Source organism: Eschrichtius robustus, chromosome X, assembly GCF_028021215.1.
Source record: "Eschrichtius robustus isolate mEscRob2 chromosome X, mEscRob2.pri, whole genome shotgun sequence".
Taxonomy (NCBI): Eukaryota; Metazoa; Chordata; class Mammalia; order Artiodactyla; family Eschrichtiidae; genus Eschrichtius; species Eschrichtius robustus.
The window spans coordinates 100152950-100297128 of record NC_090845.1 but is presented as its reverse complement, the minus strand read 5'-3'; the positions used below and the strand labels follow the sequence as shown (position 1 = coordinate 100297128).

At 42.2% G+C, this 144179-nt stretch overlaps 1 protein-coding gene across 3 annotated transcripts; it reads left to right on the top strand.

Annotated features, from left to right (window-relative positions):
• The first annotated feature begins 50624 nt into the window (after positions 1–50624).
• On the top strand, positions 50625–110812 carry AMOT (angiomotin). Of its 3 annotated transcripts, XM_068533805.1 has the most exons (14): positions 50625–51003; positions 59191–59268; positions 65661–65809; positions 67684–68617; positions 74678–75179; positions 79995–80139; positions 80974–81066; positions 83595–83740; positions 97448–97597; positions 98335–98525; positions 106042–106164; positions 106945–107177; positions 108312–108977; positions 109330–110812. In XM_068533805.1, exons 4-14 carry the CDS (start codon positions 67746–67748, stop codon positions 109425–109427), a joined length of 3219 nt encoding a protein of 1072 aa, XP_068389906.1. In that variant the 5' UTR covers positions 50625–51003; positions 59191–59268; positions 65661–65809; positions 67684–67745; the 3' UTR covers positions 109428–110812. The 3 variants fall into 3 exon arrangements, with proteins under 3 accessions (XP_068389906.1, XP_068389907.1, XP_068389908.1); XM_068533806.1 differs by lacking the exons at positions 50625–51003; positions 59191–59268; positions 65661–65809; positions 67684–68617 and adding an exon at positions 71491–71559; XM_068533807.1 differs by lacking the exons at positions 50625–51003; positions 59191–59268; positions 65661–65809; positions 67684–68617 and adding an exon at positions 74509–74525.
• The last annotated feature ends 33367 nt before the right edge of the window (positions 110813–144179 follow it).

The following is a 144179-nucleotide window of genomic DNA, read 5'->3' as shown; positions in this document are numbered from 1 at the left end:
TGAAACATCACTTAAAAGTAAGTATCCTACAATTCCGTGACAAACTCAACATTCATCATGTGTAGGTTCCCCAACACTTTCTGAAGCAGAGATACTTTTTTGGTTGTTGTTTTCTTTTGTTTTGTTATTTTCTTAATAGGCCACGTTGCCTAAGTTTTTCCACTGCTAGGTAGGTCATGTGTGAAACGTCTCAAACTCAGAGGCAGAGGGCCAGATCTTAGGGGCCTTTCCCCACTTTTGAGCAGTGGAATGGCAGTATCCCTTTGCAAATTGAAAAAGACTACTTCTGAATGGCCCATTTGGACTGGTAAAAGACTCAACAACTTTTTATGTCTGAGCACTTACAGAAACTGTTTTACTTTAGATTCTTTCAGTTGCTTAGTTTCCATTAAACTTGCCATGCCAGATGAGGTGATTGCTTTCAGAGGCAGTCCCAGAAAATAAGTAACCCTCCATGTCGTTCTACCTTCATCCCCAGAATTGCTTCAGATGCATCACAGCAGACATGTTTTTTCTTTTTTTTTTTTTCCCAGCTAACTCATGGGAGCACTTCCTTTTGAGCCAGATGCTGTATTATTAATTTGTTAGAAGACATACTATTATTAGCAAGACTGGCCTTACACAGAGATGGGGTAGGCAGCCTCTCAGTGCTATTTCAGGGACAACAGGAAGGTGTCCTTTGCCAAAAATATCTCTCCAGTCTGTTCTCTGAGGCTTAAAATCATTTAATGAGGACTTTGCTTTCTGTTTCAAAATTAGAGATAAAGATGATAAATCAGATACTCTTGGGAAAGAGAACTGGGCTCCCACAGCATTTGGCTCATATCTTGGTAATAGCACTTAACTATGTTACTTTATAATTCATCTGTTTGCATGTCTGTCTATGCCCACGAGGTTGTGAATTCCTTGAAGGCAGTGAATATGCCTCGCTCATCTCTGACCCCTCAGGATTTTTACCAGTGTCTGACAGAAAGCAAACACACACTAAACAAAATGACAAAGGAATGAATTAATGAATGAGCAATTTTATATTTACCATTATGTCTAAAGGACTGAAAAGAAATCATTTCCTGGAAATAGGCATGGAGGAGAAAACAAAAACACTATCAGGGCCCCAAAAGAGGTGTAGGGAGAGAATAATGAGTCATGACTATAGAATGTCCATTGTTAAAGAGACTGTTATCTTTTCCTAATTCAGCGTTGCTTCATCCATTTATTTTTCAAGGAACTACATCTGTGCTGTTTGATTTTTTTTTTTTAAAGTTAAACCATTGTGTAACTGTTTCATTTCTCAAGAAGCCAGAAAGAGCTAGCTGAGTTTGCCCGCAAGGCTTGAGCTTTGCTGCTCCTTTAGAAAATTAGCTCTCACTGCAGGAAGTGATTTGTGAGCAGTTTGAGAGAAGACTAACATTAAAGTCAAATCCTGTATGAAATGAAAGCTTGTCCGAAGTCCAGGTCTGTGCTGGGAAAATTAAAAACCCCAGCCTGGCTGGTTCATTTTTATGTTCTGTCTTTAGAACAAGATGTGTGCTGCTCAAAATGATCCAACTGTAAAAATCAGGTAGGTTCATGAGACTAAAAATAAAAGAAAGAAAAAACCCTAACCATTAAATTTTCACCTCTTAAACATTACCAAACAACTCATGCATTTTGCAAGTATTTATTGAGCCCCTACCATGTGACAGGTTTTGTTCTAAGTGCTGGATGTACATATAATAGTGAACAAGACTAATAAGGTTGTGTCTGGACCCAGACCATATTGCCACACTTCTGATTCCCAGCCCATGAGCCTGGGTGACAAGGATGAGGTGGTGGATGGAATAAGTGCCAGGTGTGTCTGCATCATACATTGCTTGTTAATAAAAAACAGCGTTTTTAACCCTGTTCCTTTAATAAATAGCTGCCACAAATTAGCTGTGTCATTAGGAATCAGCCTTGGTCAAGAAGAGCACAGAGGTCTTTGAGAGACTCTTTAATCCAGGCAGAAGAACCTCTGGCTCTGTGCTGGAGGCCTAGATTCTAGTCCTGGCTCTACCATTACCTTCCTGGGAGATGTAAGACAAATCGATTAAACTCCATGTACCCATTTCTTCAAAGGCAAGGTAAGAATCATCTTCATGGCTATTTCTATACCATAAGATGATTTTGATGATAATATTTATCTCAATAAATAACAGTAATAATAGTGAACATTTGGGCAAACTTAGCATGTGCCAGACAAGTGCTAAACCCTTTGATACAGTCTCATTTAATGCTTTCAATTCTATGAGATTATTGTTACTATTTTCAATTAGTTTACAGGTGGATAACTGGCCCAGAGAGACTACATAATTTGGTAACAATCACACACTAAGTGAGAGATGGGATTCAAGCTCAAATCTGTCTGATTCCACAGTTTGCCTAGATGTGAAAGTCTACATATGACTAGGCTATTTAACACATTAGATTGGAGTTAGATATTAACACCTTAGTATGAACTAAATTATTATATCCTGAGCTCTGGAACCTGAAGGAAGAAAATGAGTCATTTATATTCTATTTGGTGCTCTAGACCTATACCTTATCCTTCAACTTACTCTAAGTTATCATTGGAAAAGCTCTGATCACATAATTCACACCAAGACACTACTGCCTAATAGTTTGTAAGGGTCATTGAAATATAACAGGAGAAATGAGCAACAGGAATTGTGAAGAGGGTATTTTTAGACTTGGGAGCCTGCTTCCACACTCAATGTATTACAATCATAGGCAATCACTTACTCAGCTCATACATATAACCAACATTGCAAAGCTCCACTATAAGTATTTGTATAAGCTGGGACAAAGACTACAGATCAGAATCCAGAAGCATGGTTACAGGTCTCCTGTTCTAGAGCCATGGCTAATCTGTTTATACAGGAAACATTTCTTAAGCACCTACTATGTGCTTAAGAAACGTGTGAGGCATTTTTACAAGCAGCATTTCATTTGATGCCCATAGCCACCCTGTGAGATAGGTATTACTATGCCCAATTTTGCAGATGCATTAACTGAGCATTAGAAAGGTTAGCTAATTTGTCCAAGGTAACACAGCTAATAAATGTACAAATCAAAATCATAAAAACTCTGGTATATGAGGTTGGTTTCCTAGCCAACAGCAATTTCTCACTCTTTCTCTCCTAACAGATTCCCAGTATTGTTCTGGCAGCAATGTGTCCAGACCTAGGGGCTGAATCCTAAATAATTTAAGCCAGCAATGGAAATCCTGTTGCCCCTTGCCAGTGACAAAAAATTGTCTGGGTCTCCTGAAAAAGGAGGAAGCTTTTTCAGTGCCACTGTTGCCCTCTTGCATCCTGCTTGTAATGCAATGATGTAATACTTGGAGCTACAGCAGCCATTTTTAAACCATGAGGGAAAATATCACTGACTCACTGAGGAAAGCAGAGTGGAAGGATCAAAGCAGCTTGGCTCCTGAATGACATTGTTATAAGATGCCAGATCAACTCTAGGGCCACCTTCTTCCTGACTGCCTTGTGGTTCAGCTTCTGTTAATTAGGTATTCTATTATTTGCAGCCCAAAGCATTTTAAACAATTGCTATAGAGTATATGATAAGAGTCAAATGAATGATGTACCAATTAAATGCTAGTTGAGAGCAAGAAGAGCTCCTGTAGGCTGAGTTTATCAGGGAGAGGTACATATATAATAGGATGACTTGGAGGTGGGTCTTGAAGGATGGTGGATATTTTTAAAGATAAAGAGGAAGAAAAATGTATTTCAAGCCAGAATCACATTTGTTTTATTCACCACTGTAATTCTAATTCCTAGCACAGTTCGCAGCACACAGCAGGTGTTCAATAAACATTTGTGAAATGACTTAATTAATAAGCAAAGACACAGGGGTAAGAAAGCATGGAGCATTTTACACAGACATGGGACAAGGAAAAGCGTATAAGACATGGGAATGGTAAAAGCTAATGTAGGTTCCAGGCCGAGGATGGAGGGTTGAGGCTGTGTGCCTTGGGAGATTTGCCTCTTCTCTTAACCATCCCTTACCTCCCCAATCCTACAATCGTAACAAAATCAAACAGGAGATTTGACACGGTGACCTACAGTATATCAAGTGTACACTTGACTGACAAAACAAACAAATTAAAAGTCATGAGTCAGAAGCATTGCTGGGTGGCCTGAGAAACCCAAATATCAAGGACAGCATTAAAATAATACATTCAGCACCTGGAAAGTGACTAATTCTGCCTCTCAGCCTATATACCCAAGCCTCCACCCCAGCAACTTTTCCAAGAGACAAGAAATATGCCAGCCTTGAGAAAGGCTCTCTTTCTGCTAAGTGACTGCTTCTCTTCTGATAGCAGTTTCTTGGAAAATGGAGCTCTGACACCCTTAACAGTATTCTTTTGCAGTCGCCATATCAAGTGCTCTGTTCTAAGAGACAAAATAATTTACTAGGAGCCATCACTTGCATAAATATTATAATTAACATATTAAGAATATTTTCCTCTCCAGTGCAGCCAAGAGAGCTAATTTTATAGTGTAACATGACATATAGATATAGTATAATAAACATCGTCTGGAATGAGATTTGTCCAAACTGTGGAAAAGAAAAAGTTAAGATTGAATTGGAATGCCATGAGACAGATCTAATCCTCAGAAAGTAAATTTTGTCCCTCACCATTTTCTGACCCCCAACTCTACCACACACCCTACACTGTCCTACACTATCCCTACAATCCTAGCTCAGGAAACAGTCTGAAACTTGCCTATGGCAAGAAATCAATGACTGACAATAATATTTATTGAGTGATTTTCATGGGCCAGGTACTATTCTGAGTGCTTCGTACACATTATCTTATTTAATACCTTATGAGATAGGTGTAATTATAATCTCACATTTTACAATTGAGAAAGAGAAGCTGAGATAGGGAAAGCAACTTAGCCGGTGTCACTCAGTAAGTGGCAGGGCTTATATTAGAACACAGGCACTCCAACTGGAGACCTATTAGCTCACCTGCCATCTTATGCTACCTCACTCCTACATTCGTTTTGTTTTGCTTTGCTTTGTTTTTTAATGTCAGAGGTAAAACCTTAGAATAAAGAAATAAAATCCCTTAGGGTGAATTTCCAGTATCAGGTGTCGGGGAGGGTATAATTGACTTGGCATCCTAGCACCTTTCAGCTCATGTTGAGGATGCATTAACTAAAAATCCCCAGACTGAGCCCACTATTTCAGTTTTTGTTGAGTTATTATTTTCAGAAAGATCATTTGGCTCTTTAAGTCAACCACATAATTTGATTGGTATTGCTGGGATCCATCTTCTCACACAACCTATCAAATCGCTTACGTGTTAATTGGGTTTGAGTTTATGCTGATTTAACATGTGGTCTTCATTATCTGAGTCTCCATTATCCATGTCCCCAAAGTTAGGAGGATATGAATGAAAGCAAAATGCAAATTATTCACTAAGGAACTGACTCCTTATAAAATTATTCTCTACTCAAACATCTCTTCCTGCTTAATATGAGCCTATGTTGATCAGTATGTGGCGGATTTTCTGATATTGTCAGACAATACAATGCAAACCAGTTTCAAAGTGAAATTGCAAATCTTGCAAAATGTTCAGGCTTGCATGCAGTTGATGAAAGTGATGCTGAAGAAGTACTCTGATCACATGCAATGCCATTGACAACTGAAGATCTGGTAGAGTAAAACCAGTGAACAAATAAAGAAAAGAAAAATAACGAGGATAATACCAAGGTAGACACAGCAAGAGAAAATGATTTGAATATCAAAGGTTTAAGAGAAGTCCTTGGAAAATTGGTCCTTGACTATTTCAGCCTTTTAAGCATTTTGTTCTAAATACAGTGTGAAACTACAAGTTTTGCCCAAGTTTTGGTACAGTTTGGTGAAAATAAACTTTATTTTTATATTCTTGTTTCCATTTCATGAAAATTGGAATATGTTGTCACTATCAAGGTTTGACTTGCACAGCCATCATTACTAGTCAAACAGAACATTCCTTTATTCTGCTTGGAAAATTAGCCAAACACATTGCATCTTCTAAGCCATTTTGGGAAAGAATGGTTGCATTTTGGAGGCTTCTTTGTTTATTTCAGTTTGCAAATATTCTGGCCATTGGCAGGTGCCAAATATCTGAGCTCTAAATAAGCATGGTTGCATTCTACTTCATTTATCTCCCTCTCCAGACGCAGTACCTGGTATAATTAACTGAACATTTAGTCGGTGCTCAAAAAAAAAAAAAAAAAAGATTAACTTAATTTGAGCCCTTTCCCTGAAGATTTGCAATCGAGAAAGTGTAGCCACTTTGATTTCCCAAGCTTGAAAAATATGTCCCAATGCGCTGACAACTGGACACTTGTTCAACAAAGAATAGCTAGGCTCTCTCTCAAGATGCAGTCATTCTGAAGACTTTGTGGAGGCTACAACTTGTAAGGATGGTAAGGATGGAATGAGTGATTCCTGAACAATATAACAGTTTGAGTATGTAAATGGGGATACTCTTTAGTTTCCACAGAGAGAATCATCAAGGACCAAAGCATGTAATTTGTTAATTAAGGTCAACATTATGTAGACATGGGGACTTCCCTGGTGGTGCAGTGATTAAGAATACGCCTGCCAACACAGGAGACACGGGTTGGATCCCTGGTCTGGGAAGATCCCACATGCCACGGAGCAACTAAGCCCATGCGCCACAACTACTGAGCCTGTGCTCTAGAGCCCGCGAGCCACAACTACTGAGTCCACATGCCACAACTACTGAAACCCATGCGCCTACAGCCCGTACTCCGCAACAAGAGAAGCCACTGCGATGAGAAGCCCGCGCACCACAATGAAGAGTAGCCCCCGCTCATCGCAACTAGAGAAAGCCCACGGGCAGCAATGAAGACCCAACGCAGGCAAAAATAAATAAATAAATACATTTATTTTTAAAGAATAGAATGAACGTCCTTATACATTAAAAAAAAAATCATTATGTAGACATGATCTGAATTGAAAAGAACTGAAGTGTTGTAACTTCCTTTCTATCTTTCTAGGACAGTCATGTTTTTACAAATACATGGTATTTAGATGTACTGTTACTAAAGTAAATAATTTAGTACCATTGGTTAAGTACAAAAAAATTATTAATGTGGTTTTAAAAATGAAACATGTCTAAATTTATTTTACTATTCTGGATGAAGTGTCTGAAAGGACATTTTTTATCAGCAAACTTAGCACAGAGATTCATGATTACCATATTTACTTAAAAATTTCCCCCTTTGAGGATGCATTTTACCCATGATAGAGGAGACTGTGAAGGGGAATTGTGAAACCACTACTACTCCTAGAAGTATAATTTGCTCCATAGATAAATTTTTAGAAGCATGATCAAGGCAACTAAAGAGGTTTAAATAATTATTACGTTATCTTCCTTTTACATTCAGCAGAGTTGTTTATACCTTCTCAACTGCTCTGACCAAACCTTCAATGGCACCTACCCAGGAGGTAAACCAGACAAATTAATTCATATATTTTTACTCATCACTGGGGAAAAGAAATTGTGAGGGAAGAGAATTTTATGAGAAAAAGAAATAAGGATCAAAATTGCTTATACCTTTGATAAACAATCGATGACTCCCTTCATTAAATGTATGCAGTCTTCAGGGATGTCAATATCTATGCCAGAAAGTTCTGTTAAATATAACAGTTCTCAAATGTCCTCATTCTTCAAGAAAAAACAAGCAAAACATGGCAGAACAGTTCTTCAAGCAAAAACAAAGTCACACCATCCATACCCATACCCATGTGCTTCTTGCATCCCCTTCAATCCATCTATATATCCACTCATGCAGCCAGCATCATTTAATGAGCTGCTGACTATTTACCTGCCATTTTAAACTGGGATCTCGAGATGGTTTAAAGATAAGTCAGTGTCCAAAAAATGTCACGTTCTCTAAGATATTCAAAACCCTTCTGATATCCAGAAAGTTCTAAGAGGTATTTCTTTCACAGGAGTTTCTTGATGCCTGATACTTTAGTTCATGTTTTACTTACTCAGAAGATATCCAAAGTAAGTGCTAATTTGAAAAAAAAGCATTAGACTCATATCTCTTTTTGGCTTTGCTGTAAAAATACAATCCTGAGAGGAATATGTGCTCAGTGTACCACAAGTTGAAGAAAAGGAACATTCATCAAGTTCATTTCCTGTAGAGCAAATCTTCCCACACCATTCAGCCCAGCCACAACATCTGGATAATTGGCCCCAGCCTGGTGGGAGCCCCCAACACAGGATTCTGCATAATTCTTTTTTGTTTTTTCTGCCTAATTCTTGATCATTAGGCATGCAAACTCTCCTCAGTGCTCACCTTGAATGTCTTTTCTCCCTTCTGTCTCATCTACTATCCATAGTTTCAGCTGCTCACCAACAACCAAACCATCTGAAGAAATTTAGGATAGTGCTGCTTGAAATAAGCTAGCTTTAATTTAAGGAAAATACAAAAACCCAGAAGTGATATGAGTTACTTTTCTTTATGGTGATGCAAATGATATTCTCTCCTCTTTCTAGGCATTACTCTTAAGGGCTTAGTTAATTCAACTCTTCCTGTACAGCTCTTTGGGGCTCCAGGAAGGAGAAAAAAATCCTAAATCCTTCTCCTACTGATCTTATAAAAAGGTAAATCCAAGGCTTATTATTTTTATATTGTCCAAATCAGTAGGATCAGAGTTTCCCATCAGCCCAGAGTACTTAACTTTCTAGATTTAAGAGGAAATTTAAGGTAGTTTCCAGCCCTCATATAATTATAGGACTAGCTTGTAAATTCCTTTAGCTCACAGGTCTTATTTTAACCAGTACTTTACACAGTGTGTGGCAATAGTAGGCTTGCAAAAAATATTTATTGAATGAATGAATGAAAGACTGACTTTAAGTGTGTAAAATTCTTCAGGATTCATCTGGTGGAAATGTATAGCTAAGGCTGATATTTAGTTGATGTGCACAGTTACGGCCTTAAAAGTTTTCAGTGCAGGGTCACCTTTGACTGTTGGTGTTCACTGTGTTCTGGTTGCTAAATATTTTGAATATCTCTCCTAGCAACAGAATGCCATAGCATAGAGAATTATATATTTTTTACTTCAAACACATTTTCATAGAGTGTTTAGGACCCGGGCCCTTGCTTCTGAGTAACAGTGACTGGGTTTATCAGAGTTTGGAGGTGGTCAGGGATCAAGTAGAGAAATGAAACCATGAGGGGAAAAAACAGGCAGGCAGTGGGGGTGAAATTATTGTATCATGCCTGGGTATGCGACAACACTGATGGACCTTGAGCGCATTATGCTAAGTGAGATAAGTCATAACAGAGAAAGACAAGTACCGTATAATATCACTTACATGTGAAATCTAAAAATTTAAACCCCTAAAAAACAGAGTATAATGGTGGTTACCAGGGGATGGGGGGTGGTGGGGGATAAGATTGATGTTGTTTAAGAGTACATACTTGCAATGAGTAGTAAATAAGCCATAGAGATCTAATGCACAGCATAATGAATACAGACAACAATACTGAACTATAATTACGTAATGTAATAAATATTGCTACAATGGCAATCATATTACAATATATAAATGTATCAAAGTAACCTGTTGTACGCTTTGAATTTACACAGTTATATGTCAAATTTACTCAATCAAAAAAGAACAAGGGAGGTCAGAAGTACAGGCTAAAACTGTCCCCAGTAGAAAGTTCAGCTATGCTGACACCCAGCACCTATTCTTTATGAGCCTAAGTCAATTTAACTACTTGTTGCCCCATCAGCCTACTTCTCTTCTTGAGCCTTAATAACATCTCAAATCTAGACTGCCAGATAAATAGAAAGTTTCAGCTTGTACCCTTCAGAGGCTACTAAATTTCCTCTTCCAGGAAGCAAGCTGATGTTTCCTATGAGGTGTGTGTGTTGGGGGGAAGGGAAGGCACTCTGGTTAGTATTGTCTCTTTGCACACTCAGTGAAGTCACGTGTGCCAAGATATTCTATTTTACCATGAAATAGAGCTTTAAAATGCAGTGTCCTTGACCATTGGTAGATCGCAAACATATGCCATTTTAATACCTTTCACCTTACTAACTTCACCTGAGATCAGTATATTGTGTAAAATTCTCAAAGTACTAAGGAATCATATTTCCACCCTGAGTTCAGAAATGTACATATCAAAATCCTAATAAACAGCTCTCAGTGCTTACAACCCCACTTGCACCATCTGATTCAATATTGCTTGATGATTTCTTAAATAATATTCTGTGGAATCACCTTGTATATGGAGGACCTAGTGAAACTTTGGACTAGATTCAATTTGACATTTGTAATGGCCCAGAAAAAGCATCTAGACAGTGAAACAGCATTGCTAAATGTCTCCTAAATCAAAAAGGTAGTTACCAATATTAATCCTGCTCAAAATATGCAAACAGAGAGTTCTGACCAACTGAGGCAGCATAACACAGGTGGCAGCTGTCCCCCAAAATCTACAAGTCATTTCAGATATACTAACCTTCATTCTGGCTCTGGAGAATTATATTAACACTGTGCTTACTGACTCAAGGTTATAGAGTGCAGACTCTCAAAGAGGATGGACCATTCTTGGAGTTTGCCATTCAAAATCCATTTTTAAAATGTCTTAGCAGTATCACATAATCTCGCATTCCCTTACTCCAGGTAAGCATTTATGCTTCAAGATGACAAAAGACAGAAGTTGGAGCTTATTCAGAGAGTTCACGGCAAGACACCTCTGAATACTGCAATACTTGCAGCGGCCATGAGTGTAAGATGGCGTGCCTCTAACTTGTTAAGATACTTTCCACAGCTAGGCTTCAAATAACCAGTCTCCAAGGATATTGACCCTTCAGGAGTAAAATAATAATAGAGTCAACGTGGCTGGAAGCTTCCCCAGATATATGTAGTGTGGCTCCTCCAGAGAGATGCTTGCACCTGTAACAGTAAGGGGGTGGTACAGAAACCTCTTAGGAAGTGAGTAGGAAAACATTCATATCCTGAGAAGTGCTGGTTATAGGAGGTGATAACAAATTTCCTAAAGTGTCCTCCAGAAAACTGGGAGGTTAAAGGAAGTCCATGCTATAGACACCATTTGTATGTATCTACTTATCACCCACCTCCTTCTGCCAAGGATGTGAAGTCATAAGCGTGTATAAAAGAAGGAGAAAAAACACAAATAGGTTAAAGAAACAGGGAAAATGGAAAAATAATAAAAACCAAGGGGAAGATCAGCCACCAGAAAAGTATACCTACAGTCATATGTAGTTACTGAAAGTGAGCTTCAAATTTGGTTTTAAGCTACCTACTGGCTAAAGTGAAGAAGGAAACTTGGTCAGTTCTAAAACTCACAGGATATAATTATCTGATTGCAGCCTTTGCATCTATGAGCTTGAAGGTTAAAATCGTATCTTTACACGAATAAAATGTGGTAGCATCTGAGCTTCAGGAATTCATACCCAAAGGGTTATAATAATAATGTCCATCCTAAATGTACTGAACACAAAGGACAAATACATTAAAAAGAAATTTAAAATCCATGAAAAATAAGCTTGATAGTTGATGAATGAATTCTCAAAAATCAAAGCATCTTGCCTTAAAAAAACAAAAAGCAAAACACCTTGAAAATCTCAGCAATCGAAGTGCAGATTTTTAACCACACATTGAAGTTTTTAAAGAATTCTACTGCTGCCAAAGAACAGAATGTAAGGGAAAAATCACGAGGCACTGCAAGGGGAAAATATTAGCTTTTGTTATAAACTGACCAGTACAAAAGCTACACACCAACCCAGAATGGAAAGAGGAACCAACTATTAAATTTGATCCAGACCTAAAATGGCAGGACTCACAAAAATCGCTCCAAAGGAAAGGGAAGTAAAAGGAAAGAGGTCCTGAGGATGAAATATAGATGTTAAAAGCCATTGAACTCCCTATTACACTTCCTGAAAACCCTCCGAAGCCACAAAGAAAAGAAAGTCATATTTCTCATGTGGCTGCTACAGCTGCAGAAGTAGAAACAACTAGAAATTCTTGTAACAACCTCTTGTAATAAACATCCTCCTCCATCCTTGTACTCCTCCTCCCCATCCCACACACATACACCCTTGCTGTTGTCGGGTTGCATATTTTAGAAGCCTAGTATAATTTATTTGCATGATAGAGGAGATGGGGAATACATGATTGAGCGGTTCTTAGCTGTAGTAGAGTTCAATTACTGAAATCAGCTCAGCTACTATAAAAATCCCAAAACTCTAAGGAAAATGGACCAAATCAAGTTGAAATATTTGGCTCAGATTCAGTCCTGTTGCTCCTATGCAGGCATATAGTAAATCCTTTTCTTCTGAAACAAACAAACAAAAAAAATGATGAGGCAAAAAAGTGAAAGCACAAAAACAAAACGAAACAAAAGTTACCAAAAAACTGTTTAACAAAAGGCTGATTACACTCAAACCCTGGAATCCATAGGGCTACAAATGTGATAGTGACATTTGCAAGGTGTGTGGCTATAAAACAGTAATTTACACATTTGAATTATTTCATGAAAACACGAAACCATCTCTCTGCTAGATTTAAAATGCTATTGTCTTAGTGTTTAGAAAGTACATGAAATAAAATGAATTACCCTCTGCCAAGGTGGCTATTGACAATAACAAAATTCTTAGAACCCGACATCATGGTACGCCACTTTTTTAAAAGTGCTGCTTGGTTCTTAAAAGACTTATCTATATTTCCTCAAGCTTTAGCATTAGTGACTTAAACTAAATTATTACGAGTGTACAAAATTTTTTAGGAAATAATGTCAGAACCCAAGGAATACATGAAACCCTTAACCAAAGGCTAAGGCCAATTGGCCTACTCCTTCACCCCATAGATGAGAGATGGAATGTTCTGTAGAGCTGTTTTCAATCTTTCCTGTTCAAATCCCTAGGCCCACTCATCTTCTCCAACACCAAGGATACTTAAACCACCTGAAGTGATATCTCTTATGTCCCCTCTTTTCTATCTTCACATCTCACCTTTGCCACATTTTCCTAAATCACAGTACTTGTATATGGCCGCCCATCCTCTCTTCCTCCCACTAGAGGATGAGGTGCCTCAATTGTACTCTCGTCTTTCATCTTATTTCTCCATCCATCCTTGTTCCATCATTCACCCCTTCTCCTGGGGCCGATTCAATCTCTTTCTCTTTCATCTCTCCACCTAAAAACATGCCCCGTTCCCCCATCACCTCCACATTTTTTAAAAGGCCTTTTGTTTACCCTGTGACTTCTTTCAGTTACCATCCTAATCTCCAACCTGTGTTAATAACCATTTTCTCAATTGGCACCTCTCATCTTCTCATCATCCAATTTACTCTTTACCTTTTGCAATCTGATTTCTGTCATGAAAACTCCATGGCAATTCCTCCTTTGGATGTCCCTTTCACTGACTCATTTAACAAGTATACATTGACCACCTACCACGAGCCAGGCAGTATGCTGGGGAAATGAATGTAAATATCAAAAAAAAAAAAAAAAAAACTCAGTACTTGCTGTCGAAAAGCAATCTAACAAAAATGAATAGAATTCTCAACCTAATCATCCTTGATTTCTCTGCAGAAGTATTTGAAACTCTTGACTATCCCTTCTAAAAAATATCTCTTCCCTTGAGTTTTGTGGAGGCATTCCAGCTGTACTTCTATTGGCTTTGCTAGCTCCTTCTCTGATTCCATAAATGTGAGTTTCCTCCAAGGTTGAGGCCTGAGGTCCTTTTCTCTTTCTACACTTTCCCCCAGGGTATTCTCTTTCCTCTTTTAGGTTCAGCTCTCACCTCCGTACAGCTTTCTCCTTAGTCTATTTCTCAACAATTCAATTACTATCCTAAGACACCATTGTATATTTAAAACAAATTGCTGGATGGCACTACAGAATATTTGACCAGCACATTAAACTCAATCTGCCAAAAACAGACCCACATCTTTCCTGACAAACCAGCAGCTCTTCTTTGAGACTTCCATCTATCTGCTGATAAAATCTTTAAGATAATAATAACGGAAAAATAATAACAGAAAACATTTATTGAGTGCTTTCTGTGTTCCAAGCACTATTACAAAATGATTTACACTTAACATCATAATCCCTCATAATAACCCTACAGAATAGATACTGTTATCATAATTTTACAGAGAAGGAAACTGAGAGATTAGAGATTAAACAACTTGCACAAAGTTAATAGCAAGTAACAGGCGTAGGCAGACTACAAGCTCAAACACAGGCTAAACTATTAAGGACCAGTTTGAATGCCAAGGACATCATGACCTAGCAGCTGGGGTTATAAGAAGTTGACTGGAGAAAGGAAGGTTATGATACTGTTTTCTTTCTTTAATGGGTACCAGTGAGGCATTCAAACATCTCCTTTATTGTACGATATAATTGCCTCTGAGTTCATCCGTTCATTCGTTTATTTACTACACATTTGTTAAGTAGCTCCGCTGAGCCTAAATTAAACTAGAATTTGAAGTCAATTTGCAATTTGCCATGAAAACGTGGAGAAGCAAACAACTGAGGAGGTGGGAGACACTTTTATGAACAGGGTGCTTTTGAATTTTCATGACCAATAAATACTTTGGCATGGTAACTCAGTGACTCTGCTTGTACCCTTTGATCATAAGGGCATTAAAGACTCCCTTTTTATGCCAATACAAGTAGTGACATATGAGCCTAACAAGAAATGTCTTCATATTTAGCCCTTTTCATACAAGGAGGAGAAGAAATACATTGAGATTTATCAAATCTATGTATATATCCCACACCCATTCTGTACTCACAAAAGCCCCAAGGGAATGGATCAGAAAGAACAAACATATCTTGACTCAGCTAAGGTGCACAATGATGATAATAATTCATATTTACATTGACACTGCAAACTTCAAAGTATGCTCACAAAGGGACATCATCTCATTTTATATAAAAGAAAATCCAAAGTCTGCCTTCAGCAAAATAATAATCTCTAGTAAGTCTATCTTTTAGGCATCTGTCCAGGCCCCCCAAGTTACACCCTCGAACTCTACCCTCACACCCTTCTGCTATGTTCTTCTCATTCGACGTATGCTTTGGATTTTTTTTTTTTTTCTGTCCCTACGGACAATCACCCAATTCAGAAGAATAAGTCTTTAAGAGAGAACCTGTTTCAATAAATCATTCATTCAACAAACATTTATCAAATTCCTACTTTGTGCCAGGCACTATGATAGATGTTGGAAATAAAATTGTTTGCAGAAACATACAGTACTTTCCTTACTTGGGGCTTGCTCTACCACCAACACAGAACACTACAAATTGGCCAGTGAACTGGCTCCACTTTATTGGTTCTTATCAGATTTGTCCCTTCCAACTCTGGTTTCTGTTTGTTTTTGCTCGGACTTGGAGACAGTTTCTTGACTTGGGTATCAGAGCTTGGCTCATCAGCAGCTCTACTTTTACACTACATCCAGTCTTGGTATCCTGTATCCTGTCTATAATATTCATAGAATCTGCCAATCTGGCTTTGCTATTTCTACCTCAGCAGTAAAAGTTCAACCGCTCTGCAAACCCATTATTGAAACTAAGATAGGATCCCTGCCTCCTTTCTTTGAATTCCTCCTCTTACATCTCTCTTTTGCTTTATTATCCTCTCATCCATATTGGTCTCGTTTTCGCCTTCCATCCTTCTTGCCTCACCCTCTTTGTCCTCTGGCCTGAACCCTTTAAAACCCTGGTAATCTCCCAAGTCACGCTATGAAAAGGCCTGAAAACCCATAACACATTTCTTAACGGACTGTGTATATTTTTCAGACTTCCTGGAACCCAAGGCTAACATAGCTATGATGGAATCCAGCTTGCCCAACCAAAGAAACCTAATTCAGTGAAGTCATCAGTCTCTCAAAGCCAACTGATCTTCTCTGGAATGTAGGAATCTTCTTCTGTAATCAGCTTTCCTGAAAACACCATCATCTGGATCATTTGCTCTTCATGGTCACCATTGTAGTTGGGCAAATATCCAAGCTTCCTGAATCTGTAGAAGCAAGGCTTTGGATTCTGGCCCCCTCCAAGAGGTTTTGAAAACCTTCCAAATTTCATGGCATAAGAAGATGCCCTTATTGCCTCTCTGAAATGTTGGGGACCCTAGTGCTCAAACATCTCCTGGAAACAGTGTAATGTAGTAGAATGGATACAGATTGGATGGCAGAAAATCTGGGTTCTCCTCCTAGCTATGCCACTGATTTACTTAGAGACTTTGGACAAGTCCTTTGCTGCAGGCTTCTGGTAACTCACATGCAGAATGTAGAGGCCATTCGAGGTCGTACTATGGTTGTTTCCAGCTCATCACGTCCACAAATCTATTTCTGTAGCCTCTGTAATCAATAAGAATTTCTGTAACCATTTTATTCCATTTGAAAAGCCCCATGACGGCTATGGTTTCCTAGACCGTTGCGGCTGTGCTGGGTAGAGATACATAAAAACAAACAAACAAAACAAAACAGGATAAAATGTTGGCTGCAGGTGCTTCTGTTTTTCATTCAGACACAACTGAATTCCAGAAGAGCAGAGTTTGCAGTGGTCAGTGTCATGGAAACGGCCGCTTGGGAGTGTTACAGGAATACCAGTAAACTGAAAGCACCATTGCTGGTTGACGAGCTAGAAGTGGAGAGGCCTCTGCGCAGATGAGTTTCTTCTTTTAACTGATCCACCCCTGTAGCAGGAACCAAACTGCAACTCCCTTAGACATTTAAATGATGTTCATATTTTCGCGCTTGAACATCAGCTCTGTGAATACCTAAAATAAGGCTAAGTGAAAACTGGATAAACATTTGCCTGACATTGTCATTGGCCTTTCTCTAATGTCAAAGATGGATTTGCATAATTATGCTGAAAGCTAAGAAACTGTACACAGCAGGAGGTTTCCTGGCTAGTGTTAGGTTTTAGTCATGCTCCAGCTGTGACGCTCAAGAGGAAGAAAATCTCCTTTCAGAAATGAATAGACAGGGACTTCCCTGGTGGTCCAGTGGTCAAGACTCTGTGCTCCCAATGCAGGAGGCCCAGGTTCAATCCTTGGTCAGGGAACTAGATCCCATGTGCCGCAACTAAGATCCAGTGCAGGCAAATAGGTAAATAAATATTTTTTTAAAAAGATAAATTTACTTAAAAAAAGAAATGAACAGAGTGCACACTTTCTAAGACAGTGTAGTAACAGCTTAACGACAATTTAACTTGCATACTGATTTCCAAGGTATAATTGAGATAGGCCCGATAAGCAACTGATCAACCGAACAAACTTTTGCTTGGTATCAAAAGGGCTTCAGAGAGGAGAGTACAAGCAATGTTACATCGTAAACCTCTTCTCGATTAAAATTCTTTCAAGCTGGCCAGATGCCTGATAGAAGCAAACTTCTGACGACTGCTATTGTAACAGGTGTGTGTAATTGTGCAATCCTGTCTTTCCAAGGTCACGGCAACCATAAAATGTCTCTTGCAAGTGTCTACAAGGGGAAAATGCTGAAGTAGGTGAGGCCTCTTTAGTTCCCAAATTTCACCCCTTCCGTGGGTGAAGTAACCTCAGGCTCTCTTTCCCCAAATGCTTTTTCATGATCCAACCCCGCTCTCACAAAAGGATTTACAGCCTCTTAGTCTAGAGGATCACTCCTTTTATACTGTCAGGAGATCATCTTTTTTTTTTTTTTTTTTTAATTTTCAGTGGTAAATAACAGTTCCGTTTTTTATAATCTTGAATAAGACACAAGTACTTGGAATACATTAATAAGGGAAATTTATTAGAAGAGTAAAATTCTTAAGGTCCTGGAATGAAGCGCCAACTAAAAGGGAACGTGCAGATTTTTGGTCAACTAGTGGACAGACACATTTCTAAGGGCAGCAGACTCACTTGGCACCTGGGAAATCATAGCATCTGGGTAAGCAGTAAGATCAGCTTTCCAAAGGAATATTTTCATGCAGACCTAACAATATGTTGCACATTGAGATTTCACGGGTTACAAAGTCTTACGTGTTTTTTATATAACACAATCTATATTTTTCATTATCCCATTGACAGGATTTCTATGATATGTGGGTTTCACTATGCAATTGATAAATATCTAGGATTATTTCATGGGGAAAAGCAAAGGTGACAAGTAACCCTTTTTCATTCACTCGCACTTATTAGGTTCAAAATGTGATTGTTTCTTTGTTTGGTTTTCCTGCTTATATGGCATATTGAGCAGAATCTTTATATGCAGTTCTGCTCTGACCACATTATCCCGTCCCGTGCACAAAAAAAACTTTTACCAGACTTCAAATGCCGCAGAGCACACCTTCTAGCTTATTTCTGGTTTGAACTGGAGGTTGCAGCTTGTGCAATTTGCTAAACCGCAATTCACCTTGGAACAACTTCATAAACAGAGTAGGCGGATAGATTGATTCAGAATTTCTGATTGTTTAAAGGGCAAGAAGGCAAACGTCTAGCTTCTCTAAGGCACAAAGGCAGCAGCAGAAGCAAAAGCCACATCCATTTTTTAACAGATGATTATTATTAAAACATTGCACTTTCACAACACTACGATTTACAGAGGCCTTTTATGACCATTCTCTCTTTTGATATTCACGCCAACCCTGTGGGACAGGTGTTCATTAATATAGGCTTTTGAAAGATGAAGGAATTCAGGCACAAAAAGGTTAAGTGACTTACCCAAGGTTGCACTGTGAGTTGGTATGCATAAGAATGAGTTGCCTTTTGTACAAGGTAAATGAGGAATGGAGGTATCTGAAGAACTCATAATTCTATCCCCTAAGAGTCCTGATTGTGAAGAAAATCTCACAGCAGTGTGTGCCATGCTCATCTTTCTTTCGACTAGTGTTTTCAGTATGTTAAACATTGTGCAGAAGCAGCAGACAGGCAGGTCGCTCAGTGAAACTGGCATGATGCAGATGTGACAGCTCATGTTCAATAATGAGCTAGTGCTCAATATTATGTGCGAAATAATCCATGTGCAGTGTGACCTAAACACCACGAAACACCCTGATTAAGGTGTGACTTCGTTTGGATTTCATGATTGTTTATTTGCCGATAAACTTGGTAAATTAAAATCTACCCCTCAAGCATGTCAGGGAGTAATTTTCTTATGGCCTGATTTTTATTAACCATCAGCCAACCCACCTAACAAATGTCAAACATTAGCCTGTTGTTGAATACTCACTCTGAGAGACACATGTCAAAACCGAGATACTCTGTGAGATCTTTTGGGACTAATTTCCAACACCTAAAATAGCCATGTTCCCCAATCTCTCTGGAGTCTCACAACAAATGCCAGTTAACGAAAATACAGGGATACCTCCTGCTCCTCTCCCTGCCGAATTTTTTTCTAAAAAGGAAAAAAAAAAAAAAAAATGAAATGGAGGTTCTAGCATATTCTACGAATGCAAGCTTTTAAAAATAAGAAATGGGGAGTTTGCAGCATTTGTAGCAAACTTCTCTTTCCTTAGAGATGTTTTTAAGGTAACGTGATATTCTGTATCTTAAAGGCTATTTCTACAAGAGAAAATGAGGCTTATTTACCAAATTTTATTGTTGAAAAACAGTCACTAAACCTGCCAGCTGAAATGCGTTTATGTGAAAGGCTGCACTTCGAGGAAGGTAGTTACTACTTGTATAGGTTTCCATTGCCACTGCTCATTCTCATTTTCATAGATTAAAAAGAAGAACGGGTTTAAATAATGCAATGCTTATTAGTGTATGAATATGGACCTAATTGTTCCTTTTTGACTCTCAGAAGTAATTGGTAATGTCTTCTATGCAAGTGGGTTAAGGAATGTGCTACATATGCAATTATAACTGAAAACTTTCATTTGGAAAACTGCAACCTTATCTTCATTGTCTTTTAGTAGCACAATAGCTGCCTGTCACTCTGCACTTTCCTTAGAAGACCTGTTATAAGAATATGTTCAGAACTGTAAAAACAAGCATACCCAGTATATTGAATTATAGCCGAGTCAAACAGTGCCCTGTAGCCCTGTAATCGCTCACATACTCAGGTTGCATCGAACAAAGCCAAAAGGATAGTTGAAAAGTAAAAGCAAAATGTTTACTTGGCATGAAGTAGACCTTGAGATAACCCCCAGTTTTGTTTCGTTTTGTTTCTTTTGGGTTCAGTTTCCTTTTCAACTGGACATACCGATTCAGGAAGTGGCATAGCCTGAATGTTCTAGAAGTCTCTCAGAAATCTTTTCAGTGACTTTTTCTAACACTCAACGAAAAACGTTTCCGCCTAACACTGCAAATTTCTCTTTCCTACCAGCTTAGAAAATGCCTGGCACATTGCAAAACATGTGCTAGAGAGTGATGAGATTTTAGTTAAATTTGCTTGAAGACTATAAACACTCATTTTAAAAACACTGAGCTCATTTTCTATATATGATTGCTCAACTTGTAAAAGTGAAAACGTCTCTCAAATAACCAGATTTCTTTTTGGTTGCATGTTGCCAAATATTAGTTAGGCTACTTGTGCTTGTTTGTTTGGTTGGTTGGATTTTTATCCAGAATGACTAATCACAAGTGCAATTTCATAGACCCCCATATACATGAATTTCAAAATAGCTTTGCTACATACACTTTATACTCCGTGAAGCCAGTTTTCAGTATATTTGTTTTATGTTATACTGACATCTATGGACTCCATAAAAGAAATTCAGCTATTCAGAAAAATTCTGTTGGCTGCTTACAGGCAACTTAAAATGTGACTCAACTATGTAGAATAAGGGTCTCCAAGTCCACTGTGAGTAAGCAACTGGTTGATCTTTGAAACCCATCACTTAGATCGAAATCTTTACAAATCTCTTCTACCTACCTGCACTACCTACCTACAATCAAAACTTAAGGGAGAAGCACTGAGTCTACGTTAGTAAAGAATTAGCATCTCCTCTTTAATTAAGAGTGATCCTTATTAGTGAGACAATAAAGGGGATGCTGTCAGTGCATATACATTTGTTTATTATATCCTTACAATAATATCCATTGCTGTAATTATTAACACTGCACTAAATACCAGGGATAAAATAATGAATAAACAGACACCGGCCCTGACCTCAAGGAACTCACAGTCTTAATGGAGGAGACAGAGAAACAAAACAGGCAATTTATAATAGAATATGATAAGTACCATGATAGGATGAATTTGTCAGCGTAGGCTAACTACTGTAACAAACCTCAACGTATCAGTGGCTTAACTCAGCAAAGTTTTTTTGTTCATTCAAGTCAAAGTCCAATGTGATCAGGAAGAGGCAGAGGGGTCTCTACTCCAACCAGTCATTCAGGGACCTAGATTCCTTCAAGCTTATAACACCGTCATCTTCAACACATGGTCTCTAAGATCATCATGGAGGGAAAAGAAAGAGAGTGTGGAGAAAACACATCCACTCTTAGCACTTCTGCCCAGAAAAAACATCACTTCTGCCCACATTGCATGGGGGAGAACCAGTCAGGTGGCTCCATTTAGACAAAGGAAGACTGGGAAAGATAGTTCAGCTGTGTCCCTAAGAAAAGTAAACAAGCTTGGTGAACAAATATTGATAAGTAAATGTAACTAGTGGCAACTTGGTAACTTGTTAGCTAGAGGTAGCTAGAGATAACTAGATGAAAACAAGAAACTAGGAAAAAAAAACCCTCTCAAATCTAATGTCTTATTTCTTACTAGAATAAGTGAGAACTATAGAAAACTAGAAAAAATAGAGGAGAAAATTAGCCAATAACTAGATAATTAATAACTAGATAACCAGAATAACTGGAGTAAGCCAAGAGGCTCAGAATGATACTTTATTCTCTCAACTCTGAATTCTCATTTCTTGCTGGAATAACTATTGGTAACTAGAAGTAACTAGTGTTGATTAGCAATAACTAGAGTAACTAGAGTAAACCAAGAAGCTCAAAAATTCACTCCTCTTCAATCTAACTTTTTATTTCTTGTTAGAACAGTGAGGGAGAACTTTAGAAAACTAGAGACAAATAGAAACATTATATAATTAGTTAACTAGTAACAAGCTAACTAATAACTACAGACAACCAGAATAACTAGAGTGAGCCAAAGGGATCAGAAATACACATCCCACTCAATTCTAATTTCTCATTTGAATAACTATGGGTTACTAGATACAACCAGAGTAATTAGGTAAATAGTTAACTAGAGATAGCTAGAATAACTAGAGGACACACAAAAAAACCTGAAAATCACATTTCTCTCAACTTTAACTTCTTATCTTCGCGTTCTGAGTATTGCCCATGTCTGAATTTCCTCATTATCGTAATACGTTCTCTATTAGGATGCATCACTGTTTCACCGTAAACACTATTTGCTCCTACTTCACACTACCCTGACGTTGAAGAGCAATTTCTTGACTAGATGGCTACTTCCAAAATGTCTGCTCGATTACCAGTGGAGTCTAATACTGCTGGATTGGTACTCAGTGGTAAAGTCAGGTATGGAGTGGGGTCCTGTTTACACAAAAGGAGAAGGAGTGGCTGGAACACAGAATATATCTGAGGTATGGAGAGAGCCAGGCAACCAGGTAGACAATGGAAGTTATGAGAAAGTACATTTGCAAACGACATAAACCCAAATCAAAGTCACTTGAAGAGAAAAAGAAAATTATTGGCTCATATAACTGGGAAATCTTAGATAGATCTACACTACCTGGACCAGACACTCAAATGATGCCATCAGGGATATCTCTGTCCATCTTTTGTCTTTGTTTCCATTTGTTTGTTGGCCTCATTCTCCTCTAATGAGGTAGGTTTTTCCTTATGATAACTGCTTGTAGCTCCTTTCTTCTTCTAGATTTATGACTTAAAAAGCGAGACCATTTTTCTCTAGCTCAAAATTGAAAACCTCGAGGAAGGATTCGAATTGACTAAGCGTGGTCACATGCTCAACCCAGAACAATCGGTATGGTTAGAGGAATGGAGTTTTGTTTGGAAGGGCCTGGATCAGAAGCTAACCTTGGGGCCAGTAAGATAGGGCACTATGCTTAGCAGCTCCGTCACAAAAGTCACGTGATTGGAGAGGAGGAGGAGCAGTTCCTCAAAGGAACAGAAAAACCAAGATAAAACCACGACAGCGTCCAATCACTTAAAATCTAATTTTCTGAGCAAAAGAGTCCAGATTCAGACCTCTGTTCAGATGCTCTCCAGGAATTTGACACAGATTGGGACTGTTTGTCCTGGAATGTTGCTTGCTGAAGAATATTTGTGCTGTTAGAATCTTTGTCAGTTAGTCATGTCTAACGAAGACAGCAGTGGGCATGGTTTGGAAGATACAAAGGTGAAAACCACATCTGGTATAGAATAGAGTATTCTTGATAGATATGTAATCTATGCAATATGTAATCTTACGAGAAGTCCAGTGAAGGTAGTAAGGCAACCTTACTACCTTGTATATTTTGCTATAGCAGGTATAGAAATGGAGTCATTGCTCAAAGATCTGGGGATAATGTACAGGAGAGAAGTGTAATGTAATCAGTAAGGTGTCAGAGATGAACCCTCCAGATCCAGGAGATGAATTCAGGTTTCAGTTGGAGTTTTAATAGTCAAGGAAAGACAGGGAGCAGGATATTTGCCTAAGGGTGCATGTATTTGTGGATATTTTTGAGAGAATCCAGTTTCAAAACAATGAATGGCATCACAGCTCCAAAGTTGTGATACATCCATGTTCAAACCCAGAATTATGAAGGACCATGAACAAAATGGTATTGGATATATTAATTTATGCAATGCATATAAAGTACTTAGTACAATGAGCCCATATTAAGTATTCAGTCAATGGTTCTATTATTATTATTACTATGTGCATGGCATTATGCCAGGTATTTTATATACATTATGTGGCAATAGCCCTATTGAGATAGGTATTGCTATTCTATTTTAAATAATTGGTTAAGATAACAGAAGTATTCATTTTCAGAGTTGGTATTTAAATCTAGTTTATCCAACTCCAAGGTTTGTGTTCTTACCATTATGCCATAGATTTCCCATGGAATGCTGGTGATCTACCATGAAACCTGACAAGAATAGGCAATTTATGGTATATTTTTGATACCTGGAGAATGATGTGGACCTTGGTAGGTAGTATCTTCATTCCTTATAGGGTGAGAAACCTGATGCTTAGAGGGTTGAATTGACATTTCCGGAGTTTTTTAAGTAGAATTCATGCTGTCATTAAGTCTGTCCTGAATGAGGTATTCTAGTCACTCAATCAAGGACATTAGGGCAGATCACATTTTTGCTAAAGTAGACTGATAATCCCACACTGTTCTGGTCCTTGATGAAATACAATGTTCATAAATTTCTGGGAGAATTCAGAGCTGTTACACAGAGGAAAGTGAGCTGGTATTCACACTGACTGTATTCAGTTGGAAGGTGGTTTTCCCTTCATCTTCCTTCCAAATTTGTATCAATTTGTATGCCTTTCAGAGACCTAGGTAAGAGAAAATGTAGCCTAGGAAGTCATGGATTATTGACAGCTAGTGTCACACCAAATGTATATTTATGCTGCTAAGGAGAAAAGAAGAAAAAAGCATGGTGGTCAAAATGTTTGGAAAATAGTGGTTTAAAAGTTTAACAGATCTATTATTTATTACAGGACTTCCCAGAGGTCTTAATAAGCTCATATGTGCTATCACTCTTTAGGAGAAGCATCTAGTATGAACTGTTTTCCAAAGGTATTTGACTAGGGTTTTTTTGTTTGTTTCTTTTTGATAACTATATATTAACATCTTAGAAAAACCAGTATGTTTCCATGAAATACACTTTAAAGAATGCTAGTCTAGGCTAGTATAGCAATAGGTATGACATATATTAATTGATATCTATACTGGAGGACCAAGACACTGTCAGAAGTTTCTGGCAACCAAGCTAAAAGTTCTTAAGTCAACCCAGAGAAGGCTTGATAAGAACATCAACCCCACCAGGGAGCATGTCTGACAAGTCTTTCAAGCTCAGGAACCAGTGTGTCTGAGGAGGGTCCTGTGAACTCCAGGCCCACCTGGGCAAATAACCTCCTCCTGCCTTGCTCTGCCCTGTTCAGTGTTGAAGGCTGGGCTTCCTTGGTTCCCAGAGTATATTCTAGTGCTCTTGCTGGCACAAAAGTTCTTCTCTGCATTCTAGTCTTTATGGCACTAACACTGACTGCTTGCCTAGTTCCTGTCAGACCCCCTCTCCCTAGGGACTGAAGGTGATGAAATGATAAAGTACGATGAGTAAATGAAATCACGTATGTCTTAAGAGGCAACTTAAATTACATATGTAAAGCATTCAACGTAGTGTCATATGGCATACACTCGGCAAATGTTAGTTCCCAAATGGGCATCGAAAATCTCCTTAACAAAATCTACCAGCCACTCCATGCTTTTACTTTTCATTTTGCACATTTTGATGTTATTTGGAATTTTTTTAAACACAAACATGCATTTCCCTTATTTTAAAATTAAAATAACTAAATAAGCCAGTTACAAAAGGACCAAGATTTTATGATTCCACTTATATGAGGTCCCTGGAGTAGTCAAATTCACAGACAGAAAGTAGAATGGTGGTTTCCAGGGGATGGGGGGAGAAGGGGAATGAGGAGTTATTGTTTAATGGGTAAGGAGCTTCAGTTTCAGAAGATAAAAGATTTCTGGAGATCAATGGTGTTGACAGTTGCACCACCACGTAAATGTACTTAATGTCACTGAACTGTATACTTAAAAATGGTTAAGATTGTAAATTTTGTATTACGTGTATTTTACCACACTTTAAAAAAATTTTCATTAAAATTTTAAAAAATTAAAATAGCTAAATGAAAATGTTTCTCTCCCTTCCTCTTGTCCTTCTTAAAAGGCCTCTGTCTCCCTTTATCTCCCATTCAATCTATTTTCCATATTGTCACTAGAATGGAGAATCTGACTACAACACTCCCCATTAACCGCTATAGGCTAAAATGCAGTTTTCAGCCTGACATGTAAGGCTCTTCACCTGAAGCCTCTGCCTAGTCCCATCTCCTAACGCTGCCCTATTTTGTATCTCTGGTCAAACCATACCAGGTTGCTCTTACTTTTCCAAACGTGGGGAGAAGTGACATGACTTCTTGTCTCTGCTTAAAATGCCTTCTCAGAGTCCCTTATCCGCCTGATGACCACCTCATCCTTCAAGACTAGCCTTAGTGTTTGCCCTGTGGAGCTTTCTTTGACAACCTTCCCCACTCCTCAGGCCAAGCAGAACACTGCCTCTTTTGTCCAACCACCCTACCTAGTATAGCCCTCTATCACTGCAGGTAGCATGCTGCATGGCAATGGTTTGTTTATTGGTCTGTGTCCCTTACTAGACTGGGGGAACCTCAAGGGCTCATTCATGTTTGTATCCCCAGGGTTTAGATTGAAGTGGAAAGCTACCTAGGAATTGATTAATGCATTGTTGAGTGAGTGAATGAATATAGAGAAGGGGAAGCACAGATGTGTTCATTTTGATCCCTGTTTCCACCACTATTATCAATAAAAGTCCTATATGTACATGTATAACTGATTCACTTTGCTATACACATAAAAAAATTTTGAATTAAAAAAATAAAAGTCCCCCATATGGACACCAAGGGGGGAAAACTGCGGTGAGGTGGGGATGGTGGTGTGCTGAATTGGGCGATTGGGATTGACATGTATACACTGATGTGTATAAAATTGATGCCTAATAAGAACCTGCAGTATAAAAAAACAAACAAAACAACTAATACTAAACTTTTATTGGGTTATTTGTATGGAAATATGTTAATATAAATGTTTCAGACGTTACATGAAATTTCTAAAAATCTTATATTTGTATTTGTATGGAAATATGTATGGAAATATGTTAATATAAATGTTTCAGACATTACATGAAATTTCTAAAAATCTTAAAAAAAAAATAAAAATAAAAATAAAAGTCCTAAAAAAAAAATTCTTAAAGAGACTGTGTTGTCAGGGCAGCAGGCAGTCCAATACCTGATGATGGAAAAGAAAGGGGGTGGTGAGCCTCAATTGCCTAAAAGTCTCTGCCTTCCTTTTTCTTTCCTGCCGCTAAGGAAATCATATCAGTCTTGGAGCCAAGGATGTTTCCCCTTCACTTGGCCCGACTGATAAAGGATTCAGAGTTGGGGTCGGAGGCAGCACTAGATGGGGGGGGGGGTCACTGAAGAGAAGGTAAATTTATTCTGGTCTTCTCATGTTGGAACTGAACTTTTTTTTCATAGAAATGCTATTATATATGATATACACTCTACTTTACTTCAAGCACATTATGGGTTAAGTAGCTTCGGGTAGACTGGTTTGGGAATACGCCCATAATTTATAATGTTGTTCATATGGGAACATTGTTTCTGAGTTCAAAAACACAAACCTTTGGAACTTAACTTTGGGACTTCCTGAATTCTTTTTGGATGTACAGTGAGTGTATCAATGGGAATCTAGAGATATATGAAAATGAAGAGTCTTAATCAGGGAGAAAATGATCATGGCCAAATTAAACTGTAACATTATAGGTATTGTGATTAGATTATACCAGTCCTATTCTGTAGTTCTCAAATTACCCATTATTGCAACTAGTATTATATTCAATAACAAAGTAATTGAAATAAAGTTGAAAAATACAAGTTTCCATTTTAACCCAGTCTCATAAAGGTCCTCCATCCAATATAACCTATGTGTGTCATGCACAATGCCTGCAACTTTGCTTCAGGACACAAGCAAGCCTGTAAAAGTGATGTACCCTCTCTCAAGCACTTTTACAGCAAAATGTCAGACCATGAAAATGACTCACTGACTTACAGTTTGTCATCAGGGTAAAATATTCCCTGAAATAAAAGTCTTCTGAAGGGACCCTCTGTGTGTAAACAGATGCATTTGAAAGCCCATATGACCTAAATGGTTATTTCTGGCCATTCCCCTGCCCACATCCAAATGTTTGTGATATATTACTACACAGTTGAAGGTTGCAAGGCAACATGCATGATTTGAGAGGAAACTGTTCATTTACTGACACTACACAGAAAAGTTGAGGTTTTCTTCTTTATAAGAAAATAGAAGCAGGAATCTAAAACTGCTTTTAAAATCACCGTTTTCCTGTTAGAAAAAACAATCATGGATTATCTGTCAAATACTAATGACAGTCTGTCAATCACACCCCAACCCTGCCCCTCCCTGTTTTCAAGAGCTTGTCTTCTTATTGTAAAACTAGCTTTTAACTCTTTCCAAAGCAACAGAATTATATTGCTGCTTATGTGTGACTGAAATGTGTGACAGGTTGTTTGGATTGTAATTCCAAGGCCCCAGTTATGACCCTACCAACGAGCACACTCGCCTCATTCAATAGAGCCTTGTGTCTACATAATGTCAAACAAATGGTAGGGCGCTGAACAAATAATAAGCTGATTCCGTAACCTGGGGAGCGTCTCAAGTCGTGCCTACACTGTAGGTTGGCAACTTGAAATTATTCTGAGAGGCACAGTCAAGCCTGCCCCACGGCAACACTGTGAAGTTGGGGAATCGTCTGGGCCACCCTCCCACGTTTTGTCTTGATAAACCATCCTGAACACGTAGAACACATTCATTCACTAAATACTTAAAATGAATGAACCTTAAGGAAAAACTCATGCCGTTCTGAAATGGACTAAAGTCACCCACGCAGTATTTTCTTAAATGTTCCCCCCGGGGACATCTTAGGCTAAGGCAAATGAAGGGGATTGCTCCAGTTGTCTAGTGACTCAGGGCACAGCTGGATTGAGAGGCAGCGATATATTAAGGGTGGGGCCTGTGGAGGGTAGAAGATGTAGGCAATGGGCTGAAGTGTTCAGGGAAGACGACAGAGAAGATATGGGCCGTGGGCCCTGCTATTTAAGAGGTAAACTTCTCCTGTCTACCCCTACTTTAATCTACGAATTCATCTTTTCATCCTTCCTGCCAATCTCAAAACCACAGTGCACCAGTCACTGTTCAAGCTCAGTCTTCCTGCCTTTTCTGTGATCATTTCAAGCACTTATTGTCACATTTGGTATGGACAGCTCTACTGACTAATACAGCCAGCACTGTGGCTTGTCTATACAACTGGATTATAATCTACCCGAAGAGAGGGACCTTGACTTCTACTTCTCAGGATAGCTATAGAATGCTGGGCATCTCTTCGCTCCCTGCTCCAGCTAGATGTTTTAACTTGCTCTTCTTCGCTTACTTACATGCACAGGACCTTCTGACTGTTAAAAACAACAATAGAGACATGATTCTGCCTTCCCTCAACTTTTATCACCAAACTGTTTTTCTTCTTACTGTATTATTTTCCCTAGGTGATACCATCACTCTCAGGATTTCAACTATCAAGTATGAAGATGGTTTCTAAGTGGCGGTCTCCAGCTGTGATTTTGCCTCAGAATCCCAGTCCTACCTCTCAAAAGTGACTGATGACTTTCATAACTTACTGCCATCTCATACTTGGCCGAGGAACAAAATCCCCTCCTTCCTCCCAAGCTGACTTTTTCCTCTCTGATTTCTGCTAATGGAGCAGGAGTCTCCAAACTACTCTATTATGTTCACTTCAACAAATATTAATTGGATGCTTACCACGAAGAAGACATTGAGCCCAGAAATCGTGCTGGCATCTTTAAATCTTCCTTATTTTTCTCTGTCTTCAGTCTATCCCGAAGCTAAGTAAGCTTTTCCTTGGAAATGTCGCCCATATCCAAACCTTCTTCTCTTTTCTCTTTGTCACGCACTTTAGCAGCCCAGAACTCATGATCTTAAGCTTGCCTTATAATAGCCTTCTATCTGGTCTCCTCGCTCGTATCTCTCCTTCCTCCATTACAGTGTTCCCAGACTTTGCTGCATATTAGGAATACCTGGAGATCTTTCAAAAATCCTAAGGCCCAGGCTACATCCCATACCATTAAATCAGAACTTCGGGGTTAGGATCGAGGCATCAGTATTCTGTAAAGCCCCCAGTTAATTTTACTGTACATCCAAGGTTGCGAACCAATGCTTATTCCATTCTACTCACTACTGCCAGGACTTATATAATGCAAGCACTGCTCTCATTATGTAATTTACTGGCTCAAAACCTTTAATAAGCCTCCAATGACCAACTTCAAGGCTCCTTAAAATCTGACCCAATTCTATCTCATGAAACCTAGGCCCTCCCACCTCCATGACCATATGCTGAAATGCCTTTCTTCTGCCTGTCCAAATCTTACTCATCCTTCAAGCTCCAGTTCATCCAAGAAGCTTGCCCTAAGGAATTCAGACCACAGTGATTATCTACCCTTGGGGCACCTGTAGCACTTTTGACCTATGTAGTCAGTTACCTAAGCATTGCCTTGTATTGTAATCATTTCTGTTTCCATGTCTCATTTTCCTAATTAGTTTCTAAGTCCTGGGGACATAGTCTATATCTACCATACATTCCCCACTGTACTTAGTTCAGTGCTATGAATATTGTAGGCATTCAATAAATATGTTGATTGGTTTACGTCCATCCCGTCATAAAGGAGGTTTCAATCAACCTGTAACTAACTTTATATGTTTGTGCCATGTTGTAATATTAGAAAATTAATCAGTATGTTTAACCTCTATTCTTGTCAGTAGACTGACAGAAAGCAGGACAGCATTACTTTCAGGTGGCAGTACTTGTCTTGAATACCTCCTGGGTATAGCTAAGGCATGTAGATATAGATATACTATATATATAATAAACCCAAGGGAGGCTATTAACAATTCAACATTTCCTGTTCGTGTGGGAATGCTAATTCCATTCATCAAACAAGGACAGAAACATTGTTCCTTTAGACTGATCCTCCCTTTTTGGCTCCTCAGGGCTCAAGGCTATAATCACTAGCAGCCAGAGAAGGGAGAAAACCCTCCCAATGACCTTCTGACCACTGGATCAGAAAGTCAGGCTGAAAATAGTTAAAGATGTCTATGTTCAGAAATGCTGCAATCGGCCGTTTGTAATTGGAGGTAGTTGTAGCATAGTGTAAAAAGCACTAGGCCTGGGGTCAGAGAAGCTGACTTCAAATGACAGCTCTGTCACATAATTGTCCTGAACTTTAAGCAAATCACTGGGCCCCTATTTTTTTTTTTTTTGCACTTTAAATACCATACAATTTTATTTGTCAATTATGCATCAGTAAAGTTGGGGGGGCATTAATTAATTAAATTATAAATTCAGTTCCTCAGTTGCGTGAGTCACATTTCATGTGGCTAACAGTACCAGGTTGGATAGCAAGGATTATAGAACATTCCATCTTGGTAGGAGGTTCCTCTAGACAGCATTATCCTGAAGAGGGCAGAAACCTTATTCATGTCTCTTCTGACTCTGCCCATCAGATTGCATGCCCATTCATGTTTGCAATGATATGAGAATACTTTAGGAATTTACTCTGCTCCAGCCCCTGCTGCTTCTTGAATAAACTCCCCATCTGAACCCTAACCCAGTCTGAGTAGCCTTGGGCGGCTCTCACTAACACAGGCATGCCTGTCTGTCCCCTTTGACTGGGCCTCTATTGATCTTAGTTTCTTCATCAGTAAAATGGGATTAGAAATAAATAGCATAGTGTTTGGGGGAATCATTAAATAAGATAATATATGTAACTGTTCCTAGCACATAGTAGGCACTCGATAATGTTAGCATCTTTGAATTCTAAACCTAAAATATGTTATTTATTTAGCACAAAATGCGAATATTTTAACAAAGGGGAGCCATCCAGTTCCCCATACATTATGTTCTATACATAAATGTTCCATACGTTAAAAAAAATAGCTTTTTATTTAGAAATAATTTCAAACTCAGAAAAGTTGCAAGAATAAAATGGCACAGGGAATTCCCTGGCGGTCCAGTTGTTAGGACACGGCACCACTTTCTCTGATGTGGCCGGGGTTCGATCCTTGGTCAGGGAACTAAGATCCTGCAAGCCATGCCACACAGCCAAAAAAAAAAAAAAAAAGGCACAAAGAATATCCACATACCCTTCATCCAGATGCACCTGTTGTTAGCATTTTACCGCATTTTATTTTATCTACCTATCTATCTAATCTAACTAGATTCCTGAACCATTTGAGAGTAAGTTGCATGCATCGTGACCCTTTGCCCCTAAATGCGTTGGTGTATATTTCCTAGGTATAAGGATATTCTCTTACACACCACGGTACAGTTAACAACTTCAGTGATATTAACATTGGTACGATATTTTATCCAATCTACCATCTGTTTTCTAGTTTTGTCAATTGGCCCAATAATGTCCTCTGTAGCATACTGTCCCCCTCACATACAGGACCCAGTCTAGGTAGGGTATTTAAATTAGCTGCCATGTCTTTCTGGCCTCATTTAATCTGGAATATTTCCACAGCTGTTCTTTATCTTTTATGACATTGGATGCTCTATAAATCTTAAAATGTAAACAAAATATAGTAGTTAAAAACATAGGCTCTGAAGCCAGACTGGCTAAAATAGAGTCTGAGGTCTGCCAACAATTAACTGTGCAACCTTAAGCAAGTTACTTAATGTCTCTGTGTCTCAGTTTCCTCATATGAAAAATAGGGGTGAGTATGGTACTTCATAAGGTTGTTGTGAGGATTAAATGAGTTGATACACATATAACGCTTAGAATAGCACCTAGTACATGGCACCTAGTACATGGTAAGTGCTCGATAATGTTAGATACATCAATACTTCTATAACTCCAATGTCAAATCAAATGTACAAAAATTTACTGAGCATCTCTTACAAGTAAGGTCTTTTTCTAAGGCCAGGTAACATTTATCTCATCAGTTACAGAACAGCAGAATGTTGGGCTTCAAAAGGCTTTAAAGAGCATTGGTTCTTTTTTTTTTAATAAATTTATTTATTTTATTTATTTATTTTTGGCTGCATGCAGGCGCGGGCTTTCTCTAGTTGCGGTGAGCGGGGGCTACTCTTGGTTGCAGTGCGTGGGCTTCTCATTGCGGTGGTTTCTCTTGTTGTGGAGCATGGGCTCTAGGTGCGTGGGCTTCAGTAGTTACAGCGCATGAGCTCAGTAGTTGTGCCTCACGGGCTCTAGAGCGTGGGCTCAGTAGTTGTGGTGCACGGGCTTAGTTGCTCCGCGGCATGTGGGATCCTCCCAGACCAGGGCTCGAACCCATGTCCCCTGCATGGGCAGGCAGGTTCTTAACCACTGGGCCACCAGGGAAGCCCAAAGATCACTGGTTCTTAAGGTTTCTCTGTATCACAGACACTTGAGAATCTGGTAAATTTTTTGGAACTGCCCCCCAGACAACAACAACAACGCTGGTATATTCATGTCCTCATCTCCAGAACCTGTGAACGTGACCTTATTTTGAAAAAAAGTCTTTGTAGATACAGTTAAATTAAGGATTTTGAGATGAGGAATTTATCCTGGATTATACAGGTGGGCCCTAAATCCATTGACAAGTATCCTTATGAGAAATGCACAGAGGAGACAGAAGAGGAGGAAGCAATGTGAAGATGGAGGCAGAGATGTGGCCAGAAGTCAGGGAATGCTGGCAGTCAGCAGAAACTGGAAGCGGCAAGGAACGGAATCTCCCCTAGAGCCTTTGGAGGGAGCACGGCCCTGTTGACACCTTGATTTTGGATTTCTGGCCTCCAGAACTGTGAGAGAATAAATTTCTGTTATTTTAAGTCACCAAGTTTGTGGTAATTTGTTACATCAGCCACAGGAAACTAGTAGAAATGCACATATTCACTCACAATCTTGCAGATTTTAGTTAGTCCGTGAACCCCAGATTGAGAAGCCCTGCTCTTATCCTCCTTTCTCATTTACTGATCAGGAACCAGGGACTCAGGTAAGCCCCAAGCTAGGTATTCAACTAGGGGGAGGGAGGGCTGATTACAGCAACCCGGAGGCCCTGACATGAGATAGGATATGGAAGAATATATGGGACAGCCATGCTAACCAGGCCTAGCAAATCAAAGGGCAGGACAGGAACTTTTTCTGTGTATTTCATCAGCATCTCGATACTTCCTGCTTCCTCAAGAGCCCTCCTTTCCCCACCCCAATATTTGCAAACCAGAGAAAATAAACACATTGTCACACTGAAAGAATTTGAACAAAGAGCACTTAAAAAAAAAGTAAACAAACCTAACACAATGGGGATGGACGTACCATTTGTCCAAGTGAATTAAGATATTAAAAACGTGGCCATTCAAAAAAGATTGTACCTATATTTTTTCCCCTTAAAAAAATCTTTGGGAGAGGAAGTGAGAGCTTGACTGTAGTAGAGATCAAGCCTGAAGCTAGGTTCAGAGAAAGATTGTGCTCTCCAAACTTAATAACCAGGAAATGCAATCAGGGACCTGGGTTCATTTGGGCCCTGTTGTGACATGAATTATGTTCCCAAAAAGATATGTTGAAATCCTGACCCCAAGTACTTGTGAATATGACCTTAGAAATAGGGTCTTTGCAGATATAATCAAGTTAAGATGAGGTCATTAGGGTGGGTCCTAATCCAACATGACTGGTATTTTTATAAGAAGAGGAGAAGAGACAGAGAGGAAAATACTGTGTAGAGACACAGTGACACACAGAAGGAAGATGGCCACGTGAACACAAAGGCAGAGATGGGAGTTGTGCTGCCAGACGTGAAAGAATGCCAGAAGCTAGAAGAGGCAAGAAAAGATCCTCCCCTAGAAGCTTCAGAGGGAGTATGGCCCTGTCAACACCTTGATTTTGGACTTCTGGTCTCCAGAACTGTGAGAGAATAAATTTCTGTTCTTTTAAGCCATTTAATTTGTGGCACTTTGCTACAGTAGCCTTAGGAAACTAAAGCACACCCTTATTTGGGTATCCATGAGACATTTACTGAATTTACTCTGTGCCAGGCACTATGCTAGGAACCGGGGAAAGACAAAGATAAGACAGGTCCTATTCTTGCTTTAAAGCAGACTTGTCTTCTGTGATGGATTAGGACATTTCCAGGGCCCCACAGGTGCTTTTCCCTACCCTGTGACCTGGCAAACACATATTTTTTGTCTTATTTGCTCATATATAGAGGGTATATAGGTGCTCTAAAGACTAGATTTCTCCTGGCATTTCTGACTATTCCATTTATCCAATGACACATTCACATAGCTCTCTGTCCCTCTGAAGTGGCCATGGGAGGAGAGTAGGGAAGTGGAAAGGGGGAAGGTTCTAGGACAGCTTTACATTTGGTTTTCTGCCCATATCTTTCCCAATGAATCCATATTCCCAGTGCTCTATCTCCTGCTCTAAAATGAGGAACTTCTCACACATTTTATGAAACACTATGCAGGGACCACACTGTGGCACTGTTTCATTCCCAAAATTGAATAAAATACACAGTTCATTTAGTGCACACTATGAGGCCTTCACCTCAGGGTTTATGGTGCAAACCTAAGGCCAATTAAATGTCACCCTCAGTAATAGAGCCCAAGCCAGACCTTGCTGCCTCCATGGCAAGCCTTTGACAAATTGATGAAATAGGCAGTATTTGTCTTTATTTCACTCCCATATACATAGTTAGAGACCCCCATTTTTTTTATCATGCTCCACCTTCTCCCCTCTGCCTACCCCCAGGAAGGTGCCCTTACTTGTGTCCCTGTCACGTTCTTGCTTTGCCTGGCTTTGGTAATTTTGCCCACTAAGGTACTAACTGATAACGAGTGTCAGGTTGAGTTATGACCCCCTCCGAGAAGTATTTTATTTTTAAACAGGGCTATCTTAGAGATCAAAAAGCACTCAAAACCAAAAGGAATATAGCTCTAATGATGCACTGACATGCGGTGGATGAATCCTTTGGGGCAGGGGTTCTGTAACCTCTCATATTCATGTATTCAGTTCCAACTGACATGTACTGAGCATGTGTTCTTTGCCTGATCAGACCAGGCATTTTCTTTCACTCACTCAGCTCACTGTATTCTTCACAACAACCTTGTGAAGTAGATACTGACATCTTAATTTTAAGGAAAAGGAAACTGCAGGACAGAGGATTGAAGTGACTTCTCATGGTCAGACAGCAGGAATGTGTAAACGTTAGAACTAGTTCCCAATGTCTCTCTGACTCCCAGTCCAATACTCTTTCTTCTATACCCCACTGCCTCATTAAACATGTTATAAATTGAAAGAATACCTCCTTATGTTCAAGACTCTGCCTCGAGCCTTATGGGATGAGGCAGAAACGAGTAGAGCATGCCTATGCCCTTCAAATCATATCATGTAGTCAGTGCCTCAAGGCCAGTGCTCGCATCCCTTGAATATCTCATGGATTGTCTTACACAGGTCTAAGGAACGCTCATTCTAGAGAATCACTCAGGGGTGGGGGAGAAGGGGGAGGTGGTTGATGATGCATTCATTCAGATGCTTTCTTGTGACCAAAATCTGAAAGTCTTCTTCCTTCTATAGCCTCCTGCTCAATCTCCCAGGAAGTCAGCTGGCTCTCCTAACTAGGCTGCACTCTCTCTCTGTTGTAACAGAAATTCCTCGATTGCCAAGGCTTGCCCTCTCCAATGATGGGCAGTTGCTATGGACCGTTCAGTATGATTTTTTTCTCTGCTCATAGCATCCCCTAATACTCCACATACCAACATTCCCCCCATATTTTCAATCCTCTGTCACCATCACGATTTCCCTGCTCTACCTATCAAAACTGCTCTCCAGAGGGATCAGGTATTGAACCTTTACATATCACTGTGAATATGGTCAAATTCATTTATTCATCCATTCCAATAATAAATACTTTGAAGGATGTACTACGTGAAGACATCATTGATAGAAAAAATTCATGGACATTTTCCTTCAAGAAACTCATTTTCTAGTGGGAAAGACAAACAGACCATTACAATAGAGTTGAATGTCATTATTTTATATTCAAACTATAGCCAGAATACTGCAGAGGCCACAGAGGAACATCTAACATACACTAGGAGAATTGAGGGAGCGTTCCTCCGGGAGATAATAATTTCTGGAAAGAGAGAGAACGAGAGAGAGAGAGAGAGAGAGAGAGAGAGAGAGAGAGAGATTTTTGTAGGTCTCCTGTGATTCTGTCTTGGGTAATTAGGCAATAAGGTAGATGGTGGTGTCATTCAAGGAGATGGGTAATATAGGAAGAGGCAAATGAGAATTACGTGTAGGGATGGAGGCAGATGATACGTTTGGCTTTACACGTGTTAATTTTGAGATGCTTATGAGACGTTCAGGGGATTTCAGCATGCAGTTTGATAGCTGGGTCTTATAAGAGATATGACAGATGGTATTGATTTTGGAATCAGTCAACATGTCCCCTTGTTGTTCTGTGAAATCATAAAAAGTCTGACTTCTGAAGGCTCAATAGCAGGTGGAAGATACATTGTTAAGGGGGGAGAAACTTGCAGGTATCTTTGAAATACTTTTATGATCTTGGCCACCGGTTGCCCTTGTGCACCCCGCCCCCACCGCCGGCCCAACTCAATCTGCTCTTGACCCAGGATGGGTGGATAGGTGTGTGGACTTTGGTTGTGAAATGTGATGTACGCAGTAATTAATGTATTCTTCAAAGGGTGGTAAATGACCCAAGAAAATCAAACTTGCTACCTGTCAGTCTTGGTCCCTCACTAAATAGCATTTATGCATCAAGGAGAACTTGACAGAATGAACAAGAGGTTGTATACTCCTGCTTTTGGCCTTTATTGTTCTTCATGCTCTGTAAAGTCTCCCTGACCCCAGTTTACAAACCTTCGAAACCATTCTGTACCACCACCAGGTTACTCTTCATAAAATAGCACTTTCATTAGTCTCCCAAACCTCCAAAAGAACAAGTTCCAATTGTTCTAGTTGTCATTCAAGTTCCTGAAAAATCTGGTCCAACCTTACACATCTGAACTGAAGTTTTCCTAGCCTCTACACAAACCGACAACTCACTTGTACTGAAAACAAACCAGAGTTTTTCAAATTGTAAACTCTTCTAATGCAAGAGTTAAATAGTTATTCCATGAGCTTGAAATGCCCTCTACTAACTTCTCTACGTAGCTACAGTCATTCAAGGAATCTTCATTGAACACAAACAATATACCTTCTTTGCCATTCAAAGTTCATACAGCTCTCTCCCTTCTCTTCCTTATTATATAGCAAGCATGGTTACAGCAACCATATATTCAGGATAAAACGACAGTTTGACAAATAAATGTGTGTTATGAGACAATCAGGAGAGATTATCTAAAACTGAGGCTATTCATTCATCTGAATTATATCAGAGAACCCTTCACATATTTATCTTAGCATTTTATCTTTCTAGCTACACTGGAGTTTCTGGAGGCTGAGTCCAAGTTTAGACTTCTTGGTACCCCACATGGCACCAATCACATGCTAGGTATCTAATAGTTGTTCATTGTTCGGTAAGTATTTGTGTTTGGACTAAGTACTGATGTTCTTTGTTTGAGTCTGGTAACATTCTTTAGGTGTGGCCCACCCTCAATAACTAGGAAGGTAGTGCACAGGGAAAACCAATGAAAGGAAGATTAAATTCAGCAGAAAAATACATTTTAACAGAGGAGATTAGCCCTTCTGCTGAGTACGCTGAGCCTTAGTAAACTGATCCTGTCTTCTTCCAAAGAGCAATGGAAATAAATCACCTTGTGGGTGAAACAGAGTTAGTCTCCATAGCAGGGGGATTTTAAGTGTCTCCATGGTTTAGTCCTCCACAGAAATCTCCCCATATTTAACATCTGCTCCGTCTTCAAATTACCTTGGGCATTTTTCTAAGATTCTGTGAAAATGAGCAAGGAGCTCTCACTTTCCAAAATGTCCACCAAAGTCAAAGGAATATTAATTAGAGGCAGGAGGGGAGGGAGCAGGGAGCTGGCCTCACCAAAGGAAGTTCATTTATTCCCTGGGAAAGAAATGAAATGTGAGTTCAGGAGGTAGAAGAGAAACCTTTTAAACTCTTCATGGCCAGGCTAGAAATTGAATGGAAGAGAGAGAGGAGATGGTTAAATGTGGCAATAAATAAGTCAGAAATTTCCTGTAGCCTTGGAAGAGAAGGTGATAGGGTCAAAACAGCTTCAAACTCTGTTTTTGGATACTGAGGAAAAGTCTAAGAGTCAGCAAACTTTTGTGTAAAGGGCCAGCTAGTAAATATTTTAGCCTTTGCAAGCTATAGACCTATAGTCTTGGTTGCAGCACATTCTCCTTTGTTTCTTTTAACAACTCTTTAAAAATGCTTTTAAAAGAATTCTTAGTAGCAGTTTGTCCACCCTTGCTCTAGAAGGTGGTGTGTGTGTAAATTTCAATTCCATTTTAGCCTGAAGAATGCTTATGGTGAAGAGGATTCTGAATGAGGGAAAGACTAAACTCAAGGCTAACTACCCAGTGATCCTCAGACCCCAAATAGGGCAACACTCCCAGCACGAAGAACTAGCTGGAGGAGGGAGCCAGATTTGAGTGAATCTAACGGTCTGTGCAAAAGCTGTTCAAAGTGGAAGAAAAATCGGTGAGTGTGATTTCAGCAGGACACTGAGCATCTGGCCAAATTAAAGCTGGGGAACTCCCCCAGGAGCTTTCAGAGCAGACCCAAACGTAGTCTGGAAGCTGGGGTCAAGGAGAGGCAAATGCTCAGGGTGTTTTTTGACCACAAAGCAGGGGAAGTCCTGGGCTTTGTAATTACCAAGCAGCTGAGGCTGCACTTTGGGAATAAGTAAAATCTCTGCAAAATGTAACTCACCTGCCTGGGATCAGTCTAAAATACCTTATGGGGTAGACCCTGATGGATATAAAGAAATTATGCCTGAAAAATTGGAGTCTGGGGACCCTGGGAGTTCTGGTGCAGGAGAGGAAGAGGTTAGAAATGTTCCCTTCCCATTCCCCCACAGGAACCACTTTTCACTAGGGAGGACAAAGCAGGCCTGAAGGTAGAAAGTACAGAGTATCTAAAGAACACCTGACAAATACGCTTTTGAGAAACCAAGGGAGGGTCTCCCCCCAGATGCTGACTGAAAAGACCTGAGGGCAACAAGTCTTAAGCTGAGATCAACTTGTCAAGAAGATAGGAAGAACAATGCTTCCCCCACCCATCTATAGCCTGGGGCTAGAGCATTTAAGACTAAATAAATGCTTGGTGCCTAATTGCGAGGAGGAAGGGTTAGTGTGGGTGGTAACCACACTAACCACAGGTGTCCTGAAAATAACCATATATTTCAGTTTCCAAGGTGTTTTCACCCCCATTGTTTGATCTGAAGCTCACAACAAGCCAGTGTGGTCCTAAAACGTGACAGAGATTATTCTCCCAAGTTTTACAGATGAGGAAATTGAGGCTCAAAAGGGTTGAGCTACTTGCCCAAGTTCTCACAGCTTGTAAATAGCAGTGCCACACTCAAATCTCTCAAGAGTTCATATCCAGTGCTACTTTTACACTACTGCGAGTGTTCTTAGTGACAAAACACCAAGGTGGGAAATGGCCGGCAAAGAAGTACATCCACGGGGAGAGGTGACCCACTTGGGAGCTGGAGAGGGTGGGGACAGAAATGAAGTTAGAAGGTCAGGATGGTAGGGACTTCCCTGGTGGCGCAGTGGCTAAGAATCCGCCTGCCAATGCAGGGCTCGAGCCCTGGTCTGGGAAGATCCCACATGCCGCGGAGCAACTAAGCCCAGGCGCCACAACTACTGAGCCTACGCTCTAGAGCCCGTGGGCCACAACTACTGAAGCCTGCGTGCCTAGAACCCGTGCTCTGCAACAAGAGAAGCCACCGCAATAAGAAGCCCGCGCACTGCAATGAAGAGTAGCCCCCGCTCCCCACAACTAGAGAAAGCCCATGCATAGCAACGAAGACCCAACGCAGCCAAAAGTAATAATTAAAAAAAAAAAAAAAAAGGTCAGGATGGTAGAGCTGTGAAAAAACTCCAGGCTTTCAGAAGGCTGGGAATTGAAAAGGTTTTTACATTGAAATAGTTCTGAATCCAGATTCTGCATTCCAAGGAAACAGGGAGATGAGTTTTTAAAATATTGAGGGTATCCCGGGAAAGCCACCAAGATAGGGTTGGAATGGCTTCAGGGGTTTTTTACCTGGGGCAGAGGGGTACACCGGAGCAATGACTTTGCCTGCTCGGTTCATCACAGATGTTGAGAAAAATAGCTTTGATTTTGGTTTTAAACACGAAGTGAGATGGGGAATTGGAAAGGATTATAAATGACTCATTTACACAGAAAAATCTGTCATGAAATATGTTTCCTTGACAGGACAAATATTTCCTAGGTACCCACTATGGGCCAGATACAGCGTGTGCTAGCTGTTGGGGATACAGCAGTGATTAAGACACTGTCCATGACCTTGGCGGAACCTAAAGTCTAGTTGGGAATCAAGAGAATAAATAGCTACAAGACAGTATGAAAAGTAATCTGATAGAGAGAGGAACTAGGAAGGGAACTGGAGCCTAGGGAAAGAGGGAGGGAGCTAGGGACGAGGTGCTGCTAGCCCACAGCACACCCTGACTCAATGCCTGTCCCACTCCCGAGGGAGGGGAGTGGTAATTGAAATGTTGGAAACCCTATAGGTGTCATGAAACATGACACCTTGTGAAATGAACTACATAAACGGTGAAACAAAAGTTGTGGTTCTATTGTTCTGCAATGAGGTAAAAACTGAAAATTTTTTTTTAATCAAACTAGAAACCATGAACTGTGAAAAACTATGAGCAGCCTTCCCTTCTTTCCTCCCCCACCCCCGACACTATGCTTCTAGAAAGGGGGCTATGGGACTAGAGGCATAGGACATCAAACTTCTGTAAAAAGTTTGGTTGCTTAATGTCACCTGGGGAGGAGCATGCCAGGAGTGGTTGGAGGGGGAATATCATGATCCCAGATTTATGATCTTTGATATCCTGGAGATAACGAAGAGGAAAGTTTATCCAAATGGAGGTTAAACCTATGGCTTAGGGTCACCCTGGGTTAAATTTTGCCACAGAGGGAACTGCTACTAAACAGTAGGAAAAAATATTGCCACTTAGGATGGAAAAACTCACACCAGCCACCTGTTACTACTAATTACGTGAATCTCAAGTACTTTGTTCAAGCCATCTATTATCGCTTATGTAGAAATTACCTGGCTTCACCTGAGTTTATTTCCTTGTTTCTTTTTAACAACCCTTTGTATAGACATTTGAGTCTGTATAGAAATTGCCTGGCTTCACAGATGTTGATTGCTTTACTAAAAATATAATAATAATAACTACTATTACTACTACTATTATTTATTGAGTACCTACCATGTTCCGGGACTGTGTGGACAACATTGTGGATCCTCACAGATCTTTAAATATCTGCTCACCATTCCCACATCCCTCCAAAATGTAAGCTCCGTAAGGGCAGGGATTTTGCCTGTTTTGTTCACCAATGCATTCCAAGTGGTTAGAACACTGTTGAACACATAGTGGATACTCAGTACATATTTGTCCAACCAACAAATTATAATTCAGACTTGAGAGGTTAAGTGATTTATCCAAGGTCATATACCCACTTGAACGTGGGGATCTTTACCCAGTTCGGTCTGAATGAAAAACTGCTTTGTTTCTCCCACTATACTAGGCTGCCTTTTGGTAAAACTATTCCTGGTTTACAGCTCTGATGGGAATACAGGAAGTGACACCATCCATAAAGTCATCTGGAACAGTCTTCTTGCCATCAAAGGCCTTCAGCCAGCCAGTCACACTCTAATGAATGTACTCCCTAGTGCTCATACTTACACTGTCTTCCCTCTGATCTCACAGCACTCATTTGCTAGCTACCAAATAAATATACCACCTTGTGCTTAAACAGTTCACACCCACATTTCCTTGCCATACTTCAAAACTCCCCGTTATACACCAAGATCAAGGAACTGGGAGGCAGGAGGATATGGATGACACTTCTGACATAGCTTCCCACTCCAGCATTCGGCAAACTTGTCAGCATCTGACAACTGTCAGCAGTCAAGAGTTGCAAGGAACCCTAAAGATCATCTAGTTCAATGTGCCCACCTAGTACAGGAAGAACTCTAACAAATGACCAACTCAGGCCAGCCCATGTGTATCCCTAAGGAAGTAAGCAAGAGGGTGCCAGGCCATACACAAAGCTATAGGATACGCCTGAAGCTTCTTCCTGGACCAATGATTTTCTAGACTGGAAGACAAAATTAAATAATTTACCTATTGAATAATTTAAGTATTATTTGTATACTAAAACCACTTCTGATATAGTTTATCACATAGAATATGCAATTCACACGAATGTTTAAACAGGAGACTAGGGTAGAGGTTACTGCTTAGGGAATATTTCCCTGAAGAAGTGACATTTAAATTGAGGCCTGAGAAATAAGATTGAGTCAGCGAGGTGAAGAACGGAGTGGAGAGAGGTATGTGTAGGGTCCTTGTCAGAAAGAATAGTATGGGCAAGGGTTCTAAGGCAGGGAAAAGTGTGGGATTCAAAGAGCTGGAGGCCTGAGTGTCCCAGGCCCACACTCCACAACAAGAATACTCTATTATCCCAGAATCTCCTGCAACACCTCCTAGGAGTCCCTGTTTCGTTCATATCCTGCCAAAACACTGTGAAAATCTTGGGAGAGGGGAGAAGGTCCAATTGCCTGGAACTGAGATGTCTGTAGCTACTCCAGCGGCACCCCAAATTCCTTAGCCAAAACCAGGAAACCAGGAACACATCGCTGTTATTGCTTAAGGATTTTCAACACTCTTGCTAAAACCATTCACTAGTAACTGCTTGGTATAAAAGTAAACTCTAGTCAGCCATTGCACAAAATATTAGCTAATATTTGCATACGGCTGTCATTTTATCCTCATCACTCCCCCAGTGAAATAGGTGCTGTTATTACTCTTTTACAAATGAGGAAACAGGCTCCCAATGGGCCCAAAGTCACATAGCTAGTGAGTGACAGAACAAAGACTGTGACACTAGGTCCATTTGGTGCTAAAACCCATATGCTTAGTACGACACTGCCCCACTGAGCAGGGTTAGTAGGGAAGAGTGATTACCAGAGCCTTAATCCCTGTAGGCCACTAAACGAACCCATTGTCCTAACCCCTGGAATTCCCTAAGAAGATTGAACGGAGGGGCATAAAGAAACGGTGTTAAGTGACTACTAAAAGCCAGGAATCATGATAAGGCCCCTAAATATGTTATTTCATTTAATCCTTACAGCAACCCCATCATGGTGGAGAAATTATTAGCCCTACTTTACAGATGAGGGAGCCGCGGCCCAGCATGGTTAAGTAATTTACCTCATTGGTGAGTATTTGAGCTGTGACCGAAATCCAGGCTTGAGTGACTCCAAAAGCCTACACCCTTTCCATCAGAGCACACCAAAGATGGCTTAATATTTAACCCTTCCCAGGTTACATATTTGCACTTTAACAGGGGTCTTTCCTGTGCGAATCTCACGGGACCGTGGCGAACGTGAATAGAAGGCTAATTGGGGGCTTCAAGGTGAGCCTGCCTTAAATCACACCGGAATGGCATTGACCTACCCTCTCCCTGGAGTTACTGAAGTGGGGCAGCATGCCAGAGAAGATAAATCTCTACTCCAGTCACAGTTTTCTTCTCCAACTGGGATAACAACTCTCAGACACTCTGGCAACTACAGAAACAGAGAAAGCGCCGAATCAATCAAGAGTTTATTTGCAAAGTGTAATGTCAGAGGATGAACTTCCTTTAAATCCTGCTAACTTTGTACAGTTAAACAGCTTACTGGCTCAGGAATGTGCTTTGCCTCTGACTTGCTTTCAGCGATTTATTCTTTATCATTGACTAAATCGTCTTCTTCCTCTCATCCCACACCACCTTTTAGAGTGCAGACTTTGATGTGTGTTCCTCGGTCTCCCTACCTCCCTCTTGCACCAGCTAACCTAGGACTTTGCAAACAAACCCTACTGAGAAGTATGGACAGTCTGGGCCTTTCCAGAAACTCAAGCTGCTGAAGGAGGTATGATATTTAGTTAAGCTGAAGTGAAGCCCTGCATAAATCATAAAGAGGCGAACCCAGGTTACTCAAACAGGACCCTAGGAGGTGCTTGGGGAATAGACTTGCAGGCAGCTTTATTTTTCTACAGCCGATTTACTTCCAAAATGCTGGGGCCCACAAGTACCCCAGGAGTAACTTGGCTCCCAAATGCTGGAGCAGGTCTTGGCCTTGGAGCACAGTTCTGGTGGTGTTTCCTGAATTCCCACATTGCTGTTTTCCACGCATGGATCAGGCTTCAAGCTTCCTGTGTCTGGACTGTGTGTGCGCGCACGTTTGTGTGTGTGTTTATATGCTTGGGAAGGGTGGAAGGGGGGAGGAGGGGAACCCAAAAGGAAGAGAATTTAACTCAATGCTTGTATTGCATATGTATCCCTTTGATCCTTTCCTGTTCAGATAAAGCTGCTATTTTCTAATCAGCTGGCTTCTGTATGTGCAACGGCTAGTATCCTTGTGAATAAATAAGAGACTGACTTTAAGAGGTGTCCTGGAGAAGGCTGCTTTTCAGTGTTTGTCGGATATATTTGAAGGGTGTTTTTTTTTTCTGGAGTTGGGGGGAAGAGGGAGAGTTATGTGGACCCATAAATCCTTAGGATTTATTTTCCCTGGTGTATGTGCTTGCCTCCGCTTTTGTTTCTAAATACATTTAAATGATTGAGTTGTTCACCAGGCAATTAGAGGAAGATGTGCTCATTTCACACTCCCAGTTGACTTGGTGGGTGGGGAAGAATGTCATTCCATACAAAGCACTATGGTTTTGTGGTCTTTCCTTCTAGAAAAATCTAGCCAGGGATCAAGGAATAAACTATAAACCACGTTCTCCTTTGTACTTTTCCTGTACATTGGGGAAAATATTGCATGCAAAGGGCAGATTTTTTAATTAAAATATTGATTAGTTGCCGAAATCAAAAACCAGGAGGTTTTACACTAAAACATTTGACTTCTGGTTTCCCTTGAAAAATCAGAAGTCCTGGCTACATTGGGCCTGCATTTCCTGTGGTGTTGGCCAAGCTGCCCCCTTTAGAGGGGTCCTGCCTTCTTAGCAGCCTCCATAATTGGCCTTGTCTCTTGACACTGAACCTGAGGGTTGGTATCTTAAATTTTTTTTAATTTTGGTAAAATATACCTAACATAAAATTTACCATGTTAATTATTTGTTAAGTATACAATTCAGTGGCATTAAATACATTCAAAATGTTGTACAACCATCATCACTATCTTGTTCCAGAATTTTTTCATCACAAACAGAAACTGCGCTCATTAAACAATAACTCCCCATTCCCCCCTCCCCTCAGGCCCTGATAACCACCCTGCTACTTTCTGTGTCTGTGAACGTGCCTATTCTAGGTAACTCAGATAGGTGGAATCACACAATATTTGTTCTTTTGTGTCTGGCTTCTTTCACTTAGCATAACATTTTTAAGGGAGACCTTGATTATTTAATTGCCTTTTTTTCAGCGCATAGACATTGAATGTTATTGCATTTTTTGGCCACGCCCCTCGGCTTGAGGGATCTTACTTCCCCAACCAGGGATTGAACCCAGGCCACGGCAGTGAAAGCACTCCCGCTTTTTCTTGCATTTTAAAGGAGGAGTTGCATTTCATTGAAAAAAGAAAAAAGTCAAATAGGACAGATAGTTTGGGATGAAGATTCTTGACTTCTTTAAATGATCATTACATCCATGATCGATATGTGGAGGTTCTTAATGTACTTAGGTAACCCTGCATCTTTACACAGGTGTTTTACAGTTAGTGGTTAATGCTCCTGGTATCCCCCAGAGGCTTCTCTATATTTTACAGTCAGGATATGAAGACACAGGGATGGTCTGGGGATTAGTTAAATGTGTGTGGCATACTTCCCTGTATAAACTCACTCTCTGGAACTAGTTTTCGCTCCCTGCTCTCAACTTCCACAGCTTTTACTGTCAATCCCATTCATTTAGCACTTAGCATATGCTTGTTAGTTGTCTTTTTCTGTATATACCCTTGAAGGCAGGAGCCAAGTCTCATCCCTCTTTGTTTTTTCAGTCTTGTCCATAATAGCAGCTCCATCAATGTTTGCTGATGTTGGCCCCCCCTCCCCCTTCCTTTTAAGTAGAGCTGGCAAAGCATAGCTTTACATTCAGACTCAGTTTAAACAAACTGAAGGGTTTTCAGGGTAAAAACAGAAGGAAGTCTTGCGTGGCAGAAGAGAAGAAACACCTAAGACGCTTAGAAGACCTGGGCAAAGACGAGGTATTAAAAAACCTGTTATTAGCCACAGGCTAAGAAAGTGACTCACACGGGGCCTGATCCACCATGAAATTCAGTGCTGTGCTCTGCTCTACCCCAACAAAATTCAAAATTGGAGGAGATCAATAATGCCCAAGGCAGGATTTGAGGAGGGGGGTATTAAAAGAATTAAGTGTTTTAGGGGTTTCCATTGTAGGAAGGCCCCAGTAGCTGTGGGGAAGGCAGGTTTGGAAAAGTCTTGGGAGGGCAACTTCAAGGCTGGGGACAGGCATTCTGCAAACAGAGCCACCAGATCTTTGCTACCAGGGTTTGTTTCCCAGCATCTTCTGTAATGGCCTGAATCACCTCTCAATGGGGAAATGAGTAAAAGAATTTTGGCACATGTATGCATTGGAACACAGAACTATCATGAAAAAGAATGAGGCAAAGGAAGTTATCCTGAGATGGAAGGATATTTAAGAGACATTGCTGAGTAAAGAAATGCAAAGTGTGTGCGTGTATGCAAATAATATATTTTGAAGATTATACACAGGTATGGAGAGAAAGGGAGAAGGGGACTATGAGAACAGAGTGGTGGAGAGGAACTCTTTATGGTCCTACTTTCAGTACTGTTTTCAGTTTACCATGTGCATATTTTATTTTTAGTTTTTAAATATTTATTTATTTATATATTTTTGGCTGTGTTGGGTCTTCGTTGCTGTGCGCGGACTTTCTCTAGTTGCGGCAAGCGGGGGCTACTCTTCGTTGCGGTGCGCGGGCTTCTCATTGCGTGGCTTCTCTTGTTGCAGAGCACGGGCTCTAGGCGCGTGGGCTTCAGTAGTTGTGGCACGTGGGCTCAGTAGTTATGGCGCACGGGCTTAGCTGCTCCGCAGCATGTGGGATCTTCCTGGACCAGGGATTGAACCTGTATCCCCTGCATTGGCAGGCAGATTCTTATCCACTGCACCACCAGGGAAGCCCGCATATTTTATTTTTCCCACTTTAATAGCAGTGTTAATTTTAGCAAGTATCCTATTGTCATTCTGATCAGTAGTCGTCTGCAGCATATACCCATCCTATCCAGCTCTGCTGTCCATCCCTCCGAACAAAGCTGGAATAATCTTCCTTTGTTTCACAAACTAGGTGTCTCCATGTCTTTAACACTCAAAACCTCACTTTCTCCAGGAAAAATCACCCAAATAACTTCATCTCACACATAAACTGAATCATATCAAGAACCCATTGTTGTCCATGCTCTGGCTTCTGAATTCTTGTAGCAGCTCTAGCAGAGCCCTCTGCACATTGAGGCTACCCCACTACTTTTCCTGTACCTGGTTATATTCTGGGACCCTGTTCACAGTGAGATGGTATTTCCTTTGAGCACATTTCCTCTTGCATGCTTTGGTCCATGGCCCCTCAGAAGCTCCCGGTAGGCAGGCTTGAATTGGGTGTCATTTTCTCATTGGCATGAGTTCATTATAATAGTTCTGCATTGTCAAGGCCTTACATACAGACTCGCTTCCTCCTTGTAGTATTTTCTAGGAAATACGGATCTGTAGAGAATGGTGGTTTCCATGGTAAATGTTCCCTCATATTTGTTTTCTTAAGTTCTCTTCAGAGATACACAGTATGATTTCCTCTTTCAGTACCAGCACCACAATAGGCTTAGGTCGTGGCGCCACTGCAGAACAGTTTAAAAAAGAAATCTCACCTACCTTGGATAGAAAAGGAGTAATTTATTATTCTAACTGCAGGGAGCCACATTCATATCCGCCCAGAAAACTGTAGGAAAAGAAAGAGTTGACTTTTTAAAACAAAGCCACAAAACCTACACACCTTGGCTATGAATGCTTAAAACAGATGAGAAGAATATTTGATTCCCAAACACATGTGAGAATCTCCACCATGTGACAGACACAAGTAGGAACACATACACGTGTGGAGTGCTTTGTGGTTTACAGAGTTTTCACAAACAATTCATTTTATTTTCATATACCAGTGCCAGTAAGTTAATAGGATATGTTTTATAGCCTTTATTTACAGATAGGAAAATGAAGGCTCAGAGAAGTTAAGGGACTTAACCAAAGTCGCACAACTAGCTGGTAAGTGCTTGAGTCTGAAACGAGTTCTTCCTTTAGTTCCAAATTCCATCTTATTCTGCTATTTCTTTGTGCTTTCGTTTCCCGGTTGTAAAATGGTTGATTTTCAGTGTCCCAGGAGGCTGTTCTCAACCCTCTGTGTTCTTCAAGCAATATCATTTTTTTCGCAGCCGGGAAATGTGAACACCACACTGACACTTCTCATACTTTCCCCCCCTCTTGGCCTAATGAATTAAGGGGGAAGAAAAGTTACCTGTTCCCAGAGGGCCGGGCAGTGCCATAAAGGTGTACTAGAGCCGGCCGACACACTGCCACACTCTCTTAGGAGACTGAGAAACCAAGCGTCTCATCTTTCTTCTCTCAGCAGTAGCTGGGGGAGAACCGAGAGCTAGACAATAGCCTCTTGTTTAGTTTTATTAATTTTGAGGGCGGGTGGGACAAAAGAATCGGATCGACGACTCAAGTGACCAATCGCAAAGGAACCCTAGGCCAGGATTCGCCAACCGACAGCTGCCAAAGAATGGTGGGCGGGACTTACTCCTCAGGGCTGGCTCCGCCCAGGCCGGCCCTCTCAGTCCGCCCCAGAGGCAGAGGCTTGGCAGGGCTCCGCCCACGCCACCCCTGCCGCCAGCGCGGCCTGCCAACGGGAGGGGGGCCGGGACGCAGGGTGGCGCGGGGGAGGAAGGGGGTGGCTAGAGGGAGTGGAGGAAGAAAGGAGGGTGTCTCGCCGAGTTGCGACCTGGGTGGGGGCTTGCTGGTCATAGGAAGCAAGAGGGGAAGGAAAACGAAGGATCGCTGCTCCTTCCTGAATTATTTTAAGCAACCTTTGCGAGAAGCTGCTTTTCAGCATTTCTCTTATTTGTTTTTCTTCCTCCCGCTGTGGGGCGGGGAGCTGCACTAGCTCTCCCACGCGACTCCGCTCCGCTGTTGCCGTACACTATTATTGGAGTCTTTGCAAAACCCTTTCGTTCCTCCCAGCCAGTCCTTGCTTAGACTCTCAGGGCTACTGTAACCGAGTCGTACCACTTTAGTGGGAGGACCAGAGTGAGGGTCCCCCCCACGCTTTCGCCGGAGCGGCCGGACCCCGCCGTTCAATTGTTTGAACTTCCCCGCCCCCTAGCCCCGCCTCTCTTCCGCCCCCCCCCCCCCCCGCCCCGAGGGTACAGGCCGACTCCCTCCCTTCTTTCCCCGCCCTCTACTCCGCCCCACTCCCCAATCCACCGCCCCCCGGCTCCTGGGCGGTCCTAGCCGCTCACCGCAAGAAGAAAAGCCACCCGTTCGTCCCCCTTCCCCTACCTCCAATCCTTTGCCCAGGAGCTGCCTTCATCGCAGTCACGCCCCTTCCTTCCGAGGAGCTTTCTGGCTGCCTAAGCTGGTAGACCCCCTGATTTATTCCTCCATCTCCGCTCCCTTTCGCCTCATCTTCTCTTAGTTCTCACAGCCCCCTCCACCCCCACCTCCAGTCTGTCTCGCCTCGGACCATCCGCTGCTCCACCCTCCGGCCCGGTATCCTGCCTGTGCACTGCCACCAAGGAGAGCCCGGACGGAGCAGCGAGGAGGGGAGCAGCCGGGAGTTGGGGCTTCCCTCCTGCCTATCCCTGGCCTCTCTGGCCCGGGACCGAAGCCACTTGAGCGAGCAGAGTCGTCACCTTGTCTTCGTTGCCTTCAGGGGTAGGAGACGCGTGGTTACTTTTCGCGGGGAACTGGGGCAGGAATCCATGGTGGCATGAACTTGATCGTAACCTCGGCGTGAGTGAGTCAATCTAGATGCGTGTGGGGATGCCTGTGTTCTACTTTGCTGGCCGAGAGTTTTCCGGGATGTGCAGCAAGTTAAATAGGTTAAAGAGTCTGCGCACCTTTCCCCGTCCTACAGAGATGCTAATGGGTACCACTACTAGATGGTACTTTTACTTTCTTGCCTCCTGGGGTCCTTGTAGGTCTCTAGGTCATTAAGCACAAAAGGAATTAAAGACCAAAGGAAACTTGAGCTACGTTTAGCTCATCTGGAATGTACGCGCTTATCTCAGATTGTTAGATGCGTTACTCCTAATGCTTGGGGTTGGGGTGGGGGCTTACACTCGCCTCCGCCAGGGGCTGTGAATTCTTGAAGCCTTAGCCTGGAGTGATCTGCGGTGCTACACTCTTTTAGGTATATGTGTGTGTGTGTGTGGTCGTGAGGAGAGGGTTGCCCCTTATTTGCTTTATGGATGTTAGTAACTAGTTTTGCCTGATCATGCAGGTGTCTTGAGGGTCCCAAGCCTGGGTCACTGTACGTAGGTGCTTCAACAGCAAGATGGACTTATCAGTATATGCAAATGAAGAGAAGGAAAAGTGAGAGGGAAAGTGACAGTCTTTGTAGACTGAGCAATCCCTGGTAAATTGCCACTAATAATAATATAATATCAATAGTAATTTGCAGCAAGGGACTAAGTACAATTAAATGAGAGAGGAAAGGGCAGTTTGTGAAAAACGGCATTTCCAATCTCTAGCATGTATTTTAGAATTTTCTGACACCTTGTGTATCAAGTATCTAATTTAGTTTTCCTTCATCCTCCCTGTCCTCCCCCATCCCCATGAAGAGTGGAAGTCGGGAGGCAGATTAAAGCTTTTAAAAATATAACCCTCTTCTCCCATTCAGAGAGGAAGATAATTAGTCACCATAATCTTCAATAATGGAGGGCTAAGTGTGTGTAAGTCTCCTTGAACTAGGCTGTGTGAAAAGTCCTTTCTCAGGACAGTCTTTGTGAAGCTTTCCCAGTTAGACCTTTCAGCACCCTCATTTACTAGCTAAGAACAGTTTGAAATACCATTTTGGCTGTGGGATAAATCTTCACCCATCTCCCACCTACCTCCAATTGAGCAAGTGTGGCAAACTTATAAGAATGGTGGTGTTCAAAAACCAGTTACAAAGATGTCCCCAACACATTGCTTATTTGGGAAGAACTTATTTACTTATATTTTTACCTGATTTCATTAGTTAGTTTTAATGGAGGAAAAGAAAGCAGGAAGGAGAGAAGGAACACTACAGGGTGACGATTTTAAAGGCTATCATATTTCAGATCAGCTGGAAAGGAAAAGTTGGCCTGACCAAACTACATTTTATAACTGGCCTGGGACATTTTAATAGCCAGGTGGTTGTAGAGTAGTTGCATCTATTTACAGATGATAACTCAGGTTCCAGCTATTCTGTATGGGTTTATCCGGTGTCATTTACAGACACTTTCTGGCACTACATCATACTTCATTTTAAGATACTTCTTTCTTTGGAAAAGTCTATGGCTCCGTAAAATTGAAAGTGCTTTTTCTTACTTCATAGTCTAGATGTGAAGTAAACCTCTGACCATGCTTATATGTAGAGTAACTTTTACGTGAAAGTTGTGGATCTGTTTACCTATTTAAAAGATTTTAGAAGGGAATTTAAAAATTCACATTCAATACTGTTTTGGATTTGGAAATTGAAATCTCATCTCTGGTTTATGAAGTAGGATTTATTAGACTAATGCATTAGTAAGGCGTTTTGTGGAGTTGCTTTTTCTGAAGTTTTGTAAAGAACGAATCAGTCTCTTTCTAGAATGCCTTAAGAACAGTTTATTCAGAAAGCAGAGGGATGGATGCTATGACCTTGAGGTCCCACTGAGTGCCAGAATTCTAAGTGGGTACATCGGCTTCTGTGCCTCTCCTAAGAGCCCTCTCCCAGGGCCTGTGCCTTCTTTAAAAGGGTGTCTTTGTAATTAAGCAGTCCTTCTCCCCCATCCCCCTTTCTTCCTCTGATCCAACTTTTTAAGGGCTTTTTTCCATTTGGAGACAAGAGGAGTTTCTCACATTCTCCTACTTTCCTCTTAAGGTTTCTTTTCCTTTCTCCCCCCAAAAGTGCCCCAAAGTTCTCAGGATGGTTAGAAATTGTGTTTTGTTGGGGTGGGGGGGTGTTACCAATGAGGAAGTGTTGAGGATATATTCCTTCTTGAGAAATGTTTGTGACCAGGTAGCCTCCTCCATGGAGACTGAGCATTTGGAATGCATGAGAACAGTCTATTCTTAGGGACTGTCTGGAAGAAATTGTCCTTTGCACCCATTAAGCCCAGCTTAAACCCACTGAAAGGAGTGGAGAGAGGTGTGTGTGGTCGTGGCTGAGCCTTTTAGGATGGTAAATGGGTAAGTGTTCCCAAATCTCCTATTACATCACCTCTTTCCCCCATGGATTGAGTGGGTTTGGAGATCTGCTTGACAAGTTAATTAGCTTGGGACTAAACCAATTTGTTTAGAATCGTGCTCCATTGATTTCCTGTCTCCAGGAATTTTCGTTGGTGGTTTACTATGATGTGTTGTCTTTAGTCTTGCTTACTTCTTCGTTTCTTGCTGCCTTTTGTGGACTTTGGTCCAAAATCTAGGGTCCCACCCCCAAGTCAAAGGTTAGAATTTGGTCTCAGGAACTAAGGGGGCATTAAACAAGCTGCCCATACTGCTTTACTCTCCTCCATGGTGGGCTTCTGACCCCTTTTAAAACAGAGAAAGGAGGGATGTCTCCCCTTCCACACACAACACACAAAATCTGAACTAGAAAAAAGGAAAAGAGCAGGAAAATAGGAGGTCATTTGCTTTATAAAAGAATTCACTACAGTTTTCTTTGAAAGAAATAGCTTTCCTAGTTAGTGCCTTTGAACTATGACTTGATATATAAAACTTCACCATAACTGAGACTGCTCAGAAACATATTTATTGCATAAAGGAAGGCATTAGAATTTTGTTGTCATGATTATTTCTTGAATTAAGTGAGGCCATTATTTGGCCTTTGAAATCTTTTAGTTACATGGCATGGAGTTAATTGTCTAAATCATTCTGGCTTGTAATAATGCTGGCCACGTTTAGCCCCAGCCTACATCTGCTTGTAGAAGAGAGCTAGTATGATTTTCTGGAAATATATCAGACTTCATGGATTTTGGTAAGTCTAAGGATGGGACTCTATCCCATATAGGTAAAAGATTTAAATTCTAGTTGTCGTATTTGAATAACCCAAGGATCCAGAAAATTTTTTCTGGTATTCTGTTCATGTATCTAGCAAGGCTGTCGAAAATACTAGCAACTGATGCCATTTTTAATCAAAGAATCCACAATAAGCTTTCCTAGTGAGCCTATTGGTGAGAGGGACTTGGCTCTGGGCCCAACTCTAAATCAGTTTACCACCCTTAGCAAGTTTCCTCCTCTGTAAATTGTGGGGGATTGGACAGCGTGATTTTGAGAACCAGTTATCAAAAGCTTATGGTTCTCTTCTTAGGCCTCGATTTCTGGTGTGAATGTGAATGATTCCTACTAGAATGAGGTGCAGCGGTTGTTAGAAGTGCAATCATGTAGTCACCTGGATGTAAAAAAAAAAAACGCAAAAAAACAAGCAAAAAAGACCTCTAAGGAGATGTCAATAATCAATATATCAATATAAATGCATTGTGGTTTGTATTTTAACAACATATCAAATTAAAAAGCTAAGACCCTGCCCAGAACTTCATCAAGAATCCCATCATCCTAACAGATCACCTGTTTTCATTTTTCCTAGTTCCTTTCAAGTCCTTGTTTCTGTACTTGTATGAATTTTACAGAGTGAAGGTCATAGAAATGTACAATTCTGCTTTTAAATTTTAAAAAGAGCTCACCTAAGACTTAGCTTTGTAAACCTATGTGGAGGAATGAAGTCAGAACCTGACTGAGTACATATGAGGAATCACACACGTTTGTTCCTCCAGTGCCAGAAGAAACTAACAGATTTAGTAAGTAATCCCTAAACCATTTCTGTAATTTAGGGTGTTCATGTATGTAGCAAGGCTTTTAATTCTACTCCCTTGACCTCATTACCCTTCCTCCACTCTTTTTAAGCAGAAAGAAAACTAGGATTCACTGTTTACTTTGTCTAAATCATTAGCAATGATTCTTAAATCACTGTATCATGATATCCCATCAAGAGAGTACACATTTGGGTAGACTATGAAATCTCCCGAATGAGAAAGGAAAAGCGGGAAAGCACAAAAATTTTTAATAGCTTTGAAAATAATATGTTTAAATTAGAATAAATAATAGTAAGGAAACTAAGGGCTTTAGATAATTAAATAAAAGACATGTAGGTGTAGCAGGATGACCCACACATAAGAGGTTCTTCATTTGAGGCTTTACCATATAATGAAAGTTCAGTTACACGGTCCTTTAATTTTCCTTTGATAATGAAGGTATAGTATACATATGATCTCCAGTTTTGGATGGACTCATTCCTGGAAACCAATGGCTCTTCATAAATTAGATTAAATTTCATTAGCCAGGATAGGAAAGTAAAGTATGGGTTTTAGTACTTAGAAAGTACCAAGTTAAGTACAGGAACATTTTTTATGATATGTGTTCATGGGGAAAATGCAGATGGATATATTTGCTAACATCTCCTAAGGTGATTTTTCAAAATCTACTTTTTTTTAACTGTATAGGCTGCCCTTGACATTTGTTAAGTCACTTTCACTATTGCCCCAACTCCATGAAATATCATTAGACTGCGTGACTTGAAGCCAGCCTCTGGGTTTCTCTGCCCAACCATTTCTGACTTGACATGTGACCAAGGGTAAATGAATTAGATGCTCTGAGCTTCAGTTACCCTTCTGGGAAGCAAGGATATTAATATTTCACAGAGGTGTTTAGGCATGCTTCATATTAGGCACATGCTTTGAGGTCATTGGATGAAAGGTGTCTGCATGATGGCGGAGCAGGCTTATTATAGGGTTCCGAGCAGGTGTTCACCTTTAATGAGCTTTGCTCTCTTATACAGTGCCCTTTGGTGCCTCAAATGCCCTACTGACTATAATTGATTGTCCCAACATTTGTATTATTGACCCTCTTGGCTTTTATAAAAAATTAAGCATTGTCATTCTATGTGGTAAGTTGAAGTTCTAATAAGAGGACTCTAGCATCTGCTGGGGTGATGAAAAATAGCTTCAAAAAGAGACATTAGTTGGTATGTGCCATAGAGATCAGTGAGTTCTTCAAAGCTCTTCCAAAAGATTAAAAAGAGTAAAAAAAAAAAAATTCTGCATGTATCTGTGTGTGTGTGTGTGTGTGTGTGTGTGTGTGTGTGTGTGTTTTAAGGGGGAAAGTTTTGAGTAACATTTGCTTGTGACACATACTGATGATAGCCAGTAACTGAAACCCAGCCATTGTAGTGTTTTATACACAGCTGGTTTTTATTAATGATGGAATATTTATGCTTGCTGTACAATTCGTGGCTCATTTCCATGTGTATGTCAGAACTTAAATACCCCCCAAAGCAACATTAAGATAACATTAAGTATAAATGTGGCCAAGCTAGAAAGGGTGGATTGGGGGAGTCCTCTTTATTCTTTTTGGTGTTGCTTCAGATCACAATAACTGCCCCCCAGCTTTAGGCATTGATGCTGATCTTTTTTTTTTTTTTCCTTTATATATCCCATAGCAAACTTCACATTTTGATCCTTTTGATATGGACAAATGATCCCCCCCTTTCATAATGCAGATGAAACTGATGTATGTGTTTTTAAGAGCATATTTTCCCTGCACATGCTTCTCATTATCCGAGAGGCCTGGACTCAATCAGTAAAGGAGCAGAGAAACCACATAATTGAAAGGAGAATGACGGTGGTGCATACTTGGAATATTTGTGGGAAGGAGATTGCTGACATCAGAAAATGTAGTGGCCTGAGTGTTAACAGCATTGAAGAGAAATAAGCTTTCCGTGTTTCTGTGCATTGAGAATTATTTTTAAGGGGATAAAAATATGGGCCAGGTTTGACATCCTTTTATGAAGTTGCCCTGGAAACTTTGATGAAGGTTGTTATAGAATGGTTCAATTAAAACCTTCCCCATTAGGAAGCTAATTAGTACATCACTTACTCATTTTGGTTGTTTTCAAGGGGCATGGATTTGCATTGTATTAATGACATTCTTTTCCATGTGATAGCAAACTAAGATAAAAATCACAGATGGGGAAAATTATTTAGATTGCCTATTTTGAAGAAATCTAATCTCCTCTTTATTACATTTAGGTTTTCAGTTCAGATTTTTCTTTCACTCTGTTTATATACAGTGATCACATTTTAGTTTAGTAGCCAGTTTTACTTTCTGGATCATGGGCTGTAAACCAAAGCTTGTTAATTTGAGTTTCCCATATGAATTGAAGAAATATGACAAATGACAATAAACCATTCTATTAAAATAACATTTGGGGTATTTTTCCTCCTACAATTAGTTTCTCTTTGCTCTGTGTGTGTGTGTGTGTGTGTGTGTGTGTGTGTGTTTGGTGGAGGCAAATTGCTTTTTTAAAAAATAAATTTATTTATTATTAATTAATTAATTTATTGTTTTTGGCTGCGTTGGGTCTTTGTTGCTGCACGCGAGCTTTCTCCAGTTGCAGCGAGCGGGGGCTACTCTTCGTTGCGGTGCACAGGCTTCTCATTGCGGTGGCTTCTCTTGCTGCAGAGCATGGGCTCTAGGTGCGCGGGCTTCAGTAGTTGTGGCGCACGGGTTTAGTTGCTCCGTGGCATGTGGGATCTTCCGGGACCAGGGATCGAACCCTTGTCCCCTGCATTGGCAGGCGGATTCTTAACCACTGCGCCACCAGGGAAGCCCCTGCTTTCTTTTTAAAACAAAAATTTTTGGAGCTAAGAAAAATTTGGTGACCCCCCCCCCCTTTACCCCCTAGAACATTCTGTCTGCCTCAGGCTCTCAGTTAGGCTTCCATTAGGACAACGTGATGACTTTTCTGTCCTGGTACTTTTTGTGACTACACTGAGTGGTTCTCCCTTGGCAGCCTGAAGGAGAGTGGTTATGATGGGAACTGGAGTGCAGGATTTCTAGCATGTTCTTTCTACTGTGCTCCATCTTATTTAGGGAAATGAATACTTGCTCCTGAGGGTTCAAGGCCATTTGCAATAGAATAAGTGCTCTGTAGCTATATGTGTAATATGGGTCTGCTGTAGTCTTCCTTTCCCCCGTAACTAGTAAGGGACAGTCATTCTGTACATATATTCCCTGATGCTATACCTGCGGCACATGCCTGCACTAGTTCTGGAGAGTAAGTGGGGGAGTTGGCTGAGTTATCTAATTTGTAGTTTAACTGATTTCACCCTACCCCTTCCTGAGAAGTCAGGGTCTAGATTTAGTTTTGCAGTGGCAACTCAGTCAAGACAGGCTCCTGGGGCTTGCAAGTCAGAGGGAGGAGGAGCAGCTGCCTTTGGGGAGTGACTCAGGCCCTTTGGTATGAAGATATGAAATGCTGGCTTCTGTCCATGCACCTGCTGGATGCCACACCTGCAATCAGCACCTGAGCCCCACTCAGACACAAAAACCAGACTGAAGGCAGATGGAGCTCCCTTCAAAAGGGGTACAACAAAACGGGGAGCTCCCAATTATGTTAGTGGAGCACGACTGTGAACGATTACATCCAGCCGTTCTAGTGTTGGTATGGGGAAATGTCTTAGATATTTTCTTACAGGTGCAGTGCACTGGCTTGCGAGAGAGAGAGAGAGAGAGAGAGAGAGAGAGAGAGAGACTGACTGACTGACTGACTGACTGACTGACTGACTGACTGACTGTTGGAGTCCCTAGGGAATTTGCTTTCCTAATGAATTTCTCCTGTGAACTGTCCTCTTAATAACTGGAGAGTCAGTTCTGTAGAAGTTTGTGTCTAGTAACCCAGCACAGGGCAGGAAGTCACAAGACCTGGGTTCTGATCCTGACCTCACCAGTAAGCCAGAGTGAAACCTTGGTCAAATTAATTATCATGAGCTATCTGTCCTGGACTTAAGCTTCTCCGGTTGTAAAATGGAATTAATCACATCGGCCTTTATTTCCTCACAGAGCTGCGGAGAAGGACAAATAAGATAACGGAAGTGAAAGAGCTCTTGTCTCCTTAGAAGAAAGGCTGAGAAACTTAAGGTAAGAGTATTATTGTTATCGCTATTCTATGTCTTTCATTCCTTTTCTTCTCTTTCTGTTGCCTCTAGCAAAGTCTTTGGAAAGTTATAGGCAATTATTAAGCATGCTTTATGTACCAGTTGATATTTTAGGTGTTGGGAAGGATACAGAGGAGAATCATGCACCCGGTCCATGCCCTCTAAGATTGCAATTTCCATTTCTGGCTCAGCCTATTATAATGGTTTCTACCTGGGTACTTAGAAGCATAAAAGACAAGAATTAACTTCATTTTTTCTCTCTGCATTGTAACTGGGGACTTCTGTCCCTGGAGCGGTGTACTACAAGGTCTAGATTGAAGGTATGTGGGGGAAAACCCGTGCAGTGTAAATAAAGGAATTTCTCTCTCACTCCCACATTTGCAAAGTACCTGACCCTTGAATGATCACTTTTTTTTTCAGGCGTCTATCCTTAGCTTCATCCTTGGTTCTGTTCTGCTCCTACTCTATATGTATGATCCAGCCCACTCTTTGACCTTACCTGTTATCCATATGCTAATAACTCTCCAAGATGTATATCAACCTATCTTTGACTCCTCCCCTTTCAGCTTCCCCAACATTGGTTATCAGATTCTATGTCTCCTACTCAGCTCATGAGTTTTTTCCTCTAGGAAGTTTTGTTCAGGTGGCCCAGGGTTTTTTTGCAGGGTCCTCTGCATTGCCTGAGCTATCTGCTCGTACCTCTGGTTTCCCATTGGATTGTGACCCCTCTGCTTGACTGGGAGCTCCTTGAGGACTGGACTCTTTTTTATTTCTCCTTTTTATCCATCCTAGGGCCTATACAGTACCTGGCTATAGTAAGTGCTCAGTAAAGTTTGTGGAAAATATGGTGATAAATGTTGTGATAGAGATGTGTGTCCAAAGTCCCGTAGGAAGACTGAGAAGAGAGAATTAAATTTCCATATTGAGCAGAGCTGGGGGCAGGGGGAAGATGGAGAAGGACTAGGGAAGAGTCTTCAAGGAGAAGGTGGAGAGCGGAACTGCCCTCTTCTGAGAGTTCTGACAAAGCAGCCCAGGAAAGAAATGCTTGTTGTGTCTGCTCTTGCTAAGCCGGGGGCATCTCTGGCCAGTTGCCTCCGCTGCCTTAGGACTGGATGCCTTTTATGGTCGGATCTGCAAATAAACCTCTGTCTATAACACATTGACCATGTAAGACAGGTGCCACTTAGTCATATAATATTAAACAAGGCTGACCTTAAATGTGCCTCTTTAACCGTGGTTGAAAATAGAGGTACACATACAGGCTCATGGGTCATGTATGCTTAGTTCTATACAGCAAAATACCCTTTAAAATATATTGAAGATTGGTTCTGAAAATTAACAGATTTAAGTCTCAGAATGTAGCACATTGGGTCACTAGAACTGAATGTCTTTGAGCTGACTGTCAGATCTTTCCAAGGGCAAAAATGAAACATGATATCAGCCATTACAGGCCATGAACCTGTTCTCACCCACCTGATGCTTTTACTAATTAGCTTCTTGGCTGGGTGGCAATTTGGGGCAAGTGCATGCAAGCTGGATTCACAGGGGAGCCCACGTTCCACTCTGCCATTTCGCAAGCCACTGGGATACTACACTGCTCCTCTTGGCTTCTTTCCCTCCCAGGAGTCCTGCTCTGCCCTGGTGGAAAAATGGGAGCAGGAGAACTTTTCATTAAATGGAGAGATTTCATGGGGCTTTGGTGTTTTGTTAGTTTTATTTATTTATTTTTTTAGTGGGTTGTCTGAAAACATTCATGTTCCTTGACCCATTAATTTCACCTCCGGGATACTATCATTAGGAAACAATCCAAAATATTGAAAAAAAGGCTAAATCACAAAGATGTTTTTGTAACATGATTTAGACTAGCAGAAAATGAAAAGCAATTTAAATCTCTTAATAATTGGAGAATGGGTCGGTGAATCTTGATACACTGGTTTAATGGACTATTACACACAATGTTTGTTAAGAAGTCTATGCCACAGCATGGAGAAAGTGCTGATGACCAAGTGAAATGTAGGACCCAAACTGATATGTACATTAATATTCCACTGCTTTGTAAGAATACAAAAACACATAGGAAAAAAACTAAAGGAAATATTCTATAGTGCTAACAATGCTTGGGTTGAGGTGCTGGGATTATGAGTGGTTTTTTTCTCTTTGTTTTCAATATTTGCATGTTGTGCTTATATTACTTGTAAAACAAAGTAAAAATAAAAGTGGGTAGTATGCCAGTGAAGACAGGAGATTGGTAAAGCAGGCAGCTTGTAGGTATATTCTTAAACTTTTCTCAGTTTATGCTCAATCTGATTTCATGGACTGTTTACACTTTTTCTGAGGCAAGAAGAAATAGGACATGATGGTGTGATCTGTTCCTCCCTTGGAATGGGTGTGCGTGGAGGGAGGTGGAGGGGTGGTGGCAACAGGATTCTCCTTGTTACTCAGTGTTTCACTGCTCTTGTACACTTTAGGGTTAATCACCTTTGTTGCCTATTACCATGTTCAAGCTAATTGTTTTAGAGTTCAGAAGAGTAAAACTACCAAATTGACCACGCCTTGAGTTATCATCTGCGAAACAGATAACTGACACTGATCCAAGATTTGGAAATGCCAAGGACTTATTGTGGTTCTTAAAATAATTTTCCAACCTAATCTAGATAGAAGTAGAGATAGGAGCAAAGAGGTGGGGCCGACTCAAAGCCTGTTCTTAAGCTAGCGCTGAACTTAAATAACAGCAAGTGCCAAGTTGGTATGATGTTGACAAGACCTAGAACAGGGTCCTGGAAACATTGATCAGTGGAGATTCCTGTTGCTCTCCAACCTACCTGCATATCGTGGCCTAAAGAGGAGAGATTTTGCAGGGTCCTTCTGCCATACTTCTGGCTAAACGCCTTCCTCTTACATCTTTGAATTTTCCCTCCTGCCATTAACATTTTACTTACAATGGAATTGGAAAATTGAATGTAGCATTAAGCCAGGTTTATAATCTGTTAAAACCAGAGTCGATTCAATTTAATTAATATTTATTAAGCATCTTCTATGTACGAGCTAATATGCTAGATAATATATTGTAGTGGAAGTGCTGTTACCCTAGGAGTAATAAAACCTGCACTCTGGTCCTGGCTCTGACCACTTCTAAGCTCTGGCGGCTTCATCTATAGAAAGAGAGGGTTGAAGCACTAGGTGGTCTCCCAAGAGTCTTTCTACTTCTAGCCTTCACTTATCTAAGGACACCTGCACAAAAGACTGAGTTGCAAATAAAGGGTTTAAAAGAAAAAACCCTTACTTCATAAAATTGCTGTACCCTTCTAGAAGAAGACCCCTTTGAAATAATAATATTCATAGATAATGTTTATTGAGCCTTTACTATGTACCAGGCTCTGAGCTTAGCACTTTACGTAGATTACTTCCCTTAATCTTTATAACAACCCTTTGAGGTATGAGCACCGTTAGCCCTATTTTGCAGATGATGAAGTTGAGACTTAGGGAGATCAAGAGACATGTATGAAGTCAGTTAGTCAGTCATAGATCCAGGATTTGGACTTGGGCAGTGTGACTCCAGACCCAGGCTTTTAACCATGGTATTTATACTGCCTGCCCATTACCCAGTGAAAGTTTAGGGATAACCTGCAAAGGGACCATTGTTTCTTACCTCCCAAAGGAAGCAATTAGTATCTTGCATTGCAGGACTCTTGGGAAAGCTGTTCTCTAGGACACTTCAGGCCACAATATGGACCAACATGAGAGGACATGAGAGAATTCAGTGGGCTGTTTTGCATCTTTGTGTGGGAGGTTGTGTGTGTGGGGGGGGGGTGTGTGGGTGTGTGTGGGTGGGTGGAGGCTGTGTGTGTGTTTTATGCACAAATACATGCACGTAGGTATAGGGGAAACTTTGAACTGGCTTCTTTCCATTTAGCTGGAAGTAAAATGGTATGAAACAAGTTGACCAAGACTTAGCAGAGAAACAGGTTTCCTAGACTTAGATTCTTTATCCTGGTTGGTGGAGTGAGGGGTGGGGGCAGAATAGGAGGAGGAGGTAGAAGGGATAGAAAGAAGATCTTATAGGCAGATTTCAAAATTAATTGAAGGGTAGGAATTCGGTCTGCCCTGCCCACCTTGTAATGTTGATTTTCTGGGTCTTGGCTTGGGAAATATCTGGGCTCTCACTAATGTGTTTCATTTTGGCTCAGCCCCTCAGGTGTACTGGGAGTGGCCGATGACTGCAAATGGAGTAAGAATTTAGTTTGGCCTTGCTGCCCTGTTGTTGTTACAAAAGAGTTGAATATATAGATTCAAATTGCATTTTTAAAGAGAGAACCGTGGATATCCTTTCTTCCCCTATCAAGTATCCTCAGGGACAGTCTGTTTGTCCAGGGGAAACAAGGTTATTTTATTGATTGAAGATGATGTCAGACCCCTGGCAGTGGCATGATTAAAGCTGTGGGCAGATTAAAGGTTGCAGAGTTCATAACTGTTTTAATTCTTGCGCATGAGACAAGGAATCTTTAATTTTGTCCCCTCTCCTCCATATCCTTTTCAAAACCCAAACCACTTTATGTCAACCGGACACAGATTGTCCCTCCCCACCACCCCGCCCCCTGGCCTTTTTTGTTTCTGTTTAAAAGAGGGAAAGAAATCCGTCTAAGAAAAAAAGCTTTGCTGATTCCTCTCCAGTTTACTGATTTTTTTTCCTTAAAGAACTTACGTTCATCTACATGATAAGAGTCACATAAGAAGGGGAACACTACTCCTTGTCTCATGCGCAAGAATTAAAGGAAGAGAGTAAGATTTTGGATATGTAAAGTTTTCTTGGTGAGGAGCTGGGTGTCAGGAGCAAGCCAGTCAAAATCAGCTTGAAGAATCTAAATAGTACTGGAGAAGAATTGTAGTGGTTTCTCACCAGGGGCTCAAGTTTAAAAGCCTTGGGCTGTTTTCTGCGTGTTTCAGTTGAAGAAAAAAAAAGACAACTGTTCTGTTCAAAATTGGACAATAGAAGCACGGCGGTTATTTACCATAGCTCTGTTAATAGCCCAGCTTTGATTCCAGTTAGAAGTTGTTCCTCTGTTTTGAAATTAGGGGAGACACCCAAAAATAATTACCTTGCATATTGGAGATGATTTTGCTTTTTGCTTGTGATTATACATTGGACCAAAACAAGATGGAAAGACAAATTTCCATGTTTGTTCACTGTATATCTGTTCATTTTATTTTTGGCAACGTTGCAAGGAAATAATGTTAAATTAATCACTGTGTGGTTTTGTGGATTGTTTTTTTTTAAACTTGGATGTTTTGGACATGCTCCCAAAATACAGGGACGCTTGTGTGCTTCCTTTGCATTGCTTTGCTCCTCAGATGGTGTCCCTGGTGCGGATTAAAGGCTTTCCTTTAAGCGATATGAGTGAGTCATGGCTAGGCCAGGGCAGAAAATAGGAATGTAGAACATGTGCCTCTCACCTAAACACAAACCCTTCAGTTTCATAACCATTTTGGTTGGACCTGCAGGGCTTTTCTGAGGGTCAAGGGAGTAATTCGAAATGAGGACTATGTCAGATCTATATCTGGTGGGCGTTTGCATCTAGTCTCTATAACGTGAGTCCAGTAGTTTCCTTTTGTGGAGATACCGGGGCAGTGGAAGTGCTGAGAAAGCAAGTTGAGGCATCTTCTTGGAGAAGAGTTGCTGCTATGTGTGGAGAAGGGCAATCACTTTTGCTACTCCAGTAAGAATGGATGGGCCATTGATCAGATTGTAAGCTCTGTGAGGGCAGGAACTACGTGTTGTGCGTCTTTTGTATCCCTCATTGTGTTTAGCACAAGGTTGGCAAATGTGTGGAATAGCCAAGATGCAAGACGTACTTAATGACTTGGTTGAAAAGAAGCTTGGGTTTTCTTCTGCCCCTCTGAGGCTGTAGCAGTTAAATCAGGAGCTTCACTGAGTGTTCTTTTTTTGTCTAAATTCTACCTTTTGATGACTGCCTTCCCTTCTGGGATGTGGGCCAGTGAGCCTCACTCACCTTTCCTGCTACTGATAGCAGTTTAAATGTTGCACCCCAAAGGTGACAGTGGTTATAGCTTTTGTCGTCACCTACCATTCCAAGTCAGAATGGAAGCAGCTGCTCCTGGGGGCTGTGAGGCTAGAGCAGAGCAATCCTGAACATTTCCATCCCCTGGAGACTGGACGACCCCCTGAACACAGCCGCTGGAGAGTGAGGTTTCTTTTTGTCCTTGTGGAAATGGACTCTGCCACTCACGTAAAAGGCAAGCACACGGGAGGTAAAGTCATCCCCTTGGAAGGACTGGTTTGGTTAACTGTTGGCCATTGGTGGCAAAATAGAAACGACGTTTTTATTTCTCCCTCCCTCCCCCTCCTGACCATTTCAGAGTGACCAGTGGTTGGACTCTTGGCGGCGCTTACCCTGAACCTGAGTGTTAGGGGAGAGGGAATCTGCCGTTGCGGTTTCTGGAGCTGCTCATAAGCAAGAATTCCCTATCCTGAGCAAGGCTTTAAGCCTAAAAGAAAGCAGAAATAGGTATGGACCATCGGTGTGAGTGGGTGCCGGTGTGTGCGTGCAAGCCCGGGTGTGTGCAGGGCGGGGCGGGTGTGGGGTGGGAGGGGGTGGCGCGCTCTCCAGAGTCTGCATTTCCCTGCCTTTCAGGAAGGCTTTCTAAGTGATTTTGTTTGAACCATGCATGCTCCCATTTCTATTTTTTGGAGAGAAGAGAAGTAGTTTTCTAGTCATCTTTCCAGTTTCAGGCACCAGCAGAAATTTATATGTTATACCTGTCAGCCTAATAGAAAATTGCAATCTGACAGTTTAAGTACAGGAGTCCGAGAGGGTCACTGCGAGAGAGGGAAAGTGGACTTAAGGGCAGGTTGCTCAGCCCCTTGGTGCGTACTTCCCCCCAAGATATGATGAATGGGATTTAAAAGGGGCCTTTGGGAGGTTAACTGTGGGGTGAAACTGCTCAATAGAACAATTAGAAACCAGGTAGCAGTAATCATGCAAGAAGTGCAAAAGGAGGGGGGATGACCTTTTTCCATCTACCACACGCATCTTCTGGGTCAATCCCTGCAAGACTAAAGGAAAGGGGGTCATGTTTCCAGAGAGACTGGAGACTATTTCAAATCATAGAAGTCAGGGCCTGGGAGCCAGGACTCCAAAGTTCTCATCTAGGAACCCGAGGCTGGTTAGGTTGACCTAATTGTGACTTTTTGTGTGACATCATGTCCATTCTCCAACACTACTTAAGATCCTTGAAGTGAAAGTTTCACTATTGAATATTAGTATTGAATTGCAGGACTTAACATGACAGACAGATTCTGTCCAAAGATTTTATGAGCCTCTAATGAATTTGCGTAGACTATGCTGTGCAGAGAGAGAGAGAAGAGAGAGGTCGCCTACTACCATTTTTCAGGTGGGAAAACGGAAGACAAGAAGAGAGGAATCAATTGCTTAGGTTAACCTGTCAACCCATAGCATGATTAGAATTCGAGTCTTAAGTTGTCTTTACTACTGATATCCATTTCACTCAGCCCATATTATTTCCCTAAGAAGAATTGGGGTGGGGGAAGGGATATGGCAATCATACCCTTTCCAGAAGGATGACCTTTTAGTTTTTCAATTTCTAAATGCTGTCAGTGGCACACTTCAAATAAAGAGGGCTTCCCCTTTAAGCTCCTCCTACCCAACAACAACAACAAATTCTCAATGACTATTTCTGGATGGCTGAAAGAGAAACTTTGTCAATAACAATTATCCCAAGCCCTTCTCTTACTAAGCCAAGGAGTATCCAAAATGGACAATACCAAAAGGATTTAAAAAAAATATGTTTCAGAGTTTTATGAGATCAGAGAAAAAGATTTGCATCAAGCAGAGATCATTTCTATCTGGTGCAAGCCAAGCTCTCTTCACTTTTTATTTATTTGAGTTATTATTTGGCATTTTGTAGCTCCCTCCACATGCTGAACAGCTTTACAGATCCTGCCTATGGGGTAATTTCCCTCACGGTCCTTCCCCCGCTGCCACAACCATAAGAGTTGGATTTTTCATTTCAGTAGAATACAGAGAGATGAACTTTGTAAGGACCTAGGAAAATTGCCCTCTCTGATCACCCTACTTGGCTGCTTCACGTTTCCCCAGTGCTTTTAAGAGTTAAGTCAAGATTGAATACTTAACCCAGGCTAAAAGTAAAAGAGGAAACAGAGGGCTCTTATGCCTCCAAGTTCCTCGTCATGTCCACGTTAGAGCCAGAAGCCGCCAGCGATTAACCGATTAATTCTAGATTCAGTTCTCTACTTTGTCTCTGCAGTGGAATCCTCACCCCCAAATACTCATTTTCTTCCCCTTTAGAGGACTGATTTATCCATCACCTGGATGTTAAGCTTCCTGTTTCCCCTTCCCAGGTCAAGGGCAGCCCAGGTGCCCAATTTCTCTCTCTCTTCACAAGGCACCGCCAGCAATAGAGATGAGAAATTCTGAAGAACAGCCAAGTGGAGGAACCACAGTATTGCAGCGTCTGCTACAAGAGCAGCTCCGCTATGGCAATCCTAATGAGAATCGCAACCTGCTTGCCATACACCAGCAAGCCACAGGGAACGGCCCTCCTTTCCCCAGTGGCAGTGGGAACCCAGGCCCTCAGAATGATGTGTTGAGTCCCCAAGACCACCACCAACAGCTTGTGGCTCATGCTGCTCGACAAGAACCCCAGGGGCAGGAAATCCAGTCAGAAAACATCATCATGGAGAAGCAGCTTTCCCCTCGAATGCAGAATAATGAAGAACTCCCGACCTATGAGGAGGCCAAGGTCCAGTCCCAGTACTTTCGGGGCCAACAGCATGCCAGTGTCGGAGCTGCCTTCTATGTCACTGGAGTGACCAACCAGAAGATGAGGACTGAGGGACGCCCGTCAGTTCAGCGGCTCAATCCTGGAAAGATGCATCAGGATGAAGGACTCAGAGACCTTAAGCAAGGACATGTTCGCTCCCTGAGTGAACGACTAATGCAGATGTCACTGGCCACCAGTGGAGTTAAGGCCCATCCGCCTGTTACCAGCGCTCCCCTCTCCCCACCACAACCCAATGACCTCTACAAGAATCCCACAAGTTCCAGTGAATTCTACAAGGCCCAAGGGCCACCTCCCAGCCAGCATAGCCTGAAGGGCATGGAACACCGAGGCCCCCCACCAGAGTATCCCTTCAAGGGCATGCCACCCCAATCTGTAGTGTGCAAGCCCCAAGAGCCAGGGCACGTCTATAGTGAGCATCGTCTGAACCAGCCAGGGAGAACAGAGGGGCAACTGATGAGGTATCAGCATCCCCCTGAGTATGGAGCAGCCAGGTAAGAGAGTTCCCTTTCTGTCATTCCCTGACCTCATCCCCAACCAGCTTCTGCTGTGTGTTGGGAATCTTAAGGGAAGGAATGGGCAGGTGTTTGGTATAACAAACTCTGCAGTGCATGGCTGGCCCCTGGCTTAGCAAATTTCCTGCCAACCTGAATGTCTAGCCTCTTCAGCCGTCACTAGCCCTGTATTAACATACCCTTGACTTTATAGGTTGAGCATGGCCCCAACTGCCTAGTGGCTGAACAGGAGCACAAGTCTTGATTTCAGCAGCTTTTCGCTGTCCGGTCTCCTCAGATATTGAAGGAAGAGTCAGTGTTCCTCTTCTTGTGAGTTATTAAGCCCTTCTTTGAGGGGAAGTAAATTGTCTTGCGCTTGAGTCTGGAATATCCTATCACTTTCATTTATTCTCCTCCACAAAGCTCTCTTCACTAAGTTTTGCAAACAAATCTTTCTGCAGAATTTGTATGATTTTCTCAGACACTAAACAAACGTCCAGATATTATTGTTGGGAGAACTATATATGTGCAGGTTCAGAATGTGGCTTGCCTTGTACTTCCTTGCAGTTCATGAAGTCTGGACTGCTTCATCTGCCTTCTGTAGAGAGTTTGTTAGCTGCCGGTGACGTTTTCAAACATCTAAGTTAAATTCACCTCATATCATATAGATGCTAAAATGCGGAAGGTAAAATATTCCCATGGCTTCTGTACAACTTGCCATTAGTTCAGGAGGACTGTTTTGTATATTCATTAATTCCTAAATGCACTTCTGAATTATTCAGGGACCCATTGACTCATTGCTGTATCAACCAGACCTTATGATTCTATGATTCTGTTCATTGTTCCTATTGTTCCTGTTGGGGCCATGTCTCCAGTCAGGAGTATTTAAGCATATGGGACAGAGGGAAGGTTTCAACCTTGGGCAAAAATGATGGCAGTTATGTGTGGTATTCCTGCCTTGTTACCATGGGTAGTTATGGGTGGCTTTTTTCTATAGGCAGCCCCTAGACGAGGCCTGTGATCTCTTTGATGCCTAACTTTTTGCCTCCTGTCCCCTCTTACTCATTTGGGAAAGAGTCTCCTGGCTTGAAGTATAGTGGGTGACTCAAGAAAGAAGGCAGTCAGGGGGTGGAGTAGGGTGAAGGTAAGAGAATGCACCTGGCATTTCCTGGTATTTCATTTTTTTCACCTCTAGGTCCTGTTTTTTAGCCAGAGGCAATTCACTTTGGGCTCCACCCCTAACTTTGCCAGTGTAGGATTTTCTTAATGCCTTAACCCAGGCTGATTTCCTAACCTTTTTCAACCTCCTCTGTGCAGCTTTCAAAGGGCAGGAGCCTAACGTCTGATAAGTGGCTTGAAACAGGAAATGGGGTAATGGACAGGGCCCTTCCGGTTTAAATGAGCAAGAACCCAATTCCCATCTGCCCAGCGAGACGGAAGACCCAGGGAGGGGTTGGTCCATTGGACTGCTTAGCTTAATGGAAACCCATCCAAACCAGCAACATGGCAGTGAAGCTGGGGGGTTTTATTTTGCTCTTCTCATCAGCATGGAAGAGTGTGTGGGCCTCCCTCCTGTATGTGAGTGGGCTGTAAGTGTATTGCCTTGTGGGAGGGGAGAGTGTTGGCTGGGGTGTGGAGCAGAATCCAAGCCCCGCTCAACACATGGCCCGCCTTCCCAGGAAAGCTATTTTCAGAACTCATTCACCAGCATTGTTTGTGATCTGAAATGACTCCCACAGTGTTTGAAGCTAGATAGAAAAGCCCTTTGATCTGCCTAAATAAATATTAAGGAGCAGCCCAAAGAGAGATTTTTTTTTTCCTCCCCATACTGATTAAACCACCAGAGAAACTTAGCTGCATATATTTAACCGGAAGGTATTTGTATTTTCTCCTCCCTCCTATGTTATCTGTGGCTCTCTCGCTCTATTCCCCAAAGCGGTAGCTTCCACGCTGATTACCCTCTCTTGAGCGGTATTTTAATACACAGGTTTGCTGGAACAGTTTTTTTTTTTCCTCTATGGGAGAGGAATAGGGTGCTTGATATGCTCAAAGAATAATCAAGCCTAAGACAATCCTAACCAGAAGATGCTCTTTGTGAGCTTTGGGTCTGCAGCAGACAAACTCTGGCAATAAAATTTTTGCAGAGCCTGGGGTGAGGGTGTGGCACCTATTGACAAATTACTGGCAAGGGGAGGCCCTTGAATTGCTTTCCGTAATTATACCACTTTTAGGTGGTGGCACATTTTTCCTCCTTTATTTCCTTTAACCAACTAGCTGGACAGTTTGTGAGTACCTTTCCAAGTAACTGCCGCTAGCACCAAACGATTAGAAGACAAAATCCTTAGTTCTTAATCCACAAATTACAGATCAAGATTCAGAGTAAGCTCTTTGAACAAATTGTTGTTCAAAAAACCTTTGTTGGCCTTTAGAGGTGCGGTGAAATGCTAGAGATTTGCTGTTAAAATGAACAAAACGTTATAAACAGACTTTTTTATTACTTCATCTTCCCTATGCCCTCCTCCCCACTTAAAAAATAAATATCCTGAATGCCCAGAACTCCAGATGGGAAACAAGGCCAAGCCATCTGAAGAATTAAAACTTTTCTGAATCTTTGTCTTTCTAAGCGCTGAGCCTTTTCTGCATCCGGGGTTTATACATTTATCAACTGCTTTTAAAAATTAAATCCTTTCTGTTTGTAAAGCAGCCACCTCCTTTCAATTGTTGAAATCGTGCCCAGATCTGAGGTTTCTTGAAATCCTTTTTTAGTGGAATCTAAGGGTGACCTAACTCTGTAGTTCAGAGCGGAGCTGGTTGTGCAAGAGAAACAATCAGGAATTTGCAGCCCTCTCCAGCATTCAGAGAGTAACCATCACAGAGCCTGGGAAAGGCACAGTTTCTGTGGGGAGAATAAATTGGGTTCCAGGCTGTTGGCACCTGCTCTGGTGAGAGTGTGCATGTGCGGGCTTGCACACGTGTAGGCCAGGAGTGTATAGTGTGCGTTGGGGGTGTGTGTGGGGGGCTGTGTGTCTCGGAAGGGCAGGGGCTCCAGTCAGAGAGGTCGCAGGGTGGAAGTTGCTGTGTCAGCTCAATGGATCTGCTTTTGCTTTCCCTTTGTGTCCTCACAAGCTGTCTCTGGGAGAGATTTCCCCCAGCTTTGAGGAGATGCTGATTTTGGTCACTGGCCTCTGTCCTGCGTGTATGTCAGGTCTCCTTTTCCGCAGAGCACCTGGGGCCCAGGTTGTCTTAGGAAGGAGAAGGATGAAGGGAGGGAAGGGGCAGGGAGGCAGGTCAGGGCGTCCATGGGATCATGTGATTGTGTTGTCTACAGGCGGCTTGTTGTTCCTGGTTAATGTGTCAGTGGGGAGAGATTCCTGCTGCTGTGCAGTGGAAGGACCTGGGGAGTGTGCCGCTCACCCAGCTGCCACCTTTGTTATTACTATTACTCTGATTATTTTTTAATCTTGAGTGTGGTTTTGCTTCCTCTGACATTCCCCCAGCTCGCTCCCACTCCCGTCATTCCTCAGCCCCCTTCTCTCAGGGGGGAATTCACAGGAGTGTTAATACTGTCCTACTTTTTCATGGTGGGCGGATGCCGGAGTCCAGATGGAGTTCGTTGGCTGGAGGGCTTTCTCTCCTTTTGCGACTGCCCAAACCTTGCTTCGTGTTTGCAAACCTGCCAGGGGCGGACTGCGTTGGTTTTCCCAACACCACGGTGCACTGAAGTCTGCTCCCTTTTCCAGCCTGGGGAACCCAAGGGGCAGCTGCCTTTTCTCCACTTATCTTTAGGCAGAGCCCAGAGTCGTGGCCGGGGCCACTGCCATCCTGGGCTTATCCTACTCTGGAGACCTCCTCCCAGAGGCCTTGTGGTCTCTCCTTTCCCGAGGCCCGTGGGAGGCCATGTTCTGTCCAGGGCATGGAGGGGCCTTTCAGGAGGGAGGCCAGGGCAGGAGGGAGGCCAGTGGCCAGTCTGTTTGAGAGAGAGGTCTGGGTTGCTGATGGGACCCAGGGGAGCTGTGGGAAGGAGGCCCAGTTCACAACTGGGCATTCAGTCTTTAAAAGAGAACACCTCCCGGGCCTTGGGTTTCCAAATCGTGGCACTGAGGATGAAGGTTAATATGGTCATTTACCCCTTAAAATTTGAAAGCTGGATTGAAGAACATGAAATTTAAGCCCCTCTTTTCTGCGCAAGATATACAAAAGCCCCAACAAATCCCAGGACATCATGCTTTAACTCTAGGGATATATATAAATTATAATAGCTCTTACTAGAAGTGGAAGGAGAGCACATAGTCCATTTTACTTCTGAGGAAACTGAAGAGCCACAGCATGAAAAATGCAGGAAGACTCTCCCCCAAATAAGTCTATAAACAGCTCCCAGGCTTTTGATTGAATGAGTGCTTTGAGCTCCTCGACATAACGGTTATGTATGGTAGCAACTTTCCAGTTGTAATCATAAAAGCCATGTAAATTCTTCTGTCCACAAAAACTTTTCCCTCTTCAATATTCAACAATTATTTATAGTGACAGATGTGTGAAATTGGAAGAATGTGGGTACACCAGACGCATTGATGGGGCTGAGAGACGACCTTCGGCTTGAGCAGGTTTGAGGGCTCTGGCGAACATCTGGGTTATTGGATATCTGTGAGCAAGTGTTTGGAATGGTTTTGTAGCTGTAAAAATCCCTCATAGTGAGGATCTCTTGTAGAGAGAGATAAATGAACAGTAATGACAACTGGAGCATGTGTGGGAGGGATGTGCTTTAGCATCTGGAATGCCTGTTAAAAGTTAATTGCTCCTGGTGATTCGTCCCAGTTTCACCACAAATTTTATGCAATTTAGTGTAAAGATTAAGTGGATATCCCATAAGTAAAATCACTAACAGGGTCAACCATTCTCATTGGGAGGTAGATATGAGACTCTTTGTAATTCCTATGGCGATCAAAACTGAGAAGAGTCCAGTATTTTTGTAATTCATTTGTGACCTCGGGAACAAAATAGGTTCATGCAGATGAAGTAACTTGAGCAAGGTTACACAGCTAGTAAGCAGTAGGAAAGGTCTCCAAACTCTGTTGGTATCCAAATCCTGTGCTCTTAGCCATCTGCATAGTCTGATTGTTTCCCTTAATGGCTGATAGTTCAGTATTAGGTACAAAAATGGAAGAGTCACACTAAACCATGTACCAAAGTTCTCTTTCTAGAACTTTCTATAAGCAACAGGCTGGGAATCTGAACATCGGTGGAAATCAATGCATTATAGTAGTGGAAAGAACCAGAAAATGGGACTTAGGTTCTACCCTGGAACTGCCACTAACTCACTCTGTAATATTTGGCAGACCACTTCCCCTCTCTGTACCTCAGTTTCTCCCTCTGTCCAATGACAGAGTTGGACTAAAGGATTTCTCTAAGGCCTTTCCAGTCCTTACATTTTGTGATTCAGCTAAGTCAAAAATAGTATGGTAGTGTTGCCTGTAATCCCCTCCAAATCTTGGGATTATTGCTGCTAAAAGGCATCATTCAATTATTAACTGTAATCAACAATAATTATTTGGTGTCCCTAATGTAATAAGTATCTATATATCCTCAAGTAATTTTTTGTGACTATATGAATTATCCAAGAGAGTTGCAGATAATACGATGAAGGGTTGTTTTGACGACGGTTTGCCGTTTCCTTCTGCACAAGTGCAACGAACTTTCTAACTGTGACTCTTTCTGTGTGCTGGGCCACATATAGAATGCCAGCAAAGGGTTAGTTTAAAATCCTGAGGTGACAGTTACCTAGTTGAAGACGAATTTGAAATGCTTACCCTTGAATAACCAGTGTACAAGGATGCATCACTTAGATTTTCACCAAGCAACCTTTGAGATCATCTGGTTCCATCCTGCACGGGATCACACCTCTGTCGGTCAGGTATTCACAGGACCCCGTAGTCTGACCCTTCCTGCTCCTCATTTCTCAGCTGCCTGGGGGCCCTGGGAGCCTCCTCGCCTCCCTTTCTTGTGCCCCTCTTCCCAGTGCCTTTAGAGGGAGCTTAACCTGAGCACACCCTCCGTGTTTTCCAGGCCAACGCAGGACATCTCATTGCCGTTGTCAGCCCGGAACTCTCAGCCTCACAGCCCTACTTCTTCCCTCACGTCTGGGGGTTCCTTACCCTTGCTGCAGTCTCCACCGTCCACTAGATTGTCTCCTGCCCAACACCCCTTGGTCCCAAACCAAGGAGACCACTCAGCTCACCTGCCTAGGCCACAGCAGCATTTCCTTACTAACCAGGCTCACCAGGGAGATCATTACCGTCTCCCCCAGCCTGGCCTGAGTCAGCAGCAGCCGCAGCCGCCGCCGCCGCCACACCATCACCACCATCACCAGCAGCAGCAGCAGCCAGGAGAAGCCTATTCAGCTATGCCTCGGGCTCAGCAGTCGTCTGCTTCGTATCAGCCAATGCCAGCCGACCCTTTTGCCATTGTTTCCAGAGCCCAGCAGATGGTTGAGATTCTCTCAGATGAGAACCGGAACTTGCGGCAGGAGTTGGAAGGATGCTACGAGAAGGTGGCGAGACTGCAGAAGGTGAGGCCCCCCCTATGGGGATATTTGAGTCTTTTTGAAATCTTATTGGTTTAATATCGATGTAAAAGTCTCCACTTGTGGGTCTCTGCATGACTTATGGGCGCGTCTTCAGGATTCTTATATTTCAAGGTTATAGATGGAGCAAACTTTGGACAAGCCTTCTGCCTGTCTTTCTAGCAGAAGTAACATTTCACAGACACCATAGCCCTCAAGAAAGCTTAACTGAGTGTTTGAGAATTACAAAAGGCAGAGAAACTGCTTCAGAAGGTCAAGAACACTGGAGAGGTCTGTGCAGGTGAAGGACCTGCCAGCATAAAGACTTTTCCTTTTGATTATATTTTCCCAAATACTGATTTTGAATGTTCAATATAAACCCATAGTTCCCAGAAAAATCTCACCACTGAAGTTAGATCCTGCCCTGCCTTGTTCTGGAAAGGGCTTAGAGTACTTTTCCGAGTGGCAGTTCTCACAGTAACCCTTTTTCAACACCCTTTCCTTTTCCCTCTTCTTGCTTTGGTCCTTCCCTGCAGATCAAATTCAACATCTGCTCTCTTTCTCTGGTGTGTGTGTGGGGCAGGAGGGGCTTAGCACCACAGCTGGGTGACAGGTGACAGCCCTAGGCTGAGGAAGTAGCAAAAGGAGTGTATGTCCCAAGTTCACATTCTTTCCTGGGCCCCTCCTGAGTCTACTGCAGCTGGGACTTTAGCTCTTGAGTGCCCTAAGCTAGGAACCTTAGCTCTTGGCTTCCAGTGGCTGTTGGTGAATGGGGTTATGCCTCTGGCAGCCTCTTTACAGCTTTTGTCATTGTGGAGCTCCTGTGGTTTGATCTCCCTACAATGCAGACTGTTCAGGGAGGTGAGGGTGAAGGTGGAGGAGGGAAGGAATGTTGCCTGGTATTGTTCAGCAACTCTGTCCTTAGGAGACACCCAGGAGTGGAAATGTCAGGGGCCTGAATGAAGCTGACAATATGTAAACACCAGATCTGGGTCCTAATGAAGAGGGGGGCTTACTATCAGCTAAGTATTTTTATGTAGCAAAAAATGCTTACCACCTACCCAATGTTCCCAATTCTGGATGGGGGTTGTTGGATAAGAAATGTTTCTTCCCAGCTTTGCCCACAATTTAAAATTTTCTCCCTCCTCTCATACCTGACCCCCATCACATTGGTACAATAAATTAATCATACTCACACACTAGAAGCAGACTGGCCCTTTGGCTGATTAGGTTTAACAGTTGACACCACTCCCTAAACTCTCTATTCATGGTGGCCCTGGCCCCATCTTTGATGCAGTAAACAAAGGATGGACCCAGATCTTCTGCAGGCTCTCTTTGCCAGAGGATGGTGAATTTTTTTTTGAGGGGGAGGGTGGGTGGCAGGGAAGTGGAGCAGAATAGGATTTGGGTTGTTGTTTTGTTCCCCAGTATGGGGAAAGATGCCTCAACCAGGTGTAATCGGGACAGCTTGAGTGCTGGGAGACGTGAAGGCCGACCCAGTGCTGCAGTGCATTAGAGGCACAGGTGGGGGAGAAGAGGACAAGGAAAGTGGGGAGAATAAGGTAGATATCAGCTAGTACTAGAAAGAAGAAGAAGGTCCGAGGCTCATGAGGGGAATAAGTAGACTGAATAAGTCTGGAAACCCACCACCATCCTCCCTCTCCCCTGCCCACAGACCAAACCAATGGATATGCCCTTCTGTGACTTCTTTTCCTGGAAGGTCCTGTTGACAGATGTACAACTTGCCCTTTTGGAGGGAACAGTCTCTACAAAGAGGGTAGGGAAAGGATCGGTACAACATCTTGAAAGAGTCCTCTGAACAGCTTGAGTAAAGGGACAGCCTTCCACGAGGATGAGGAGAAAAGGGGACCCTTGTGCACTATTAGTGGGAATGTAAATTGGTGTAGCTACCGTGGAAAACAGCATGGAGGTTTCTCAAAAAACTAAAACTAGAACTACCATATGACCCAGCAACTCCACTCCTCGGTACATATCCGAAAGAAACAAAAACATGAATTCAAAAAGATACATGCATCCCAATGTTCATAGCAAGATTGTTTACAATGGCCAAGATATGGAGGCCACCTAACTGTCCATGAACAGATGAATGGATAAAGAAGATGTGGTATGTATACACACACACACACACACACACACACACACACACACACACACACTGGAATACTACTCAGCCATAAAAAAGAATGAAACTTTACCATTTGCAGCAACATGGATGGACTTGGAGGGCTTTATGCTTAGTGAAATCAGTCAGACAGAGAAAGACAAATACTGTACATTATCACTTATATGTGGAATCTAAAAGCGAAACAAATGAGTGAATATAACAAAAAAGAAGCAGACTCAAAGATATAGAGAACAAACTAGGGTTAAGAGTGGGGAGAGGGGAAGGGGGAGCAGAGAGATAGAGGTAGGGGATTAGGAGGTACAAACTATTGTGTATAAAATAAGCTACAGGGCTTCCCTGGTGGTGCAGTGGTTAAGAATCTGCCTGCTACCGCAGGGGACACGGGTTCGAGCCCTGGTCCGGGAAGATCCCACATGCCGCGGAGCAACTAAGCCCATGCACCACAACTACTGAGCCTGCACTCTAGGGCCCGCAAGCCATAACTGCTGAAGCTCACGTGCCTAGAGCCCATGCTCTGCAACAAGAGAAGCCACCGCAGTGAGAAGCCCACGCACCGCAAAGAAGAGTAGCCCCTGCTCGCCACAACTAGAGAAAGCCACTCATAGCAACGAAGACCCAGTGCAGCCAAAAATAAATTAAATAAATAAATAAATAAATAAATAAATAGAGCTACAAGGATATATTGTACACCACAGGGAATATAGCCAATATTTTATAGTAACTATAAATGGAGTATAACCTTTAAAAATTGGGAATCACTATATTGTACACCTGTAACATGTAATATTGTACATCAAATATACTTCAATAAAAAACCATAAACAAACAAACAAAAAATGGGGACTGCCTTCCAGGTGTGGCATTCTGTGGGGCACTGGAAAGCCTTGTACCCTAAAGGCTGCCCAGAGCAGACCAATACCAAGCCTGCTCTTTCAAATGGAAATGTGTATTTTCTCTACTGAGCACTTGAATTTCATGCAAAAGCTTTATCAGGCTCAGGCCTTGCAGATCTTGTCTCTAAATGCCATTCACCAGTTTTCACCTTCTGTGCTGCTATCTTGGTGCCATCTGCAAGGAGAAAAACACTCTCAAGTCTGCTCTCTTCTGTGTTGTAATCCTCATTTGTTTGCAGGCAGTCCTGCCTCAGGCATCATTTTGGAGCTGGGACAGGTGGAATCTAAGTTGTTTGGTAACCCCACCTTTCTCCGAGTCTCCCACGGGGGGGGGCCTGATATTTCTCCCCATGAAGTACCCTGAGCTTTGTTAAGGAGGATAGTGGAAAGCTGAGAAGGAATGCAGAATGGTTGCAGGAGTCAAATTTTATTTGAAAATTGCTTAATAGGCCATGAGGTTTACTTGTCTTATACAAATCATATGCAAATATCTCTGTGGTTGTGATATGTGCAATGAAACTCTACTGGTTCCAGAAAGACTCTGGAGTCTAATTTCTTATTTTCTTCCTGATTTGGGCTGATTCAGGGCAGGACCCTTTCTCTTTGAGGTTTTGTGTGTGTGTGTGTGTGTGTGTGTGTGTGTGTGTGTGTTTCTCTTTTACAAGATTTGCTGGGGTGTCGTAAAACACAACTCTGATCATGAGTTTCTGTTAACAACTCTGATCGTGAGTTTCTGTTAAAAAATCTGTTCTGGTTTCCCACTGACTACGGGATAAAGTCCAAATGCCTGGCATTAAAGCCCTTTTATGATCTGACTCCAATCTGTCTTTGCAGCCAGATCTCACCAGCTTCCCCCTGTGTACCCCACAGTGTCCAGCCAAACGAGACTACTGGTCGTTCTGGCAATGCATTCGCTCACTCAGAATAGAATACCCTTCCCCTCACCTCTGCTCATTGAAATCTGACCCAGCTTTCAGGATCCGACTCTAAATGCCACCTCCTCCCTGAAATTCTTCTCCTCTCACTTCACCCCCAAGCAGGAATAACCTCTTCCTCCCCTACACTTTATAACTTTACTCCTACTTTTCTTAATAATGTATCTTCCCCTGTATTCTTTTACTTGATTAGACTGAAAGCTTCTTGAGGGCAGTTATAATGTCCTCATTCATATTTACACACCCTACAGTGCTTTAAAGAGTTTTTGTAATGCTTGGCCCCTGGTAAATGTTTGTTAAATTGAACTGAACTAACTACATGAGGCTGAGGCTTAGGGTTTTTAGGGTTCACCTCTGCCACTGACTTGCTCTAGAAAAGGCCATTGAAGTCTTCTCTCTGCTAAAATGGGGAGAGGTACCCTTGTGTAGGCCAATATCATCCTGGACTGAAATAAACATATGAAAGCCCTTCAAACGCTCTGCAATAACTATATACATTATTATTAATATTTTCAAAATTAAGAAATTCTTATTTGGAGAGGAAAATCATTTATAACTATACTTATGAAATTTATCCTCTCCCACCACCTTCTCTGAAGGCAGAAACATGTATTTGTTTTTAACCTGAGGAAATCTCGTGACCCGGTGAGTTAATTACTGAGCTCAAAGTTGAACTTAGAAATTCTTCCAGGAAACTTTTCTCATCTGACTGTGTTATGCTTGCCTCCTGGCCATCTGTAAAGCCCTGGGAGAAGTTCTCATTAAGGATTTACATATATGTTTTCAGATCGTCTTCCCCATCAACTTCCTATCATCATCACTATCTTTCATTTTTGTTGTTGGTCAGGTGGAGACAGAAATCCAGCGTGTGTCAGAGGCATATGAGAACCTTGTGAAGTCATCCTCCAAAAGAGAGGCCCTGGAGAAAGCCATGAGAAACAAGCTTGAGGGCGAGATTCGGAGGATGCATGACTTCAACAGGGATCTGAGAGGTGAGGGAATCACTTCTGAAGCATCAGTCAAGATGGTGAAGGGACCAATAAGGTCCTACTGTAAACAACAAGGTCCTACTGTATAGCATAGAGAAGTATATTCAATATCCTGTGATAAACCATAATGGAAAAGAATATAAAAAAAGAATGTATATATATAAATATGTATAACTGAATCACTTTGCTGTGCAGCAGAAATTAACACAACATTGTAAATCAACTATACTGCAATTTAAAAAAAAAGGATGGGGAAGGGAAGGGCTAAGCTAAGGAGCACATGGCGAGGCTTCTAGGTCTTGTCCAGCCCACTAGGATAGTCAGCAAATTGCAGAGCATAGACCAGGCTAGGTTTTTGTGACTACAATAGTGTGTGGTCCTAAGCTTTCTTAATCAAAGTGGGATGAACTTATGTGTGAATCAGACAGTATCCCTCCCGGGTCTCCTGGACCCACTTGGCCTGTCCCCATAGTCTGTGTTACCTCTCTTCCTTTCCAGGTTTAAAGATTTTGTAATAACTTTGATGCTTTTTTTTTTTTTCCTGGTGAATGAAAGCTATCACATATTCAGGGATGGATTCCTTGGTTGGAATTTAGAAATCTGCACTAAGGTTTTCTCAGTGAGGAGTGAAAGTATTAAAGTACTCACCTCCTCCTTCCCCGTCATGGTCTAGTATTGTTTTGGGATCCACATTTGCAAACCTATATCTGTGTCACCCCTTCTTGTGTAACAAGAAGAGACATGCTTGTTTTGCCCAAGATCACTGTTTAGAGGGCAAATAGCATGTGCTTGGAAGTTTGTCCTTAGGGCCCTGTTGATTGTCTCCAAATTCCACAGAGCGTCTAGAGACGGCCAACAAGCAGCTTGCAGAGAAGGAATATGAGGGGTCAGAAGATACCAGAAAAACCATCTCTCAGCTCTTTGCAAAAAGTAAGTCTGAAAGCTTCAGCAGCGGGTATTAATATGTGGGTGGGAGTGAGGTGTATGAAAAGGTTACACAGTTCTATTTAGCCTTCTAGAACAGCCAGGGCAGAGTGAATGTCATCTAAGGATTCTTTTTCCTGTTCAAGCATGAAGTTGGGAGATTGTGTTCTTTTCCTTCCGGCCAAGAAGGCTGCTTGCTGCAACATCTAGTCACATCAACATAACTCCTTCTGTATTGAAACAGAGAAGCCACTTGGAATGCCTGCTTTTTGTCATGCTAGCTGAAAAGGACCTTGATAAACTTGGGGTCCCTTAATATTGAAGGGATTTATCATTGAAGGCTCCATGTGTTGGCTCTGGAAGAGATGGGATTAACATGCAGGATGGATGATTAGTGCTTAGAATACCCAACTTGTACCTGGGGCTCCCTTAAACACCCTGCATTATATCATATCATTCCATGTTGAGGGTTTGCAAGGGTAGCTGGAGGGAGACCACTGCTAAGGCCTCAACTAGTGACTCTGGTGTGGAGTTGGAGGGTGTGGGGGAGGGCAGAGCTATGTCTTCCTCCTAAATAGTGTTTCCTTTGTCTGGAAATACTCTTAGGACCCTGACAATGAATTAATCCTCTTCTTTATTGGGTCCCTAATGGACTCCACCCAGCTAGACAATGCCTCATTCTTTCCAATTGCCACAGTAAAACCAGCAATAAAAACTACACAGTGGATTGAGTCCATAGGGAGAGTGAATCTCGGGGGAAACAGATGATCTACCCTGACTCCTGCAGATGCCCATAGTTGGTGTCCCCTACCCCTGGCCTCCACCAGTGCGGTTCCCAGCTGGAGGAGCGCTTGATGGGGACTTGTCAGGCCCCATCTTTGCTGGGCCTCCACATGACCCTTTCAGGTCATTCCATGCGGCTTCCAGTCAGCTTCTACAAGTTGTTTGATCTTCACTTAACAATATCTCCCTCCCTTCCTGGGTTGCTCTCTTGTGCTTTGGCTTTAGAACTAGGGCTTTTTTTTTTTTTTTTTTTTCTTCCTCATTTCCCTGAGCCTCCTGTTCCTTTGTCAGTATGTCTTAGAGAAAGGAATGTAGTTTTTCCGGTGTCATCAGCGCTTAGTGTAAATTGTTGTGAAGTTGCCAGTGTCACAGTTACCTTGGAAGCTACTTCACTGGTGGAGAGCGTGGCAGCCTCCCAGTATAAAACTAAACAGAAAATGTATGGATTCTTGGCCCTGGATCTGCTACTTCACACTTCTCCCTGCACGGAGATGGCATTTCAGGTGTCCTAGGAGTTCTGCTGCTGGTTTATAAAATGTGGTAATTTAGTAGGTCAAATTGTATTCACAGCAGGGTGAAAGACTGTCAAATGGTTCTAGAAGGGAAAAGTGAGCTCTACCTAGTAGGCAGGGGAGAGGACATGACTTTAATTTCTTTTGCCTTTGGGCGTCAACAGGGCGCCACATGGTTGGAAGTATGTCAGGAGCCAAGAAAGCCCTCTTGAAAAGGCCCCCTAGAGAGGCCAGACCAACGCAATCCTAGGAGAAGGCGGTGTGGTACAGTACAAAAAGCTTAGAACAACCTGGCCTTAAGTGTGGGCTCCACTACTTACTCTCCAATTGTGGGACCTGGTGCAAGTTACTCAAGCCCTCAGAGGCTCTGTTTTCTCATATGCACGATGGAGAAGAGAATAATACAACACCTGCCGTGTATGGCTGTTCTGAGGATTAAGTTAGTACAATACTCGGTATGCAGTAAGTATTCAACAGATGTTTATTTCTTCCCAAGGTACATCTGAATAGATATGTAAAGTCAGAGTGGGAAGGAAGGTGAGGCTGTCCTATTAAAGCCTTTCCTACAAACTTATGTATCAATGTCTTGAGAGGAAGGGCACTCTACCTCCCAATGAGAATCAAAACCGCTCATTTGAGTTTCTGGTATGAGGTCTGTCCTAGTTAAAAGGGGAGGGACCTAGAAAGGCATGAGGCATAACTACATGTAGCTACAATGTGATCGTGGATTGACCTCAGTTAGAAAATCATGTTAGTGAGTAAAGGGTGGGATTTGCGGTTTTATGCATTTTATGAAATACCATTTTTATATTGATGTAATATACTGTCATGAGGAAACAATGGGGAAAATTTGTGGAGGCTCGACTGCTCATTGGCCAAGACAAGACTGTTTGAAGAAATAAAATTGAGGAGACAAGCCTACCTGTTCTTCTGACATATGTGTGTGTGTGTGTATGTGTATGTGTGTATATCCTTCTTTGTATAATACTTTCCACAACACTTTTTACATCTACTTTCTCACTGCTTCTGCACAACCACCATTGTTAAGTGACTTCGGAATTTATACAGCAAGTTAGTGGTAGAGCCAGTGATAAGTGTCCAGATCTTGGTGTCCTGGTTCTTGCGGCTGTGTGTGAGAACACTTAGAACGTCTAGTAATGGGTATGATTGTCAGTTTTGCTCAGGTAAGGTTTTGAGCTAGCTCCGGAATGGCAGTATTGATATTTCATGTCCTGATAGATAAGGAGAGCCAGCGGGAGAAGGAGAAACTGGAAGCGGAGCTGGCCACTGCCCGTTCTACCAACGAGGACCAAAGGCGACACATCGAAATCCGAGACCAGGCCCTGAGCAACGCCCAGGCCAAGGTGGTAAAGCTGGAGGAAGAGGTATGTGTAGTTTCCTCGGGTAGCGTATGAGCCTGAGGGTAGAAGAGCTGGGGAACCAAGGGCACTGCGGGCCCCCCCACTTTGGCGAACTGTCAGCTGCACCATCCCCCAACAGGAAGGTGCCATCTGCTACTTCTAGTTGTAACTGTGCTGATGTGAGTAGACTTTGATTTCTTTTTTCTTCTCTTCAAGTGCCTTCCTTTTGCTCCAGAATAGAAAGTCACCAAGGTCAAGGATAAATTTTCATTTGCTCATTCATATAATAAGCTAACCACCCGCCTTCCCTAAGTTCTGACTGTGTACCTAGCCCTGCCTTAAATTAAGCCTATGACAGATTTTATATATATATATATATATATATATATATATACACTTACATATGTATATGTACACGTGTGTATATGTATATACACACACACACACATACACACACACACACACACACATATATATATATATGTATGTATGTATGTATATATAGTCCTGCTCTTACAGGGCTTTAAAGCTTTATTTTGGAAGGGCTAGAAAATGATTCCGGATATTTTAAGGTACCCCAAGGATGTTGAAATCAGAATGGTCCTTGTCTCCCCATGCTCAGTGGGAAGTTGGTCCTCTCAGGCAAAAAAATGAATCTTGAGGGCTATGCCTCTTGTTGTTGGATTTATTTTGCAGATTGAGTTTTGAATAGAAGCAATCTTGGGGTGCCTGGGACAGGATGGGATCCAAGGACCATTTACGGTTTATGGTAGGCCAAGAGCTCTGCCCTGGCTCTTACTGGCTAGGTTCTGGAATGTAGGTATGTGGTAGGGTGAAGTTCTCAGTTATTTGTGTGCAAGGATGGAGCCTTTCCTTGACAAATGCAAGGGCCCCCAGACTACTAAGCATCTGATTAATATGTATCTGATTACTCTCAATGTAGACGTTACTCAATTGCAACACTAAGCTGTGTTTATATGAAATAGAGGGAACTTTGCTGCTGGCCTGTCAGTTGTCATTGTATTGGAGTACTACTAGGTCTTAGATGTTTTGCACTTCAGGGAATGGGTATATTCCAGCAAAAAAATGATGCTGAAATGTAACTTGGTAAAGAAAATTTCACATCTCACTGACTTGTCTATTCTAAAATTGGAATTGTTTTAAAAGAAAAAAAAAAATAGCCTCCATTATAAGATGCTGAAATCTTTATAAACTTGAGATTAAAAAAAGCGTTTAGTGACCAAACCTTGAGCATTCTGGCTATTGCAGGTGAGGTATCTTTCCTACTTTCATTCATTGCCTGCTTCCTCTCCCTTAGTAAGAATGTCTAGTTCTTAAAGATCTCCTGACTTACAGATATCCTTTGATTTCTTTTGTGGGTGTTAACACAGTTGTTGGAGCTATATTGTGGGCTCATGCTTTTCTAGTAGGTGATGCCATCTAACCTATGATGTCCTTTAACCTGAATTGCTTAATTGTTAAACTTCAGGTTGTATAAAGTCACGCTGATGTTCTGCTTCATCAGTTGTCTAGATCAGAAATACTGCCAAGTTGCTTTATTGAAAGTGAGGGATACTTGTACATGCTTGGTGTCCAGGTCTTAAGAGCTTAGCACACCCTTTAGCCAGCCCTTCGCCATACCTCTTATATTCCCTTCTTTTCCCTTTTTGCAAGGAAATGACAGAGTAAATTACAGGACCGGGGATAAGACTGTATTCTTTTAGAGAAGGGAAAACTGAGAGACCCGCTGAGAAGTAGTTTGCTGGTGGTCACATGGCAAGTCTTGGGCAGAGCCAGGAATAAAACTGGAATCTCATGACTCTTCATTCCCTAGACCCTGCTGCCTGTCTCCCCGTCTGAATCATCCTTTGGTTCCACTCCCAAAAAGAAAATGTGGGCGCCTGTTCAGATTTAGTAACCTCTGCATCTTTTAATTTGAAAAGAAATTGCTTTACCCATTGGACCCCTGTTTTTCAACAGACTATGAGAAGCTTGTCTGGACTGCTTTGAGATTGGGGTATATATACAGCCCCACTGCCCCTCCTGGAAGGGTGCCCATCCAGTTGGAGATAAATGGATACGAAGATTCTGCAACCATCTTGGTTTGCAGTGTCTGAGGGCTCGGTGGTATACTATTTCCATGATTAACAACCAGTTAGTCTGTAGTTCCCACCGGGCAGCCCTCACTGAAACAGTTGCCTGACATATATTTCTGGCTTCAGACTTCTGAGGCTTTTCTGGGAATTTGTTCCAGAGATTTTTAGTCATTTTCCAAGGCCCTGCTCCAAAATATGTAGATTTACAATTTAAAGAAGACGCTCTAAATATTGGGCTAGGATTGAATGATGGCATCTAGTGGTCAGAGATACCTCACATGAACTCATCAATTATTGTTAATTTTTTAGTCCTCATCCAACCTTTTCTTTTGCACGGAGTCTAGTTGTTGGGAAATTCTGAGCTGCTGTTGCTAAAGGAGGCGGAACCTTTGATGGGGAGAGCAAGCTTCTACCCGGTGGAATCAGAGGCAGAGGCCATGTAATGCCTTCCAGACTCTCAAGCCAGATCGCCTCTAGCACATATAGGGGCTTGAAACCACATCTCAGGGAAAATCCACAGATTCCTATTTTCCTTTTCATTTTAAGTAGCCTATCAGAGCTGAGTCTGCTCCTGGGTGGTATTTGTCCTATCTCCTCCATAATATTCAAAGGAAAACATTCCTTTCCCTTATCTTCAAAGACAGGAATTGATAACTGAAGTTTTGCTTTTTTGCTGTGACTCAACCCCCACTAGGTCTCATTTCTCCTGGGGTAAAATTTTTAAGTGCAGAACATTTAGGAGGTACTTAAGGTGAGTAGGTTAGCCCTGGAACTAATCTAGTAAGGATTCTTCATTGTGATTCCTTCACAAAATTAGTGAGCATTTCTAAATCAATAAGAGTATTCACAAATAGAAAATATATCCCTCTATCTGTTGGAGATGGCTCAAGTCAGGTCATGTTGGAAGGCAGAGCGATATGTCAGATGCCTGCCTATGTCTCATAGAAACAGATAATTTAGTTATGGCTTACAAATGGCACCATGCATTTTCCTTAGAAGTTCTTCTAGGGAAAACCTCTCTAGTCTACTTAGCAAATGAGAATTAGGGGAACTTTCCCAAATTAAGCCTTTTTCCTAGGGAGTACTTTCTTAGCCTACTAAGTGCAAGGCCACTCAGGTTTAACTATTTTGCGTTGCATCAAGATGGTCAGGTTGACACATATATTGACTCATTATGTTGTACACCCGAAACTCATGTAATGTTACAAGTCATTTATACCTCAATTTTAAAAAAAAGATGGTTAGGGAACGATTATGACTACTTTAATGGTCTGAAGACTCTTGCATATATTTATGTCTTTCTCTTTACAACGTCCTCATTTAGATACTTTCCCGAAAATCCATTCCATCTTTCTAATCTTATTAAGTCTTTTGCCCATGACACTCAACATTCACTGTGCTCTAAGCTCTATACAGAAATGGTGCCTCAGGCTTACAGAGAACTTTCTCCTGCAATCACAACTTCCTTCCTCTTCCAAGTTCAGCACAGATTCTCTCACGGACCCTGCTCTGCTGACATCGAGGGATACGGTATCTTGCCGGGAAGGGGATAGCACTCGAAAGAGCAGACCTGTTTTTTGGTGATTCACTATAATCCAGGTCTTGCCACCAATCTACAGCTTATGCAGCTTATGCAGCAGCTGGCTGGCGTAAATGGTGCCTTTCCATCCCTGCCCTTATCTTTCGGGACACGTAGGTCCTGTTGAAGTGGAGGTTCATTAAACTCCAAGTCAAAAGAATTCTGTGTCCTACAGCAACCATGGTATTCTCCCATTCAAAGAGACCTCCCTCTGCCCCCCACTAATTTGACCTCACTGGAGAGTTTTGACAGATGCCTGGCATATCCACTCACAAGGCTCAAGGCAGCCCAGGCTTCTGGCCGGCTGCTGTCTTATGATGATCCAGAGCCGAGCCACTGCTTGGGTAATTGTTTCAGGGATGGTGGGAAAAAGGCCCTGGCAAGATCAAAGAGGGAAGATGCTGCGGGTGGGCTGCTTACTGAGCAGAGTGCATAGGAGGGGATAGAGCGGAATGTGGGAGGGCTGGCAGAAAGAGCCAGCGAGCCTTGTTCTTTGGCTTTAGGCTAGATTGACAGCCACAGGGATTCAGGGGGAAAAAAGGACCCAAGTGTTAACCTTTTCTCAACTGCAGTGTCTGGTGCAGACATTTAGACATTGCAGTGAAAACTCTTAGCGGAGGTGCATTTTCCAGAGTCATTTTGCCACTCCTCTCAATTCTCCAAAACTAAATTCATATTGTTTCTCTTCGTTTCCACCATTATTCTTCATGATTCATACTTTCTCTTATTTCTAGATCTCTTGCCATTTATTTGATTTGTCTCTTTGGTTTTAGAGACGCATCATTTTCTGCTATCACACCTATCCACACAGCACCGTAACCAGTCTCCTTCTTTCCCAATATTAGAGGAAGATGTCCTAGGCATAGACATTTATATGTCTAATCCAAAATAATCCTCAAACAGTAGGATTTTGTTGGTATAGGTAAAACTCATACGGTAGTTATGATGGATTATAAATGTGATAGAAGATCTGACGGTTTGAATTATGTGTGCATTGAGAGTATTGATAGGAATTCAGATAAAATACATATCTACCCAGGAATCTTCCAGAGTGTTCTGTTGACTTATTTGAAGGGCATTTCATCTAAGGATGACTTTTCCCATATTTATGGCAGCATATTTTCTTTGAAGTAGGTATTGCTCCACTCAGTATAAGAAATTATGTTCCCCACCCCCAATAGAGCTGGAGCTACTTCTCAAAGCTTGATTTTCTCAGTTTTTCCTATGATTTTGGCTTTTGAAATTCCCAAATTGAAAGTCTTGTGTATTTTTCGTTAGCCTCCTTAAGAGAATGAACTCCATTCCCTTGGTAGCAAGTTTCTAGGCGTGGTTTTTTTTTTACTCTTCAATTCTTTTAATATCTACCCGTGGACCACAGCTTCTTGGCAATGGACACAGGCAACTTGCTAATACCAGGGTAGTGTTACCAAATTGCTTCAGAGGGAACTCTTACTTGGAGCCATGGGCTCCTGGGCAAGGCTAAATAAGATCAAACGGAAATCACTGAAGGCTCATGGAGTAACATATAACTTAGTTGCATGAAGGAGAGGAGCAAAGAAAGTACACTTCGGTTGTGACATTTGTGACACCATGAGTGTTTGGAGTTCTGGGCGATAGAAGGGAAGATGAAAATCAGACATAATGAAGGATGGCCTCTGTGACACTGGACTTAGTTCTGTATTATTAGTCTCAATGTCCTTTAGTCATCAGAGTGTGTGTATATATTGGTGTTCATCTACCTAATAATAGTAGCCCACCCCCTCTATCCATATTATATTTTTTATTATTTATTAAGACTTTACTTTTTTAGGGCAGTTTTATGTTCACAGCAAAATTGAGGGACAGGTACAGAGACTTCCCTATATACTCATTGCTGCCACATATGTACAGCATTACCCATGCTCCCCTGTTATCACCTTCCCCCACCAGAGGGGTACATTTGTTACAGCTGATGAACCTACATTGACACATAATCACCCGAAGTCTGTAGTGCATATTAGGGTTCATTCTTGGTAGTATACATTCTGTGGGTTTGGTAAATGTATGTAATTATATGTATCCATCATTATGGTATCATACAGAATATTTTCACTGTGCTAAAAATCCTCTGTGTTCTGCCTATTCATTCCTACCATGTATTTTTAACCTTTCAAAAGTATTTCCAAATACTTACTACATCCCCACTATGAAGCTTGGAAGTTTCAGTAGAGTAGGAAATTAAAGTGCAGACAGTTTATACAGTTAGTAATACATCTAGAAGAAAACCCAGATCTCTTAATTCCAAAATATCCCATACTATGCTTTGTCCACCAGTGAATAAATGGAGAAGGTTGATGATTAAATCACTTCCTTACAAATGGCTGAGACAAATGGGTAGCTTTAGGGGCCCTAGAGGTAATTTTGTATATAGCCATCCTTGAAAAAATAAATTTGAAAGACATCTGCAGTTGTTGGAAGGAGGGAAGAGATGCCATCACGTGGTATTCATTTGCAGGGATCAGATTTTCCTGAGTCAGAAGGGGGTTAAGAGATCTGCCAAATGCTTGGGAATGGGTTCAAATTATTGCGGAAGTGCAATGGAAAAACATGATTGATTGAGCTCAAGAGTATTTGCTCTATTCTTCAATAGGTTGCCTTCCTGCTGTTCTTCCTCCCAATTTTATGACTCCCCTTTAAAAACTTATCTCTTAATAGGAATGATCTGAAACCCTTATCTTGACTTTCCAAGCAAAGTGAATACGTTTATGAATGTGTGTGTTTATTATTTTTATATTTTCAGTGTTATAGCTAAGCTATGCTTTGCTCATCTTTGTTTTTGTATTTGACAGTTATTTAATATTAACTGGTCACCAAGAGTGTAGTGAAAAATGAACTAGATCTAGAACCTAAGAGAGATGTGAAGGAAAATAGAGGGCCCTACCCTTAAGTGGCTTATGGGATACCGCCCTCCAATGGGGCAGAGACTTTGTCTTGCCTCCCATTGCATCACTACTGCTCTCAGATGTAGAATAGGGCCTGGTGTGTGATAAACATTCAGTAAATATCTGTTGAATGAATGAATGAATGAATGAACGAATCCACACTTGAACAAAATCTTATAAAATGACTGCTAACAGAGTGCACGTTATAAGAGGCTCTAGGGAAAAGCAGCGATCAAGGTCAGGTAAGATTATTCAGGAAGAACTCCTAGAGAGTTTACTGATATGGTGAGGAAGGATGAAGAAATGATCAGACTAATACAAAGGTTGATCATTTGCATAGTAGGCCTGGTAGAATTGTAAGGCAGTAGGAGCCTAGAACATTGATAAAGGCATTTCTAAGAGGCATATCTAGGACGGACAGGGGACAATGAGACAGTAGATCGGGGGGTGAATTGAAAAATACCAAGTGGTTTAAAATATGGATGAGAAAGAATAGCTGTGGTCTAAAGAAGTGAGAGAGGAGGTGTAAAGTTGCCTTCGATATATAGTAGGTACCTAATCAATAGTAGTTCAGTGGATGTGCTAGCAGTAGATTGCTCTTGTTCTTAAATAAGGCAGTGCCATAATGTTCTACTTGAGCAAGTCTGTTATAGCAATTGTATGTCAGATGGACTGATTGTGCGTGTGTGTGTGTGTGTGTGTGTGTGTGTGTGTGTGTGTGTATTCATCTGTGCTTGTGTGTAGATGGGAGAGGGCAACAAAGTAAGAAGATCGATTAGGTTATTATTCTAATTATTTAGTTGTGAAATAAGGACTTAAACTATGTAGGCTATGAAAATATAAGGAAATGAAAGAATATGAGAGCTGTTATTTAAAATTAAGATATAGTGACAGATTGGATATGGTGGTCAAAGGAAAGAGGGAAGAAAGGACAATAATTCCAAGATTTGGAGACTGGAAAAACAGGATAAATGTTTATAATGGCTGAACTATTGAAGGGATATCATTTTGGATAAAGATGAAAGCAGTCTGGGGCACACTGTGTCAGAGTGAGAAATCTTGCCCTCCGCTAGGGGTCTGTGACTAAAGAGAGCATAATAATATTAAAATATGAATATAAGCAGTTGTGAGAATTGTGGCACGAAGGAAATCTCCAGTAGTGCTGAAGTGGAGAGCAAGGTTTCTCAACCTCAGCATTATTGACATTTGGGGCCAGATAATTCTTTGGTGATAGTGATGGAGGAGGCTGCCCTGTGCACGGTGGGGTGTTGAGCAGTATCCCTGGCTTCCAGTCACAAGATGCCAATAGCAACCTACCCCCAGATGTAACAACCAAAAATGTCTCCACACATTGCTAAATGTTCCCTGGGGGTAAAATCACCCCCAGTTAAGAACCATCAGTATAGAGGTAAAAGAGTAAACTACCATAGATTGGACCTTTGGGGTATAGCAGGAGATGGGGATGAAATTGGAAGGGAAGGTGGGTCTAAAAGATCAAGACAGAAAGTAAGAATGATTTAAGGAACGATGTTAGGAGAACACAGGTTTAGGGAAAGCTAGGGAAGGGGGGTTTTGAACAGGTTTTTGAAAATTGGCATTTGGTAAGAAAATTTAAATGGATGGAATGAGTTCCCCCATTCACTGAGTATCTAGAGGGAATTTGGTTCTGGCTTCTTCTGGAGATCTGTGGGTACTCGTCTCTACACCAGAACCACTACCTTGGCTTTAGAAACTTTTCAAGTGAACTTTCACTTCCTTGAACACTAAAGACAGAGAAAAATAAATCATCTAGGATCCTATGGAGAGTACACACCTTATATGATCTGTCTCTTACATGTACATACACACAAACGAAGGCAGGACTTTTATGGTTTTTTTTTTTACCTCCAAGAATATGCCTATACAGATTTCTAGGATCCCATTTTGTCCAGTTCCCTTAGTTACTGGTCAGTGTTGAAGATGAAAAGGGGAAGCTTAGATTCATAAAATATTTGTGAATTGAAAGACTATTAGATGGACATCTGCCTATTCTACTGTTGCTGTTTTGTTTTTTTTTTTTAAACTTCTTAAAACCTAGTGGGCAAGGCGTTCCTAAGAGAGAGAATGCTATATCCAAAGGCAATGAGGGCTAAGATACGAGGGGGTCCTTGGGAACTTAAAGTTATTTAACCATGCTGAAGTGTCAAGTGTGAAAAGATGATGGAGTGAGGTAAGATGGGAAGCCCATTCTTTAGGGCAAACAGACAAAGCACAAGAACATATATACAGTGGACCCTTGAACAACACTGGTTTGAACTGTGTGAATCCACTTATATGCAGACATTTTCAGTAGTAAATACTATAGTACTACACGATCTGCCATTGGTTGAATCCCTGGATATGGAACTGTGGATATGGAGGAACCGCATATATGGAGGGCTGACTATAAAGTTATACATGGATTTTCGACTTCGGGGAGGGTCAGCACCCCTAACCCCCATGCTGTTCAAGGGTCAACTGGATATTCATATGTATCTTCAAAGCTGTAACAGTCTTTTTTTTGAAATTAAGTTTTATGTAGAACCCTCATTGTAAAACACATAGAAGAGGAGCCACTTGATACAACTCACCCATTGTAGTGGCTTCTGAAGCACTCCTTAGAACACTAGGACTGTGGAACACAGTTTGAAAATCACTCCAAGGGCTGGCACCTTATCTATTAAAGGACCGGATAGTACATATTTTCGGTTTTGTGGACCGCAGAGTTTCTTTTGCGACTGCAACTGCTCAACTCTGCCATTATGGCAGGAAGGCAGCCCTAGCCAATACGTAAATGAATGGGCATGGCTGGATTTGGCCCACTGCTGACCATCTTGGTTTGCTGACCCCCCAAAACCCCCCTCATTTTTTTTTACAAATGGGGACTCTGAGGCTGAGAACAGGGAAGCAAATTACTATTAAAAACAGAGCTAGGACTAGAACCCAAGTCTCCTGATTGCCACCTTGTTCCTTTACCTTTCAATTTGCTGTCAAATAGGAATTCCTGGTGTGTGCATGCATGTGTGTGCGTGTGTGTGGCAGGGAATGAGCTCTGCCTAAGTGTCTTTAGTTAAACAGTACCTTTGACTGTAGGTAAAGTATCTCTCACAAAGTGGAGGTGCCCTCTAAATCGTGTCATTCTGAGAGACTATGGTGTCCTTGCAGCTACTCAGTACTCTCTTCTAATTGTATCTCCAGTGAAAGGCCTTGCCCTATAAAGATATCTGAAGCTCTGTTGCATGAAGGGTTTGAGGCCTAGTGTCATATGTCTTCCTGGGGAAAAAATGGCTGTGTTTTTAATCTCTTGATTGATGTGTTAATTAGAGTTATTGAGATAATGAGAACCACGTCAAGGCTATCTGGAATGAATGTTCAAAGTTGAGAGGACTAGAGTATGTGTGCATTGGGATTAACTTTTTCTTTAAAAAAGAAAAACAACTCTGTGTACTTTTTGTGCCGGACACTCTACTAAGCACTTCATTTGTTATCTCATTTGCTCCTTTTAGAGGTATATCAAATTATCATCATCTCTATGTTATGTATGAATGAGTGAAGGGAAGTTCAGGGAGATTAAGTAGCTTTCCTCAGGTTGCATACCTAGTAAGTGGGAGAGCCAACATTCGGACTGGGGTAGCCTGAGGCCAGAGCTCATGACCTTAACCATTTTACTGTATGGCCTCTCTCTTTACCTAGAAGGAACCATTGACATTTCTGATGGCATTGAAAGGTGAAGTTGGGGATCTAGGATGTCTTAATTACTGAGGTAACATTTGAGGAGCTTAGCACAGGAGATAAGTTTATAGAAGAGAGGCAGAAAAGGGGATTTACCATAATGAAGGAAAAAGTAAAGCATATAAAGTTCAGGATAGTAGAGGAGTTAATAAGCCGCACAGACCTTTGTTCCTTTCCATATATAGATGAGATCTAGAAAACATAGAATATGTAACTTAGAAGATAGCTGACTTTGTGGATTGCATCTTTATAGGGTCTTGCACTGGTAGCATCCAACAGTTGTCCTTTTGTACCCTAAATTACCTAGGTATTAAGCATTTACTAGGTGATCTTGGTGTTTATGGCTGAGCTGCACTTTTTCTTGGTCCTGTATATGGGTATTGTGATTTCATAATTGGTCGTAAAGTTAAGAGATTCGTTAGGGAAGATGTAAAAGTTTTCCTCAGAGAAAACTATGATAGGCAAAGGGTTTGGAGAATTTTGAAATTATCTGGAAAAATTCCTGGGGATTTAGATATTATGTTGTAAAACTTTCTCTCTTATTAAAATAGTTATTTTGGGGACTTTAATGTCTGTGACTCTTGGTTTTAATATCTGCAAATGTCCTTGATTTTCCATATTACTAGATTGTTATTTGGATCTGCTGACATAATAGATTGGCACTTTGCACAATAAAAAAAAAAAAGATATGCAAAAGAAAAAAGGAAGTAGAAGAACTATGCCAACAATAGAGGTCCTGGTACCTTGTGGAAAATCATCCCAGTGGCAAAGCATAATGGGATTTTCCTTGGCCTGGTTTGTGGAAGTTGTCCGACTTGTGTGACTATCTTCAGCCAACTCAGAAAACTCTCTGGGCCTTTATTGCTTTTCCCTTCCAGACAGTTGGCTCAGTGACTTCCACTGCTGGGGATTCCTTAGCTAAGACATTGAGGATTCCTTTCTCAAGAAAGGCAGGGCATAGAGAAATACACCTAGTCCTGACTGCTTATTTTTCAGTTCTCCGAGCTTACATTGCAGTACTTTACCATCAAGGCAAGAACTGCATACTATCTAACTTTAATTGCCTTTAAGTATAACTGCTGTAAGCCTCAGTAATTATAGTTAACACTCTCTGCATTAACATTGCACTGCTCCCCTAGGGTTTTCAGAGCGATTCACAAATAAATGCATTCAACTTTAAATAGCTCATCAGGATTATAGAACCCAAAAGGCAAAGGATAGAGGATATTTCCTGCTCTCCAATTATTCAAAAGCTTAGCAAGTAGGAAGGCAGTGGCGTCCATGGCCTAAAGGTCTTGACTGCCCTAGTCAGTGTTATTACAAATAGTCGCATATCCCAGGAAAGAAAGGTTTAAGCTTACGGAGAGGATGAGAATGGCAATTTTTGTTTCTTTTATTTCCTAGGGAAAGGTCTAATGGATAAAAACATTTAGACTTATAAGTCATCTCAACTGGTTTACAAGGCTAGATTGAACTAGGCCTTGGAATGAAAGGAAATGTCAAGAAGTGTAGCACGAATTTTTAAAGTTTTCCCTGTCACCTAGGCAAGGCATAATGCAAGTCTGGTAGGAAAATACAAGTTTTCTTCCACCTAGAGAAAGTTCAGCAATTCTAATTTGGAGAGAGAGCAGTTATAAGACAAGGAGAGTTTCCCCATTAGCACATGCCATTGCTGTCTGACTGGACATTCTAGAGAGCAGTGATTTGGACACATTACCACGAAGGTCTTACCTGGTTTCTGCAATGAGGGTGTCAGGTTGGTTCTGCTGGTCTGGCCCCAGCTAAATGGCTGTGGGCAGTGCTGGTGAAGTGGGTAACCTCTTACATTGCGCCTGTCTATCTAGGTATCTCAAGGGCTTGGGAATTTGTTGGAAAGTTAGAGTTGAGCTGAATTCTTGAATTTCCTTTGGACCATGTTATCAATAATATTTTCACATTTAAATCTTAATAATGAGAGTATCCCTAACCACAGGTTTCACGAAAATAATAATAACAGATGTGACCAGCTTGGAAGAACTTCTACTTTAGAAAGAGTCCATGCGTTGATTTTATTAGCAAGAGAGGCACCCGCACAAGTACTGTAGGTATGAAGACGCACCATCTGCTCATTCCTAACAATTTGGGAAGGCTGCACTTTCCCCTATCTTCTTAGGCGTTGAGGGTATGTACGCCTTCCTTAAAAAGCTCTGAAGTTCCCTTCATTCCTTCATTTCGACGACGGAGTCAGGGATTTACCGTGATGGGATTTGCCTTGGAAGTTACAAGGGTGCAAAGAACTCAAACTCTTAGCCCCAGCCTGCTCGTACCTTTGTTTTTGGTTATGGTTCATAAGCTTGCAAAGAGGAAGAATCGTATTTGATCTGATGGAGTCTTAGGTTTGATTCATTAGTTTGCATCTTTAGATATCTTTAAAGGTCCCAGGGTGATAGTTGAGAGATTACGGTCCGATGTTATCAACTCAGGCTCATGAGTGCGGCAGAAATGGCAAGTGACCTGTGTTCTTTTAATAAAGAACTGCGGTGGGGGCAGTGCTGGTCAATGAAGAGACTAAAGATGAACCATTGCGTGGCAGCTTCACTTTCTTTTTTTTTGTGGCTATACCGGGTCTTAGTTGCGGCATGTGGGATCTTCATTGCGGCACGCGGGATCATTAGTTGCGGCGTGTGGGATCTAGTTCCCTGACCAGGGATCGACCCCGTGCCCCCCGCATTGGGAGCGCAGAGTCTTAACCACTGGCCCACCGGGGGAGTCCCAGCAGCTTGACTTTTGAGGAGCAGAAACACTCCACGAGAGCAGTGATGATTGCATGGAGTAATTACCAGGACTGTAGAGTTCAGAAAGACAATTCTGGCCTCCCTCTATGTGCAGCAGTTGACCACCCTTTTTCTCTCACTCGGCGAGGAGACAGCTATATAGAGTGGGTAGGCTTCCTCTCCATTCCGAATTAAACTCTTCTCCCTGGAGAGGCCCCCTTTTAATTTTTTTAGCATCCCCCTACTATGATGGCCAAAGTAAGATACAGCCTCCCCCAGAATGTTACAGTTTAGAGTGAAGAAGAGCAGAGGTGAGGACATCCGTAAATGGGAATCTTAAGAGCGTGCCATCTAAGACAGACTCTACTGATAGAAATGGACTTGGGGAAAACATCGAGAGGGGGAAGGGGGGAGAGGTGAAAAACGGAGCTCCTAACTCCTATCCCTTGAGACATTCTCTGTATGGTAAATACAAGGCAGCCCGATACTCATGAAGGACCTTCTCGCCACTCCGGCTTTTCTGGAGCTGGCCAGGAAGAGACCTAACCACAGGGCTGGATTTGGGGGCTGTATAACTGACCCTGTTGTTCTCTTTCCTCCTATCGTGTAATTCTCCCAACCTGGATTTTCAGCTGAAACAGAAGCAAGTGTACGTAGATAAGGTGGAAAAGATGCAGCAAGCTCTTGTACAGCTCCAGGCGGCATGTGAAAAACGAGAGCAGCTGGAGCACCGTCTCCGGACACGACTGGAGAGAGAACTGGAATCCCTCCGAATCCAGCAGGTACAGAGAACTTCCAGAAAATGAGACGGCTCCTGATTGCTTATTTGTCAGACAGTGTCTGACGTGAGAATCAAAACAACCACACTCTTGCTCATCTTCAGGGGTTTTGCCCCAACTGATCTTACTGCAGAGCGCCTCCCGATTGTGAAGACGAAGTTGGCTTCCTTAGCTTCCAATCGCAGCAAAGCCCTTAATGCCTGTTACCTTGCACTGTTTGTTTTCACGTGAACCCCAGAAACAGTTGGCCCTGTAAGCAGTGAAGACGCTGTACAAACAGACTGCTGGACACTTTAGGGTTGCAAATGGCCTTTAGAATCGTTGGGCCATACGTCTCCTCACGTTTAGACGAGAGAAAATCAAGAGCCAGGAAAGGTGGCATGACTCCCTTAAGGCCACACAACAAGTTTAGGGGCAAGGCGGAGACCAAATCCTAGATTTTTCATCTCCGTTTCCATGGAGAACCATGCTGGCCGGCAGGGCTAGTGAGTTTTAAACCATTGATCCACTTTCTGAGCAGCATGACCATTTGACATGGCAGGCTCCTCTCGTGATCGAGAGTCTCATACTCAAGCCCGAGGTAGAGAGCCTATGAATTCCCCTTGCTTCTGAATCGGACTCCAAACTGAAGTGACTTGGGCAGTAGTGATCCTTTCCAAAAACAAGGGCTCTTCAGATGGGACTCAGCCACTATGGTCCTAACTCTTTAACATCAGGGGTCTCGGTATCTCTTCCAACAGCGCCAGGGCAACTCTCAGCCCACCAACGTTTCAGAATACAATGCCGCTGCACTGATGGAGCTCCTTCGTGAGAAGGAGGAGAGAATCCTGGCCCTGGAAGCTGACATGACTAAGTGGGAGCAGAAGTATTTAGAGGAGAACGTCATGAGACATTTTGCTCTGGATGCTGCCGCCACCGTAGCTGCTCAGAGGTAAGGAGCTGGCTGGTAGAGGCCCTGAGTGAAGGGCAGGGGTGGTGTGGAGAACACAAAAGTGACTGATTAAGAGATTTTCCAGTGGGTTTTTTTTTTTTTCCCCCCATCATGTTCTGTTTCTTTTTTCTCAGTTTCTGCTTAAGTCTGTGGTTTTTGTTTTCTTCAGTCTGGTTACGCAGAGACTGAGCAACTGTGGGGCAGAGGGTCTGGGATTTGTAAATTAAAATTACTGACGAACTTACTGGAATCATAGTTCAGCTTTCTTCAGGAGCCAGAACAATTGCAGATGGGATCAACTGAACGTCCGCACACCTCCTTCCCCAAAAGCCTCAGGTTCTTTCAGCCACATGTGTAGGTTTCTTTGTTCAGCCCCAGGACTGGAATGAAAGCTTCTCCAGGGAAATTCCACTCAGAAACTAAATGTCACTCACGAGTGGCTGCTGCCATTTGATAGCTCTGGCTTGTCCAAGGTATGCCAAAGGCTGTGCTGAACAGAAATCCATCCCTGCCCTTTGAGAAGGTCTGTATTTGAAGCCCACATTCTCTGTGCCTCCAAGTTCATCACACGTAAGCAGTCACATTCCATTTGGTAAGGGAGAGAAAGTGGCAGGAGGCGTTTTCATTTTTTGCCCTTTATGTGTTCCCCTTTTCTCATTATAAACATTTATTATTGCTCTTTGGAGGACCCAGTGCTCTTATCCCGTTTGTCTCGCTGCTGTTCGTAATCATCAGTTGGGAAAGAAACAAAAACTAAATTCAAATCAGGAGATGATGTGGATTGTTGGAGATACAGACAGAGCCATGGTCTGGAGCCGGGCATCTAAGGCAGGCTATAGCATATTGCACCCAGACAGGCCTCTATCCAGAAAGTTATTACAAATCATGGCATTGTTTTTAGCATTCTCCTAGATGTGGTGAGCCGGCAGAGTCTGGCAGCACTTGCCAGACTTTGGGTTGGAATATGTGTGTGGAGGGGGCAGTGGATACATTTATTCTCGAGTCCTTCTCATGCCAAATCAGAGGGAGGTCAATGCTTAAAAGCTGGACTGGTGGTTTGTAAACCAATTCCCAATTCTTCAGGAAGACATCTTACGTTTCTCTAACATGCTCTGTCCGTCTCCAGATACCCCCTATAAACCTTAAACAGATTGAAATTGCCTGTGCCTTGATTTTGAGGTCCTCATGGGCTTAAGCTTACCTGTCTTTTTTTTTTTTTTTTTTTTTTTTTTGTCTGAGAATGGTGTGCTCGGTCCATGCCAGTGTAGTAATAGAGTGCAGAGAAGCCCCAGCTGAGCTGGAAGATGGTTGAGAAGTTTGTAGGCAGCTTAGAAGCAGAATGAAGTGTAATTTTAGCTGCTGGTTCCCAAGAAAACACCTGTGCCCAGTGCTTGTTCAGAGGTTATTCAGGAAACCCTAACACTGACAGAGAGGTGCAGGGCATTCCTGTCATCTTCGGGCAGAAACTTAGAAAGATACAGCTCAGGAAGGTGTGCGGTGTGAGAAAATGTTGGAAAGCCAGGGTTCTCAGTGCTGGGAAGTTCACTGTTGAAACTGACTTCAGAATAGACTCCCGGTCAAAATGCAGGAAAGCTAGGAGGTTGTCATTTGGGGGCCTTGTATAAGGAAACTACCCCTTTCCTTCCTCCCTGGAAAGTTTTGAATATTGGGAGAATCCCCTTTCAGATGGATTTCTTTCCAGAATCTGTTGGCACCCATAAAACAGATTTAATTTAACTTGAATTCCTTTAAATCACCAGGTAGAAAGTTTCCATGCAATCACTGTTTTCAGTAAAATGTGCATGCTTATCACTTAATATGGTAAAAAGCGGCCAGTTCCCACCTAATAGGAACACTTTGTAATAGTTCCCCGGACAAACATTCCATATCTGGACTGTGTACCTTCTGCATGCCTATTAATACAACCCACAGAAGAGACTGAGAGATTGTATTTGAATTCCTGTAAAATGAGAGAATTGGACTAGGTGATTGCTCCAGACCCTTCTATTGCTAAGATTATACTATTTTTCCAAAGATTTGCTTCTTATGCTCTGCCACGGAGATTAGTTTCCTTCTCCTCCTTTCTTTCTTTCTTTATGAGATTTCAAATTTGGAAAGTAACATTCAGAAAACTTTGTTTCAGAACCTGTGGGCTCTTCTTCTGCCTTCCCTTCCAACATCTCTTCTTGCCATTTCTTTTCTGTCCAGTGATTTCACTTTCCCTCCTCCCAACCCTAAATGTACTGACCAAGGTTCTGCTCTTCACCCCTTTCTGTAGTAAAGGCTTTATATTCTATTTTCTTCCAAAATATATTTTTTTTTAATTTTCTTAAATTTATTTATTTATTTTTATTTATGGCTGTGTTGGGTCTTCGTTCCTGTGCGAGGGCTTTTCTCCAGTTGCGGCGAGCGGGGGCCACTCTTCATCGCGGTGCGCGGGCCTCTCACCGTCGCGGCCTCTCTTGCTGCGGAGCACAGGCTCCAGACGCGCAGGCTCAGTAGATTGTGGCTCACGGGCCCAGCCGCTCCGCGGCATGCGGGATCTTCCCAGGCCAGGGCTCGAACCCGTGTCCCCTGCATTGGCAGGCGGATTCTTAACCACTGCGCCACCAGGGCAGCCCCCCCACATAAGTTTTAAGTGCCTGGGATATTGGCTGCAGATGGAAAGTGCTCAACATATGTTTGAGTAACGAAGGAAGGGAAAAAAAAAAGGAGAAAAAAGAAAGAGGGAGAAAGGAAGAAGTAAAAGAAGAAAGGAAATGCTTTCTAACTCTATACAACTTAAATCCTTAAATCTAGTGCCACGTTGTACCAGCCTGCTCGGTTTCTGTGTATTCTGCTTGTGAGATATTAAGGATCTCAAACTTAATATATTTGTAAAATAATAGCTCATACATAAATAATAAGTTGCGCAATTAGGAAATGTTGCTGGGGGTCATACAATGGTAGTTGCAGAATTTTTTCAATTGAAGTATTATTCACATACTTAAAAACCACTTATTTTAAGTGTCTGGTTTGGTGAATGTTGGTAACTGTATATAATAATGTAGCCACTACTACCATCAAGATAGAGGACACATTTTCTAAAGTGCCCTTATGACCCTTTAACTTGATCCCTTCCTCCCATGCCTGACCCCAGACAACGTCTGTTGTCATTGTAATTTTGCCTTTTCTAGAACGTCATATAAAAAGAGCCGTATAATATGTACTTTTTTTGTTTGATTTCTTTCACTCAGCATGGTTACTTTGAGCTTGCTCTAAGTTAATGCGTATATCAATCGTTTATTCCTTTTTATTGCATTCACTTGATGATGGATATTCGGATTTTTTCCAGTGTTTGGCCACTGTGAATAATAAAATATAGATTTTTAATATAAGAATAGACATCTGTCTTTTCTCAGGTGAGAAAACATATTGGGTTATCTGTTTTATACCCATTCCGGCAGTTTGATTCTGTGAAGCATCTCTTGTCAAAGGGAAAGCTGTCAATGCAAGAAATCACGTGTTGTGTTCACTATATAAGGTACGCTTCTAAGCGCTTTACAATTATTGCGTATCTTCACAATAATTCTTTGAGAGAAGTACTGGCATCCATTCCACAGAGGAGGAAACTGAGGCACAGACAGATTAAATAATTCCCCTAAGATCGCACAGCTACTAAGAGGCAGAAGAACCAGGACTTCTTAAATCTACATTTTTGACACCTTAAGTGCTATATATACTCTGCTGCCTCCCAGATAGGATGATTTCAAAGATGGTGAGATAGGGAGTATTACCTGTTCAAGAGTTACTATTTGAGGCTTATTATTTAGTTTCTTAGACTATTATAAATAACCACAAAACCATGGCCTATATTATAACTTCATGTTACTGTGTTCCTAGAGATTCCTCTCCAGATGCTTAATGTAGATGAGGGAAATTGCTACCAAGTAGGAGTTCATCTCAGAAGAACTGATTTGGCAGTGCAGATTTTTAGTTTCAGCTCACAAATGGTGATTTATTTCTGAATAGCAGCAAAAAGATAAAAAGATAACACACCCGATCAACCGGTAATTCATTTCTTTGCACTTACTGAATCAGGTTGTTACCTTTCTCTGAATGTGCAGTGTTTCACTTTTATTTGGGACAAAGTAAATCTGGGAAAGAAGGAAGTAAAGGAAGGGAAAGCAGAAGGTAGAAACTGGTCACACATGTGACACATGTCTACCTAGCCTTGCATTGTGGAGGCCTTTCTCCGGTTCCGTTCTCTGCTTTCTTCTCATTCTACCTTCTGTCTTAGTTACCTTGTTCTCTGCTATAGCTTCAAATAGTAACTCTGACATCTCTAGATTAAAGATTAAAGTTAGAATTTTCAGCAACTTGTTGGATGGATATTGTTACATGGCTATTCATAAGACACTTCAAGTCCACTGTAACTAAAATCAAAACCCATTATAGGCATTTTCCAAAAAGAAAAAAAGTTCTCCTTGGTTTCCTATCACAGAAAACGAGCAGTATGCCATCTTTTCTAGTCAGTCATTTGAATTAGCAACAACAAAGTCCTCATTCATTCTTCCCTCTCCCTAACACCCACATTTCAATAGTCTCCAAGTTCTAGCAATTCTGCTTCCTGTAGCCTGTTTCCATTTCCCTTGCCACTTCGCCGGGTCCTGTTTTCAATATCTCTTGCTGGGATTATAACCTTTCTGACTGGTCCATTACATTTCAGCAGAGATAATGCTGTCCTCCTGAACCACAGCTTGGATCATTTCATTCCCTTTGAAGAGCTCTAATAAGCTTCAGTGCCTATTGGAATAAAGTCCAAACTCATTTCCGTAATAGTTAATTAGTTACTTTTTTCCCTTCCCCTTGCAAGTTCCCTACAGTCGGGGACTAGTCTTACCCACGTCCGTCCACTCTCCAGCCTCCCAGGAACTTCAAACGCAGTGCTCCACTCATGGTTGAGTTCCCATTTTAAATAAACAAAAGGGTGCTACCGATAGGAAAAAGATGGCCTTGAAGTTTAAAAGGCCGCTAGATGTTTTAATTAGGAAGAGGTCATGGGTGACATTCTAGAAAGCAATGTAAGTAGTGTGACGGGGATAACTTCATCAGAGGAAGGAGAGAGAAGATGACTGGAGGAATAGTTGCCAGAAACCATTTCCTTAAGAATTTGAGGTGCAGGATAGTAATTCAGGGATATGCGGTTTGGGGTCTGTAGGTTGTCATTTCAAGCCCAGCATCTCTCTACTGATGTGCTTAAGGGTAGGCTCAGAGTATTGGAAGTTCGCAGGTCAAGTTGCTCCCTCCAATGCCGTGCCTGCTTGCTTTTGCTTAAACCACTGCTCAGTAGCCCCAGTCTTCTAGAAGGAAGATTGATGTCGAAGGCCGTCCTGGCAGCTCTGTAGGAATTCACTAAGTGCCCCACATTTTCAGGCTCCATTCCTGAGGAGTTCACAGTGTCCATATCAATTAGCTGGCAGGGCTCTGTGTCCCCAGAATGGTCTTTTATGCAATGAAAGTGGCTCCCCCAGGGACAAACCGTACGTTCAAGTCCCCAGTGTCCATAGACACTATGCACTTTTAAAAGAGGCCCGGCTCTGAAGCCTCTGCCATCACATTGGAACTCTGCACTTCGGGGATCGCCTCCAGGATCATACCAAGAGCTGGAATTCGTTCAACTCATACTCTCTTGCATGTTATTCCCTTTCTACCTACACTTTTCTCTCTTAATAATAACTTGTTGAGTGTTTTTACTGTGCCTGGCACTGCATGTTTTTCATGCACACTTTCATTTCATCCCCCCCAAAATCCCATGAGATATAAGTATAATTATTATCTCAATTTTGCAAACAAGGAGCCTGAGGCTTAGAGCAGTTAACCCAATTCCTGAGCTCATAGAGTTTGTTAGTGGCAGAGGACTAGGGAAAGTGGAACTTGACCCTGGCGTGGCCTCTAGTCAGGGCCTGTGCTCTCAACACTACACAATGCTGCTCTCTCTTGGGTACTTTGGAACACAGGGGCCATTCCCAGTAGGACTACAAGCAAGTGAACTGCACTAGAGCAAGTGTAGAATTCCGAGATACTAAAATATTTTGAATTTAGCAAATGATGAAAGCCACTGTGGTCCTTTCGCTTCTTGTTCTCCAATTATTTCACCATTCAAATGAATTGTTTCCGCCTCGCATATAAGGTGCAAGCATTTTGGGGAACAGTAGTTTTGCAGAAGCTCACCAAACTTCCCCAACTTTAATACCAGCTTTCTGCCTCTTCATTCCCCTGCTCCTTCACAGCCATCTGCACTGGTCACAATCTCTATGCTAACAGGACATAACCAGCTGCCAGCAGAAAAGATGCCTGGAGTTCTCCCACAGACCCTCATTCTCAGAGGAAGTATAACGCAGCAGTGCCAGTTCATTGTTTCCTCAGCCTATAGTCTGGTTTTCTTTAAGACCAATATAATTACATCAACATTCTTCCGAAACTCGTTTTCTTTCCCTCCAAGTTACTCAAATACGATCCAGTTTTCTTTCTTCCCTTCCCTCTTTTCTCTACCACTAGTTCTAAATGAACTAAAGAAGGATGCATGACATCACTTATCAGGAGGGTATAGGATTCCCATTATGTCTTTGACTTGTGCTGTTTAAACATCAGCCTTGCCCATGGGTTACATCCTTTCCCCTCCTCTCCTCTCCTCTCCTTTCCTCACTTCTCTTCTCTCTCTCTCTCTCTCTCTCTCTCTCTCTCTCTCTCTCTCACACACACACACATACACACACACACACACACTTTTCTCCTTATTAATTACCCCTTGAGTTAATGGCCTGAGACACTTTCAGATGGAACATGATGGTCCCTCATGCAGTTGGGACTCTAGCAAGAGATTAGTCACTTAGTTGGGGGAGACTCATTGATTCGGCACTTGAATGTTTCAGATATAGCTTGGATAGGAATCGAGGGGCACGGACTCAAAGGCCCTGCTTCTCACTCAGCTCCCATGCCCTACCTGAACTTGGCTGTTGACATGTCTAGAGTTCATTTCTAGCAAACACTCAGGTGGAGTTACTGCTGTTGAATGTAGCAATAGCTCTTTGGTACTTTCTCTGACTTCCTTCAAAGTCTAGCCTTTTCCCCTTCATGACTTTCATGAGAATAAAGTGGGCATATCTCATATGTAATATAAATCATCATATACAGTGGAAATATGAATATCTTCCTATTGCCTGGTCATGATCTACAAACTTGAAGGGACTTTCTGCCAGAGGTTTTGGGAGGGTGTCTCTCTAGTTCTGAAGGCAAGCCTGTGCACTTCTCATAGAATCCATCACTGACTTTTGCAGTTATGTCTGCCAATAACCTCTTCTAGCTCTGAAAGCTGAACCTTCCCATCTTGGAGATTCTTATCAGTAAGTCACCCAGAAACCAACCATTCCTAATAAGTTTGATTTCAGTGTAGGGCCTTCCAGCCTAAGGCTTTTGACTTAGGACAGAGATTTTGTTGCCCTCCCATCATTATCACTGCCATTTTCCTTCCCAGGGACACAACAGTCATCAGCCACTCTCCTAACACCAGCTATGACACAGCTCTAGAAGCTCGCATCCAGAAGGAGGAAGAAGAAATCTTGATGGCCAACAAGCGTTGCCTTGACATGGAGGGCAGGTAAAATGTTGATCTGGACTCTGGTGGATCTGAGAAGTTGGTATGGAGACCAGATAGGTCAGTAGGGAAGGGCAAGCGTCTTCATTCACAACAGGGGAACCTGATAATGCAGCCTCCCCCGACCCCTGCACCCCTGCCAGCCTGTTATTTAGGATTTGAGATGCAATGACCTTTACCTTGACCATTCCCACTAACTCTGGAATTCCAAGTAACATTGCTTTCCCCACTGTCCTTGGTAAATTGCTTCCATATGCCCTCTGCCAGAACTGAATTGTTGGTATTTGCACTCTGAGGTATTCTTTCTAGCATTGCACCTCAACTCTGTGGTACAGCAGAGTGCTTGGTAAAAGAACATCCACTCAAACTCGGAGGCAGGGCATCTGATGTCTCTTACAAGCACATGATCATTTACTTATTAGCCGAAGTAGCCCATTCTTAGAAGTTCTCGTTTTCTCACTGACTGACTCATCATTTCCATTGACTCAGATTCTTCACTAAGGCCCCCACTACATCAGTTTACTCTCTCATATACAGCCCTTCCTTTCACAGATACTTTTCTTTGGCTTCCTAAGGTTTAAGTGACAACTCCTGGATGTTCCTCTGTGCCCATATGGGTGTGCATTAAAAATTGTTGCACACTGTCTCTTGTCTTACAACTCAGAAATAAGTAGACCGCCCCCTAGTCAGAAAGATAACGGAAGCTCAAGTCCCTGCAGGTAGTGAGACCAGAACCTGGAGGTGGCAACAATGTTTTATATGCTCTTTGTCTTTGGCTCCTAGGATTAAGACCCTCCATGCCCAGATTATTGAGAAGGATGCCATGATCAAGGTACTCCAGCAGCGTTCCCGGAAGGAGCCAAGTAAGACAGAGCAGCTGTCATCCATGCGGCCGGCAAAGTCTCTGATGTCCATTTCCAATGCTGGATCAGGCTTGCTCTCCCATTCTTCCACCCTGACTGGCACCCCCATCATGGAAGAGAAGCGGGATGACAAGAGCTGGAAGGGGAGCCTAGGTAATGACAGTAAATAAGGAAGATTAAAGTGACACGTTTAAAGAGAGCCCTGACTTGGATCCGTGCCCACGTGGCAATGAGAAGGAGTAATGGTCCCACTTCTAGAGGGGAAGATATACCGGGTTGGGTTTTGTCCTCCTGAGAGGCTGACTGCATATTTAGGAGACGCCATGAGGCCTCACTGAGAGAACACGGGTTGAAGCCACAGCCCTAGACGATAAGAATCCTGAGTTCTGTCTGGGTGGGAAAGAAGATAACTTCAATTTCCTCTTAAAAATTCTCAGCTTTGGCCTTTGCCCTGCGGAACGTTTTGTCTTTGTCCAAAGCCCGTGTGGCTTTCGTGTCATTGAAAATTTCAAAATTCCAGCTTTTTCTGTGTTCTTTCCTCCCATATAATAGGAGGACGCAGAGTTCTAGTTAAGCTAAATGGAGCTGGGTGGCAGGTTTCTGTTACCAGAATATTCTGAGATGAGAACAGAGTGTACTTTTTCATTCCATTCCTGTCCATTCCTTCCCCTCTAATCAAAACCCCAGAAGTATTGTGGATACCACGAGGCACATTTTTGGAGCCTGAGGAAACAAGCTATATATATTTGTATTTTAGCTCTCTTTGTTGCTTCTAATACCTTTCTTGGTCCTCTGACACTTGCAGTGTCCTTTGGTTAGGGTAGGTATTTGGGGGACCCTGGTCATGGTTAGAACCTTAGATCACACAATTACTATCACACTCCTCTGCGACCACAGACTTCTTTCCCTGATCCTTTCCAGCTGTTTGGTAATGGCTGGTGTTGGTTATAAGTGGAACCAAGTAGAAGCATTCTGACAGCTCGTTGGAAATCAATCACCATTGGAAAAATAAATCAGAACAGATACCCAGGACAATTAAAGGTTTAATACGTTTCGCTGGGGGATTAGAGAATGAGAACCAGAAGGGATCTGCCAAGTCTGAAGGAAGCTTTTAGCCACGGTGGGAGGTGCCTGACAAACTGATTCCTGGGTTCACTGGAGGCAAAAGTAGAGAATTTGGGACCATCCCTATTCCTCCTGAACCTCCTGCAGGGAAGAAGAGGTAATCAGATGTCTCTATTGGAATAGCCTGTAGTTTTCTAAGCTCCTTCCCTCTCTCCTTTGTAGGTATCCTCCTGGGTGGAGACTACCGTGCCGAGTCTGTCCCTTCCACCCCCTCGCCTGTGCCGCCCTCGACTCCGCTACTGTCAGCTCACTCCAAGACAGGCAGCCGGGACTGCAGCACGCAAACAGAACGGGGAACGGAACCCAACAAAACCGCAGCTGTCGCTCCCATCTCTGTTCCTGCTCCAGTTGCCGCTGCCGCCACTGCTGCCGCCATCACTGCCACCGCCGCCACCAACACCGCCACCGCTGCCACCAGCACCACCACCATGGTAGCTGCTGCTCCAGGGGCTGTCGCTGCTGCCGCGCCCACCGCCGCCGCCGCCACCGCCGCCGCCGCCCCGTCTCCGGCGACCGCTGCTGCTGCTCTTGCTGCCGCTGTTTCTCCAGCTGCTGCCGCTGCTGTTGCTGCTGCTGTTGTTGCTCCAGCTGCCCCGGCTCCGGTTCCAGCTCCGGCTCCAACTCCAGTTCCGGCTTCAGCAGCGGCTCAGGCTTCTGCTCCAGCTCAGACTCAGGCACCAGCTCCAGCTCCGGCTGCAGCTGCTCCTCCAGCTCCAGCTCCAACTCCAGCTTTGGCTCAGGCTGAGGCTCCTGCAAGTCCAGCTGCCGGGTCTGGACCACGTCGTCGTTTGTCTATACCAAGTTTGAGCTGCAATCCAGATAAGACAGGTAATGATAATTCTCTGGATCAGGTAGCCCTGGGTTCTGCCCTCAGTGACAGGTTGGGTGGTTGGCCTGCTGTGTAGGCACAGCTGGTCACATGGGCAGGGCTTTTCAAGTTCTAAAGCGGATTAATCAGAGGAGATAAGGGCAGAGGGTCTGTAAATGACATCTCCAGGATAGAACGGGGATGAGTCAAGGTCAATTTCCCAGTAAAAGTAAATGCTCAGGTGAACAAGATGGGGAGTGTAGTGGGCCAATGTCACTTTGCCATGGGCTTAATGGGGGCTCTAAAGCCACTTCTAAAAGTTGAGTTCTCGCCTTGTCCCTAAGTGTTTTCTAACCCCTTATTTCCATTTAGATGGCCCTGTTTTCCACTCCAGTACTCTGGAAAGAAAAGCTCCCATTCCGATCCTGGGACAAGAGCCTGACGCGGAGATGGTGGAATATCTCATCTAAATGGCCTAACCAACAGCTGCAGTTTATCAGCAAGAATGCTTTTAATCATTTTTCCCTTTTGTTTGTTCTTATTTTGAGGGTGAGGACAAGGGTTGGGTGGGGGGATGTTTTTTAAAGGGACTTTTTATTGAAACAACATAGTACTTAGGTAATACCATATGAACTCCAGTCTGTTCTGGTACACTTAGAGAGTACCTCTAAAGCCAGATCAATCAGAATGTGCTCTGAAGTTTATTGTTTGGATTTATACAAATTCTGGGACTGTTAATAGCTGGATATACATCAATGTTTTCAATGTGCTGAAATTTGTTTAGCATTTCCATATTCTGGATCATTCTCTTACCGAAGAGCACAGTATGTTTGGAAGACAGTGTGTAACATGTAGTTCAGAAGTCGAAGCCAGAGAGGATTTGGGTGTGTGCTGTTTTGTATAGTTTCCATCTAGGCAGCATCCCGAGAGAGCTCTCGCCTCGGGCGCATGAAAGGGAATAGTTTTAAGAGCTATGTAAACTGGAGAAAAGGTAGGGAGTATTGGGGTGTGGAAGGGTGCTGGAGCTAATTTTCCCTCCCAATTTCCCAGCTACCCTGGGCCAGGAGATTGTGTTTATCTTTATTTCAGTGGTGCTTTGGAAGTGGATTCTTTTGGTTCCCTCGTGGAGGTTCATACATTCATATATATACTGTGGAGTAATTTATGCATTTGGATAATTAATATATTGCTTTCAGATGCTAGGAGAGTAAATTAGCTGAGTGATGTACAACTTCTTCTCTCATAGGGAGTTAGACCATCCGAGGCCTTGACGGAGAGTTGCGTGAGGTGCTGTATGCAGACTCGTGTGGTCTGTGTGTAGCCAGGAACGTAGCTCGCTTGCCTTTCCCGAGACCAACCTGCTTGGTGTTTATTTCTTCTCCAGCACAAACTCACTGGCTGTGTCACCAGTCTCAAATTGCCAATCATTTGCAAAATGAGGAAGCGTTTTTGTTGACAGGTTGAATGCTTTGAATTTCTGGTGACTACTTTGAAATAACTCATGTTGTTTTCCCAAATTCTTAGCATACGTCTTAAAAGGCATATATGACTATCACCTCCAAGGGACTAGCATCAGAAGCCCAAAGTACTATGCTGCAGTCAGGGGAGAGGGGGGCTGCAGCAGTACCCTCAGCTACCTCTTCTCACTGCCAGTGACTGCATCTTGGAATACCTTTGGAGAGCAGCAGGAAACGCACATGTGGGCAGGGACCAAGGAGGCCATGGCTCCAAGCTTTGCCTTAGGTCTGCCTCCAGGGACACAGAAGGGCTGCCTATTGCCACAGGTCTCTGCCCTGTGTCGCCTCTCTGCCCTTCATTAAGGTGACAAATCCATAGACAATGTCGTTAAGATCAGTTTTCAGGGGTATTGGGGGGGTGAGGGGAGTGGGGGGTATTAGGTAAGGGTGGGGGGGTGGGGGTAGAGGTTTGGGGATGTGTTAGTTAGAAACCAAATTCATAGAAGAGTAGGCCTGATATATTACATTGTGAGGCATAGTGGCTGGAAGGAACTTTAGCAATATAGCCATACCCCCTCATTTTAGTAATGAGGAATCTGAGACCTGGAGAGGTTAAGTGACTTTTTCAAGACCACACAACACAGCTTTCCACTCCGCCGATTACCATGCTTAATTTGGGAAACGCTTATATACAAAAAGCCCCATTTTAAGAAAAGACACTGACACGGCCCAGGGCACATGCATTTTGGAAAATGTCCCTGGCTTGAGTAATTTGTCCAAGGTTTTGAATTCCTATCTTGCCTCTCCTGCGGTGCCTTTTGCAAGGTTTTCCCTTTCCTGATCCTTATTTCAACACTGAGTCACGTGAAACAAACATCCCCCTAAGAAATCAACCTCACTTTTCTTGCTATGGGATTGGCTATCTCGGATCATCTTACAGGGTTCCTCTGCGAGTGTAGGAATGGTATATTTAACAATATTTTTTTGGTCACTCCTAAAAGGAATTATTTTGTATGTGGTGAGGGAGAGACAGGAGGGAAGGTGATGTGATTTTTTCAGCCAGTCTTGACATTTTCAAAGAATGAAGTGATCCTCCTACACGAGTCCTCAGTCATCAAGTGAATCCCAAATAGAAATTAAAGTGCAGTTGTGCTAATACTCATACTACCCTATAGTCACAGGGGGAAAAAATCCTTCAGATAGTAGGAGCAACAAGTAGCAAACTTCAGGACTGCTACTTTCTATTCAAATAAATAAAAAAATAAATAAAAAGAAACCTTTCATCTACTCCTTTCATGGTTATGACACATTGCCAGAATTTCTGCTAGCTCTGGGAGCCATCGTTTTAATCACATTCTGTAAGGTGACAAATGTCATGCATTCCACACTGTGGGGCAGCCATCTCTTTAGACTCATATATTTTGGGGAAAGGAGGAAGTTCTCGGCCAACTACTATTTTGAACTTTCCACAACTTCTCTGCCCCCTCACACCAGAGGCAGTTCCTTTTGGCTCAATTTTTTATCGCAGGTAATTTGCTAAAATGATATGGAACGTCTAAGAGGTGGAAGAAGTCCATGTCAGTGTATTACGTTTACGAGGAGGATAGATCCAGCCTTTTCAGAAAATCTCTAATAGGTGTCATTTTAAAAATTCAGGTTTCTGGGAGAAATCTCAAGTTAGCCACCTTATCATGATTGTGTGGATGTAATAACATTTGGGGGATCTTTCTGGACTCCCATCTATCTATGCATTTTACTGGCACCTCAGGACAGGAGGGTGACCTTGTTGTCTTAACTTGTACTGCCTGGTGGTCTCTGGGGACCTTCTAAGTCAGTTGTACACCAATGTCCCATGTACAGAAAAACTTCATTAGAACAAACTTTACTTGATATAAAATTCCTATTAATTTTTTTTTTAGTAAATAAAACTAGCTTGAGCTGTCTTTTAAGATCATGTATCTTGATTGCTGTTTTAATGAAGGATTTATCCTCAATGCTGCTTTTGAGCTTCAGGATGACAGGATAGCAGGAACCTGAAATATCTGCCGTCATCTGCCATAGGAAACACACCGAGAGCCCCGTCGTGCATTCTTTTTCTTGTCACACAGTTGGGTTGGGGACACCAATTGGAAAATGGAACAAACTGATTGTGCAGACTACTTTTTATGAAGAGCCTAAACACTCATAATGCGGCAGCTTCAAGTGTATACATATGCACTAACTTTTATAAATGATATTCTCATGTCTGTTAGCCATACCATCTCCTGTTATCTCAATTGCTCATTCACATATGGAATGTGTTACTTAAAATGTGTGCATTCTTACTGAACATGTTTTCAAAGGAAGGCATCAGCTATGGGCTAATCGCCACCAATTTTAGCCCGCCATGATCCTTGGAAATAAAGCTTCCAAGTACCATCCATCATCAGTTGGACAAGTGTTGGGAGTTTGTTTATTTTTTTCCGGTAGCAACGATGGAGCCATCAAACCTCCTTCTGGCCTCCCTTGTGATTGATGGCATGTGTTTGTAAAATGGATAGCTGGGGTTGGCAGATGGCTAGACAGGGATCACCTTTGGTTTAAAATGTACGTGGCCCCGTAATGATTGAGACCCCATTCTGTAATTGACTGAGCTAGTTCCAATAAAGTTAAGCAGGTTTGAATCCACTTTGTGCCTATCTTTTCACTGACAATAAACTTAGCTATTTTAAAATGCAATACTGTGTGGAAAATGCTTTGGTGTTTACCCAACAGAGGCTTTATTTACGCTGTGTCAGTGATTACTTTCAATTCAGTATGCAGTGAAATGGCCTTTCAAGGGCAGCATGTGGCAGAATTTGCATTTGCTTAAAGTATGGAATGTGATTATAAAGTATTAAGACAACACCACCACCGGCCACATGGTCTAATCAGTTCCTTTATATACTCGGGCAGCATATATTAAAAGCTTTGCATCTTTTTATCTCCTGGTTCCAAGGGATAAAATGATGGCCACCCAAAGCAGAGAATTCATCCTTTGGTTAGCATTTTGGAAGGCCCCTTGATGTTCCTTTTGTACCCTTGTTCTTATGCCAATTCATCAGTTTTGGTTGAGGGAGCTTGTTATTAAAAGCAAATCAAAACCACAGACAAGTTGGCTCTTTTCACTGAAAATGTTAAAGCTGCCTTTACACTGCCCTCTCTGTGCCTCCTGTTTACCACTGAGTCCCAGCCTGACCCGGGAGGATAAGATCCCCACAGGCTTTGAAATGACACTTTTCACAGTGAAATTGGGCTTGATGGGTGTTGCAGAATGGATAGGGAGAGGGTATAGAATTCATTCCATTCTAAATCTGATTTTTTTTTTATTAAATTGGGCTAAATTCCCTCCATATTTATGATGAGTGCTTTGAAAACCGTACGTGTGAAAGCCCACTCCTGTTTTTCAGGACAAAGAAGACAGCATTAAGTTAACCACACCTTCTTACAAAGCTTTGTGAAGCATTTCTTTCGGAAATATATTGTACCTAGTTCTTAATGAGCAGTCACTTGTGGAGAGAAAAAGCAAGCATTCCTTCAAAAGCGACAAAGATCACATTGTAGGAGCATTTCTATATATTATCCAGTGTTATAGCCAATCTTCTTATCTCTGTGGTACTGCACCTCCCATCCTGTGGGCCTCCCCTGCCATGATAAGCGATCTGCTCAGTCTGTATGAGTTACACATTGCAGGAAAAAACACCTCTTGCTTCTCACCTCCTCCACCTCCATCTGATCCTGAAGGAAGGTTTTATTGGAGGAAAAAAGTGTAAGTCTTTTGGTCTTAGAATAGCGTCCACATTGACTGGCAATCACTGTGGCATTTGAGTGAAGACACCTGAATGACAGGACTTAGTTTCCAAAAAGAGAAATGTTCTCCAGAGCACCAAAATTTCATACCACATCCAAGTACTCACTCCTCAGATACACAATCTGGCCAAGTCCAGGGTATTTATTTTGGCTCTCATGTTTTTTCATTAGCCTATTGCCTCTATCAATGGTTTTAGTTGGTGGGAGTTGTTGAATAACTCCATATTAGATGTTGCCATTATGTACGAGGCAAAGGAGGGAATGATTGTTGGAATGGAACAGAGAGTGTATGTGTGTGGGAAAAACTAAACTGAGCTTTGAAGGATGCACAGGTGTTAACCTGGTGAACCAGGGGATGGGAACAAACATTCCATGCAAAAGAAATGGCATGTGCAAAGGCAATCTCACTTTGTCAGACCTGCAACCAAATGAAGACTGTTTCCAAGATCAAAGTCCCTAGATAACTACTCTAAATTTTAACAACCTCTTAATGGAAACTTAAAAACTCACTCAAGTAGGTGGTAGAACATACTGGTCCAGACGTCAAAAGAACATGGAGTTCTAGTCCTAAATCTGCCGCTTAACAGATGTTTACCTTTGGACAAATCCCTTAACAGGATCAGAGAAGTTTATCAGTAAAATGGGGATAAATAGTTATCCCTGTGAACCTCATGGAGAGGGGATAAGAGAGCTTCACAAAGTGAGAAAATAAAAAATGCAAGTCAGAACGATAGGCTGGATCTATAAAGACGAAGTGGTTTATTTAACTTTTATCAAAGAAAAATTCAAACTTGCACAAAACAGAACAGTGCAAGGCACTTCCATGTCACCATTACTGGGCTTCAGCAATTCTCAACACAGGCCAAATCTTGCTTCATTTTTAGCTCCCACCCATCCATCCTATGTTATTCTGAAGCACATCCCAGACATCATAGCATTTCCTCCAAAAATATCTTTGTATGCGTAAAGATGAAATTTTTAATAGTGAAAAATTTAAAGTGCTACTCCTGGAACCAAAACGTAGAACTCACCAACCAAACAAAATGATACCACATTTGTGCTTCGTTGCTTGCAAAACTTGTTTGTTTGATACCACAACCCCTGCCTTAAACTGCAACTTAAAGTCTCAAAAATGGAGGAGTTCATTTTCCCACAATTCACATATCAAAGGGGAAGGTATTTTCTTTAAAGGCTCCCCAGTGCAGGTTCTAAGCTGTTATTTCTCTGCCACTCGTATAAAAAGCTCCGGCTCCTTTCAAGTCCCTGTCATCCAGCTGGTCCTTGTTTACTCTCATCTAACAATTTGGTCACTATCCTAAGTGCGATGATGATTTTGGCCCCCAATCACAGTTGTCCTCTCCAGGCTCAAAGGCCCAGTTAGCGCCCTGGCCTGTTAGCTCGTTGCCCTCTCCAGCTCCACAGACCCCCCACATCCATTCCACTTGAGTCCTCTGTGCCCATGGCTAACACAGACCTTGGCATCACGCAGAACCGCTCCACCGTAGAAATCACATACACCAGTACCCCACTCTCTGGCCACAGTCTCCCACCCTCCCAGTTCTCCTACTCCTACTCTATCTGCCCTTTGACTTCTGAGAGACTTCAAAGTCCTCTGACGTCCCCATTTCCTCGTAGGCTTTTAGCCTTGACCTACCTGATCTGAACCTCACGCTCAATCACCTGAACCCTCAAATCATTCATACCCCTTAAAATGTCAATCATTCATCACAAGCCAGGAACTCATGAGTCATCCTTGACACCTCCCTCTCCTTCATAGCTGACATACGATCCATCACTGATCCTAACAAAATAAATAACAAAACCCATTCACTGCTCTCCAACTCTACTGTCAGCAACCTATTTTAAGCTATCATTATCTTTGCCTAGACTATTTCAATAGCATATTAACTGATCTGCCATGCCTGCTCTTGTTCTACTCTCTTATCTGTTTAGCACAAATATTTATATTTTTTCAGCAACAAATATAATTCATGTCACTCCCCTGCTTAAAATCTTTCAAAAGCTGCCATTGCAAAGTGAATAAAATGAGACCGTGAGAGTTAAACAACTAACCCCAAATTTTACAGTTGATGGTTGTGAAACTAAAACGCAGCTATCTTGGACTCTTATTCCAGTAGAATGATTATCGTGCTTTATTCTGAGTACCTTCTTTTTCTTATGCTTATAGGGCACTACTGCTATGGCATCATTATTTTCTCTGATACTAATCTAGAAGAGTACTTCTTGAAGTCCTCTCCAAACAATCTGTATCAGGATCACCTCAGGCAGGCGTTTATTCAGTGCACACTCCCTGGCTTTGCCCCCAGAGAACTGACCCTGTAGTTCTAGCATAAGACGCAGGAATTTGCAATTTAACAAGCTTCCCAGGAGACTTTGATGTAGTTTGTCCTGAGACTACAGAACTTTGAGAAACATTGGCTGAAGATTTCCTGGCATTTATCTTACTTCCCTTCCCCTCTTCAGTTCCTCAAAGTCCAGTTTGAACATTAGCTATCACACACCCTTACTTCAGTAGGCAGCCATTTTATTTTCTTCATTCACCCTTAGTACCTATGGTGAAATAGCTGCCTATTCTCCCCAGATATAACTCTTAAGTGGTTGGATTCACTGCTCTGATCAAACAAGACATGTTGGTTGCTTTTGTTATTGGTTTACATGGTTTCTAGTCCTTGAGACAACCACCAACATATTTATGATCTTGGTTAGCACATTTAGCTCCAATGACTATTCTATAATATAAAGTCACTGGATTACCATCTCTAATGTCCCTTTTGATTCTTCTATTCCTTGATTCCGTAAGACTAAATACTACCTCCCAGGTTATAAATTCTCTCACATGGATCCAAAATTGGCTATGTGGCACAGATAAAAGACTTTAAATTCTAAATATATTGAAAATATTCTCCAGGCCTAAAATCTGTTAATCAAACTTCAATTTTTTTTTCCCACTGGTTCTGCCCACACTTCACATTTTGTTCCCCCATCTTAGCTATACCTACTTCGTTCTCCTACTAGACATGTCATTTTCCAAAGCAGACACATCCACAAAAATAAATTTCCCAGAAAAATCTGAGAAGATCAAAACAGAGGGAAGGAAGGATAGTTTACATTTCTTTCAAGCCATGGAGTCTACGGTAATTCACATTTATCCAGTTGTAGGGGGCTGAGTCACACAAACAAGAGAGGGTAAAAGGGGAAGTAATCAAGGCGTGTGTCATGTTGCCGTAGATGGCCAAGAGAAGGATGGCATTTGCTGAGCCACCGTGATACCCATGGAACTAACTAGAGCTAGGAAGAGGGGAAAGGGAAATAAAATTTTTGTAACCTGCTAGGTGTTAAAAACTAGTTCTGTGACAAAAACGTAACATATGTATTCTTCCCAACAAGCAAAGTTAAAAGATCCAAAAAGCAAAAACAAATGTATCTTTTAAAACTCTTTTCTTTCTCTCACACCCAGGGGCTACTCCACATCTTGTGAATTGTGAAACTTAGACAGCTTGGAGGCCCTCTTTACGAAAGAGAATTTTTTTTTTTGAATTATAAATACACAACCAGATATTAAAGTACTTATTTAGAATGAGAAATCACAACTAACTACAAAATGTTAAAAGCTGACAAATACCACATACATAACAATAAAAAAGAAAACCAACGCGATATTTTTTTTATGAATTAACTGCCCAACACACCTCTATAATACTCTTTTTCCTACACTCTTGGCTTTATATTTTTGTTGGCTTCTTCATATAACAGTGGTTTTGTAATATCGTTTCCTATCTAGAGAATAGGAAGATAATTTACTCTTTCCACTAGCACAGTTGATCAAAATGTATTATTATTGATAGTTGGAAAGCTGAAGCATGCAACTTCACACACTTGAAGTAGAACTGATACTTGTAGAACTGATTCAGGTTTGTGCTCTATACACAGAATTCTGATAAATTATATTTTATGCAACTCCCGTCGCAGAATAAATAAAAGTACTGTGCATAGTTGTATACATTGTATTATTGAGTACATTTCTGACAGAAGAAAACTTCCTCTGTTTTCAGGCATTAGTGAGAACCGAATACTCTGCATACCATTTTGCACACCAGGGGACTGAAGAAATTTTCCTCAGATTAGCTTCTGAATCCATACATTTCAAACCTTATTTCAGTACCCACACACTTTCAGTGCCAAGGACTGTAAGATGCATTCATACGGTGATAAGACCTCTGGCTTTGCACCTTTGTATTACCATGCTGGATAAGTCAGCAGAGTGAGCGCTGGAGGTATTTCTGGAAGTCATTCCTTTACCAGGATGGTTTAGCAATGATTTATCTATACACAGGACTGACTGCAAACCACATAAATATGTCACTGAACACAAACTAAATATATCTCCCGCTGAACTTCCCCTTTGCTGGATCTCAAACATGAGAGAAAGCGTAAGGGAGGGAAATGAGAGTGGAATGAGATAGCAGGTATACAAGTCAGGGTTCTCCAAAAAAGCAAAATGTAAGGGAGGGGAGAAAGGGAGGGAGGGAGGGAGAGAGAGAGAGAGAGAGAGAGAGAGAGAGAGAGAGAGAGAGGGAGAGAGAGAGAGAGAGAAAGACTGAGAAGTTAACAAGTTTTGAAATATTGAGGCAGAGCTGTTTTTACTCTGGGAAACTTCAGTCTTTGCTCTTAAGGCCTTCAACTGATTGGTGGGAACTACCCATATAATGAAGGGCAATCTACTGATGTCAGTGTTAATCACATCTAAAAAAATATCTTCATAGCAACATCTAGACTGGTGTTTGACCAAACAACTGGCCACCATAGCCAAGTTGGCACATAAAATTGACAATCATAGCAGTCTTAACCAATTTTAACCAAAAGGTTAAGCTCTCCTATGTTTGTAAATATTATAGAAACACACTACCATGTGAACCCATTGCTAGGAACTCTCCTAGGGCATTGGAATTCATATCCCACATCCAAGCCATCAGTAAATCCCATCAGTTCCATCTTCAAAATATACCCAGAATCTGATCACATCCCTTGACTTCTGCTAGTTTCACCATCTGTTATAGCACTATCTCTTCCAGAATTTGCTCATCTCTGTTTTGTGTTCTTCATTCAGAGAGTTGGTTACCTCATTGTTTTTTAAATATATGGAGGAATTTTTGGAAACAATTTTCATCTACTCAGTGGCAAAATTGTTTATGGTGTTTTGTTTTTGTTGCACATTTCCACCTTTTAAAAGATAATATACTTTTTTTAAAATAAATTTATTTATTTATTTTTGGCTGCATTGGGTCTTAATTGCTGCATGCAGGCTTTAGTTGAGTCAAGTGGGGGATACTCTTCATTGCGGTGTGTGGCCTTCTCATTGCGGTGGCTTCTCTCGTTGTGGAGCATGGGCTCTAGGCACGTGGGTTTCAGTAGTTGTGGCACACGGGCTCAGTAGTTGTGGCACGCGGGCTCTAGAACGCAGGCTCAGTAGTTGTGGTGCACAGGCTTAGTTGCTCCACGGCATGTGGGATCTTCCCAGACCAGGGCTCGAACCCATGTCCCCTGCATCGGCAGGTGGATTCTTAACCACTGTGCCACCAGGGAAGCCCAGATAATATACTTTTATCAATACTATGTCAGTTTCCTTTTTAGTATCCGTCCTTGAATGATTTGGATTATCCTGTCTCAGCTATTTGCAGGAGATTCCAGGGGTGGAAAACGGGCCAGAGTAGCCTTCCATGTTTCACTACCCCAAAGCTCTATCCCCTGCAGGCAAAGAGATGGATATCTTACAGCAAATATGGCTCCTCTGTGAGGTTCTTTCTCTAGTCTCATTTTGTCAGCTTCTCTGAGTCAAACGTAGTCTAGGAGGATATCTGCCCCCGCTGTACTCATCCTAGTCCTTGGACCTGTTGTTGCCAACTAGGGAATTAGCTTTCATACCTCAGGATGTACCGGTCACCTTCAGGAAGTAGACTTTTGTTGAAGCTTCCTAAGATCTTCTGTGTTCTTTCTACACTCTCAGTGCTTCTTCACTTCCCATGCCTTCTTCCCATTCCTCCCCTATCTCAAATACTTTCGGCAGCTGCAGTTTGGAGTCTGGAGATTATATCTGTCTTGGTAGATAAGTGGAGCTTGGAGAGTTTTTTTTCCATTCTCCTTGTTGTTCTTGCATAATTTCCAGGAAGTGAAAGGGAAAATGCTGACCTATGCAGACATATTGATACTGTAAATGACCCTATTTTTGTTCATTATTATATCCTCAGAGCCTAGAATACTGCCTGCTATAAAGTAGGTGCTCACTAAATTTTTTTTTTTGATAAATGAATAAATGAATTAAACTGCATTCTCCATTCCTGTATCTGAGCTGTTGTGGTTGCTGAAGAAAGATAATGAAAAGATAAAGAAAAATTGGTGCCACTACACAGCCAGAGGCTCGAATTCCAGCTGAGAACTTCTGTTTTTGCCCTCGGCCAGTTTCCCGTTCCCCTCAGGAAGTATTCCACACACAGCAGTCTTCTCCCGAAGCCTGCAATTACACGCCTGCCTCCCTCCCTCACAGATAGCCTCAACTCCCACTTCGGTGTGAAAGCAGAGTTTTCATTTGGGAACCCAAGGTTATTATTAAAAATATATAACAATAGGTATAGGGATGTATTGTGCAACATGATAAAGATAATGAACACTGCTGTGTGTTATATATGAAAGTAGTGAAGAGAGGAAATCCAAAGAGTTCTCATCACAAGGAAAACAATTTTTTCTATTTCTTTAATGTTGTATCTGTATGAAAAGATGGATGTTCACTAAACCGATTGTGGTAATTGTTTCATGATGTATGTAAGTGAAATCATTATGTTGTACACCTTAAACTTACACAGTGCTGTATGTCAATTATATCTCACTGAATCTGGAAGAAAATATATAACAATAGGTAAAGGACTACCCCTGCCCACTCAGAAAGCACTTCAGCTTTAACAGGTGATGTCACCATGTTGGTGTTAACCAGGTCAAAATCAGCCTCAGGAACAATTTCAACTCCCAGCCCTCTCCAACAGCAGACTTATCAGCTCCGCTCAGCTCACCATTTTCCTTCAGTCTCTGTGGATAAGGCATCCTTCTTCCAGATCAAGATCAATCCCATCATCTCCACCTTTGCTCTGGACTTCATCCTTATCTCCTCAAGCACTTCGGTCCACCCACGAAATCCCCTCTTTTCCCTTATCAGTTCCTCCTCCCCTTTAATTAAAGTGCTCAAGCTGCAGGTTCATCTCTTGCTTTACAAACTAGGGCACAGGTGAGGAAGAAGCTGGGATTCAGAAACTAACAGAACGAGGAGAGTGCCCTAATGCAGAGCCTCAGTGATTGGAATTTGGAATGGAGGAGGGCTCAGGCTGGCCACTTGAGTGCTTCTGGCCTCAAGCGTCTGTTGCTCTGGAAACTGGGAAAGGGCTGAGTCCTTGGGGGTAAATCAGTGGGCCCAGCTGTCGGAGAGCCAGGGCAGGCAGAGCCAGAGACAGGGAAGCTTAGGATGGGGTGGCTGATGATACCAGGTGCCTTCAAATATTTGGAAGTTTGTCAAGTGAAAAGGAAAATTTATATTGTGTGGCCCCAGGGCTAGGTCTAAGAGCAAAGGGGTGCAAGCAAAGGAGATACAAGGTAAGGAAGAGCTTTGTACCAGAACTATCTGGAAAATAAAATGAGATAAGCTACTTAGAAGATAATTAGATCCTCATCACTAGAGCAGTACAGTTCAGAAGCCAAATGATCACTAACAGGCATTCATCAAACGGCATTATTTATTTATTCAGGAGACTCCTTCAGGGTGGGGACACATGATTTATTTTTGTATTCTCAGCATTAGGCCCAGTGCCTGGTTCAGTGCCTGTTACACAGTAGGTGCTCAATCAGTGTTAGTTATTCATGACAAAAGTAATGGTAAGTTCTCAGTGAATATTTCATAAAATGAATGCATTAAAATAAGCATCATGAGAATGAGAAGACAAAATGACTTTTCCTAAAGTGATATTCTGGTGGTTGTCATAAAGATGAAATAAAATAGTATATGTGAGAGCACTCTGCAAACTGTAAAGTGCTATACCAACAGTTAAGTATTTTCAATGATTTCATTCTCTTGGCCCAGCCCTATGCTAAGCCTTATGGGCAATTTGATAATATACAAACCTAGGTCTCTGATTTTGAGAAACTCACAATTCAAGGAGACCAGATAAATGTATATGAAAGAATAGGAAAGAAATTCAGTGTTAAATTGTGTGGTGCTGTCCTCATAACAGCACTTTGGTGCCCAGGGGGCCAGTGTGGCCCTGTTAATTTATCAACGACTGCTTACGTTCTTTAAGAGTGCAGTATCGGTTTCAACTTGGTCTGTGACCTTGGGCACTGTCATAGGTCATTTGTACTTGTTTCCTCATCTGTCAAATGGGACTAATAACTCCTGACTTACTTTGATCAAATAGGTAACGTACCAGAACGTACTTAGTCAAAGTAAACCACACTCTACAAATGCAATTATCATCATCGTTATGCAAGCCTTTCATGTCTCTGCTCTTGTGAAACCTAGTTAGTATTCATTTTTCTTACTTATCATGCTGATAATTGGTACCCAATATATCCAACTTCCCCTTCTCCTTAGAGGGAGAATAATTGAGCCTTAGAGAGTATAAATGCTCTGGGGTCCCTGTTGAAATGGGGGTTAAAGCCGATACGTCTTGGCAGAGTGTACACATCTGGCCGTCAGGGATGGCCACAGGGTGGTGCGTGGGGGGGGGGGGTGGGATTTGGGGAGTGCAGACTGACCAGCTTGGTGTCAGTTGAGTTTGGGCTCCTTCCCTCATCTGATACGTGCTTTTCTTTCCCGGTTGAGCCTTTCCAGAAGCTGCTTGCAGGCCGGTCTAGGTGTCTCTTTGCAGTTTTCCTACACTGCCTTCTTGCTATGGACTGAATTGTGTCCCCCGCCATCCCCAAATTCATATGTTAAAACCCTAACCCCCAATATTTGGCGATAGGACTTTTAGGAAGCAATTCAAGTTGAATGAGGTCATAAGAATGGGATCCTAATCTGATCAAATTTGTGGCTTTACAAAAAGAGGAAGAGAGAGAAATGTCTCTTCCCATGGGCGAACACTGAGGAGAGGCCATGTGAGCACACAGTGAGAAGGGGGCTGTCCGCAAGCTAGGAAGAGAGCTCTCACCAGAAACTAAACCCGGCTGAACCTTGCTCTTGGACTTCCCAGCCTCCAGAACTGTGAGAAAATAAATGTCTGCTGTTGAAGCCACCCAGTCTATGGTATTTGTTATGGTATTTGGTAGTCCGTGCTGACTAAGATACTTGCCAACACACTTCAGGCACATGCAGATGTGCACACAGCGGCCATGGAGGGAAGGGCTACAAATCAAGAGGAAACTCCACCCTGATCTGAGGCCCCTAAACATGGGAAGCAGTGGTGTGTGGTGTGTGAATGAGTGGTGCCCGCCTTCCCAGACAAGGAGCACCACAACTGTTTTCCAGCAGGGGGTCGTTTGTGTTTTAAACTAAAGCCACATTTCTGAGCAAATCCCTGAATCCTTTCGTGGTACCATTGTCTCAACTGAACCCTGAGAGGCTGAGTTGTTGAAGCAAGGAACAGTCTGTTTCTTTTTTTAGTGGTCAAGTTCTGTAGAGGCCTTCTGTAGCAGATGGGATTATTTCTGCACCTTCTTTTGCTGTGCTTTCCACCCCCCCTTGTTTCTTTAGAACTAGAAATATTAAAAATTGAAGTCGATTTACAAATTAAACTCTTTTTCTTTTTCTTTCATTTTTAAAGAAAACAAAATTGCTGCTTCTGATTCTGTGCTCCATTTAACAGATCTATTTATTTCCAGGCACCCAAAGGAACAGTGGCTCCTTCAGACTATATCACTTTAGCAGTCAATGCATCAAGATGGAATGAAAAACCACAGGCTTGGGGACTGCTTCCTGCACAGGCTTCACCAAGCTTGCTCTACCAAGCTGCCCAGGAAAACATTTGGTTTCCAGATGCTATGTATGACAGGGCCCTTGTTCTCTCTCATGGTCCATGTGACCTGAGCTATGGATGCCTCTGGGATATGGTCAGAGCTACTTGCTGTAGACAGTTTTCCAAGTAAGTATGTAAAAGTTAAGACAACAGGACAGGTAGGTGATAGAGCCTAGGAAGGATTCAGTGACATCTACTGGTCAATCTTGACTACCCTTAAGGCACTGCTTTAGAGTAAGGGCAGATTTTTAAAAGTGCAAGGCCCTGGACCTCTGTTCCCGGAGGATATGATTGAGTAGTTCTGTTAAAGGACCTGGGTATCTGCATATTTAATAAACTCCCAAGTTACTCTGATGCACAGTCAGGATTGAAAACCCTTGCCTTCGAGGGCCTCCAAAATTAACAGGTGGACATATCCACAAAAGCCAACCTCAGCTTTCCTTAGCTCGATCAGTTGCAGACCCTCAGGCTGCCATGATTTGAAAAAAGGAAGCTTTTTCGTTCTGATGCTTTATATGTAAGGCAAAATGAATGATCTGTCATGTTTTCTTTCAAATGAAGGACTATGAGGCAGCACATTGAGCTAAATGAAATGGAATATGCCATTTGCATGTTGCTATTTAAGCGCCATTTATTAAATATTTATTAAGTCCCCAGAGTGGGCAGGAAGGAATTTTCCATTCTACTGTTTGGTCAGAAAAATTGGTCCAACCTGCTGATATTATATCAGCCCCACAACGTCAACCCAATTTTTCATTCTTCTGTTTGTTTATTTATTCATATTTTTCTTCAGACCCATTCATTCATTTATTCATTGACTCATCAGACCATGCTCCAGAGACTATACTGGCTTTGGGGATATGTTGAAAAAGTCAGTTCTCTGCCTTTAAGGACACTAATGATTTTTTAACATCTTTATTGGAGTATAATTGCTTTACATTGCTGTGTTAGTTGCTGCTGTATAACAAAGTGAATCAGCTATACATATACATATATCCCCATATCCCCTCCCTCTTGCATCTCCCTCCCACTCTCCCCCCACTCCTCTAGGTGGTCACAAAGCACAGAGCTGATCTCCCTGTGCTATGCGGCTGCTTCCCACTAGCTATCTATTTTACGTTTGGTAACGTATATATGTCCATGCCACTCTCTCACTTTGTTCCATCTTACCCTTCCCCCTCCCCGTGTCCTCAAGTCCATTCTCTACGAAGGACACTAATGATTTTTAAAAAAACAGTAGCCATCTGGCACAGATGTCACCAAAACAAAGATGCATATAGGGTGGTCCATACACATGGGCAGAAGAGGCAAGGGCCTCAAGGGAATCATAACCCAACAGTTATGTAGGCACTGTGCTAAAAGTTTTACATCTATTAACTCATTTCATCTTCAAAATAATTTTAAGAAATAGATACTATTATTATCCCATTTAATAGATGAAGAAACTGAGACACAGAAAGATTACATACTTTGCCTAAGATCACTCAGTTATCAAGAGGCAGAGCTAGAAGTCAAAGTCCTTTTCTTAACCACTTTTCTATATTCCCTTCTCTTTGATATCTGAAATCACCATTAGAGTCATTGTTTTTATTCACTATAACAATCAACAATGGTAGTATTTATTAAAGACTTAATATGTATCAAGTTCTGTTCTACGCATTCGCGCAAATATTGCTTATCTCATTTAACGTTTACAATAACTATCCTTATTTTACAGAGAGGAAGCTGAGAATCAGAGAGGTTAATTCACTTGTTCAAGGTCAAATGGCGAGTAAGTGGCAGAGCTTCGATTTGAAACAAGTTCTGGCTGAAGAGCCCATACTGCCTTCCCCAAAGTGGTGACAGAATTATGGAAATGTGACACCAAGAGAGCTGTGGTCAAGAGCACACACTCTGGAGCCAGAATGCCTGAGTTTGAATCTCTACCACCCATGAGCTGTTGTGACTGTGATGTAGACCCATAGTATTTTCATCTAGAACATGAGGATTATTGTAGTACCTATCTCATAGAGCCGTCATGAAGATTACCTGTGTTAATATAAGAAAACACTTAGAAGAATGCCTGTCACATGGTAAGCACTATATAAGTATTGTCTATTACTAGTATTATTTTTTGACAAGAAGTAGCCACCAGCCATCTCAGTGCGAATGTCTATCAGATGTTAGCTAGCCTGTCACCTAGCAAAGCTCTGACAAGCTGTGCTACAGGATTTGTTGGGGGGAGGGTAGTATGGGGAAGGGCATTCTAGGCAAAGGCACGAAGGTCAGAAATAGCTTGATGTGTTTGGAGTTGAGGAATGCAAGGTGATCAAGACAACTAGGGCAGGATGTATTTGAAGAAGAGTGTGCAAAGCAGAAGTCACATCATACGGAGTCTTGCATGCCACACACAGGGATTTAGACTTGACTTTCTGCAGAGTTATAGGTTTTAAAGCAGGAAAGGGACACAACCTGCTCTGCAATTTAGAAAAATCACTCTGGCAGTCTGGTGGATGGATTGAAAGGGGTAGACTTGAAGCAGATTGTTCCCATAGTTGCTTTTTTTTCTTTTTTGATGAGTAATAATGATGTGCCTAAACCAGGGCAAATAGTAGAAATAAGAATGGAGAGGAGGGGTGGGTTTCAGAGATAATTAGGAGGTGACAGTCATAGGACAGAGTGAGTGATTGAATGTGGTGAGGGAGGTATAGTGGGAGGAATCTAAGATGACTCCCAGGTTTCTGACCTGGGTGTCTTGGGGAACAGAGGTGCCATGCAGTAAGAGTACATAGGGAGAGAAGAAGGTTTGAAGGGAGGGAGACGAGATAATTGATTTATTTTGGGACCTGTTGATTTGAGGTGCCTTTGGGGTAGCCAAGCGAAGATGACCAGCAGGCAGATGAATATATGGGTCTGAAGCTCAGGAGAGAAATCTAGACTAGAGATAAAGATTTTTTGATTCATCAAGAAGAGTGTATACAGTGTGAAGAGAAAAGGAACAAAGAAAGAATCTGGGGTCACGGCAGCATGTAAAGGGTTGACACAAGAAGAAGGGTTAGTAATGGAGCCTGGGATAGAACAGACTGAGAGGAAAAAAGAGAACCAAGAGAAAAGGTTTCTGTTGGGAATTGGGCTGAAATTTTGCTTGCATTTAGGTGGCATTTGTCTATAGTACATGGAAATGTTGAAATTCTTCGCTGCCAATCACCCCTTTCCCCTTATGAGATTCCCAAGGGAAAGACTTTCAAAGAACAGTAGCCAAATGGAGGACAAAACATCACTTTAATAGAAAAGCTGAAAATTCAATACATGGTTCTCTAGAAAAGTTGGGTTGGAGTACATAACTTAGGTCAGAGGCTTAAGTAGGGCTTCCAACTCCTTCTAGAACCTATCCCTCTCTGGGTAGAATCTGAAGGATGCTGCAAGAACAACAGAGCCAAGGGTAAATTCAATGACCCCTTTATCTACCCAGATGCCTGAAAGAGTGGCAACAGGAGAGAGAACCCCAGGTTAATGGGAGAGAGATAATGGACGAGAGCACAAGAGGAGCCACAGAAAGAAATAGTAAAACAGGCCAGAGATGGAGGAGAAAGTGTGGAGAGCTGCAAGAATAGAGTGGTCACCGGTGTGTAAGGCCACAAGAGAAGTCACATAGATAAGGCAGCAGAGGGGCATTCTAGACTTCTCTCCTCATTTTCATGTCCAGTCCTCACCCCCAAACCCTGCAGCATCTGTGGTGGAGCCAGATATCTTTTTTTTTTTTTTTTTTTTTTTTTTGGCCACGGGGTGGCATGTGGGATATTAGTTTCCCGACCAGGGATCGAACCGGCGCCCCCTGAAGTGGAAGCGCGGAGTCAACCACTGGACCACAGGGAAGTCCCAAGAATCAATGTGTTTCACATGGTAGGTGGCATGTAGATGAGAGGCCTCCTTTCCCCAGTTAGAACATGTAATCATGCATATCAGCTGGGAAAATATGGTCATGGCTATAAGAAAGGCAAGACTGGCTTGGGAACATAATTTTGGATGGATAGAGGTGGGATACTACTCAGACCTGGCTTTATAAACAGACTCCACTCTCTACGAAGTCCCAAAGGTAAGGCAAGAATAAAGAACCCAGAAAAAGATATCCATCTGAAACCAATCAGGCAGAAGAAAGGTGGAGCCAGACAACGACCCAAATCAAGCAGACTCTCTTGTTAACTTCTTTGGCTTTCCTCCTTCTGATAAATGGCATGACTCTTCCCCAGATCTTAGGGGACTTCAAGTGGACAAACATCCGAGAGAGCGAGAGTGAGAGGGAGAGAGAGAGACCAGCCAACCCTTATGAAAAATATACCAAGAAGGAAAAGCTGTTAAAATGATTAAGTAGTCAACCTGACTAATTTGAACTAGAATGAGTCCAAAGGGTAGGTATGTGTGGAGCCAGGGATGGGGAGAAGACTTTCTGAGGAAGGCATGATTCAACCTGGGCTGGAGTTTATAAAATGGGTACATGACAGAACATACCTTATGGCTAGCAATGCATCCTAGGGACCCTGTGAGAATTCACTAGGGTACCAGGTGGAGGAACATATGAGCAAGTACCAAAAGATGTCCCCTCACTTCCATGTAGAGATGAAAATGAGAATACTTCCTGATTTAGAGTGAATGTGTGTGTCCCCCCAAAATTCATATGTTGAAATCCTAACCCCCCCCAATGTGATGGTATTAGGAAGTGAAGCCCTTGGGAAGTGATAAGGTCATGAGGGTGGAGCACTCATGAATAGGATTAGTGCCTTAGAAAAGTGGCCTCAGAGAGAGCCCTCATCCCCTTCCACCATGTGGAGAAAGACACAGAGAGAAGGCACTGTCTATTGAACTTGAAAGTAGACCCTCACCAGACACTGAATCTGCCAGCCCCTTAATCTTGTACTACCCAGCCCCCAGAACTGTGAGAAATACATTTCTGTTGTTTAAAGGCTACCCAGTCTATGGTATTTTGTTATAGCAGCCCAAATAGACTAAGATACTTTCCTTCTAGCTAACTTAAAAAAAATCTTGGTTCTAATTATCAAAACAATACAAGCTCACTGTAGAAATATAACACGCGTGGTACAGAAAAGTGTTATAAAGCAGATGAAAAACATTCCTGATTATTCCTCTGTCTAGATGCAGCCACTGTTCATGCTTTGGTTCAGTTTTATTACAGTGCCTTTAAAACACCTCTAGATAATTGAGAATTGTATATATTATTTCTACCTTGCTTTTTTTCCCCACTTGATCTTAAAATTTTCTCTATATCATTTTGCAAACAAGCATTTTGCAAACCAGCAGGGTTGAGCATTTAGACATTCTCAAAGGTTTTGCTATTATGAATACTGTTCCAACTGATATTTTTATTCATAAATATATACGTTTAAAATTCTTTCCTTAGGAAAAATATAACTAGGAGGTGCACTACAGGGTCGAATGGTTATGCTATTTTTAAGCTCTTGCTACATATTTTTGTCTGATTTTTAAGATCTATATGAGGACCTTCATAAGGGTTTCCATAATCTTATTTTTTTCATTATCTTTATTATTTTTACTCATTTAACAAACATTTACTAGCACTATATGTCAAAGCTCTGAGGCGGATAACAAAGAACTTAAAGAGACAAACTCTGTTCTTTGGAGCTTGCAACTTATCCAAAAAGACAAGATCCAAACACATAAAAGTTTACCAAATTCTATTGGTAAGGATATCCCCTACAGCAGATAGAATGCAAAAGTTCACCAAAAAGTATAAAGAAGGATATTCCCTGCAACTCTGTAATTGCAAAAAATAAATAAATAAATAAACCCGAAATACCCACACAAAACTAATCAAAACCAAAACCCAGAACCTGGATATTACCAAAATGTCAACCAGTAGGGGGCTTGATAAGTAAATATTGGTGCAACCATACATTGGAATATTGGGGGATAGCGAAAAGAAAAAGTTAGATCTGTATCGGCTGACGTTAAAAATTCCCTAATATAAGTTATTCAGGAGAAAGGGAAGCAAGGGCAGAACAGTATGTATATAGTACCCTCTGTGTGTGTGTGTGTGTGTGTGTGTGTGTGTGTGTGTGTGTGTGTGTGTGTGTGTGAGAGAGAGAGAGAGAGAGAGAGAGAGAGAGAGAGACAATATGAATACAAAGACAATCCCTTATCTGCTCTTCCTTAATTCTAAAACCTCTGAAAACAGAACACTTTTTTTTCCCCAAAACTTGGCACAAATTCGTTTGGGGAAAAACCTGATATTAACTGACATGTGGCTATTTGTAATCTTCATTTATCTCAAAATAGTGTGATAAATTTTAATGTGTTTGATTAATATTGAACATGTCTAATCTGTCTTTGCTCTCCCAAACCCCACTGTGGGAGTGACATGTGAAATGTCACAAGCACTATCTCACCATGTTACAATCTTAAAAATTTTGAATTCCAACTTACTTCTGGCCTCAAGGGTTTAGGATAAAGGATTATGCTCTGTAATATAGATATACATATGTATGCTGGTATATGTTGCTTTCTTTTTTTTTATGGACAATACCATATGTAATATTTTATAGTTAACTTGGGGAAAGAGACTAGGGATGGTTGGGAAAGAATTTTGCTTTTCATTTGGTACCTTTCCATAGTTTGAATTTTCTAACCTTTATATGGGTATTACTTTTACAAAAAAAAGCCAACAGTGTTAGAAAGGGGAAGATTATGGTTCATTCTTGTTTTCTTCTTTGCATCTCTCCATACTTAAAATCAATATGAAAGTAATGAAATTTTAAAACGGAAGCGTATTTAAAACTATAAAAATAAGGGTAGCTAAAATGAGAGAGCAGTCTATGATAAGATTTAGGAGGTGACATCCCAAGAGCCATACACATTCCGAAGCGTGAGTGATCTCTATAGCCTAAGAGAGCTATGGAGAGCCTTCATGGAGGTGATGGAGCTTAAGTTAAACTTTGCATATATGTAGGATTTGGTTGGTAGAGATTATATGGAGTTCAGGTGGGGAAAGCGGACCACATAAAGGCAAGAAAGTGAGACTGAGTTCCTGTAATCTAGAAATTTGGGAGATTGAGTAAAGTGAGGGACACCACCTACCCAGAAGGTACAAAGGACAGAGGAGTGAAAGGGTGGCTCCATTTCCCACTTGTATTTGACTCTGAGTGTTCTCCCACCAAACTGGGAGGTAGAAAGTTACAATCTGTCTCCTACTCTCAGCCATCCCCAACCCACCATTTACACTTCCTTTCTCCCACTCCTTTCACAGGCCTCTCATTAAATAGCCTCTTTTAAAAGTTCTCAGGATGCCAGCTGATGCTCTATAAACAGTTACCACTGACATTTCTGTGCATATTAAAGATATGCACGGAATCATTTTGGGAAGAGAAAAGCCTTTGGAAATCAGCTAGTCCACGTTCCACCCCCCCCCCCCAATACTAGGAAGAGACTATGAGGTCATGAGAGGTGAAGCATCTTGCTAAGTTACGTAGCCCACTAATGCAGTTTCACATAAAACCCAGTCTTCCACCTTACAGACCAGTTTTAGCCTACTCTTTTTCCCTTTGTGTTTACTGGTGGTACATTTGTTTCCCAGACTAGCCTGTGATCTGCTAAGGCTCCAGCATGTTATTTACGTCCAGAAAAGGTGAAACAAACATAAAAGCTAGGGAACCGGTGGTCACTAGAGAAGCATCATGCTTGTGTAGATGGGAGTCTGAGTACTAGCGAGTTACCATAGCAACATGTGGGCATGCATTTCAGGCTCAAGGGAGAAGATAGAATTCTCACATACTGCCTGGCCTCTCATTCTTGTCAAGATGGGATTTGACACTCCAAGAGAATGGGCCTCCAACTGTCAAGTGTTAGGGGTGGGGGAGGGCAGGGTGGGGTGATATGAAGGTGGACACTCTCTTTTCTTCCTGTTTGCAATGTCCTCATTTTTGAAGGTGAAGGAAGGGAAGGAAGGAAGGAAGGAAGAAAAGAAGGAAGAAAGGGAGGGAGGGAGGCAGGGAGGGAGGCAGGGAGGGAGGGAGAGGAGAAGCTTTTCTTTTCATTGGTATTTTGCTTGCAATATAAAATACTGTGCTGCATTAACCCTTCCTGGCCTGGAAAAATTTGTTCTGGCTGTAGCTGCTTCCTTAGAAATCCAACTCTCCTTACTCCTTTCTCCTGATTCCACCAACAGTCTGACATGGCTGAGAGACTCACAGGCTTTTGTGGCAAAAATAAATACTAGCTTCCTTAAGGGCTCTCCCCACCTGGGGCAAAACCCAAGAGTCATGGTCAGCAGCAAAGCAAGAAATTTAAATGAGGGCAGGAATGGGGGTGGGGTAAGGTTCTGGCATGGATTTGAATTGCTTTTGGATCCTAAGGTAGGGGATAGCCCTACTTTAAGGTAGGGAATAGATCCACTTTGGCTCAGACTTCACAAGGCTTACTCTCCTGACCTGACCTACACACCTTGCTAAATCTCAGTGGGGGTGAGATTTTGGCCTTGGAAACTGAGGGTCTATCATGTGGCCATGGAGCCCATGGTGGGGGGAGCCCCGAGGGATGATTTAGAAAGCATGATCATCTAAAGTGGATAGACTAGGGTAGAAAAGCAAAAGATTGCTGCTTTTGGATTTTGGTGGCTGTTCCAGGACCAAGGCTCAATTGCTCAATCTGTGAGGTGGGAAGGATAATGCTATCAGCCTTAGTTCCTATCTTTCTCCATCATTGGCCTCTGGACCAATCAGGACAGTCTTTTCCCTTTACACACGCCAGGCTCATTTCCACCTTCCATTTCCTTGATTTCCTCTACTTGGATTTCTCCCTCCTCTTCCCCTTTGCTTATCTGAATGATCTATGGATCTATGTGATCCAAAATCAGAGTTCTGTCTCCTCCATAGAGCATTCCTTTATTGTCCCAACCCATGACAATTACCCCTTGCACAAAGCTCACTTATATTTTACATTACATAGTTATTTAATCTCTCTGTGCCTTGATGGGGTAGGTGAGGAAAACAACAGCATCCACCTCTTAGGTTTCTAGTGAGCATTAAAGGAAATAATGTATGTGGAGTGTTTAGGGCAGGGCCTGAAACTTAGTAAGTGCTCAATAAGTCATGTCTGTTATTATTAATGTGGCGGGGCAATGCATAGCTCTAAGTTGAGGCCATCACACATTGCTCTATATGATACATAGCAATGGCCTTGAAAGCAGCAGGTAAGGTATCTAGTTGTGCTATGGATATACAAGAGGATTCTTTGCCTCCCAGAATAGGTAAAGAATAATAGTTAACATTTAGATGAGTGCTAACTATGAGCCAGGCAATGTTCTAAGTGCTTTACTTATATTAACTCGTTGAATCCTCATAACACCAAGAGTTCAGGGCTATAGTTACTATCGTCATAGTAACTATACTATACTTTCTACTGAGGAGGAAAGGGGCCCAGAGATGTTGGGTAACTGGCGGCAGGCCACACCGTTCAGCCAACAAACAGAAGCAGAACTGGATATGAATCTAGACAGCCTGGCTCCAGAGCCTGAATTCTTAACCACTATGCTCTCCCCTCGCAAATTGGAAGCTGAAACCCTAGGGAAGGCTATGGGGAGCAAGCAGGCCATTTAGAAAAGTGAAGGGGATTTAGCTGGAAAGTGTCCAGACTCTTAAGAGCACACAGGTTTTGGGGTGGCCCCTCCCTGTGGAGAATGAGCAAGCTTTGCATGTGAACTGGGTGTACTGATGCTCTCCTTGCTGCCTGCCCCAGAGTAGTTTCATTTGCCCCCGGGAAGCCCAGCCTGAGAGTCTGGGGTCATCATGACTCATTGTGAGGAAGGAGATGAGAGGTAGGGAAAGGGAGAGTGGCATTCCAAGGTTGTGGGCACCAGAAGAGCCCTGGCAAACCCTAGGACGGTGGCAGCGAAGCTGGAAAAGAGGAGTCTGCCAGCTGCTGCCGGCCACTGAGGGATACAAGCAGTTTTCAGAAACTCGACTTCATCAGTCAAACCTCACGGTCTTATCTCTCACTTCTTTCTGGGCTCCTTCTTGGCCACAATCCTGTTGTTTATCTGGAAGGAATTTCAAGTGTTACACAAAGCTGAGAGGGAACACAAATACTTGGTTTTGATGAAACAGTACTCAGAGGGGGGCTGGGCGGGGCTTTTGGAGAAAGGGAAACTGTCACAGCTCCCAGGCCTTGAACCACAGGAGATGGGTGGTTAGGAATCCTGGCCTCCCTCAAAATTCACAGCTCCGTGGTGAGCTTTCTTACTCACTTTGCTTCAGGCTATTCTCAAATCTCTGGTGACTTCACAAATACTTGGAATATTAGGTTCCACCAGAGAAACTGCTACAGACCTACAGGTCTTACCAGTGGGACACATGGTTTTTAGTCATAGAGGATGTTAGAGCCTCATCCCTAAAATCCTAGCCACCACCATACCTGTCACCTTACTGTTGGCATGTAATGTCTTTGAGTCATAAAGGCTTTTCCCTAGCTTCAGGAATGCCCATCTAAAACCTAGAAGGGCATCTGAAACTCATCTGATCAAAGCCAGCTAACCTCTATTAAAATGTGACTCCCCTTTGATGCAGGTAGCATATAAATTAACCTGAGGTTTATGACACCTCTGAATTCCCTGAAATTGTATGCAAAGTTGCATGTGCATGGGCATATGTGTATTTTTTTTCTTTTTCCCCTTGCAAAGGTCTTATCAGGCCTCCCACAGATAGAAAGGGTATTCCAGGCCAAGGCAACAGCATGCACAAGTGCAATGAGATGGACTCCAGCTTGGCATATTTGAGGAACTAAGAAACACGTGTAGCTGGAATATTGTGAGCAAGGAGGACAGTGGGGCAAGATGAGGGTGGACAGGCGTGCAGGGGCCAGCTTACAGGGCCTGTGTGGCCATGGTCAGGAGGCTTTATTTTAGTCTAAGGGCAATGAGAAGCCATTAAAAAAGTTAAAGCTGGGAAATGACGTGATCTTGTTGACATATTAGAAAGATCATTTTCGCTACATCGTGGAGAATGAATTGGAAGGGAACAAACATGAAAGGGAGAAAATAATCATGCAGAATAAAGATAATGATCTCAATCCCTAATTCTAGAGCCTCTAAACCTCTTTAAGTGACATAGCACTGAAAATCACAGAGCTCGTTGGGGAATATCATAAAATATTCATATCTAAATCATAAAATATCTACCAATATAATTCCATGCTAACTCAAGTGCTATCTTTTATATTCTAGTATAGGCACCAAGGATGTCAGCAAAATTTACAGGAACAGAACACATTCTATCCATTAACTTATTGCTCTTTCTTGAAAAATTTGGGGAAAAGACTATCATGTCGTTTCATCTTCAGTGGCAGAATACTCTGGTTTTGTCCATAATTTGAAAGACGCTGTTAAGAGAAGAGCAATTTATTGGGGCTTAGATAGACACTGATGCAGGTTAGACTCAAAACCAGGGATGTTCTTGTGTCCTTTCAGTCTCCTCGGTCCTCTTTGCCAGGATTTTTTTTTAATAAATTTATTTATTTTATTTATTTATTTTTGGCTGTGTTGGGTCTTCGTTGCTGTACGCAGACATTCTCTAGTTGCGAAGAGCGGGGGCTACTCTTCATCGCAGTGCACGGGCTTCTCATTGCAGTGGCTTCTCTTGTTGCGGAGCACGGGCTCTAGGCACGCGGGCTTCAGTAGTTGTGGCACGTGGGCTTCAGTAGCTGTGGCTCGTGGGCTCTAGAGTGCAGGCTCAGTAGTTGTGGTGCACGGGCTTAGTTGCTCCGCGGCATGTGGGATCTTCCCGGACCAGGGCTCGAACCGTGTCCCCCTGCATTGGCAGGCGGATTCTTAACCACTGCACCACCAGGGAAGCCCATCTTTGCCAGGATTTTTAGCTAGCTCTTTGAAATGCATTATTACCGTGGGAAGAAATGCAAGGTTCAAAGGTTACACAAAGCAAAAGCCTAGGTTCACAGTCTATCTTAACTCATCAGTGGAAAGCCAGATCCTTTCAGCCCGATTCCTAGGTGAGTGCTTTGGTCCCAGGTTGAAACTGTTCAGAATCTACCTGGCAGCCTGAGCGGACAGGCTCCCGTGGCCTCCTGTCCTGGAGTTCTTTGAGCACAAAGCCCCCAGCTTCCAGCAGTTTCCCACCCGGGCTCCTCTCCTGCTCTCTGGCTTTCAAGAATTCTCTGAACTGTGCTCCCTGCAGGCACTCAGACTTCTTTCCCCGACTTTCTCATGCTGTCTGTCCATTGACACACCTCTCATTGAGTCCTTCAAATGTCCCATTTTTCTAAATAGCCCCTATGTTTCCTTTCATCGTTTCTCGGTCCCCTCCTCCCAACATCACACATCTGGGGCTCTGATGGCAACTGCCCATTCCTGCCCCTCACACTGACTTTGTTCATCTCATCCCTGCTCTGAACATACATTTGCATGTCTAAAGTCCCATTAACATTATGATTATGCCTTCCCCATTCATCCTGTCGTTTTCTCAACATCACATACATTGAGAAGAGGGAAAGAGTTTCTATAGGAGCCAGGATGCAGGTGTCAGAATTGTGAGTGAGGCCTTAAAGGTGGCACTGTTGGATTCCTGAGAGCCCAGGCTGAAGTAGCTAGGAGTGGGCTGAAGAGGCGCTGGAATGTCCACTTAAGGATTTGTGGGAGATTTTAGGATCTGAGAAACAAAAGCAATATTGTCATCCGTTTTGGACAAGTCTACCCAGCTTCAAATGAAGCCGGGCCTGTGTACTGTCACATCTTTATATCTCTTTGGAGCACTGGGGGCTTCTTTGGTGGTAGCAGGGGAGGCGGGGTGGGGAGAGCACAAGAGAGCGTGAGAGAGCCAAAGAGTGTACTAGGGCAGGAGAAAGAGACGGATAAAAGAAAAACCTTTTCACTATTTTGAGAAGGCGTTTGAAAAAGTATGGAGGGTACGGGCTAGTCTGGTTCTGGCGATCACTCTGCATGAGACAAGACATTTTTGCGAAATATATGGCTCAGGTGGCAGCTCTTTCTTGTTCTGAATTATGAGAGTCATGCTGAACATTTATTAAGCGCCTACGACTATGTGCTAGGCCCCGCGCCAGGCCTTTGACGTGTCCTTACCCATTTAATCCTCACAATAAAATTAGGAGACAGAAGTGATTATTATGTTTACATGACGTGGGAGAAAACTGAGGCACAGAGACAGGAAGCAACGAGTTCAAGGACACGGGAACTTATCTGGTAAGTGGCAGAAGCAAAATTCAAGCCCGTGTCTGGGCAACTTCAGTGCCCATACTCGTCACGACCATACTACACTGGCATCACTGGCCAGTCAGGGGACCATTGTAGAGGCCAGGAAGTCCCTTCTCATCCAAGTCACCTCAGTTCTGCATCTCTCTCCCCTCCTCTGCTCCCATCCGCAACATTTCCAATACCTTTCGAGAGCCCCAAAGTGCAGGGAATGGGAAAGACTTGGAGCAGAAGTCGAGTCAGTTCACAGCAGAGAAACATCCTTTAGTGTCTGCACTCAGGCAAACACTGACTGACAAAAGAAATCACAAGCTATCTTCACGTGAACCGAATGCTTATTTTGTATTTTTCACAGAGGAAATTAAAAATCTGTACACCCTTCCACATCTGCTCCAGGTCAAGCCTCTGCTGGATGTGTTAAAGCCCAAGACTCCATCTGGATTTCTTCAACTCCTTGTCCTTCACCCTGCCTTCCTCCCTTTGCCTCCGCTCTGCCTTCTGCCTCTCTGTTCCTTTATCTGTTTCCATCTCCCACTTCTCTCACTCCCTTTTCTTATTTACTTGCTAAGCCATAGCCAGAAAAGAGAGTTGTATTTTTACTCTCCAGGGTGATTTCCTGGCTGGTCACATTTTCCTCTTCTAAGCCTCTGATCATCATATTCTCTCAACAGCCACCCAGACATATGTTTAAAATTTAGGAAGTGAAGGGGGGGCCGTTTCTGTTCAGTAGGGACAAAGCTGAAAATTAGTCTCTTCATTGAAAAATGGTGCGACATGCCAGTTAAAAATAAGGGTGTCACCAACAAGCAGTGGCCTCATCCTACCTCCCCAGGGTACCTCCAGTAATTCCCGATGGTAGTGTTTTCCAGAATGGGGCACGACTATCACTGGGGGCTCTAGGGATAATTTTAGTGGCATATAACCAAATATTTTTCAAAGACTAACATATTTATTTCAATGGGGATTCAAAAATAAAACTTGCATTCTAAAGCCATGAAAAAAAAAATAAGGGTGTCACTATGTTAAAATATTACTTTCAATTTCTCAGAATGTTCTTTCAGTCTTTAATATTACAAGGCAGAGTCAAGAATGCGGCCTGCGGAACCAACTCTAGAACTTTCTGTTTGTACTACTCTCTCTCTTTTGGGCTGTGACTCTGTGAGCTGACTAGGCAAGTATGATTAACCCCATAAACCTACAGGCAAGTGACTTGCCCACGGTCATACTGCTAGAGAAAGGGAAAGATAGCACTCAAGGGATCTCATCCTTAACTCCAGAGACCTTTCCACTGTTGCATACCCAGTGGGCATGTTCCTTCCCCCATGTGCTCTGGATTTTAGGAGGGTGCAGTTGGAAGCAGCCCGTGGATGGTACTCTTGAGTGACAGGAGACAAATAATAAAAGCACTAACATTGGCTGGAAGTTTCCTGGGCTTTACATGCATTTTTTTCATTTAATTCCCACAAAACTGGATGTAATAAGTAATATTATTGTTCCATTTTATAGACGAGAAAACTGGATTACAGAGAGGTTGAGGACAGCGGTACTTAGCAAAAGTACTCCTTGACTAGCTCAGGCTGACATTCCTGAGTCCAGAATGCCTGATGGGAGGTGTCATTTGCTCCAGTTATAACTTGGGAATTTGCGTCATGGCATCAAATGTTCCTCTCTCTCAATTCCCACTTTACAGGCAGAAGTACCCCAGTCCTCATCTCTCAAACTCAGATAAGAAAATTGTACTCAGATTTAACATTTCCTCCAGACAAACTGTGGAAACCACGAAGTGTACAATTTAGTAATAATACCGACAATCTTACCTTATGTAATCTAGGATTTAAAAGCTCCGGAGTCCGTACAACTGAATTCAAGTCCCTCCAATTATTGGTTGTTTGACCTTGGCAAGTCAACTTCTTTATTATGTTTTTCTCATCTATAAAATGGAACAATAATAATAATAATCACTTCAAGTTTTGCAGGGATTAAATGAGAAAATGCAGGTAAAGCACAGGAAAGCTTCTAGAAAATGTTAGGGCTAGTGTTATTATACCTTTCAGCATATACCCTCCTAGCAGGGCTCGGGCTCCCAGCTGCCTGTGCATGTTTTGAAGGACTCCATTGAAAACATACGTGCTGTGTTCACCAGCCCCACCCCCTTTTTCTTTTCTTTTCTTTTTTTTCCTTCAGGGAGGAGAAATGAAACCAGATGCTGTTAAGACCAGGGGAAAAATCCCAGGAAAGTCTTGTTTTCAGTTAATTTTGTATATCTTATTGGCACAGTTTATGTCTTTCTCTTCATCCCCTTTGCGCCTCCATTGCCTTCATCTGCAAACAGTGCCTTCTAAAGGCAGTGGGAGCTGGGAGGTCTCCTCTGGGTTTCCAGGTCCGGACTGGGGTAGATTCCGTGTCCTTGGAGAGTGGCTTCCTTTTCTGTGAGGCTTGGAAATATCTCAGTCTCTTGGGCTTCACACAGTCTCAGGTTCCTTCCTTCAGATTCTCTGAGCCTCCTTTGGGGGCAAGGAACCGGCCGCCGCCCCCGCCCCGGTCCCATCTTCCCCTCCCCCAAACACCCACTTCCTTTATAGCAGCTGCAGCTGCTGGGTCAGCCTGGGAGCTCCAGCCCCTCCCCACACCCCTTTCCCCCAGGTAAAAATAAATAAAATGTCAGCGAGCTGATTGCTTTTTGGATTGCACCTCACCTCTTTCTTCCTGTTTTGAGCTTTCTGGTTTCTTAGTGGGAACTACAAACCTTGCCTGGACCCTGGTGTGGGTGTGATTTCCTTCTTCCTGGCTCCTGTCCCATTCTTCCCCCACTCCCTCCTTTCCTGGCTTGACTCTCTCTTATCTTTCTAATTGGGATTTCTCACCAGCAAAGGGTTTCCATCTTCTCCAAAATTAGTAAGTGTCTGGAAAGGATGGTGGAACTAAGTTTTCTGTAACCCAGCAATTGGAGCTAAGAAATGGAGACTTCTAATTTATCTTTTACCCAAGACTCACTATGTGACCATGAGCTGTTCTCAGTGACAATGCCATTTGGCCTGTGGAAGGGGATATTAGCCACCCTCAAGTTACCCCAAATCAGCTTAGAGAAAGTGTGCTTGCTTGCTCTACAAATACACCTTCAAGACAAATCCCTTAATCTTTACCAAGCCCCTTCACATAAATAGAGAATGTGAACAAAAACAGTAAAAAAATACATATATAGGGACGAGGGGGAGCTTCCCTGTATAGAAATTCTGGAGCTACCACTGTCCATCCACTTTAGATGCTACTCTCTTTCTCAAGACTGCAAAACCATACCAACATTTAGCATCTTTGGAATGGATTGCAATGTTTGTAGAATTTACCTGGTATATAGGTCCCAGATTGTGGCCTGGACATATCAATCAGGAAAACAGCCTCTGTGGTGCCCTTGCAGTTCTGTCTGTAATCATTATAAAACTATACTCCATAAGACAGTTAACAAGCATTGATTGAAATCCTTATGCAGTGTAGAACCCCAGTCTATTCACCTGAAGTGCTCTGGGCCTCCTCAGGTGGATCTGGAATGCATTAAAGGCACTGAGGCAGTGTGAAGGGGCAAAAGGGCGGCTGGAGACAGGCTTAGAAATGTAAAGCAAGTTGTTTTAGGGCAACGTGGCTGAATAGCAGGGGGCCACTGAGGGAGGAGAGGTAAAGTGCTACTTGTCTAAGCAGAGCTGAGGGCCTGAAACCTGTGTCCCTCTCTCCCCTTGGGAGCAGAACTGAGAAAGTTAGAGATTGTGAGTCTAATTTTTAGTTCCTGTCTTAAAGGAATTCATGTTTAGGGATGAGAAAAGTGTACACAGATGTATAATGGTTAAGAACATGGCCCTGGTGCCAGGCCACATGAATTCAACCAGATCTTCCACTAACCAGCCGGGTGACCTTGGGCCAGTCGTTTCCTCCTCTGACTCATTGTATTCTCATTTAGAATAGGGAGGCAATAGTTGTATCTACCTCATGCGGACAGTGAAACAAGCTCATACCTGTAAAGTACCTGGCACATAGTGAGTGCTCAACTGATGTCAGCTACTGTTTATTCAGTGCTTACTAATTGCCACGCTCTGTGCTACATGGTTTCCATGCATTGTGTCCTTTACTTCTTACAACTATCCTATAATGCAGAAACTATTATTATCCCCCATTTCCCAGATGAGGAAACTGAGGCTAAGAGAAGTTAAGAGGATGATTATAAATGAGTGTAGAAGGTGCTATAATAGACAGGTGCAATAGGAATACAAAGATGGACGTGTCTAACCCCTCCTGGGGAAATCTGGGGAAGGCATCACAGAAGAGAGCTCATATAGGGTTGGCTCTGAAGGATAAACAAGGATTCACCAAGAGGGGCAGAGAGTATGCAAAGGTGAATGCATGGTAGTTGAGCATAGCTGGAGTGCAGATGTGGGCAAGGTGGGTATCAGCAGGAAATAGGCCTGAAGGTTGACTGAGACCCGTTTGTGTCTGCCACACTGAGGACTTTGGACTTTACACTCGAGAGAATCATCAAAGACGTGGAAAGGCTGCATACAGGGAGGGAATTTAAGCTAGTGATAATGAGGGTCTGTACTAACATAGTAGCAGTGTGAATACAGAGATAAGTTCAACTGCAATGTAGCCTCTACTCTCACCTCAAGGGCCTCACAATATAGTGCAGAAGACAGTTCCCAAATCAAAGGCAAACCAACCGTTCCAATACAATGTGGTATGCTCAGTGGGAGAGCCCCACACACAGGGCTCTGGAGAAGTACAGAGAAAGAACATTGTTCAGGGGTGAGGGGAGGTCAGAAAAGGCTACTCATAAAAGGAACTTCTGGAACTAAGTCTTGAAGGGTGGAAAGAATTATCCAAACAAAGAAAAGATGGGAATAGTGTTGTCATTCCAGTCGTAGGAGTAACACAGCAAGGGCGCAGAGATAAGCAACAGCATGGAATGTGGGAGGACCCACCGGTATTTCAGTATAGATGGAGCAGAAAGTGCATCAAGGGTAAGGGGCAGGAGCGGTAGGGTATGGGGTTAGGGAAAAATGCAGAGGCCAAGTTTAGGAAACTTTATGTGCCATGCCAAGGAGTTTGAACTCAATCTAGTGGGTGAAGGGGAGTCATTGAAGTAATTTATTTTATTTCTTTTAAAATTTATTGTATTAAAGTATAGTTGATTTACAATGTTGTGTTAATTTCTGCTGTATACCAAAGTGATTCAGTTATATATATTTTATATATATATATATTCTTTTTCATATTCTTTTCCATTATGGTTTATTACAGGATATTGAATATAGTTCCCTGTGCTGTACAGTAGGATTTTGTTTATCCATTCTATAATAGTCTGCATCTGCTAACCCCAAACTCCCACTCCATCCCTCTCCCTCCCCCCACCCCTTGGCAACCACAAGTCTGTTCTATATGTCTGTGAATCTGTTTCTGTTTCATAGATAAGTTCATTTGTGTCATATTTTAGATTCCACATATAAGTGATATCAGATGGTATTTCTCTTTCACTTAGTATGATGATTTCTAGGTCCATCCATGTTGCTGCAAATGGCATTATTTCATTCTTTTTTATGGCTGAGTAATATTCCATTGTATATATGTACCACATCTTCTTTATCCATTCATCTGTCGATGGACACTTAGGTCACTTCCACCTCTTGGCTATTGTAAATAGTGCTGCTGTGAACATCGGGGTGCATGTATCTTTTCGAATTAGAGTTTTCTCCGGATGTACACCCAGGAGTGGGATTGCTGGATCATATGGTAATTCTATTTTTAGTTTTTTAAGGAACATCCATACTGTTTTCCACAGTGGCTGTACCAATTTACATTCCCACCAACAGTGTAGGAGGGTTCCCTTTCATTGAAGTAATTTAATTAAGGGCCTACCAGAGGTACTGATGCACCTATTAGACTAGTGGTAGTGTGGAGGCTGGGATTGGAGGGGGTGAGATTAGAAGCGCCAAGACCAGAAGCAGGAAAACCTGGTAGGAAATTATTGCAACAATTCACACTAAAGATGATGACTGACTCAACCAAAGTGAGGCAGGTGTGATAGAGAGGAGGGGAGCGATCGGGGGAATTAAAAGTGGCAGGACTTGCTGGCTGATTTGATATGGTGGTTGATGGAAAAGGAGTTAAGCAGGACTCTCAGGTTTGTGGCCTTAATGATGAGTGAATTTTGGTTTCACCAACCAAGAGTGGAGAGCAGAATCTGGAAGAAAAATGATGAGATTAATTTTGGACATCTTGAGTTCCAGATGGTTGTGGGATATCCAAGTGGAGATGTCCACTGGAAATTTTTTGATATATGAGTCTAGAGCTCCAGGGAGATGTCAAGACAGGAGATTTAGGTTTGGAAAGCATCAGAATATGGATGATGGTAAAAGTCATCAGAGGGGATGAGATCACCAGAGAGAGGATGTATAGTGAAAATAGAGGAGGGCCAAAGATAAAAACTTTTTGGACTATCAGTATTCAATGGGCAGACAGAGCAGCGGGTTCAGGAAAGCTTGGTGCTTACCCTGGACTTTATGTTTTAGGAACCGTGGGGTTGAATGAGAAACCCCAACACGGTAGCCCCAATCTTTCCTTCTTGGAACTTTCTAAAACGTTTTTGTGGCCTATATGATTGAGGATCTTAACAAATTTTAGGGCTGCATATTTTTCAGCTCCTAATGTAGTAACTTC

Excerpts from the sequence above, each read along its gene's own strand:
- AMOT (XM_068533805.1), top strand. The coding sequence starts at position 67,746 with ATGAGAAATTCTGAAGAACAGCCAAGTGGAGGAACCACAGTATTGCAG. Across the intron at positions 97,598-98,334 it reads AATCCCTCCGAATCCAGCAG|CGCCAGGGCAACTCTCAGCC; the intron begins GTACAGAGAACT and ends CTCTTCCAACAG. Across the intron at positions 107,178-108,311 it reads GAGCTGGAAGGGGAGCCTAG|GTATCCTCCTGGGTGGAGAC; the intron begins GTAATGACAGTA and ends TCTCCTTTGTAG.